This window comes from Amborella trichopoda, chromosome 13, assembly GCF_054954075.1.
Source record: "Amborella trichopoda isolate Santa Cruz 75 chromosome 13, AtrichopodaSantaCruz75HAP2 v2.0, whole genome shotgun sequence".
Classification (NCBI taxonomy): Eukaryota; Viridiplantae; Streptophyta; class Magnoliopsida; order Amborellales; family Amborellaceae; genus Amborella; species Amborella trichopoda.
Genome location: NC_142348.1, coordinates 45,820,890 through 45,965,068, shown reverse-complemented (window position 1 = coordinate 45,965,068; position 144,179 = coordinate 45,820,890). Strand labels below are relative to the sequence as shown.

Sequence of the window (144,179 nt, the reverse complement as noted above, 5' to 3'; positions counted from 1 at the left end):
TAACAGTCACTTTCAATAACATTTCAAAAATAACTAGTCAAATATTTTGGGCTCAAATTCAGAAAGGTAGCAGTTCGTAAAGACGTTCTAGCATAATTGCCAATCTAGTATGTATAGAAAAACTCTTATAGAAATCCAAGAATACGGAATTATCACAATTTATAGGATGCCAATTCGTAAATAAACATTTCACAGACAATGCTATAATCAAATGCAAAAATATCAGTTTTCCAATAATAAGGCAGTTGCACATAAAACTTATAAAATAAATATCCTGAACGGAAATATTACTATTTATTAAAACAGACTATTTTTCAGGAAGATGATGTCACTTACAGTTGCTCATCATATTTGATTCATCGAAACTATATATAGGTCTGGACCCTCAAAATGGACTAAGAGATTCAAGGTTTAGATTCCCTAAGCTTTACTTTGTACGGTTACTGCTCTCCCCTTTTTATTTTCTTTGGAGGAACTAACCCTTGTCGGATGGTCAAGCCCCTTGAAATTGCCGACTACATGGCAGAAGTAAAAATTATATAAGCGAAAGAAGACCTCAATACTAGGCTGTTAAAAAGGGATAGTCGGAGAAGGACTACTCCAAGAGAAACATCAAAGCTTGCTTTCCTGTTATATACATAACTCATACGTATATAAAGGATATAAGGGAGAAACTTTTTTTTATTTTTTTATTTTTTTTTATAACACCTCATCAAAAGAGGTATCAATGGAGAATGGCATGTGGCACATATTAAGGCACGTAAAAGGTTAAACTTATCCTTTGGAAAAGTTAAGAAAGAAAAAGATGGTGGACCCAAGGTCCACTCAAATAAAAATGGTTTGTTCGCATATTTAATAATATTTTGGCTTTTGAAGTATTTTAAGAAAGGCTAAAAGAATAGTCTCTATAGTGTATTATTAGCACAAAGAACTTTCACTCAAATTTATTTATGGATATATATATTTAATATATTATTATTATTATTATTATTATTATTATTATTATTATTATTATTATTATTATTATTATTATTATTATTATTATTATTATTATTACTATTATTACTATTATTATTATTATTATTACTATTATTACTATTATTATTATTATTATTATTATTATTATTACTATTATTATTATTATTATTACTATTATTATTATTATTATTATTGATATTATTATTATTATTATTATTATTATTATTATTATTATTATTATTATTATTATTATTGATTGATATTATTTTTATTTTTATTTATTTATTTTTTAACAGATTATTACATTCTTCCTCCCTTAAAGAAATTTAGTCCTCTAAATTTATGTACTTGATAGCTGAAAAACATTGGGGTACTTTTCTCTGATTTCGTCTTCTCGTTCCCAAGTAGACTCCTCTCTTGAATGGTACTGCCATAATATACGAACCAAAGGAATCTCCTTGTTGCGCAATACTTGTACCGTCCTATCCAGTATAAAAATTGGTTGCTCAATGAAGGATAGGTCCTTCCTGATTGGTAAAGGTTCATATTTCAAGATATGAGATGGGTCGGACTGATATTTTCGTAGTGATGATACATAGAAGATATTATGGACGTTTGCCAATTCACGTGGTAAGGCAAGTCTATAAGCGACACCTCCAACTCTTTTTAGGATTTCAAATGGTCTGAGGTAGCATGGGCTCAGCTTTCCTTTCTTGCCGAATCTCATAATGCCTTTTATTGGTGAGATCTTTAGGAAAACTCGATCACCTTCCTCAAATTCAAGATCTTTCCGTCGGTTATCGGCATAACTCTTTTGCTGACTCTGAGCTGTTCTGAGCCTTTCTCGAAATAATGCCATATTATCTGTGGTTACCTGGATAATTTCTAGCCCCAAAAACTTTCTTTCACCAACCTCGTCCCAAAAGATGGGTGACCTGCATTTCCTTCCATACAAGGCTTCATATGGTGCCATCTGAATACTGGCTTTGAAGCTATTATTATAAGCAAACTCAATCAGGGGTAAATGGTCATCCCAGCTTCCTGTAAAGTCAATGACACAGGCCCACAACATATCTTCCAACGTTTGGATGGTCTTATTCGATTGTCCATCAGTTTGAGGGTGAAAGGCAGTGCTAAAGGTGAGTCTCGTCCTCATGGCTGACTGTAACCTAGCCCAAAATTTAGAAGTAAACCGAGTATCCTTGTCCGATACAATACTGACCGGAACTCCATGCAACCACACTATTTTTTTACTGTACAACTGAGCCAGTCGATCCAAAGTGTAAGTCGTGTGAATCGACAGAAAGTGGGCAACCGGTCCACAATGACCCAAATGCTATCATATCCTGGATTTGTTCTAGGCAAGCCAGAGACAAAATCCATAGAGATGTGCTCCCGCTTCCACCCTAGTACGGGTAAAGGCTGCAACAACCCAGCAAGCCTTTGATGCTCAGCTTTTACTTGCTGGTATGTTAGGCACTTAGACACAAATAGTGCTACCTCTTTTTTCATATTATTCCACTAAAAAGTTTTCTTCAGGTCCTGATACATTTTAACACTTCCAGGATGTATCGTATAACGAGAGTGATGTGATTCTTCCAAGATAGCTTTCTTCACACTCTTATCATTCGAGACACAAACCCGACCTTTGAATCTTAGCAAATCCTCACTACATATAGAGAATTTGTCTCTTTTTCCCAGCTTCACCTATTCTACAATTGTTATAAGCTGATGGTCTTTCTTTTGTACCGATCGAATCTGTTGAATTAATTGGGGTTCTGCCTTAATGTTAACAATCGTACTTACTACACCATTAATGGACGGAGTCGGATGCCAATCCACTATTTCCTCTAACAATCTCATTTCTTGGATCATTAGAAGAGCTAAGACTCCCGTGGATTTTCTACTTAGAGTGTTGGCCACAACTTTAGTTTTTTCTGAATGATAATGGATTGTACAATCATAATCTTTTAAGAAATCCATCCATCTTATCTACTGCATATTTGAATCCTTCTAAGAGAAGAGGTATTTCAATCTCTTATGATCTGTGTATATTTCGAATTGCTAACCATATAGATAATGCCTCCACATTTTCAAAGCGAAAACTATTGCAGCCAGCTCCAAGTCATGAATTGGATATTTTTTCTCATATTCTTTCAACTGTCTGGATGCATATGCCACTACCTTCCTATATTGCATTAATACACAGCCCAAGCCTTTATGTGAAGCATCACTATAAATCACAAATCCCCCACTCCCCTCAAGAATAGTTAAAATAGGTGCTGAAGTTAATCGAACTTTTAGTTCTTGAAAACTCCCCTCACATTCACTTGTCCACTCAAATTTGACATTTTTATGTGTCAATCGAGTCAATGAAGTTGCGATTCGAGAAAATCCTTCTACAATTTTTCTGTAATATCTTGTCAATCCCAAAAAGCTTCGAACTTCAGTCACATTACTTGGTTGTTTCCAATTAACAACGACTTCAACCTTTGAAGGATCAACTGATAGACCTTCCTTTGATATGACATGTCCTAAAAATGTCACTTGTTCAAGCTAAAATTCACATTTACTAAGTTTGACATACAATTTCTTTTCTCTTAATATTTGCAATACCATTCTTACATGCTGCTCATGTTCTTTCTGATTCTTGGAATAAATTAAAATATCATCGATGAATACCACAATAAATTTATCCAAAAAGGGCTTAAAGATTCGATTCATCAAATCCATAAATGCAGCCAGTGCATTGGTTAATCCAAAAGGCATGACTAAAAATTCATAATGGTCATACCTTGTTCTGAAAGCTGTCTTGGGAATATCTTCACTTTTAATCTTAAGCTGATGGTGTCCAAATCTAAGATCAATTTTTTAAAACATTTGTGATCCTTGTAATTGATCAAATAAATCGTCAATTCTAAGTAATTGACACTTATTTTTCATTGTCATTTGGTTCAACTGTTTATAATCGATACACAATCTCATGGTCCCATCTTTCTTTTAACAAACAATACCGGAGCACCCCAAGGTGACACACTGGGCCTGATAAAACCTTTATCTAATAATTCTTCCAATTGTTGTTTAAGTTCCTTAAGCTCTGCAGGTGCCATTCTGTAAGGTGTAGAGAATTCAATTTCCCTGTCAGGCGGTAATCCTGGCAATTCTTCAGGAAAAATGTCGGGAAATTCTCGGATAACCGGAATGGTATCCAAATTTATCTCTTCTTTCCTATCTTCTTTGATATAGGTAAGAAAGCCTTGACACCCTTTTCGAAGGAGGGGATTAGTTCGAATACATGAGATTAAATATCATGGGGAGTCTTCTTTGAAATCATTGAAGTAAAATATTAGTTGATTCGGAATACTAAAGGTAACCATTTTCTTGTAACAATCAATACTTGCATGGTATGCAAAAAGCCAATCCATGCCTAAGATTACATCAAAATCTTGAATTTCTAAGAGTCTTAAATCAACCAATAATTCTCTTTCTTCTATCTTTATTACACAGGATTTGTACATTATATTGGTGTCGATTGAATTTCCCATCGGTGTGGCTACTTCTAGAATGTATTTTAATTGTTTTGGTTCTACCTTTAAGTGACATGCAAAGTGTGGTGACACAAATGAATGAGTAGATCCAAGATTAATCAAAACATGAGCTACTTTTTGGAAGATAATAAGAGTACCTTGAATTACTGATTTTGAGGCCTGAGCGTCTTGCTGGGTGATCGCAAATACTCTTCCCTTCATCTGAGGCTTTTGAGCTTTCTCTCCCCGCTTTGGAAGTTGTTGCATCTGTAAGCTAGAACATTCTCTAATCTGGTGTCCCAATTTTCTACATTTAAAACAAGCTCCAGTATTCCAATAACAAGGGCTCGATCCATGTTTTTCCCCATATTTTTTACATGGTTCTATTGAGCTTTGAAGTGGCAAGGGCCTTGGCTTCTTGTTTGCCCTTTCAAACTGTTGTCGATTAGATGGTGTGGATCTAACCTTACTTTTCTGATTTTTCATCTTTTGGTAATCTTCGCAATCTTTTTCGACAATTTGGGCTCGATCCACTATTTCAGCATAAGTTCTCAATTTTAAGACTGGAATTCTGCTTCTAATAGCTGGTCTAAGATCCCTTTCAAAAAATTTCACCTTTCTTGCTTCATTGTTAATCATATATGGTGCAAACCTGGCCAATTCAGTAAACTTGGCCTCGTACTGTGCTACTGTGCAGTTTCCTTGGATGAATTCCAGAAATTCCATTTCTTTTTTGTCTTGAATAAAATCTGGAAAATACTTTTCATTAAATGCCTCTAGAATACATCACAAGTCAAGGGTTTATTTTCTTTGACCAATACTCCTTTTGCCATTCGCCACCAATGTTGTGCTTCACCTTTTAACATAAAAACTGCCAAGGCTACCTTCCTATCATCAGGACATTCCATTACCTCGAATATTTTCTCCAATTGCATAAACCATCCATCAGCTTCTAGTGGGTTTACAATACCCTTAAAAGAAGGTGGGTTCAACTTCTTAAATTGTTCGATATTGCTCCCACCATTTCCCGTAACTGACTGCCTGGGTGGATTGTTGTTTTCCATCTGATGTTATATTAGAATAACCATATTTTTCAAGGCTTTGTGAATTCCTTCCATATTAGCTTCAACTATTCTGAATGTTGACTTCGTCCCGGTCTGTACACACAATAAATGTGATTTTAAGTACATTCTTTTCAAATTTCCTAAGAATCTTAAACCTATTGCTCTGACACCATAATTGTCACACCCCAAGAATTTAAAATACTGATATTCCTGAGATGTGACAGTCAAGACAAAGCAATTTTAGATATCTACCATGCATTGAATCAAAATCAAAATTCCCTTTTTTTTTTCAAATCTATATAAACTCTGTCATAACTAATATTAACATGAAGGTCTAAACATATATACATCTCTTGACAGGACAAATTTACAATGGCTAATTCTTACAAAGTAACAAAAGAAAGTTTAAGCACAACAATAATATCTTCCAAAGTTGATCCTGGCGAGCACTCAATATGAAACTGTTGTTATCCTGAAAAAAATGTTTACCATAGTTTGAAGAGTTTGGCTACTCAGTAAGTGATCTTCATAATCCTAAAAATAATCATAGTTGAAAGATATCAATATTTTCAAAACGGAGATCTATTAACAGAAATGCATCAACAGTTTCATTGTAAAAAATGCATAATTAAGTATAATCCGAATAATTGAAATGCATATAACATTTTAACGACAATGCATAATTCAAAGGATTTCACAAAATACATCACTGGCGTCCCAAGTAGGTCACCTATATACCCCATCAGTGTCCTAATGGGTCCACTTAATCCCTATCGGCATCCCAAATAGGTCCACTTAATCCATGTAGGTCCACTTATACATCACCAGCGTACCGGATAAGTCCACTTAATCCCTACCGGCATACCGGATATGTCCACTTATACCTCACCGGCGAAACGGATGAGTCCACTTATATACTTAAAGTATTTATAAATCTCTTTAAACATTCGAAAGCAGCAATATCATGTACTTAACATATCACTGAAATTATTAATATGAATTTCACTGAAACCATTAATAACAGTCACTTTCAATAACATTTCAAAAATAACCAGTCAAATATTTTGAGTTCAAATTCAGAAAGGTAGCAGTTCGTAAAGACATTCTAGCATAATTGCCAATCTAGTATGTATAGAAAAACCCTTACAAAAATCAAAGAATACGGAATTATCACAATTTATGGGATGTCAATTCGCAAATAAACATTTCACAGACAATGCTATAATCAAATGCAAAATTATCAATTTTCAAATTATAAGGCAGTCATTTGCACATAAAACTTATAAAATAAAGATCCCAGAAGGAAATAACATCATTTATTAAAACAGACTATTTTTCAGGAAGATGATGTCACTTACAGTTGCTCATCATATTTGATTCATCGAAACCTTATATAGGTCTGGACCCTCAAAATGGACTAAGAGATTCAAGGTTTAGAGTCCCTATGCTTTACTTTGTACGGTTACTGTTTTCGCCTTTTTATTTTCTTTGGAGGAACTAACCCTTGTCGGATGGTCAAACCCCTTGAAATCGCTGACTACATGGCAGAAGTAAAAATTATATAAGTGAAAGAATACCTCATTACTAGGTTGTTAAAAAAAGATGGTCAAAGAAAGACTACTCCACAAGAAACATCAAAACGTGCTATCCTGTTATCCTCAGAACTCATACGTATATAAGGGATATAAGGGAGAAGTTTTTTTTTTTTTTTTTTTTATAACACCTCATCAAAAGAGGTGTCAATGGAGAATGGCATGGGGCACATATTAAGGCACGTAAAAGGTTAAACTTATCCTTTCGAAAAGTTAAGAAAGGAAAAGATGGTGGACCCAAGGTCCACCCAAATAGAAATGGTTTATTCGCATATTTAATAATATTTTGGCTTTTGAAGTATTTTAGGAAAGGTTAAAAGAATGGTCTCTATGGTATATTATTATCACAAAGAACTTTTACTCAAATTTATTTCTGGATATATATATTTAATATATTATTATTATTATTATTATTATTATTATTATTATTATTATTATTATTATTATTATTATTATTATTATTACTATTATTATTATTATTACTATTATTATTATTATTATTACTACTATTATTATTATTATTATTGATAATTTTATTATTATTATTGATTGATATTATTTTTATTTTTATTTATTTATTTATTTTATTTTATTTTTTTTATAGATTATTACATAAAATAAGTAAAGCTTCACCTCATAACTCATCGAAAATTATAATTCAAGTGTTGGAAAACCTTTACATCGATCATCTCGGCTAGAACATTACGGTTGTGAAGAAAAATTTGGATTTTAAGCTCTAAAAATAATGTATTTTGTTGCAGATTATCTAGATCGTCCATTTCGCCCTAAAAATAAGTGTTCATAGATCCACAAGATCTATACATTTTTTGAGTTTTGAATTTTATCGTCGATGTTGGAAATTGATTTTACAGCCACCATAGAATTTCCATTATTGAAAGTGCTTTCCATACGAGGATTTGAGATGAGGATTTATGTTGTTTTCATAAACCCTAGGCTTTATAGAAACTTTATCCTATATATACACAAATACATACATTTAGATACACACTCCAAGATCCGAGTTTACCAAGTCTTTGTTGTATCTAGTTAATAAGGGTGGCAACGGGCCGGGCTAGCCTTGGCCCTGAACATGTTGGGGCCACGCCGGGCCGGCATTGGTCCTAGCCCAGCCCTCATGCCACAATTTGTGGCCCAGACCCTTGATTGGGGTAGGCTAGGCCTATCCGCTTGCCAATTGCCAACCCTACTAGTTAAGTGAACCCACACCCTAGCCACCATGATCGCATGCGATGAGCAGCCAAAGTATAAAGTTGGGCGCCTTAGATGGTGACCTTCTTACCTTAAAAAAATGAAAAGAAAAGATGGTGGTGACATTTGCAAGTCGTTTCAATTGTAGCATTACCCCTTTGGTTGAAAGATAGGAATATGGAAACTATAGTGCAAGGTAGAAATAAAGCAAGATAAACACGTGAGAGCAATGTTGGAAAAATGGGGCAATCTAACCGTTAGTCGTTTGGTTAGAGTGGTCGGTTTTTGTTTTGTTTTTGGACGGTTTTGGTGATCGATCGGTATTTAAAAAAAAAATTCAAAAAATTTATATAAATTATCAAAAATAAGAAATTTGGTTTGTAATGTAATTTTTAATATTTTTTACATTATGGTAAAGATTAAAAATTATTTTGATCATTAATACTTATTTTAATTCCAAAATCGATTCGTTAATTTTGAACTTCATTTGAATATGTTTTGTTTTAATTATTTTTTATGTAAACTTCAGAGGAGAATGGAAAGCTGATGACCCAGCCCATGATGCCCTACCTTCAAGAAGAGATCTCTCGTCAATTCAAGTTCTTCGAGCTATGAGAATATCCAGAGCAGGCAAAATTCCTCTCAATACACTTGGTGAAACTTACCCAAAAAAAAAGATGTTGGGTGAAGGAGAGAGAGAGTAAAAAAACCATTCTTACCATGTAATATGGAGAGATAATTGGTAGAGGACCCACACGAAAGAAAGAAAATTTCGGTTTTTTAAGAATCGAAAATTTAAAATTTTTGATTATTTAAAGACAAAAATTAGCTTCATTTCGGTTTTTGAAAAATCGAAAATAGATAGTTTATATTTTTTTAAAAAAAATTATTATGAAGTAAAAAAAACATATAAGTAATAACAGAAAGTATTCGCTATTTTGATAATAATGGAAACTAAAACGGATATTTACATAATTTTTTCTTTATTTTAAGAATAATCATCATATGAGACCCTCTTACACCTATATGTGTAGAACTTCAAAAGATCACTATTAAATTTGGTATATATCTCTAGAAAAATTAAGTCCTACACTCATGTGATAACTTTTCTAAAGATCTATGTCAAATTTAATAGTGACCTTTTTGAGGTCCTACACAAATAGATGTGAACGGGTCTCGTACTATTATTACTCTTATTTTAAAGTTTATAATCATTAATGACCATCCGGATGGAGGCGGCTAACCCGGCACGACCTCCAAAATAAAAATTTTAAAGCTTTATGGCACACCCATGTTATTGAATTATACATCCGATGGCCAAATTTGACTGTGACGCAATGGTGAAAGGTCCTCTAACATACCATCACTAATAATTTTGAAAGATAAGTTGCATATATTAATTTCGCAATAAAAAAAATCTCTTTTTAAGTTCAAGTGTAGAGGTGAACGAGGAAGCACCAATTATTCATTTTTGTAAAAATAATCCATGCTCCCGTGGGAGCATATTATCCATTTACTCCCTTAGCTAAAACTCAATGGAGAAATTTTATGATCCTAATTTGTGGAATGTAACATCGTCAACCCTTAAACTAACCTCATAAGAAGAAAATTTCTAAATTGTACTCTCTATGCACTAAAAAAAAACCTCAAAATTTAACTAAGATCGACTAGTTTTTTGAGGATGAAATCTAAGGGTTAGAAAACTCAAAATTCAAATTTTCTTTTTCAAAAATAAACATCTAGTTATTTTTAACTACTTCCCAAGATTTAGATCCAAAAATCTTTCCAAGTAGGTTTTCTTACTGAGGGAGTAAATGAACACTATGCTCCTGGGGGAGCACTGCATATGCGCTCTTCATTTTCACTTGGCTGCCATAATCAACTTGTCCAATTGAACCTGGTCTCATTTTCTTGGTAATCATTATGATGCGTAATGTTCTTTTTCTTTTCTAATGGGGTAGGTTGGATGCAATTGTCAACACCATGAAACACACCCCTCATGAAGTCATTGTCATTATAGCCAAATTAATTCATATTGTCTGTAGTTATTTTCACTTTTTCTTTTTCTCTTTTAAAGGAACTTGATCATGAGGTGTATATTCCCCCTTGCAAAATGATCTCCTCATGTGAGGTCCCATCCCTAGCCATGGAAAGATTGTGTGGTCAGGACTCTAGAGTACATTGTTGATACATAAGACATGCATCCTCTGTCCTTTTCCACAAAAGCTCTTATTTTTATGTGCTTTATTGCTATTTAATTACATATGAAAATTATTGGAGATAACCAAAATATCTAAACTTCCTAAAGGACCAAACTATCCAAATGTTTTATAAAAGACATCAAATACCTCATCATCATCAGAGTCTTTTTCTAAATAATTGTGGTCAGCTACATGAATCATGGTCATCCAAATCATAATTTATACGAAGTTTTGGCAAAGTTTTCTATCGACTGCATATCTAACACAACCCACATTCTTTACCAGGCTTAAGAAGGGTTAGGAGAAAGTATAAGATCCTCACCCTTCTTAGACCTAGACACCCAAATACCTCATTTCACCCTTCTTAGACCTAGACACCCAAATACCTCATTTCATGTCGTGGGAACTATGTTTTCTCAAAAAATAGTGGTTATTTAATGTTTTCTCCTATTTTCTCAGTTGTCAAATAGGGCCTTAGTGGCGTTTCATTGGTGGTGTAACACCCAACTCATCTTCAGCTATATATATGTCTATCAAGTGTAGTCTGTGCATCTATCTATCTATTTCTCCAGGGAAAAGTATGGGTTGGACTGACTCATGCATGTACCTTGGATTTCAAAGGATTTAGGACCTAAAACATGTCTCAAATCACTCTGAATCTATTTTTCTAAGATCCGTGAATGTAAAGCTCCAAAAATAACACAGATCAGATGATTTTTTAAGAGTTAAAATAAGCAGTCGGAAAGATCCCATAAAGAATATGAGTTTCTTCTCTTCAAAATCCAAGTTGTCTATGCATTTGCTTTAGGTTTAATGTTCATATATTCTTTTATTTTTAATGTGACTTACAAAGTTTTCTTGTTTTATTTTCTACTTTTTCCTTATTTGCTATATTATATTAAACATTTTCTTTTGACATGGGATAGTTATGAAGAATCATTGAATAAATATGTTTTTTAGTTTTGTTTTAAGTTATGCAATTGTTGATCAAAGTGGTTTGTCTTTGTGCTTTTTACATTTGTGATTTATCCAAATTCTTTTCCATGTTATTAGTGCGAATTATCTCAATTTTTTTTATTTCCACTTTCAAAAGTTTGTGAATATTATTATCTCTTTGATTTATGGATTTATTGGATAGTTTATGTTTTAAAAATATAGATTTATTTGATAGATGTTAGTGCTTTTGATACAGTATGCAGATCTCCATTCATTAAATTGAAAGAGGGATTTTTAAGTATTTCCATACATTTTTTTAATTAAATATTTTTTATTGTTTCTTCACTTTGATAATTGGTAAATATGCATATATGTTTTTCTCTCCCTTTTTTTTTCATTTTTTTATTTGATGATATAGCATAGTGTAGATCAATGACAACTAAGACATATGATCTAGAGAAGTGTTCGATTACTTAGGTGATTCCTTAGTTGGATGTCCAAATCGGGGATCCTAAAAATAATTAAAAAAACTATAAAAAACCGAAAAAAATAAAAAGTCTATTTGTAGCATTTTTTTTTTTTTTATGTTTCTATCACTTTGGCAAAGTTTGAAAAGTATTTTGGCCATAAATAGTAATTTTTACATTTTCCCTTCTTTTTAGGTTATTCTAAAAATAACCCTCGTCACAAATTGGTTTCTTCAAAATCTATCTTTGCATATTGTTTTAACTTCATTTAGATTTATTTCGTCTAGATTTACTTCAAACATATATTTCTTTTTCTTTTTTGAATTTTCTTAAATTTTTTCAATGTTTTTTTTGCTTGAACAGTACTCGGCTTGGGTCGAGTACTTAGCCTGAGTCGTTCAATCTTGATCTAGAGATCCAGTATATTGGACGATGGCATTAGTAAGGATTTATAAAGATTCTTTATCTAATATTCAAGGTAATTTTTTAAAATATTATTAATATCATTTATGTTATTTGTTTTTGAACTATATTTCATCCATGCACGGGATAAATATGTATTCCACTCTATAATAATAATGTCAAATGTGTACATCAAGTTGGTGGAAATGATGGGTATGGATGGGTATGAATTTTCCTTCCACAATGCGCACATGGTAATTAGAGAAGGATCCTCATTAATAATAGGATCTAAAGATGGCGTCTCCATTTGGATAACATTTGCTACTTAGGTAAAACGTGTTTGAACTGGTAGGTCGAATTGTTCACTCATACATCCCTATCGATTGCTGGATCGGCGATTTTGATTGAACTTGAATTGATTCGAATTAGTGATATTAAAAAATATTAAAGTAGATAAAATTAAAATTAAAATAGGGATTTGTGGAGGTGAGGTTTAAAAGGGACCTAAGAAAAAAGTCGATAAGTTTAAAAATAAAAAAAGAAAAATTATATAAGGGGTTTTCATCTTGAAACCAATTTGGTTATCACCGATTTTTATCCGAATCGACTATCCGAATCAAAAACCTTAAAGTTTAAAACACTTTATAAAACCATAAGTGAGAGCCCTAAGTGCCTATTTACAACACTTGTGCAATAAGTGAGCTCAACTACTCAAAGCCTTATAGCAAAGGGAAAGTATAGAATGAGAACATTTACCTTTGGTACAAGATAGTCACTTTAAACTTGACTATTGAATGTAAAATTGGGTAGCTGCAATTATTCCATTGACCAAGCTCAAACTTCAAAAGAATTTTTATCGACTTTTGTGGCACATCCAAACTATCAAATTTCACATCAGATGTTTGTAAATAATTGTGACCACCATATATCAAAGGTAAATGATCTCATTGTATACAATCATAATGAGAAACTGACTCAACAAGAAATTTATAAATAAGTAACGATAATTTGGAGGGTCTCTACCATAATCTAGTGACTTGACAAGAAAGGAATCGAGAGATGAAAAAGAACCACAATCATTCCATTCAAGCGGTTGCAAAAATGAAAATATTATCTAGAAAAGATAGGAGTAGTCTCTCACACATTAAGCTCTTTGACTGTAGGGTGTGGTTTGTGTAAAATTGAGTCCCTAAACAATCAAAATAACACATATGTTCAAATAGTGCTGAAATATATTGTTTGGGTATAAGAAATCTTTGTGATGATCTGAAAATTTATTTTCATCTCTAATTATAAAATTTAAAGATTAAAACATAGTTTAGATCGAGCATATTCATGAATACTAGAAAATCTTGAAATTTGACAATTTAGATAGTATGTTACAAGATGCATTATTTTTAAGACTTGAAATCTATAAATTTTTAATTTCAATATATCTTGAGGTCGAGATGATAAAATTTAATGGTTCTTCAGTATTGAAACAACCTCCTCTGCTGAATTTTTTAGAGTTATTGACATTATTCTTATTTGTCATTACGCTTTCTATATTCAATACAAGGAGCAGGAATATGGGTCTTTTAAATAATTTTCATATTTATTATTTATTATTTATTATTATTATTCTCTTATATATAATCTTCATTCAAAAAAAAAAAAACTTCTTAATATTGATATTTGTATTTTTTGTATAATTTAGTGTTTGATTAAATATGTCGTCGATCTTTTGTTTACAATGTTGATCAATGCGGGCTAAAAGTATGTTTTATCAAGCTAAAAGCTGGGATCAATGTTTCTGAACCGGCCTTCTAGAAGAAATTTAGTCCAAATCCTCGAGTTGATGATCCAAATTGGTGGAACAAACCGATTCTCTAGTTCCGGTGTGAGAAATCAAGGTTTAAAAAATCAGATCGTTGATTCAAATCGGCCTCACCCCTACCCATATTGGATCGAAGAATCAGTGGATCGGATCGAAGAATCAGCAATTTTGGTCTCAAAATTTTTCAAAAAATCACTATAAATAGTGTTCATTTAGTTTCTAAACGTAATTAGGAGTGATGCATTATGTACTTTCATTACTTTGTAAACAATAGGTGAATACTGAGATGTTGTTTTTCTATCTAGATGTCAGTATAATTATTAATTATAATATAGTATTACAATATTGCATCAAAATAATTTAAAAATATTTCCATATTATAATATTAAAAATAATAATTTTCCATATAAAGTGGAATTAGAATCACATCAAAGTATTAAATATTTATTAATTCACTTTATTCATCCAAAATTATGACAACCTAACTAACTATAACATTATATAATGAAATTGAAATTGTTGGTTTATATATTATAATTATTTTATTATACAAATAAAATCAAATCTAAAATGTCTTATTATATCATCTAATTTTAAAAAATATTATTTACAACTATAAAAATATAATACATTGCATATTTTATAATGTAAATAAATTAATAAATAAAATACAATATTTAGTTATCAATGTATAATTATTAATTATCATATTATAATAAATTTGATTAAAAAATTATTAGAAAATGCTTTCATTGCATATGATTAAAAATAAAAATAAAACCCCCAATAAAATTTAATGTTATGATATTAAAAAAATTCAAAAAAAAAACCCCAAAAAATGGAAAATAAAGATATCAAAATTCAAAAAAAAAAAAAAACCTATCGGCAACATGCACAATAGCTAAAAAAAAAAAAACAAAAGATAATAAAACCTACTAAAAAAACCATTTTATTAATAAATAACAAAAGCTTTTATATGACATTTTTTTAGTTTGGCATGCTAATTAATTCATTTAATTAAAAAATATATTGATGAGACTCATTTAATATGACACACTCGGGTTCATAAATTAAATGGCATGCTAAGGCTTCAATGTCACGTTAAGGTTTATCATATGACGCTCATTTAAGATGCACGCGCTAAGGTTTACCATATGACTGCATGCTCATTTAATAAGATGCACGCCAAGGTTTATCTCATTTAGAATGCATGCTAATTTAATACGGTTGACTGGCCCACTCAAATAAAGGGACAAAAAGTAGTCTCATATCAAAAATATTGGGTGTGTTATGCTGAAATAAAATGGAGGCTACCAGATTATTCAGTGTAAGCTTAACGAGTGGAGGAGCCGGCATTGATGGTACCGCACGCATGATTAAATGCATTTTCTTAGCAAGTACCGGTGATGTGTCCGAATCATGATGTCCTAAATCCAAGTCGTGATATCATTAAACCGATTCCTTATAGCAAATCAGTCGAATCCTGTTTTATTAACGGATCCAGAATGATATCACTGATACCTTAACCGGATCGGGTCGGCGATTTTTTAAACACTGGTGAGAAGCAATGATTGGGGTTAATTGCGATGAGGTAGTGGTGCAAGATTTAGCAGAGAGGTTTGGTTGCGGGGTGGAGGGTTTTCCTTTTAAATATTTAGGTCTTCCGATCTCAAACGGCAATCTACCGGTGGCTGTGTGGGACAGTGTTATTCAGAGAGTGCAATTAAGTTAGACCTTTGGAAACCCAAATATCTATCCTTAGGGCGTCGTGTAACTCTTTTATCGCCTTGTCTGCCTAATCTCCCTATCTGCCAAATGTCTCGATTACTTATGCCGAGAGCAGTGGCAAAGCGAATAGAACTTATGATGCACAATTTCTTATGGGGTTCTTTTGGAGAAGAGAGAAGGTATCATCTTATTAAATGGGACAAGGTGTGTACACCTAAGAAGGAAGGGGGTCTGGGTTTACGAATGTTACCTTTGATGAATGTTGCACTTTTGTACAAATAGTGGTGGCGAAGCATTCACTGCAAATACTAGTTGTGGTGTAATGTGCTTGTATCTAAATATGGGGTGGATAGATATTGCATGTGGATTAACAGGGTAAGTGGAAGGGATAACATCTCTTTTATTTGGAAAGATTTATGCCTTCAAACAAGTGGTTGATCGTAATGTTAGATGGTTACCTGGGTCGGGGGTTTCTATCTCCTTCTGGCACCATAAGTGGTTGGGAGATGTACCATTAAAATATGTTTATCCTCTTCTTTATGAGAACGTTAGCGCTTCCCAAGCGTCTGTTGCAGATCTAGTGGAAATACAAAATGATAAGGTTTGCTAGAATATCACATTCCCTTATGATAGAATTCACAGCTATTTATATCAGTTCATAGCTATTTATATCATCCTCTAATCAATCCGTACAAGGATCTTGAGCCGATGTATATCAAGTAGCATAATGAGGATGAGATTATTTGGAAAATTGAACATGATGGTCAGTTCATGGTTAAGTCGATTTACAGTCTTCTAATTCACGATAGACTTCGATGAAATCTCCCAAAGATTTCGAAGATTTGGAAGTGGCCTATTCCTCTTAAAGTGCAAGTTTTTATATGGTTAGCAGGTCAATTTGATAATCTCATTAAGCGTGGGAAAGAAAATTACAAATGTGTACCTTATGTGTAAGGCAGATGGGGAGACTGGGGCGTATTTATTTATTCATTGCCCTTTCATTTTCGTTTTCAGATGTTAGGGATAAATTTAACGTTGCCCCAACATGTAGTGGATTTGATTGTTCAAATGGATGTTCTCTCACCGAAAATTGATGGATATATTTAGAAGATTATGCGGGGGGGTGATACTTTGGGAGGGTGAGACTGAAGAGGAATCGAAAGACTTTTGAAAGGGTGGTTTGGAGCTTTGAAAGGGTTTTGAACAATATCAAGTTGTCTTTGTGGTCTTGGTTATCAGTCTCAAAGGTAGGCTGAGGAATCTCTAAGACCGATGTGATGATTAATCTGAATAATCTTTTTCAATTAGATGTGCCTAGAAGCAGACCAAGTGCACGGTGCCTGACCATTGGTTACTAAAGTTGAATTTTGATGGTAGTTCTTTGGGTAACCCATGCCCCGCAGGTTTTGGTAGAATGATACGTGATTGGCAAGGAAATGTGGTAGTGGCTTATGCTGGTCCATATGGTGTTACTACCGCAAGCCATGTTGAATTACTTGCTATCTTACATGGTTTGAAGATTTTGGTGGCTAGAAATTTTGATGGTGGCTATATCATTGAAGGGGATTCAATGAATGTGATTAAGTGGTGCCAAAAAGATCAACGGGTCCCGTGGCAACTAAAGTTAATAGGTTTGTAAATTTTTGATCTGTTGTCTGTTCTGACATGTTCCTTAGCATATGTGTATAGGAAGGCAAATGATTTGGCTGATTTATTGGCTAAGAGGGGAGTGGACATGGAGTCCGTAATGATCTCTGATAATGTAGAAGCTTTGATGTAATTTGATTTATCTTTAATAAAGGTTGAATTTTGCCAAAATATATATATATATTAAATAATAACTTGTAATTCAAAAATAAAAAAAAGTAATTCAAAAATAAAAAAAGTGGCAGAAAAATTAAATAATAAATTGTAATTCAAAAATAAAAAACTAAAAGAAAATTGAAGTGGCGGAACCGCGCAATTCAGGCTACCTGGATCACTTGGTTTCATGACAGACTCACTCATTTCTCTAGCAGGACTAGGCAAGTCTATGGGAATAAGAATGATTCCCTATTATGACTAGCAACCGTGTTTGTCCCTACCGATTCTCATTTTGGATCAGCGATTCCCTATCCAAATCGATGAGTTTTGAAACGTTGGTTTTGGAGTGTGACTTTCAGCTTATTTTTTGTACATTTTCTTTCAAGTTTATTATAAAATATTTGAAGTTTCTATTTTATGTATTTATTTTTGGGTGTACTTTGTATAAGGTTCAGGTCCTAAACAATCAAAGAAAGGCATACCTGTAAATAATATCATGATTGTTTGGTAGTAAAAATCTTTGTGATGACCTAAAAATTTATTTGCATTTCTACTTATAAAATTTAAGGCTTAAAATATAGGGTAGATTGAGCATATCTATAAACATTTGAAAATATTGAAAATTAATGGCCCAGATAATGCATTACAAGATGCACTATTTCCCATACTTGAAATCCCATTTTTTTACATCTATATGTCTCGAGGTCAAGCTGATCAATTTAAGGGTTTTTTTACATCAAAACAACCTCTTCTAATGAATTTATGAGGTGCGCCTTGTTTTTGTCATCTAAGGCCTCAAACTTATATAAACTTTTTCTTTGCTTTTCTATTGTTTTTTAATTTATTTCCTTCTTTGTCTTTCCGCTCTTTTTACATGGATTTCTCCCATATGTTAAAGGTACTAACATGTCAGGCCTGGCCCGGCCCCGGCCAGATGCTTGTCCCCATAAGGGTAGTTGAAGCCAAGCCCGACCCAGCAGCCTTATCAAGCCCGGCCAAAAACAAATAGAAAAAAAAAGCAATAAAAAAAAAAAAAGGTTGGGCTGGTACTGGCGCTCGGGCCACAAACTGTGACCCAGACCCTACTTTTTTAGGGCCAGGCCGGTCCGGGCCATCGGGACCATTGCCAAAACTATGCCTACCATCTTATAAAGTGCTTTATTCGCTAGGGTATTCTCATGTGAGTAGTCACCTTTTACGTCAAATATGAATCATAATTGGTGGGACGAAATGTTGTTTGTTGGGAAAAAGCTTAGAGAGAGAAAGAGAGATGTTGGAAAAACCTTAGAGAGAGAGAGAGATATAACTTTTGATGATATGAGTGAAGTCCCTTATCAGTTGTCATGCAAAGGAAATCCACAAGTCGTAAGTTTCTCATTCCGTCGTTTGTTTAAAGATAGAAGGGACGTGGGGCATCGACAAGGCTGCTAGTAAAGAAGCCTGGTGGGTATAAAGTTGGAAGCTTTAGATTAGGTCTTGGGGAATCATTTCACTTGTTGTAGACTTGCTCCCTCTTTTTTTTTTTTTTTTCTTTTTTTTTCTTTTATTATTATTATTATTATTTTTTTAGAAAATAGTTTGATAGGGCTGCAACACTGTCAAAATAAGTAAAGTTTCACTTCATAACTGATCAAAAATTGCAATCTAAGCGTTGAAAAACCTTTAAATAGATCATCTCAATTTGAATACCGAAAGTGCTTTCCAAATGAGGATTTGAGGTGAAGCTTTGTTTGTTTTCATAAAGCCTAAGCCCTATAAAAACTTCATCCTTTTTTTATTTGAAAAAGTTTACCGATATTTCATTGAGAGAATCAAAGAAGAATACAATCAGGCTAGAAACGCTTGGAAAAAAAAAAAAAGTAGAACTTTTAGCTAGCCAGAACCTACTGCTGGCTAGAGGAAAAGTTAGTCAGGATGAGAATGAAAAGATAATGTGATTGGAATAAGGTTAATAGTCTTTATCAAAGTGAATTTTAGGAGAGTTGGCCATTTCTCTTTTTATGAAGAAAAGGGCTAGTTGTGTGTGATCTTATATGCTTTCTTAAGCTCCTGTGTCATGTTCCCATCGGAGTACAGTGTGCACTTGCTGCTATTTTGGTGAATTTTTGTTTTAATATAAAATTTTAGGATTTTAATTTAGAATGTGCGATGGGAATTTTTAAATTATAAAAAATATTTTGAGTTCTTAAACATTTACATATGGTCGTCCAAAATGTGGACGGTCTCACAATGAGTGCGACCGATTCTTTTTCTTTTCTTCCTTTTTTTTTAGGTTAATGAGGAAGTTATGTCTTCAAATTTTGGGGCCTAAAATTACTTCTAAATAAGATTTGACCCGAGGGAGTAAATGGAATATATGCTCATGGGGAGGACATAACTTTTGACTTCTTTTCACCTTGCTCATCTTTAAGAGGAAATTATTATTAGAATCACTTTAACAACTTCACATAATCACATGTTTTTATAGAGCACTAAGTTTGGATCTGTCTCCATAATCACATGTTTTTATAGCACAATTATTTCTCTCTATAACAAATGATGCCAAAAGATTTCATGCACCAGGAGTATATTGTTCATTTACTCTTTTGGATACAACCCAATCTAGAAGTACTTTTAAGATCCCAAATTTATGAGATGTGAACCATTCAAACTATGACTAACCTCAAAATAAGAATTTCTTGAATTGCGTTCTCAATGCACTTGAAAAATAATGTCTCAAGATTAAACGTAAACAGTACAATTTTTTTTAGTGTGATATCTAAGTGTTAGAAAGCTCAAAATTCAAATGTCTTCGTTCGAAAAAAATCTTCCAGTGATTCTTAGGTAGTTCCCAGAATTTTAGATAGATAGGTCCTTTGTAACTATACACTATGCTCCTTATGGAGCACAATATAATTGTTCAAAAGTGATTATGGCTCTCTTGTAACTTTCATCATCATCCACTAATTGAATCAATATGTCTCCATCCGCCTTTGTGAAATGCTTCTCTTTCTTATGAGTTATCATTTTGTTAATGGTATTAGTTCTTGGCCAATCATAAGACTAATTATTTAAAGACAAAAGAATGTAGTATTTGTGTGGACAAGAATACCTCTCAATACGCGTCCCCTTCTCATTTTGTCATCAAGGCAACTAGTGGAAGTGACTCTTTTTTATCATAATTTCATAATTTAAAATGGGTGGATACCTCCTTTTCTTCTAAAAAAACAAATTATTTTATTTTTCAAATTTTTATTTTACTTTTTTGGTGATATGATCTGAGGTTTTGGGTTAACTAGATCTTGACAAAATGGAAAATATGACAAATTTTTTCCCTTGAAATGTTAGCGTTTACCAATATTATTAGGATCTGATTGGTCATCGAACATGTAAAAGGTCTAGTCTAGCTTTAACCAGTCCAACAGCCGATGGAATTGGTTCGATCAGATTTTAAACTATCAAGAAAATATAAATAATAGTATAAAATAGGTAACATATTAAAAGAAGTTGCTCACTTTGTTTGGGTGGTTGAAGCGGTCGAACTGGCATGTCAGACTAACTATACTCAAATAAATGTTTTTTTTACCGTTTTTGTATAAAATCCGATATTTACTTTAGATCAAATTGGCCATAATACTGATCGATGCCGCCAGTTCGGTATGATCTTGATATCTATAACTTCGACCTAATGAGAATACAACTCTAGCAATTAAGTTGTGCCACCCCTAGTGTTAGTACCTCTTCTCATCCTATTATCAGAAAACCACATTTACCACCCAATTTAGAAAATCTTGTCATATACCCCTGAACTTGGAACAAAAACATTGTCGTTAGGGTAATCATGACCTTCTATTCTCACGTGTGGCTGGGATTGGCATGCCCAAATCATGTAGGCCATCCCTTCCAAGAGGCCCCTTTCTTTTAGGCAAAATCATGTTGCTCATATTGTGCACAATAGACAAATGAGAATGCGTATGATAGGCGCATCGCCACCGTCAATTCCTATCGTTCAGATCACAGCCTGGCCTCCACTCACCAACGCTTGATGTGGACACGTCGTTGAAATGGATGGTCAAGATTGAAAGCGCATACGCAACCCACGTGCGGCATGCCACTAGTTGAGCAAAAAGACAAAGAAGGGCATTTTTGAAATTGGACACTCCTGGAAAACGGTGAAATTGTTTATTTGAGAAAAGTTTCGGAAATAATGACCCAATGGTGATTTGCCACGTATATATAGGAATGCTATATACCAGTGGGGGTGTAGGCGTGACTTTGGGGGCCACAGCTTCGGAATTTGTCTTGTTTTTCAAATTGGGTTAGTTCCTTGCTAGACAAGTCCGAAGGCCAGATATTGCAAAAAAAAAAAAAAAAAAAAAAAAAAAATTTAATGAAAAAAATTTATATAAGATTGCAACCTTAAAATGTAGAACTGGATGGATCGTCCCTCTACTGATCCAAATAGTCTACATCGATTCAGCTGAAATTAGTGTTTTAAAACTTGGATCCTTGAATCGATAATCTAAATTGGGTTTGGATCGATTCGAGTATCAGTTGAGATAGGTGTTTCAAAACTCGGATCGGTGGTGGGTATCGTTCATCGATATGTATTGGATTGCTGGATGGACGATCCAAATCTGGTCTAGATAGGTCCTAATCAATGATCTAGTAAAATGTGAAAAAATAAATCAAACAAAATAAAAAATAAAATAAGGTTTATGGGTTGCGAGTTTCTGTGGGGAACTGGGTCAAATCTTGGAACCGATTCGGTTTTGACCGATTTCCATCAAGATCGAAAATCACCACGTGTTTAAATACCGGTTGAAATTAAAGAACATGCAAAATAAAATTAAACCAAAATAATTATCCTTAGATTGATTTGTGTGATGATTTAGATCGTCGAAAAAGTGTATCATAGAAGAGGAATAATGCATGAGGAAGATTAGGGCAGTTTTCGATTCTGCGTCTAGATCGGCAATTTTTAAAACCTTCATTATAACTCAATTTTCCTTTTTCACTCCCTCAAAGAAAATATATCATGATAAATAAATACACCTCATCCTCCATTAGTTGTTGAGGATCAACTTTTCATTCATCTGTAAAAGTTCATCAAGTGTTTTATGGCTATATCGTAAATCAAATCTTGGAATGGATGTTGAGCGAATACATCCACAAATTCTAACTTTTATCCATATCTTTTTTACATTTGATAACTCATCAGATGTGAAGACAATAGGAAAAAAGCCCATGCTTAATTGGTCAGCTCCTGAAGATTTACAATGCTACCTAGGTTAACTCCAATCACGGATAGGGCCCTCCCCCCACTACCCAAAAAAAATAAAAAAAAATCAGATGTCATGATAATCAAAACAGAATTTCAATTGTTAATGAATGCAATTAATTTTATATAAATTTGAGTTGAGTTGAGTTCAATTGAGTTTGCCAACCTAATGAAATAAAGTTTTGGTTTTATATTGACTGATAGATAGAAATTTTTACATTTACATGGTTAAAATTCTTCCAAACGCGACAACAACGGGATTGTAATTGTACTTAATAAATTTTAGACATTTATATATCATTGCTTTGAAATGTACATGATGTGCGAAAATCACTAACATAGTGCATTAAATATCACTAACGTGTTGTATGTGGATAATGTTACATCTCATGTGGATGATGTCATGCACTTCCTAATGATTAAAAATACCCTTAATAGCATAATGGTCCAAAGGTATATAAGTGTAAAATACTCTCTTGTATGAGAACCCTAACCTAAGCCTTTCAAATGGGTAAATTTTCTATGTGCTATTTAAAATTAAATAAAAATTATAAGTAAAAAACTAGATAGTCCATCTTTTATGTGCACTTTAATATATTTCCCTTAATTTTGTTTCTATTTTCAAGGACCCAAACTCAATATTTTGTATCCTTAATTTTATTTTCTCTCCGTTTTCATGTAAACGAATTGTAAGCATTAAACTAAAAATTGCAAAGCTGAAAAACTTGCCAACTCTTCGAGTTATGATTGTACTTGTTATCAGCTTGTTCAAGGTCCTATACTGAGCTGGAGACTTCAATTTCTGGACATTGGACTAACTACTATTATGATTTTTAATTGAAGTATTTAAAAACAAAGCCCTAAAATTCTTGCGAATTCCTTGAATGAATTTTTTGAGAACTAATGTTGTCAATTTCACAGATTTTGGCTACATTTGGTTAGATCGAAAAGTTGGAATTGGATTTGAGCCTAGAATTGTTAGAGTTCGATCGAAATTCGCTCGGTCGGACCAACAAGATTTTTGAGTTTGATTAGTGCTACATGTAACAAGAAAAATTTAGAAAGAAAGAACCAAGCTAATATAGGGGTTCATGGGTTCATTGCATCTGGACACTGTGGGGGTTCATGGGTTCATTGAACCTAGACAATGTGGGGGTTCATGGGTTCATTGAACTTGAATCACTCACCTCCAGATCCAGATCCTGATCCTGTTCTTGTTCCGACTTCTTGATTATGTGTCAAATCAACTATTTTTAAATCGGGAAAGTATATAATGAGAGAAAAAGGTTATATAAGTGCAAGGCTCTAAACAATCAAATTAGGGCCCTCCTCAAAAATTCAACTAAAAGAGGTTTGGATGCTCAAATATCTTCAAATTGATCGTCTCGACTTCAAGATGGATGGATATAACAAAAAAAACGGATTTCAAGTTTTTGAAATAGTGCATCTTTTAACGCATTTTGGACTTTTAATTTTCTAAGATTTTCAAATTTCCATAGATCTACTAGATCTACTCTATTTTTTAAGCTTTAAATTTTATAATTACATATAAAAATATATTTTAAAGCTATCACAAAGATTTCCAGTATTGAACCCACATTTCTCTACAATAGTTGAAGTCGTGCTTTACTTTGATTGTTTAGAGCCATTGTTCTATATAAACCTCACTCATATAATGCCATCATTTACTTTTGGTAAAGGTGGTAACAATTAATCTTGACCACTAGATGTGCAATTGGGTGGCTGCATTCATTCCATTGACCAAGTTCAAAGTTGAAAAAAAAAACTTTTGATGCATGAAACACTCAAACTATCGAATTTTAAAATGGATGCTTGTAAGTAATTACAGTCTCATTGCATGCACTCCCTTTTTAAATAACTTCAAGTGCTGATGAGATCATTATTCATTAAGGCATGTGTTTGGGCTCAACTCGCATTACTTGAAAATTAGGGGTATGATTCACAATTCTAAGTTTAATAAAGAGTAAGTATAAAAGTTCTTGACGCTCTTTATTCACGGCTGCCAATAAATCCACGTGGCAATTGCTCATCCCATTGTTATGAGTAATGATTAACCCTCCTGTCATGATATGCCATGTCATCAATTTGCTGACGCAGCATCATAATATCTAACGTGGCATTATTTTTTAAAGTTAAACTTTTTTTCCTGTTAATAACAAAGATTCTCTCGAGGTCCAATCATTAATAGATCGAACGGCCAAAAATTGAAGACTGGGCCAAGCTACAACCAATATCAACCGTCCAATTAGTTTAAAGGAATCAAATATTCCGATGAGGAGTCCGCTATATATAGAGGAGGTCTCCTTTCTGAATTTGCGCCGAGAAACTTTGTTTGACTCGTTTTCGAAATTTTCCTCCAAATTTGGCCGCCCCTCTGCTATAAATTTTGCGCTGAAAATGGCCGATTTTCGCTGATATTCAACTCAAATTTGAGCAGATTTCTTATGCTTTTGGGTAAAGATCTTCTTCCTTTAATGGTAGTTCTGGCTTAAGAAAAAAGGTATACTGCCTATTTTTGGTAAATATCTGTGTACTTTCCATTGATTTTATTTTGTGGAGGTTTGTGAGAATTAGGGTTTTTTCTTACCGTGTTTGAAGGTTTGGATTGTAGAGTGTGGGATATATGTTGATTCATGGTGATAATTTGTACAGTTTTATTTGGATTTTTCTTGACGAGGATTTTGAGAAGATAAGGATTTATCGTGGTGTTAAATTTCTTTATGGATTGGGCCACGTTGGGGCGTGTGTGACCCATGTGATTTATGGGTGATTGCCGCCCTTGTGTTTGGGTTTTTGAACGGATTTTTGACGATTAGGGTTTTCTCTTTTGGTGTTGAAAGTCTTGTTTTGCTGGTTATGGTTTAGTGAAGAGCAGTTATTGTTCATGTCAATAATTGTTTGGTTGGAGTACAGGGTTTGGTTTGAGTACAATGATGCTTTCTATGCCTCTTTCATATTTTATAAAAATTTCGCTAGGTTTAGGTTTCTTTTTTCCTTTTCATAATCCATCCTGTATGTAGATGGTTTTGTTGGTACTTGGTAGTGATTGTTTTCAGTTTGAAGAGCCTTTAACTTCTGCAATTTTAATTGAAAATCTATTCTTTTGTTTGAAATTTTTGGGAACAAATTGGGTTTTCCTGTTTCGATATTTCGCTGATTTCTGTGATAATGCCAGCCTTGGTGGAGGAATAGCCAAATATGGTCATTTGCAATGAATTTTGTAATTTTGAGCTCAAACCTTTGAAGTGTTTGTGATGCGCAGGGCCTTTTCCTTTGATTTATCTATTCTATTGTTTGTGAAACTTGGAGTTTGGAGAGATTTTGTAGTTCTTGATGAAAATCATCAGGATCTATGGGGATTCATTTTTCTGAACCTGATTTGACTGTTTGTTTTTCTAAGAAGTTCCTGTGTGTGAAGCCATTTGCTCTATAGATAACACAAGATTTTCTTTGATTTTCATGCTAAAGTCTCAATTTTTGATTGATGCTTTGGTAATAGTGCTTATCATTTTACTAATGATCATGGGGAACTTGGAGGAGGTTTATGAGATTCATTTTTTTGAACGTGATTTTATTGTTCGTCTTTGAAGCATTTCCTATTTCTCTAGAACATATAAGATTTTCTTTGATTTTCAGTCAAAAGTATTTATTGCATTTTGATGTTCTGGTAATTTTGCTTATCATTTTAGGATTTAATGATTTTGGTAATATGGCTGAAGTTTCTTATCCTTGCCTGAACTTTACTTATTTTTTAAACTTTTGGAAGATTTGGTTGTTTTTAGTCTTACATGAAGATTTAGACGTTTAGGGGTTCTCCTCTTACTTGGGAATTTGAATAAAATGAATACTTTACCTTTCTCTTTCTGTGATATTATTCGAATTTCTCCATCGCTATATTTGTTATTTTATAGGAATATCTGCTTATTGTCCTTTCAGTTTTCATTTTGTCTTCTTCTTTTCTGAAATTCTGAATTAAATTATGCATCAAAATAAATATCTAAAGCAAAAATATTTTTGGTTGGAAATTAGATAAACACTTTTAAAATGATTCACATTGCATGGATATTAACTGAGTGCCTGCGGGTATGGAATAATAATTTTAGGATACTTATGTGATGTTTTTTGTTTTCGAGAATAAAAACTTATGTCATGTTTTGCTTTGAAGTTTCAATTAATGATATTCTTTTGATTATTATATGTATTTTTTTGTAGTTGACATTTCTTGAAAGGAGGTCTTGTAACACCTGATTAAACACAAAAGAAAAGAGAGGAGAATTTATTCATCTAAATTAAATTCAATGGTTTTCAGTTCACTTCTGTGAATTTCTATATATCTGTATATGTTCAATCTTGTGAAATAAGGGGTAGTTATAAGCTGCTGAAGAACGTTTACTCTTTTTAGGGTTTCCTTTTCCAATTCCTCTGAGGATTTTCATTGGGGACAATGGCTGTGGCTTTTACTCAAATTTCATGGTTGTGGGGCGGGAAAGAGCACGAAGCCACAGTCTCTACAAATTCAAACCCTTCAGCGCCATTGGATATCGGAACAAGAGAGCCTGATTCAGTGAAATTCCCATCTTTTAAAGGGACCAAGTTCCCTTCGAGAAAAATCAGAAGAAAATGGCAGAGCAGAGATGAAAGGAGGAGAATCGATCGAGAATACGATATTGTGTTGGTGCCATCAGATGGTGGGTGTATGTCAGGTTCAGATTCTGATGATTCTGATTGGTCGATTGGGTGGCTTGAGCCTCATGCGCCTGGTTTTCAAAGTGATGATGATTCTGATAGCAGCTTTGCAGTGTTGGTCCCTTGCTATGGCCGCCCTCGTAGTGAACCCGTGGAGAGTCCCCAGAATCAGATGTTGGGTGCCATTTTGTCCAATCTTTCGAGTGGGAATCCTACTGGTAAGCCACTACAGTTGTTATTTGTTCAATTTTTTTATATATGTTTAGGAATTGGATTTTTGGGAATGGACACATATTTATTTATATATTTTATTATTAATTAGGAAGCCTGAAGTACTGTAGTCTAGGAGGTATTATGATTACCAAAGGAAGGATGGAAGTAGAACATTAAGCTTACTAATTAGAGGGAATCAAATCTCAGATTTCTTGTCGGTTGTGTAGACAGCATATGTTATGTTTATTCATGGCAGGTATATAATTATCCGGCATACTATGGAAAACAATTCTCCATTGGGGTCTGTTTGGTCTGATGAAATGATGGACACTGCTGGAGATAGAGTGGGACCCATTAGTAAAACGACATGAATCGAAGTCCTCTCTCTCTCTCCCTCTCTCTCTCTCTCTCTCACCATCAATCACTGTCCATCGTTTCTTTGGAAGATGACGACCCCATTGTGCAATGGTTTTCTGTAGTCCATTGGATATATATACTTCTTCTCTCCATATGGGATATCCTATAGTTTATTATATGGTGGTTTATTTGGAGAGAATTCCAAGTTCCTTCCTATCAAGATTAGTCTTTATTATTGTAGATCTGGGAGTAGTTATATTGATTGCTATTTCTTATGTGCTTCTAATCGTTTTTTTTTGTATTGCTTTGACTAGAGAAATTGAGTGCTAAGCCTAGTGACACTGGACAAATAATTTCATTATTATCATCATTTGAGCATCATCTCAACTATTTAGGGTCAACCACACAATATTCTGCATTCCACACTATCGGGGCCATTCCGTCTCAATTCTATACCATCATCATCATCATCCGAGCCTTATCCCAACTATTTGGAGCTGGCTATGTAATTCTTGTTCTCCCATTCCGCTCTATCAAGGGCCATAGCTTTGGTCAAACTACAAGGCACCATATCTCTTCACACTACCATCCATGTCTTTTTGGGTCACCTTTTTGCCTTTTAGAGCCTTTCACTTGAACCACACTAACCCTCCTAACCGGTATTGTTCCAGGTCGTCGTTGCACATGGCCAAATAACCTAAGTCTACTTTTTCTCATCTTATTGTTTATTCGAGCTACCTCTAAGTTCTCTTAGATGTATTCATTATGAATTCTATCCTTGCTTGTTTTGCCCCTCATCCATCTGAATATCCTCATTTTAGTTACTCTCACTCTATGGATATGTTGTTTCGTGACCACCCAAAGATCTATCCTGTAAAGCATGGCTGGTTTTACAACCTTTCTATATAACTTGCCTTTAAGTTTCATTGGTACACAATGATCACATGAGAATCTAGAAGCACATCTCCACTTTGTCCATTGAGCTCTAATCTATACGCAACATCTTCCTCAGTCTCTCCATTCTTATGGATAATTGACCCTAGATATCGAACTCATTTGGGTACTTCTTGGTTATCAATATTAACTAATTCCAAGACTCCTAAGGCTTCTTATTTTTAAACTCAAATATGATTAAATCATTGAAAATTTGAAGTGCTAATGATAGTGGCACTACCTAGTAACTCAAATCTTTGGGTTAAGTTATCTGTGCCTCTTGATTGCTAGTTGTCATATGTTCTTAATAGCTTTATTGGTCTATTGAATCCTTTGATGCCATAAGAAAGTTTTAAATTTTAAATTTCTAAGCATGGTGATGGGGTAGGTGCTGTGAGGGTTTAGGGTGCAGGCACAGTTGCCCTTGTCGTGGAACCAATAATACAATGCAAACACCTTACAATTCCGTGTGGTTTGAAAACCGCCAAAGGTGGTATTACTTATTGGAATCTAATGAATTTGGGATCTCTTGTTTAGAAGTTATCTACAATTCTTAGCCAAAAATAAAATAAAAATAAAATAGGATTGATTTTATGAAAAAGGAATGTTGGAACTTCATCAAAAAAGTTATGGTGGATAGATAATCTAATTTTCTCAATTGCACATCAAATAGGGACTTGTAAGGTTGTTGAATTGTATTAATTCTTTATCGAGTATGTTCCTCATAGCAGAATGGATCCATTTTACTTTAGTGATCGAGTTTCTAATATCCTATGTGGCATAGACCTAGTAGCTTGGAGCTAGGGTTTAGCAAAGAAGAAGATAGAGGAGATCCAAAATTAGAGAAAGATGCAAAACCAGAGATAAAAGAAGGAACACTTGTTTCTCTACGGTTTTGAATAAAATTTCATAGCATGATCATTCATTATGTTTGAGTACATCTTTTATATAAAAAAACTCTAAACAAGACTTAATCCTGGTCTAGCCATCTAATCTAACTATGGCCATTTATTATAAAAAGACTTCAAGTGAATAAGAAGAAATAAAAGACTCTAAAAATTACCAAGAAATAAACAAAAGATATAAAGGGATAGATTCAATGACTAGTTTGCCCTTCTGTGGTTCCTCTTGTAAATTTTAAGCTTGTCTTTCTTTTCTAGATACTCGAATTCTGGGCTGCATCACTATGCTTATATGCTTTTTCGAAATGTCCTATGCTTATATGAAATATTGGATCATGCTTATTGTAGGTTTTATGTCATGGGATTTAATGGCCATATGTCATGTTGCCCTCCTATGTCTAGATGCAATTTATTTACTTTTATAAGTTTCTGGTATTTTCATTTTGCCTTTGAGCCTGTCATGATTAAGTTTCTAATGCTATTAAGATTGACCTGGTCATTGAATCAGAAAATTGACCAGTTCGGTCCATATCCAATACTAATTAGATAAAATAACTAATGTAATGTGAAAATTGAAAAGGAAAGTTATTCAAAGATTGGTAAATTCTAGGGAAAAATTATGAGCTAGTGTTCTTCTTTTTTCGGAAGAAATTAAGAGATGATTTCTTTTCCTGTGCCAGAATTTTTACAGGAAAGTTATTCAAAGATTGGTAAAATCTAGGAAAAAATTATGAGCTAGTGTTCTTCTTTTTTGGGAAGAAATTATGAGAAGATTTTCTTTTCCTGTGCCAGAATTGTTACACATCTTATTCAGTCCATTTGTTAACCATCACAATCTTAGCAACAAATGGCTGAATAATTATATACTAAATATAACAATCAAATTCTTTTAGAAGATCAAATAGTGAATGATGATACAGAGCTTTAAAGCAAATTATATAAGAAAAACTGAATGAAGTATTCCAACAAGGATCCTAAAACTTCTGAGTGTGGCCATTCATTATAAATGTGTACTGCTTGCTCATGCAGTCATGAAATTTGACACAATATGAGTATAAATATTTTAATACTCTTCATATTTGAATTATATGGTTCTGATTCCCAACATGTGGTTCCCATCTCTTAAACCATCAGCCATCGTACTCATGGCCACCTCCTCTTCATCTTGACTGTTGCTTACTCACTATTCCGCATTCTTCATTTCCTTCAATAGATTAGGTGTTTGCTGTGCTACTTTGTTTTGGGGTATGCTTTTACATTGTCCTACAAGAATGAAGAGTTTCATATTATTTTGTAATTACTAAAATATCAAAGAAAATGTAAAAAAAATATTAATATGATTAATAGTGTTTATTTCCTTTACATTATCGATAAGTTGTAGCACTCATTGCACGAGCAATACGGCGTTTTATGCCCAAAACTGTTCCACTTATTGTGTTGCATACTTTCAAATTGTGCAAACTAATTGCACTATGTGTTCTACTGAGGATATGCATTTTTTTTATTTTTTTTATTTTTTTTTTTGCAAATTTGGAACTTTTTCACAAAGTTAGTTCTTGTTAGCAACAAAAAAGAAAGAAGGTTGCCTCTGCTTTGAGTTGTTCATTATGCCTTTGCAAGGTGCGACCTTGGGTGTTCAAGGGTAACTAGACTTTTCCCAAAGTCACATTGTTGGATTCCTAGGTTGTAATAAATTAGACATCATTCTAAGCTCCATAAGCACCAAATGATATTTCTCTACTCTCAATGAATCTTCTGGGTTAGGAAAAAAGTTTTAGTCTGGAGTTCTGGACTGTGAACACTAATTGGCTTGGCACTCAAAATTCTCTATATTCCTCAACTAAACCACTGCTCTTCAACTTCTCAATATATAACAAATTGTCATGGATTGAGGGGCCTTCACACCTTGGACCAATCATCTCTCCCTAGATAAACAACATTGAATGGAATTGTGTGTCATACTGTTTGTATCTTGTGTTCATCAGCATTTTCTGTAGCCCCTACCAGCAATTATGCATGGAAAATAACTTTCCTGAGCATACCAGTTCTAAAATTTATTTAGGTGCTTCTTTTGCAGCTTGTTTTTTGCTTTGTCTTCAAAGAAGGTTGTTCTGCACCTTTATTCTTGGATAGACAATAATTTAGTCTACAGCGAGTTGAATGAAACCTATAGTCAAAGGGTTGTAACCCAAACATGGGTTAGGTGTACTTCAACACCTAATACATTGGATTCTTCTCTTAGAGGATTGGTTAGGGTTGCACATTTACTTTGTTTACCAAATTTGCTGCCCTTGTTTTCTCATGACTATATTGACCAATTCTTATTTCATTTGATGTCTTATATTTGAGTCTTTCTTGCACTTTTTCAATCATCTTATTTGGGGCCATTTCCTCACTGTATCCCACGGCCACCTAACATGTACAATGTTGACAACTCTTTTTGGTTTTACTGCCATCTTGACAGGCCATTTCTGTTAAGTGCCTGAAAATAGCCTTTTGAGGGGTTATGGCCTAGGTATTAGACTATTGTCCATTCTCGAGAAAAATAGCATTTCTTTTGCAATGAGGATTTTAACCAAATTTCAGCCTCACCACTAGAGTTCGAGGATTAAATTGTACAAAGTGCATTTGACTCAAAAAAGTGAAGGAATCATTAGGCCCCATTCAAATGGATAGGCCTAAATGAAAGCATAACAAAATGAGAAGTTATAGCTACAGGAACTAGGAATTGTTCCTGCGGTGGCGCTTTAATTGTAGTCGGACATTGAAAACGGATTGGTTTTTCCCAGCTTGTTCGAACTTGCAGTACCTTTGGGTGCACCATGAGGCATCACACGTACAGAGTTGCAACTCAGTTACCACTTTTAGGGATTGAGACCCCTACATATAGCTCATGTTTGGAAAGTTCCCTCTTGCAAGACAACTGGCTATCTCTCTGGCTTCATGGCACTGTTGCCTTGGGTTTTTCCAATCTTACTATATTCACTTTATTCCTTGAGAGTCTCCTTCAGTAATCAAAAGTTTAGATGCTTTGAAATGTTCATTAACGATTAAGCAGTGCTCTGGTTTTAGCCTTAGTGGTCATTTTCTGCCCTGAAGCAAGCTTTTTGGGGCGTGCATATTGTGCTCCTTTGAGACAATGGTGGAGATATAGCTAGTATTCACCAAGATTAATACATGTATCTGAAATGGAGGCCCTGCTCATGAGCTTTGTATATCTGCAATCCGTTTGTTGTTATTGTGACTTTCGCTGGTTTCTTCTTTTTCTTTTGAAAGAATATTATGAGATGCTACCTGTGGTAGTATTTCTAATTTTAGGTCTTCTTTGAAATGTGCTGAGTGTCATGGCAGTGATTGGCCTGATTTTTTATGCTCTCTCTCTCTCTCTCTCTCTACCCATGTTGACAAGCTGGAGGCATAGCGATGAACAATCGGTTTTGTTGCTTATTGACATTTTATTTCTGTTCCTCTTCTTTTCTGATGAGAAATAAATTCATTATGCAGAGAGCAAGAAATACATGGAAGAGTGGCTTTCATCTCTCCAGGAGGAGCATTGAGAAGTTAACTTCCTTAACTTTCTGCATGAAGTCTTGCATTATTCTGAGGAACCATCTGATCTCCATTGTACATAACCTTAGTACGACGTAGCCTGATGCATAAGAAAAAAAAAAAAGTAGGGCATGCAATTTCAAACCCTTAATTCTTTGATTGGGGAGGGAGGGGAGGGAGCCAATTAGGCCTAATTCTTTGTCTGAGAGTCCCCCCAGAATTAGGGGTGGTATATGCGTACTCTTTGGTAATGTGTGGTCCTGTTGATTTGCAGAATTCTTTATGTAAATATGTACAGTCGGCTTTTCTCGCGCTTTGGGTTGTACCATGAATGTGTTTATGGTTTGCTACTTTTTTTTGGGAAGCGTCATCTCATTCTTAGGTATCTGCCAAAGCTTTCTTGAAATTTGATAATGCAAGGAATTGCTTAAGGTTATGCATAATATGTAGCAAGCTGTTTCTTGAGGATCTGCCAAATATATTTGTTTTCTGATTTCATTTGTAAATATGATCAAGTCTAGAAATGTATTTGGAGGACTGAGGCTCTACAGTTGGACCCATGGAAAAATAGTTTTAAGAATTAAAAAAATTTGCAAATCAATCATTTATGCCTTGGCTCGAGGATATGAAATAAAGGACTTCAAGCCTTAGAAATGTTCTTTCTTGTAACAGATTTTTTGAATGGCATGTTTTAGATGGTCATGGATCGTGGCCAGATTTTCAAACGTTTTTGAAGTTTTAAATTCTAGAGGGTGGAAACAGGCATGTTGGACATTGAGAAGATTTCTGGCGTTGGAATTGCATATTCTAGCGAAGTTCGCTTTGCTAAATATCATAAAGCTGTAGCCCTGTGAAAACTGCATCCTTGTTACTTTCTTTAAGGCATTTGGACCAGTGACCTAGACCATTGTTCTTTTTGCGGGCAGAATCTCTTCTCAATGTACTAGGGAAGGAGGTTTTCCCATGCAAGCATATCCTATTCCTCTGTATTTCTTACTTTTATTTATTTCTTTCTTTACTTTTTCTTATTAAGAAAACATATAAAATAAGGCTATTTGCAATCAGTATAAAATGATCGCCTATCCTATTTGACCATTAGATGTGAAATTGGGTGATTGGTAGTATTGTCACTTAATAGGCACAATATCTTAAATAAAATTTCTTGAACTTTCTATTGCACCTTGAGCTGTAAAGTTTCACATCCAATGGGTAACAATAATTGTGTCCTAATTATACTAAAAGTAAATAGTCTTATAATATATAATCCCATAAAATAAAAATAAGTTTTTATGTAAGGTGTTGCAACTAATACAATCCCATAAAATAAAGGGAAAATTTTATATGAGGTGTTGAAGTTAGTTGTACTTTAAAACGCATCTAAAAAGGTAATTCCAATGTTGATAGAGATTGATCTTTTCAACCTCGAGATGTATGGATATGAGTATTAACATAATGTATTTTGCAATGTATTATGGAGACCGTTCATTTTCAATATTTTCAAGTGCTTATAAATCCACTCGATCTACACTAGGAGCCTTACATTTCATAGTACAGAAATAGGTTTTTAGGTCATCTTAAGAGTTTTTGATACCGTAACTCCATCTTTTGACGTAGTTTAGAGGTGTACCTCACTTTGATTGTTTAAGGTGGAAGCCTTCTATAAACCGCACTCTAAAATAAATATATTGTGAATCGTAACACTCCACTAGGCCATGGAATATTATCAACTCAACAACACAAATTGAATATGCGTCGACCTGACTTTAATGTATTGTTGCATTTGTTTTCACATCTACAAATAGATATTTTACTTATTTATTTTTAAAAAAACTTACCACGAATTTCTTTTTTAAGGCCATGTCTCTCTGGTAGTTCCTTCTAAATTGCTCTAATACCTAAATTCGTACTCTAAAAATCTCGAAGGTAAAACTGACATTAATACAATTTTTGTAATTACAAGTACTTTCTCCGGTTCAAATTTACTTCTATCACTTAAATTGAGCATGTATACTATGCTCCCTCGGGAGCGTAGTTTACTTCTACTCCTTCGGTAATTTTTTCAATCAGAAATTTTAGGAACAACTTGAGAATTATTAGATAATTATTCTAAAAAAAAAAAAAAAGAGTTTTCTAACACTTAGAGCTCACCATCTAAAACTTGGGTGGTCTCTATTTAATCTCGAGACATCATTTTTTTCTAGTGCATATAGGGTACAATTAGGGAACTTTTTTAATGAAAAAAGTTTATATAAAATTGAGGTCCTAAACAATCAAATTAATGTGCACCTAAAAAATTCAATAGAGGAGGTTGTTCCAATGTCAAAAAACACGTGAATCGATCATCTCGACCTTGAAATGTATAAACATGAAAAAAAATGGATTTCAAGTATGTGAAGTAGTATATTTTGTAATGCATTATTTGACAGTCAATTTTCAATATTTTTAAGTGTTTATAGATCTGCTCAATCTACACTTTTTTTAGAGCTTTAAATTTTATAATTAGAGATGAAAATAAATTTTCAGACCCTCACAAAGATTTTTATTACTGAAAAACCATCTTCTGACGCTGTTTGGAGGTAAGCTTTCCTTTGATTTTTTAGGGCTACCATATCTTTCTTTTTTTCTTTTCTTTTTTTCTTATTTATTTATTTATTTATTGAGGTTAATCTTTAGGTTGAAGATACGTTTATACCCAAAATTCGACATCCTATAATTAATTCTAAGATGGATTTTACCAAGGGGATAAAGGAAAACATTCTACCTCATGGGACTAGAATAACTTTTGGCTAAATTTAGTTATTTAGTACTTTTTTTTTAATCATTTGAATTATTATTTTTCTATTAGGCCGTAGACATGCAAGATTAGCTTATATAGATTAGGGAGGCCTCTCACTTTTAGTTTTTTATTTTTTTTCTCCTAGGCTGTACACATGCAAGATTAGCTTATATATACAAAAGTTGATTAGGGATGGCCTCTCACTACTTCTTTTTTTTATTTTTTCTTTTATTTTATTTTTTATTTTTTTCTCCTTATTTTCTGTAACATGTATGGCTTACCCAGATCTGAAGGTATATAATCACAGACATGAAATCTGGACTATCCACTTACATGTGCCCCCCCTGTCGTCCCTTTAAATCAATATAATAACAACGAAGGGAAAAACCCTGAACAAGGATGAGATTTATATAAGGCTTAGGCTTTTTGAGAACAAAATAAAGCCTCACCTCAAATTCTTGTTCGGAAAGTACTTTCGCTGACGGAAATCTCAATGATGGCTCTAAAATCAATTTCTAACATCGACAATAAAATTTTAAACTAACAAATTGATACAGATCTTGCAGATCTGTGAACACTTATTTTTAAGGCGTAATAAACACTCAAGATAATTTGTTATAATATACACTACTTTTAGATCTTGAAATCTCATTTTTTTCATAAGTGTAATGTTTAAGTCGAGATGATCGATGTAAAAGTTTTTCAATGTCCTTTTTTCCCTGAAGACACTGATGCTGAGGGTTGAAGTAATCTAGACACTTATGCTTTAAAAGGGACCTGGGAGCTAGTGGGTTAAAGAGAGTCTGGAGTTGTTTTCATGATGAAATTTTCTTTTCTTTTCTTGGTTCATTATCTCCCATCTTCACCCACATCCTTCTCTCTTCTTCAAACTAAAAGTCCAAGCTGAAGAGGACACAAGGACCTTCAAGGATGAGCTTTTAGGCAAACCAATATAAAATCTCTCTCTCCAAAATTTTCTCTTTTCCAGAGTCTCTCACTATCAATAACAAGATCTAAGGGAGAGCTTTAGGGTAATTTTCAGTTGCTATCTCTTCTTATGATATAATGATTTTTATGATAGAGAGATATCTAATCTTGTAATTCAAGATAGGGTTTAGACATAGAGAAGTAAGACTTTCTTCATTCGTGGTAGTAGCAACCCCATACCTTAGTCGCATATGTGCTTTTTAATCCCACTGATAGCTTGGAAGATATAGAGCCAATATAATAGATGCGGTTTGTATAGAGCCTAGGCTCTAAACAATCAAATTAGAACTTACCTTCAAATAGTATCAAGAAATGTAGTTTCAATACTGGAAATCTTTGTGATAGCTTTAAAATATATTTTCATCTTTATTTATAAGATTTAAATATAAAAAAATAGTGTAGATCTACATATCTATGAAAACATGAAAATCTTAAAAATTGACGGTCCAAAAATGCATTACAAAATACACTATTTTCCAAATTTAAAATCCATTTTTTTCTCATGCCTATGCATCTTGATGTCGAGATGATCAATTTGAGGATATTTAGACATCAAAACAACATCTTCTGATGAAAATTTTGAGGTAGGCTCAAATTTGATTGTTTAGAACCTCGCCTCTATATAAACTTTTCCCATATAATAAGTGTTAGAGAGGGGACTTTCATTATCTTCTAATTCCCACTAGGAGTTGGCCGCCCTCTTATCTCTATTGCTGCATAATGGAAAGCCTTTCACTTTGTATTTCAATCGTATTAGAGTTTTGTAGAGAACGTCCCCATTTCCCTGTTTTGAAGCCCTTTAGATCTCCCTTCTGGCCCCGCTTCTTCAATATCCGTAGGCAACCATGTCTATGTGTAATAGACTCTATAAGACATCTAATGTTTTGTGTATCTCTTTTTACTTATTTTATTGGGATTGTTTATAAAGAAACTATTCATCTTTAGTACATAGAAGTTATTATCATTATTATCCTCAAATTTTAAAATGGGTGGTTATAAGAGTGTTACTAAATAGAAACAAAATTCTAAAAAATATAATTCTCGGACTTCGTGACTCTCCCTAAATCATCTAATTTGACATCTAATGAATGGGATTGTGGGAACGATTGTGACATCCATATATAAATGATAAATTGTCGATTTGCATATTCTGAATTCTCAATGGAAGCTCCTTTAGGATAGAACAACTTCGGATTGGGAGATAGATTCATCTATGGAAAGAGATGGAGAGAAGTGCGAGTAAGAGAGAAAACTGTTGGAGAAAATAGATAGGAAGGACTGGCCTTTAGAGAAAGAAAAAGAGTGGGTAGAAACCACATAAAAGAAAAGAAAACCAAAAAAAAAAAACGCAAATATCGTCAAAGTGATATTTGTCAAATTGGATGATTTAGGGAATACACTTTTTTAAGGGAATTTATTGGTGAAATTTTTTGTGAAATTTTTTTGTTAAATCAAGATTCTTAATTTGTTCCCAATGATGATGTGATAATCTTTAGACAAGGGAAAAAATTATATAGGCCCTAATTAATCAAATTAGAGCCCACCTCAAAAATTTCATTAGGAGAGATTGTTTTGATGCCTAAATATCCTTATATTGATCATCTCGACATCAAGTAGCATAGACATGAGAAAGAAAATAGATTTCAAGTTTTGGAAATAGTACATCTTGTAATGCATTTTTGGACCGTCAGTTTTCAAGATTTTCATGTTTTCATAGATCTACTTGATCTACACTATTTTGAAGCTTTAAATTTTATAATTAGAGATGAAAATATATTTTTAAGCTTTCATAAAGATTTCCAGTATTTTTTTTAAACGAAATTATAAACTTTTATTAGAAAAACATCACGAAAAGGAAATTACATCAGAAGAAATAGAAATAGTCGATAGCGTGGAGCCTCCTTTAGCAAGATAATCTGCCAAAGAATTTGCTTCTCTATATATATGATGAAAGCAATAGATAACGGTTCCACAATATCCATAATCTGAAGCCAACAATACCTTAGCTCCTACGAAACCCGTTGCTCCTTATTACGCCACTAAATCACATTCATATAATCTCCTTCAATCACACAAGAACTACCAAAATTCTTCTAAATAAAGATCTTCAAACCTTGTAGCACAACAAAAAGTTATGCGTGGTTTGCCGTGGCTATAGCAACCAGACCTACAAATGTAAACTTAACATCTCTAAAAGAATTTCGCAACACCTCTCCTATACCTGCTACGTCAGGATTGCCCAGGGAACTTCCATCAAAGTTCCGCTTGAATCCCCCTAAGGATAGTACTACCCAAATGCATCTTGGTCTAGATTTAAAGCAAGTCATCATGAACAACTTCTACAAGCTCAAGAGAACATCAGGTTGCGAAATACCCCAACCTTCTTTGGTAATGGAAACTTTAACTTTAGAAAGTACTCTCTCAAGGGGTAAACAATTTCCTTCACGTTCTCATATTCCTCTCTTTCTATAACTCCCACGTCACTGTCCCTTTTGTTTTTTTCCAAATTACACTGCCTAGGGAAGGTAAATGGTGAAAGGTTAACTATGATATAACCCCCAACACAAGTTGGGGTAGCAAAGTTTTCACCCCAAGTAACTCAAATAGCCAATACCAAATTGACGATGCAAAAAAGCATTGAATAAAAAGTTGTGTACCAGATTCACCATCCTGCTTGCACATCACACAAATATTAGATAGAATTTTATCTCTTATGATCAAGTTATCAACAGTCAAAACCTTATCTTGGGCTGCCAGTCAAATGAAAATATGGAGCTATGAGGAACAAGCCACATCCAAATTTGGGCCACTCTCAGTAACGACCATCTCCATCTATCCTTAAAAAGAAGCCGTTGACATGATTTAATTGTAAAAATACCGTACCAAACCAATTCATCCACACCCCGATTTGACAAGTAAACATCATCCAACTTGCCCATCAATTCAGTCCATTGGGAGAAAAGGCTTCATTAATCCTACCGTAAGGAAAAATGATATTCCAGGAGATCATATTTCCTCTACAATCTGCAACCTCAGGCAATTTGGCATTTGGGTGACTCACCTTTGATAATAGATCTAGAAACAAAGATTTAAGGAGCCAACCGTTTGTGATGTCAGAATAATATACTCCCACCACCCATTGAAAATATCCCGAAATCATAGGTTTACATTTATAAATCGACTTCTTTAATGCCGACATATCTTTACCTCTACCTACACCTAACCATAAGCCCTGTCTATCAAGACCATACTTCGAAGATAGGACTAAAAACAAAGATGATCCCTTAAATTGAAACTCTGCCACCACCACTTACACAGAAGAGCCTCGTTCACATTTTAAATTTTCCTAATACCAAGACCACCTTTCCTTTTAGGAGTGCAAACACGATCCCACTTCATCATATGTTATTTCCTCTCTTCCCCATAAGAACCCTACAAAAAATTATGCATCATTCTTTTAATTTTTTTACTTATAGAAATCGGCATCTGCAAAATAAACATTTGATAAATGGGTAAGTTAGCTAAGTAAGACCTGAGCAAAGTAACCCTTCCACCTTTAGAGAGATATTTTGTTTTCCATAGGTCTAATTTAATTTGGATTCTTTCCAAAACCTTATCCCACACCAAAATAGATGGCCTCAAATCAGAAATAGGTAGACCTAAATAGGTAAACTTTACAACGCCAAAGAAGAAGCCAAATTATCGATATGAGAGGATGATCAATTAATTCCAATGATAAGATGTCTTATGAAATTAACTTTTAGGCCCAATATAACTTCACAACATTCCAAAAATCTCATGATATTACTGACTTATCTTTCTTTTGCCTTACATAAGATGAGAGTATCATCGACATATTGCAAATGAGAAACACTAGGGGCCAACTCAAAAACTTTGAACCCTGCAAAACTTTTCACCCTCTTGAACATCAGACTAAAACATTATGCATAATAGTGAATAAAAAATGAGACAGAGGATCTCCTTGCCTGAGACCGGTAAATGCATTAAAAAAACCAATCGGACTACCTTTAAATAGTACAGAAAAATATGTTGAAGAAAGGGAATCAAACATTCAACTCCTACACCTATCCCCAAAAACCATATTCTTCATTATTTTTAATAACACCCTATCATAGGCCTTTTCTATATCTAATTTGATAATAACTCCAGGGATTTGGCCTCTCAATCTAGAATGAATGCATTCTTGAGCCACGAAAACATTGTCCATTATTTGATGATCTTGAATGAAAACCAATTGGGTGTTGGAAATTAGAAAGGGTAAGACCACTTTTAACCGTTCTACCAAAACCTTTGACAATATTTTATAAAGACAGGTAAGCAAACTAATCGGTCTAATGTCAGACAACTCCGAAATTGCCGATTTTTTTAGGAATAAGAGAAATAAAGGTCGAACTAACCCCTTTAAAAATTTCCCCCCTATTCATAGAACCCCTAACCATCTCCAATAATTAAAACTTAACCAAGACCTAAAATTTAGGAAAAAAGAACAGAGGAAAACCATCGGGACCTAGAGCTTTATTAGCAGGCAATAAGAAAACTGATGTTTTTAACTCCTCTAAAGAAATGTCCCCTTCCAACTTCAATCTCAGGTCTTCAGATAAAATTTTGAACGGCACACAATCCAACTTTGGTGTAGAGGGCACCTCAGTTGTAAATGCCCTTTTAAAGTTACTGACAATTCCTCTTTCCATAGCATCGTTATCCTCTGAATCAATCTCAGGTATTGATAAGCCAAAGATATCATTTTGCCTCCTTCTAGTACTAGCAATAGAATGAAAAAAATTTGTGTTTAGATCGCCCTCCTTTAGCCACTTAGTTCTTGATCTCTACTTTCAGTAGATTTAGACTTTTCCCAAATCATAGAAGGATTTCAGCTTAGCACTTCTCCCCACTAATAACTCTTCAGTCAACTCCCATAAACTTTGGATATTGCAATCCAAGGGTTCAATCTCACTTAAAGCTTCTTCAATTTGGGCATTGACATTATATCTATTCTCTTTTTTCCACAAAAGTAATTTGTGCTTATGTTAATCAACTTTTTATGAAACTGAAAATCCGAAGAGCCAATTGAAATAGTATTCTCCCAAGTAGACTTTATAATATCCACCATTGATTTCTCCTCCAGCCAACTGGTATCCGTTTTAAAGGGTTTTAGTCCTCCTCAATCCGAACTAGTACCCAATACAATTGGATTATGGTCAGAAGATAAACGTGGTAGGGCCCTCACATATGACAAAGGGAAAGCATCCGCCCAACTCCCAGATATCAAAAATATATCTAATTTTTACATAGATAAATTAGTGATACTGTGATTCGAAGTATATTTTGTACCCACAATCAGTAAATCCAAAAAAGATTTTCTTTCTATAAGACTATTAAACAGTTTCATAGCTGAATTAATCAGAGCACCAGCCAAACATTCATCAAGCCATGTGATAAAGTTGAAATCCCTCTAATCCAAACGGAAAGATTGAAATTATGAATCAAAGAGTTCATATCATTCACGAACCCCTCTTTTAAGGATGGCAAATTTTGACTATAAACCTTCATTAAACCCCATGAAAAACCTTGCATTGGTCCATTTAAACCAAGAAGTAAACATCTATCTCCAACACAAGTCTCAAAGGTGTGCTTTACTTTGATTGTTTAGAGCCTCGGGCTCTATACAAACCGCAAGTGGCCAAGGTAGCCTTTTATAGCATAGCGATCTTTAGATCTATAGTTGTGTTGTAACCCAAACCAAAGTAGTTCGTCGAAAGATCTTTAGATCGATGCTAGGAACCTTTATAGCCTTCCTGATATGACAATACAAGGTAGCTTAGCTGACATGTTCGCCTCTCGTTGTAGTAGACGTGGGGGTCATGGCTTTTGAGAGTGTAGAGAAAGATGGAAAATGGAGAGAGAGAGATGGCAGGTGAACAGAGAGTGAGAGAGTTGTGAAACTGGAAGATTAAAAGGTTTCCTTTGGGAGAATAGTTAGAAAGTCTCTTTCTAAAACACATTTTTTAAAAAAAATGTTTGATTTTTTGAAATTTGTTAAGAATTATGAGTTTTTCAAAAGATCATCAAAAAACTATACTTTTTTTAGTAGAACCGATATAAATTTTTATTTTATCTTTTTTCGAAAACCTTTTCAATAAAAGTATTCCCTATAACTTGATTTTTTTGTTAACTTAATATTATTGAATTTTGGTGTAAAGATAAGTACATCATCATTAACTTCATTAACTTAATATTATTGAATTTTGGTGAAAAGATAAGCACATCATCATTAGGAACAAATTAAGAATATTGATTTAACAAAAAATTCTATAAAAAATTTCATGGATAAATTCCCTTAGAAAAATGTATGAAAAAATACAAGCAAATTCTCCAAAAATAATTGCATATATCAAAATCATAGATAGAGTTAGAAGAAGAGTAACCCAATGAATTTTTTATTTATTATTTTCCCTTTAAACCCTATAATGTGATATTCAAATTTGATTAAGCATTTTGTTGTTTCCTTTGTGCCTAGAGGAGTTTGATTAATTTCATTTTTTTATATTTTATTTCATTGGTGTATACAACATATCATTTTGGATGGACTACTATTATATATATTTGCGTCTTTGTATTTTGTTCTAGTTAATTGCGATCTTAAACTAAGGATCATTTTTGTTTTTTTTTCTTTGAACAATAAACCTATACCTTTGTTTACAATTCTTGTTATTTACTAATGTACTTCTTGTGTTTAGTATTGTTGTTGTTGTTTCATTTTATGCTCCTAAAAAATTTATAATATGTTTTATATTGTGACAATAGAGTAAGCATTTTTTATTGAATTTATTGAAAGTTTAGACAAAAAATTGATAAGTATTTCTCTAATGACATTAAAGCCATTAAATTATTGTTCAATGGCTTTAACGTAGCTATACAATAACTGTAAATTATAATCCGATTTTGTGTGATCTTTACATATCCTATTTTTTCACTTTATTTTTTGTAGCCAAATTCAAAATATTCACCAGCCTTTAGTTGGCCTTATTTTTTGGAGATCCATATTTTTTATTTCAATTTTTTCTCTAATTTTATCAAAACCAATGGTTTAAAAAACGGATCGGTGACCCGGATCGGGCTTCCAAAAAACCGATCCGGATCGGCGAATCGACGATCTGGATCGAGAATCGAGTGAATCGGTCAGAATAAAGCTTAAAAAAAATTCGAAAAAATTATTAAAATTCATTATAAATAATTTTTTTTAGGAATTCAATAAAAAATGAGGGTACTCCATTAAGAATTTTCATGTTTTTGAATGAATATGCGAATATTGATATGTTCTTTCCCTGCATGAACCGCCATTCAGCATTTAATTTACAGTATTTCATGCTCATCCCTACATTGTTGCTGTTGGGACTCGATATGTGAATAATATGGCTTGGATAGGGTGGCCTCAGAATCATCATCTCTCTCATTTTCTCTTTGAATAATATGGATTAAAAAAAAAAATAACAAATTTTCAAAAAAATTGATCATGGATTAAAAAAAAAATCACAAATTTTCAAAAAATTCTATCATGGATTACAAAAAAAAATTCGATCATGGATTAAAAAAAAAAAATCACAAATTTTCAAAAAATTCAATCATGGATTACATAAAATTCGATCATGGATTATATAAAATTCTAACATGGATTACATAAAATTCGATCATGGATTACATAAATTCGATCATGGATTACAAAAAAAAACAAACAAAAAAAAACAAAAAATTCAATGGATTACAAAAAAAGAAAAAAACAGTTCGATCATGGATTACAAAAAATTCAATCATGGATTACAAAAAACTCTATCTTGGGTTACAAAAAAAGCAAAAAACAAAAAATTCAATCATGGATTACAAAAAAAAAAACAAACATTTCGATCATGGATTACAAAAAAAAAACAAACATTTCGATCATGTATTACAAAACATTCGATCATGGATTACAAAAAACTCTATCATGGGTTACAAAAAAAAAAAAAAAAACAAAAAAATCGATCATGGATTACAAGAAAAGAAAACAAACTTTTCGATCATGGATTACAAAAAATTCTATTATGGGTTACAAAAAACCAAAAAATTCGATCATGGATTACAAAAAAACAAAAACAATTCGATCATGGATTACAAAAAAATCGATCTAAGTATTACAAAAAAATCTATCATGGATTACAAAAAATAAAAAAATAAAAAAATAAAAAATAAAATAAAAATAAAAATAAAAATAAAAAAAAAAATTCCGTACCGGACTCGCCGATTCACTATTCGAACTCGACGATTCCGTACAGTGAATCGGCGATTCACTGTACAGAATCGTCCAATTCTCTCTAGAATCGAACGATTTCCGATTTTTTAGGCGATCCGGTCCCCTTTTCACGATTTTCGAGTCAAACCGGGCGAGTCCGGTTCGACTCGGCGTTTTTTAAAACACTGGGTGAAACAATGAGTGGAAAACAAAAAAAGAAAATCATTCTCAAGTTAAAATAACTCATTTCAAATCTAGATCTCTTCGAATGATGGTTTGGATCTAATAAATCATGATATATGGATTTATTTTTTAGGATTCACATAATCAGCTAAAATTTCAAAACCTTTGGTGGTGACTGTTTTGATGGAGGAGAAATTCATAGGAATTATTTTGAAACAAATTTTAAAAAGGGAAAAGTGCGGGTACCCCCTAGTTTGAGCTTAACCTAACCCTAACAAAACTTTTCTTTGGGGTGAACTTTGTGAAAATAAAAGTGGTGGGGTGAGCTTGTGTAGAAAGTCCAGGTTGGAGGTATAGGTTGGGGGTATATGTTCAGGAACTTTTTGTGGAGATGACCAATGGATTGAAACTCCCTTTGAACTTGAATCATTTTGAAACAAATTTTTCGAAAAACGGTGAGATTTGAAACAAATTAAAAAAAAAAAGTGAGAAGAAAGAGAATTGATAAAATTTTTGGTGGAGAGATGGAGCAATGAATAGAAATGCCCAATGTGGGTTTGAACTTAAATTCCTGGAAATCATTCTGAAACAAATTTTAAAAAAACTTCAATGGTGAGAAGAGTGGAGAATTGATAGAAATACGGAATAAGGATTTGAATTTCAAATTGAGCTTTTATAAAAGAAAAAACTTTATATATAAGGATGAGGCTCTAAACAAGCAAATTAGGAGGCATCAAAAAAAAAATTCATTAAAAAAGGTTGTTTTGAAGCAAAAAAACCTTCAAATTGATCATTTCGATCTCAAGTTTTTATGGACATGATAAAAAATGAATTTCAAATTTTAAAAATAGTTTTAAATTATATAATTAATGAATTTTACAAAGATCTCCAGTTTTGGAACATCTCGCAACACTATATAACAGTGCGCCTTAGGCCCTGTACAAACCACACCTTTTATAAAAAAATCCTTGCCTTAAAATAGATTGAGTCCTGGATCTTTATTTATCAATGTCAACAAGGGTAAGAGACGTTTAGTGAAAAAATTAGATAAAATGAGAGCTGAGGGATCTAGTTTAATGTCGAGTGATTCGGAGTAGAAGGGCCAATTTTTAAACCCCCCTAAGGGTTTATTGAGAGGTTTTTACCTTGTAGTGATGATAATGGGTTTTTTATTATTTGGATAAATTGGAAGACGACCTCTATCCTTGATAAGCATTGAGTCTAGGTTGAAGCGTTAAAATTCGTTACGTGTTAATAAATTAATTTTGGACTTTTTTTCTAATAATAATAAAAAAAAAATCACATATTTGCCTATTCAAATGTGTATATTTCTCAATGATGGCTCTAAAATCAATTTCTAACATCGACAATAAAATTTGAATAGACAAATATGTGGGTTTTTTTTATTATTATTAAAAAAAAAGCCCAAAATTAATTTATTAACACGTAACGAATTCTAACGCTTCAACCTAGACTCAATTCTTATCAAAGATAAAAGCCGTCTTCCAACTTACCCAAATAATAAAAAAACTCATTATCATCACTACAAGATAAAAACCACCCAATAAACCCTTAAGGGGGTTTAAAAATTGGCCCTTCTACTCCGAATCACTCGACATTAAACTAGATCCCTCGGCTCTCATTTTATCTAGTTTTTCCACTAATCGTCTCCTACCCCTGTTGACATTGATAAATAAAGATCCAGGACTAAATCTATTTTAAGGCAAGGATTTTTTATAAAAGGTGGTTTGTTTTAAGGCAAGGATTTTTTTATAAAAGGTGTGGTGTGTACAGGGCCTAAGGCGCACTGTCAAAATAGTGTTGCGAGATGTTCCAAAACTGGAGATCTTTGTAAAATTCATTTATTATATAATTTAAAACTATTTTTAAAACTTGAAATTCATTTTTTATCATATCCGTAAAAACTTGAGATCGGAATGATCAATTTGAAAGTTTTTTTGCTTCAAAACAACCTTTTCTAATGAATTTTTTTTTTTGATGCCTCCTAATTTGCTGGTTTAGAGCCTCATCCTTATATATAAAGTTTTTTCTTTTATAAAAGCTCAATTTGAAACTCAAATCCTTATTCCGTATTTCTATCAATTCTCCACTCTTCTCACCATTGAAGTTTTTTTAAAATTTGTTTCAGAATGATTTCCAAGAATTTAAGTTCAAACCCACATTGGGCATTTCTATTCATTGCTCCATCTCTCCACCAAAAATTTTATCAATTCTCTTTCTTCTCACTTTTTCTTTTTTAGTTTGTTTCAAATCTCACCGTTTTTCAAAAAATTTGTTTCATAATGATTCAAGTTCAAAGGGAGTTTCAATCCATTGGTCATCTCCACAAAATGTTTCTGAAAATTACATATACCCCCAACCTGGACTATCTACACAACCTCACCCCAACCACTTTTATTTTCACAAAGTTCACCCCAAAGAAAAGTTTTGTTAGGGTTAGGTTAAGCTCAAACTAGGGGGTACCTGCACTTTTCCCTTTTTTAAATTTGTTTCAAAATAATTCCTATGAATTTCTCCTCCATCAAAACAGTCACCACCAAAAGGTTTTGAAATTTTAGCTGATTCTGTGGATCCTCAAAAAAAAATCCATATATCATGATTTATTAGATCCAAACCATCATTCGAAGAGATCTAGATTTGAAATGAGTTATTTTAACCTGAGAATGATTTTCTTTTTTTATTTTCCACTCATTGTTTCACCCAATTAGTTCAAATTTGTCTCAAAACATTTGAACATTTTCTTTAATCAAAACAAATACACAACAAAAAAACTAAAATCAAAAAAAATATTTAAGATCCATTTGAACTTTTTTGGCATTTTTAAGCCATTTTCTTTCCAAAAATTTTTAATTTAAAATTTTGACTTTTTTTTGCACAAAATGAATTTTTTTGTTTTTAAAGCATCAAAATGAAAACTCTCAACATTTCTACAAGACCCCTAAAATACACACAACCCTGTAAAAAATTCAGAGCACCCCTAAAAAAAAAGAGCTTTAAAAATTTCGATGGACGCCTTGAAGAAGAACTCCCATAAATTTCAGCATGGTTTTTTTTGTACAAAAGAATTCAATAATCGAGTAGCCCCTACATTATCAAAAAAGAAACAAAAATTTATCACCCACAATAAATCAAAAAACCAAAATAAATCAGTGCTTAAAATGTTACTGGGAATATTTTTAAGAAAAAAATGAAAAAGAAAGAACAACTAATGTGGAATCAGAAAAACGGTATCAATTTCTGTCACGGATGGTTCAGAAACACGGACCAATTTTATTCATCAGATTCCACTAATCAAAAGGTTGCCATTAAATAAAACCATAACTTTGGAATTGAATCGTTAAAAACTAACAAAAAAAAAAAAAAAAAGGTTTAATGAGCGCTAAAACACGAGGGAGAATGAGGGATCAGTGATCATCAGAGACTTAAATACAAGAAATCACAAAATTGAATCGATCATTTTGTTGCAGTATTATCTCATCACATGACCAATGCATGAAGCAAAAAAAAAAAATACAGCAATTGTAAGAGCTCACAAAATTCTTTTTTTATTTTAATTCTCTATCAAAAGTGACTCGAATGTCTTGAGATAAAAAGAAAAATCCCTTTATCGAATAAGGTATTTTTACTTCTTTAACGATTTTATTGAAATTAAATTGCATTATCTGCAGGCAAGTTTCAATTTTTAAGTTACCAAGGCACATATGAAAAACAAAAAGATTTCATTAATATGAAATAGTGGAAATTAAATTAAATCTTTCAGTCAAGAGGAAAATAAATACTAGAATGAGAATTAAGGAATACCAGAGAGAAAAGGCCTCAGAGATCTTGGTGGAATGTAATCATCAAATGGGTGGAAACCCATCAAGAGTAGCAAATATTTACTCACATCACTGGCCCATGCTTTAGTTTTACACAAATTAAAGCATCTAAAACACACAAATATATCAAAACCCACAAAGAATGGCTTAATAGAAGTACCAGTTCGGAGAAAGGAAGGATACAAATATCAAAACTCAAAAAAATGAATTGAAATGAAAATACTGCTTTTGATAGAGACTAAGGCCTTATATGAAAGATAAAGCCGAATGCAAGAGAAAACATTATACAATAAACGAACAGCCCATTCTGAGAAGGATGGGTTGGCTTTCAGAGAGACAGAGAGAGAAAGGGGATTAGGGTTTATGAGGTGAAGGTTCAAGGTTTTGGTGATGAAAAAGATTAGGGTTTCGGTGGTGAGATGCGAGCATAATGGTACTTTTATAGAAGGAAATTTGTTTCATACGGGCGGGACCGTATTTCTACATGTGCGGTCCAGAAAAGTGTAAAGAATCCATCTTAAAGATGGATGTTGCATCTAAAAAACTATAGAAACTAACGGTCTAAATGTTTTTTTTATAATAATATTATTTTTGTTTACAAATTTTTTTTTAGTTTTTCATTTTTCATGATATCCATGTTAAATTACATGTTCGTAAATTTTAATTTCTCAAAATTCATCTCAGAAAGATATTTATAAAGAGGCCTACATTTTTACATATGCGACCTTGGCCGCATAGAAACCGGGTCAGACAGAGAGAGGGGCGAATATCCAGCATCTGCACCATAAGCTGGAGTGAGATCCAACGGTAGAGGATTGTCTAAAATAGGTCTTACCTAGCTACCCTCAAAGACGAAAACTACCCCTTACTTTCAATAATTTCCATGTTTTTAGGCCTCATATGGTTATGGAGTAGAATATAGAGGATTAGGGAAAAGTATATATAGAGCCGAGGTTTTAAACCATCAAATTTGAGCCTACTTAAAAAATTTCATTAGAAAAGGTTGTTTTGATGCTCAAATTGATCATCTTGACATCTGGATGCATGGACATCAGAAAAAAAATAGATTTCAAGTTTTATAAATTACGTATTTTGTAATGCATTTTTGGACCGTCAATTTTCAAGATTTTCAAGGTTTCATAGATCTGTCGATCTGCGTTATTTTTGAAGCTTTATACGTTATAAATAAAGATGAAAATATATTTTAAGGCTATCACAAACATTTGCCAATACTGAAACCACATTTCTCGACACTATTTAAAGGTAGGTTCTAATTTTATTGATTAGAGGCTAGGCTCTATACAAACCGCAGTGTATAGATTAAGGGCTACCTTATTTTGCAATGTTCTAGTCCTGCCATTTGGTTAAGGAAAATTGTTTCATGCGGGCTCGACCGCATTTCTACAATATGTGGTCCCAAAGTATAAAGCATCCATCTTAAATATGGATGTAAATAGGTGGTCCCATCTAAAAACCATTGAAACTAACGGTTCAAATGTATTCTTAATAGAATTATTATTTTTAATTTTTAAAATTCAATTAATTTTTTATATTCATGATCTCCATGTTAAGGATTATATGTCCTTAAAAATTAAGTCCAAAAATCCATCTCAAAAATAGATTTTTAAGATGTGACTCATTTCCACGTGGACTCATATGAACTATGTTCTTTAGTTAAACAGAGAAAATTTAATACGTGTTTTAAGACCAGTGATTAAAAAAATGTCGAATCGAACCGGACTCGCCCTGTTCGACTCGAGAATCGACAGGAAATGATTCGATTCGCTCAAAAAACTGGGAATCGCCCGATTCTAGAGAGAACAGGGCGATTCTGTACAGTGACTCGCCGATTCACTGTATGGACTCGGCGAGTCCCGTGAAGAACACGGGCTGCACAGTGTTCTTCACAAGATTCTTCAAAATTTATCATTTTTTTATCTTTTTTCTCTTTTTTTTGGCATGTGATCTAATATGCAGGCTTTAAACAGCTTTATTCAGTTTATTCACAGATTAAATGGTTGAGAATTTTAGTGTTTTTTTATCACGAAAGTTGCATTTTTAGGGTTTCCGCCTTTCCTTGTGTTTCATGCCAAATAGGGCATGAATCTATCAAAATTTGTAGGCATTTTGATAGTAAAGTTGTTCATCAAAACTTTATGTTACAAATTTGTGATAATCGTTGAGAAAAACAGAATTATTTGGATATTGAAGGTTTGGGTTCACAAAACCAAGTAAGAAGTTTGGGTTTTTTTTTTTTCCGCCATATGATTAATTTCATAGCATATTTTGAAGATAATGAGTTCAATTTGTAGGGTTTTTAATCTTTATTGTGTCTATTATGATTTAACATATTCAATTTTATTTAATTTGGTCAATTACGGCATGAATTTTTAGATGAACACAGTGATGTCTGTGGAAAAAAATTTCTACTGTTTTTTTTTTTTTCTTCCGCCTTTCGATTTATTGTTCATGATATATTACAAATAATGTGTTAGATTTCTAGCAATTTTAATCGTTATAGTGTTGTTTAGAATTAGATGTATTCAATTTGATCTGATTTATTCAATTTGAGCTCCATTTTTTAGATTCAACGACCGTTGTCTATGAATAAAAGAACTGCGTTTTTTTGCTCAATTTAATCGATTTGATTTGATTTATTGATGATAATGTGTTCAAAATTTAGGGTTTTGATTCCTTGTATTGTTGTTTATCAGAAAATGTACTCAATTGGATGTAATTTATTTGCTTAGAGGTGGATTTTTAAGTTAAAATGGCTTATGTAAGATGGCTCTGTGAAGAACCGACTTTTTTTTTTTTTTTTTTTGTAATCCATGATCGAATTTTTTGTAATACATAATAGAATTTTTTGTAATCCATGATCGAATTGTTTTTTTTTTTAATCCATGATCGATTTTTTTTTTTTTTTTTTTTTTATGGTAACCCATGAAAGAATTTTTTGTAATCCATGATCGAATTTTTCGTTTTTGTTTTTTTTTGTTTTTGTAATCCATGGTCGAATTTTATGTAATCCATGATCGAATTTTTTGTAATCCATGATCGAATTTTTTGTAATCCATGGTCGAATTTTTTTGTAATCCATGATTGAAATTTTTTGAAAAGTTGTGATTTTTTTTTTTAATCCATGATCGAATTTTTTTAAAATTTGTGATTTTTTTTTTTTAATCCATGATCGACTTTTTTTAAAATTTGTGATTTTTTTTTTTAATCCATGATCGAATTTTTTGAAAATTTGTGATTTTTTTTCGTAATCCATGATTGAAATTTTTTTTGTAATCAATGATCGAATTTTTTGAAAATTTGTTTTTTTTTTTTTTAATCCATGATCGAATTTTTTTTTGTAATCCATGATCGAAGTTTTTGAAATTTTGCTGTATTTTTATTTTTATTTTTTTATTTATCCATGATCAAATTTTTTGAAAAATGATGATTTTCCGAAAAGATGTGAAAATTGTGATAAGCTTTTGATTATCGTGATGTATTAAACCCAATTTTTAATTTTTATTGTTTGAGTTTGTTGTACTTTTTTTTTTTTTTTTTTTTTTTCAGTGATCGAATTTTTTGAAAAATGGTGATTTTCCTAAAATATGTGAAAATCGTGACAAGGTTTTAATTATCATGAGGTATTAAACCATATTTAAATTTATTGTTAAAGTTTTTGTTGAAAAATTTGTATGTTGATATATTATTTATGATACAAAATGCATGTTATTATATTTTAAATGCAAAACTGTATTTTTTTAATCTGTTGTTAATGCATTTTTTTAGTTGAAATGACTGATGTTAGGTGGCTCTGTGAAGAATTGTTTTTATTATTAAATTTTTAATGCAAAAAATGTATGTTCTTGATAATTGAGTTGTAGCCATGTTTGGAGCTTGCATTTTGTATTATATTTTCATGAATGTTTGTAATTGATATGTACGAAAATATTATTGTCAATAGAGGTATTTTGCAATAACAAATACGACTACATGAACTACCCCAACATATTATCATTACACATGGTGATTATTTTTCTTGTTGAACTGTCAGGTTAATTTTTAACTTTGTACATCTTAAAACAGTTGAATCATGTCAATATCTGCAAAAGACCCTGCATGGCAACATGGGGTCAGACTTGATCCCAACAAAAAAGACAAAATTATTTGTAATTACTGTCAAAGAGTGATAAGTAGTGCGGTACATAGGTTCAAGCAACACTTGACAGGGGTTAAGGGAGATGTTTCTGCATGCACTAGTGTCCCTAGTAATGTAAAAAAACAAATGGCGACAATTCTTAATGCGAAAAAAGGTAAAAAAATTGTCAAACATAGGATGAATGAGGAGATAGCTAGTTTAAACGCTATCAAGCAGGAATGATACAAAAGAGCAATATAATAATGACCTACAAGAGCAATATAATAATGACCTGGACATGGCCACAAGATTGAGTTTACATGAACAATATCAGAGGGAACGTGGGTTTAGAATACCCGATGGGTCTAGCTCAGACATGCATGGTGGGCCTAGCTCAGACATGCATGGTGGGCCTAGCTTAGACATGCATGGCGGGCCCAGCTCGAGCATATATGGCGGGCCGAGCTCAAATATGTATAGAGGAGTTAGTGGCAATATATATCAAGGAGAATCAGATGTTGAAGAAATTGTTTCTAGGTTACCTAAGAGTGTCAGTATTGCAAGTCATGGTCGTAAAGACCCATTTCTCTCAAAGCTTAAGTCACAACAAATGACCCTAAAAGGTATGGTTAAAGGTACAATAAACATGTTGGGGAGATATGTTGATAAATGGTTCTACGATAAAGGGATTCCCTTTGGTGCGGCCAATAGCCCATATTTTTCAACTATGGTCAGTGCAATTCAGAGAGTCGGGCCCGGGGTAAAACCCCGATGGCATATGAGCTCAGTGGGACAATATTAAATGAAGAGGTGGAAGAAGTTACAAAGTGGATTGAAGAATATAAACAGAGTTGGCCACGGACAGGCATTACTCTCATGAGTGATGATTGGTTGAATAAAGTTAGCAAAAAGGAGTTTTAAAACTTCTTGGCCTATTCCCCAAAAGGTACAGCTTTTTTGTCTAACAAAGACGTATCAGGGACGAAGAAGGATGCAAATACGACTATATGATCAGATAGTGGAGGAGGTGGGAGATAAGCATGTAGTCCAGTTTATTACGTACGTGTATGTGTTTCTCCGGGCAGCAAGTTGATGGATAAGAGGAAGCATCTAGTATGGACCCCGTGTGCTGCACACAGCATCGATCTTATGTTAGAGGAGATCGGTGAGATCAAAATTGTGAAGGAGACTCTAGAGGAAGCAAGGTTGGTGTCGAGATTTTTATACAACCACTCTAAAATTTTATTTTTGTTTAGAGAACACTCTAAAAAAAAGAGATAGTCAGGCTTACCATAACCCGCTTTGCGACTGATTACTTAGCTGTGGACTCCATTCGAGAATCTGAAGGTGCATTAAAGAGATTATTTACCTGTGAAGAGTGGTTAAATGACCGCCTCTCGAAGTTCAGTGCCGGTATAAAAGTGGACAACATAGTCTCAAATAGGCGGTTCTGGTCTCGATGTTCCAGTGTTGTAGAGGCCACTGCCCCTTTGGTTACGGTGTTAAAAATGGTGGATGCTGACAAGAATGCTACCATGGGTATCCTTTATGAAGGTATTGAGAGGGCGAAATTAGCTATTAGGGAGAAGTGTAGTTTTGCTAGCAAAGTGATCGAGATTATAGAAAGGAGGTGGAACACCAAATTTGGACGTCTAATTCATTATGCTGGTAAATATATATTTATATCATTACAATGTTTCATTTTAAATCATTTTTTTTTAAACTGTAAATGACATTTTTCTATCTATATATTTTGTAGGTTACTACTTCAACCCAAAATTTTTCTATTTGACACCTGAACATCCCCACAAGATTATGGAAGGGGTCAGATACATTATTACAAGGTTGGAGAGAAGCCATCGAAACCAAGTAGCAGCAATACAAGATGTATTATTTAATGTTTGGGTAAGAACTTCATTGAGTTGTTATATTTGTGAGGAATAATGCCCTAAAATGTAATATATTTGTTTTAGTTTGCTATGTATAGGGATGCTATAGGATCCTTCGAAACTAGACTTGCCAAGAATTCTCGAACTATGATGGATCCACGTTATCCCCTCGCTAATATTTTGTTTATTCATGTATTTAATCTTATGAATTGTTCTTGCCCTTACAATGCTTTTTGCATTTTAATCCAGCTGAATGGTGGGAGATATATGGTATTGACGCACCTTACCTAACGATAATAGCAATCAAGGTGCTCTCCCAGATATGTTCTGTTACTGGCTGTGAGCGCAACTGGAGTACGTTTCAATGATTGCACACTACTAGGAGGAATCGACTTGATTCTGAGAAGCTTCATAAACTAGTGTACGTTCATTATAATTTAAACCTCAAAGGAAGCTTGAAGACTATGGGCCGATAGACTTAGACACAATATTTGTCACAGACACAGCAGACCAATGGGTAGTAGAAGAGGAGGAACCAGTGTTGCACAAGAGAGCGTTCCTTAAGGCTATCGGTGAGGAAGATCTTGAAAAAGGTGATGAGCAACATGAAAGAGGAAGCAGCCAACCAACGTATCCACAATTCGTCAGAGATGTCGGTGATATTGCACCTAATGAGGGAGAGTGGGAAGGGGGTCTAAGAGAAAATGAGAGAGACGATGATTCTGAGGCCACCATATCCCAGCCATATTATTCACATATCGAGTCCCAACAGCAACAGTGTAGGGATGAGCACGACAGTGTAGGTGAGCATGAAGGATGGACAAGCTTTGGGATTTTGGATTGGGAACACAACAAAACACTAACACTCAGGGATTTGGGTATAGTCAAACGCCTACTAAAATCGATGATTCATTTTTAGATCAAATCAATGAATTGTCAAACGAATTCAATCAATGGCACCAGCGTGACCAAGAAGAACAACAACGTCGTCTGTCATTTTATTTTTAGATTATATGTTACTAATTATATGCTTTATTGTAGTCCATGTATGTTGATTTACTTATTCCATGATAATTCTACGTTTATTCTTTTGTGTGATGTAAATTAAATGCTGAATAGTAGTTCATGCAGGGAAAGAACATATCAATATTCTCATATTCATGTAAAAACATAAAAATTCTTAATGGAGTACCCTCATTTCTTATTGAATTCCTAAAAAACAATATTTATAATGAATTTTAATAATTTTTTTGGATTTTTTTGAAGCTTTATTATGACCGATTCACCCGATTCCCGATCCGAATTACCGATTCGCCTATTTGGATCGGTTTTTGAGGTCACCGATCCGCTTTTTAAACCATTGTTTAAGACAACATAAAAAAGTAGTATGCCTTTTGAAAAATGTTAGTGTAAGGCGTTAGCTTAAAATGTAGAACTAAGTGCACCTTCTTCAAAAAAAGGTTTTTTTTATATTAGAAAAATATCCAATTGATCATCTCGGTATTGAGATAAATGTATATCGAGAAAAAATATTTTTCAAGCCCTAAATTTAGTACATCTTGCAACATATTATCTGGAACATTTATTTTCAATAATTTGAACCATTTTTTAAGTTTAAAATTTAATAGTTAGAAATAAAAATAGATTCCCGCACCATTTTAAATATTTTCGACACCAAAATTGCATCTCATGACAAAGTTTAGAGGTGAACATTACTTTAATTGTTTAAAGTTGCAACCTTATACAAACTACATTCTAATAAAAAAAACCTAACAAAAGATGTTACAAATTGATGCATCTTAGAATACTGCTATCAGGTATCTAAATCAGAGAGACAAGCAAAAAGTTTACAAAAACCGCAAAAGGGCAAATTAGTCATTGAGTCTATCATTTTATGTCTTTTATTTATAGCATAACTAGGCAATAATTTCTAGAGTATTTTATGTCTTTTTATTCACGTAAAATCTTTTATAATAAAATGTCATGATTAAATTAGATACATGGCCAAGATTAAGTCTTGTTTAGGGTTTTCTAATATAATAGATGTACTCAATCACAATGGATGATTATGTTATGGACTTTCATTCAAAATCCTAGAGCAACAAGTGTTGGGTTTATGTGGCCTTTAAAGGCCTTATGAGTGCTTATAAAATGCAAGGATAGAGTGGAACATGAACTCAGTAGGAGTATGGTCCCTCGCGGGCCATACTAAGCAATCGATGTTTGCAGATACCGGACTGTGCTTGATGATCTAGGGCAATCAGTTGGGAAAAACCCATCTTACCTCGGCATGAAGAACAAACCGATGAGGGTTTATGTGTTAGCCCTTGATGAGGTCAGAGAATTTGCCCAGATGAGTGAGCCGAGGGACTGTGTGACCCTTGTGTGTGATGGTGGCCTACTGAGACGGGGATCAAAACGTCATTTATATTCCATCACACGGCATGTATATTGATATATCGTTAGGGAAAGCCAAATATCCACCTTTTAGGGTAAAGCGTATGCATGTACGAGAGATACCCCTATGCATCATAGGAGCTATGATCGCATCAGGTCTAGGTAACATTAACTCGTCTCTAAGGAAGGACCTGAAATCCACAGACTGGGATTGTGATCCCTTGGCTCAACAGCCGGACTTTGGTGACCCGCTAATGAGCTGCTGCTTGGACTGTGGGTCATAGGAAGCACTGGGTCGGTCTGATAAAGCAAGTATAGTCTATAGTCTACAGTTGAAGGTGGAGTACCCCATGATTGTTGTTTCCTAAACCATATAGATCATTTTCCCATCATATTAATTTAATAGTGTTTATTTTATTATTGAAATGATTTTAGTTTTATTATTTAAATTTTTATGAATCTCTCAATATTTTATTTGTGATTTTTGGACTTATAAAAATAAAGTTATTATTCTTACAAAGTTATAAAAATTCAAATATATATTTTAAATTGTTTTATTCAATTTTAAAAACAATATTTTTTTTTATAATATTCCATGGAGGCCCATAGTGCACATGAGCCCACCATGTGGGATGTGGGTGGGGGCCCACATGTACCACAAAAGGGTAGCACGCCCCACCCTCTTTGGATTCTCTTGTTTGCTTTTAAGATAAGGTTAGTTTGATTTGTGGCATATGGTCAAATCTTGGAAGGGATATATTCACCATAGCTTTATCTCTTTTGTAGCAACTTTGTTTTAAAGAGATATGGTCAATTTGTATTGATATAGATCTTATCTTATTTATATTTGGTAATATTTATCTACTTGATATTATTTGACATGTCCTTATAGAATATGTGATATGGATCGTGCAATTTTATAGAATGCATGATATTTATTTTATTTAAATATATTGATGGGAAAATGGTTTAAGAAAGGGGGATAATGGTTCATGCACCTTTCATAACGTTGATGACCCATCTATGGAATGGATGGCTCAGATCTCTCACCCCACAAGTCACCCTTGATCGACGGTCTATGTTCAATCTCATAAGAAGAGACAAGTTAAAAAAAACCCTAAAAAACCTTAATCTTATTCAAAGCCTATAAAAAGGGATTGTCTCTACCCAAAAATCTCTATACCTTATCTCTTGTACCTAATTCCCGTCTTTCTCTCTCATATCTCACAAAGGGGGTACACACTACTATCTCATCTTTGATCTCTCTCTCACATTGTGAAAGAACCTAAAGGTTTAGGTTATGGAGTTCTTCTCTGAGATCTCTCAAATATGGATTTACGACTACGAGATTTAGAGTTTAGCAAAAAAAAGAGAATCCATCTCTCTCAAACTAGATTGCTAAGAGAATTCACCTAGGGTTTGAGCTTGTAATCAAAGGGGTTCATATTCCATTGGTGTGGCTTGGCCAAAATTTGCTTTCTCTGTTCGAGATTGAAGCTAGACCTTTGATCTTGTGTCATCAGATGGTGGTGACTCAGTGTGGGGTGTAATAAGCCCGGTTGAGATAATCTTCGGCACTCTTCTTTTTGTTTCTTGCAATCTTGTCTTTTATTCTCAAGCATAGTGCATAGTTGTTTTAATGACATCAAGTTGTTAAGATCTTGGTTTTATTGTTATGTTGATTTTATTTTTGAAATTTATCTTTTTATAATAAAGACCACCTGTAAGTGATATTTTGCTAAAAGAAAGGGGTGAAAAAAAAAAAATGTATTCCCCGATAAAAATCACATATGTATTTCTTTCATAAGTATCAGAACTATTGATACTTGATGCGATGCTATTAGTTATTTTTTCTCTTTATTGAGTTTAGATTAAGCTTGGGAATGAGATATAAGAAAGCTAATGACCTTTGTGGTCAAAAAACACACCCACAGTTAAGAATTATAGAAATATTTCAACACCGAAAAGACACTCTCTAGAATGAGTATTCTAGACTATTTTGGAGTAGAGATATGAAGAATATAATGAAGTATTTTTCTATTACATACTTCAGTGATATTTTGTGTATTTAAGAGTAGGATTTACTTGCAAAATTTCAGTGGGAGATCCTGTAGGAATTGAGAGTTATGGACTCAACAATGAAGGGTGTCAGTTCTGACCCTCCAAAATCCAGGAACTGTCTATTGAGTTCTGTAATTTTTCCTAATAATCATATGACTTTATTTCTTACTGAAATTTTATTGTAGCTTACAAAATTGAGTCTAATTTCAAGCAAAAAACGTTTCATCAAGAAATTCCTTGTGGTTTGAAAGATATGATCAATTTATTGAAGGGAGCGCAAGTGTTGTTTTCTGCAACGAAAACTATTTCCATAACTTGGAAGTCATGATTTTATTTCTACAATTAACAGAATGTTTTATGGTCCACACCAAATTTTTAAACTTCTATTATGAGTCTAATTTGTAATAAAATTTATTTGAGAGAGAAATATCTATGGGAAGAGATGAATAAAAATTTTGGATTGAATGGAGGTCATCCTGAATTTTCTGCAATTTGGCATGTTATTCATTGAAGACATGAATAACTATATTTATCAAGCCTACTTACCATAGTGATATAAGGCTTGTGACAATATATGTGTTACTATTATGTGTCTAATTTCAAACAAAATTGGTTTGAAAGAGAAACTCCATGATGGTAAAGAGAAAAAATAATTTTACTAGATAGTGTTCATCCTAGAATTCTGCAGTATGATTTAGTTTGTGACGTGAATGTCACTTATTTATTTCTCTGAAGAAAAGTATTATTTGGGATTCAAACTATGATGTTATGATTTAGTTTTGAGTCTAGTTTTCAACACAAAAAATTTCAAAAAGAAATTCTTTGAGAATTGAGAGAAACAATTTTTTATTGAGAGGTGCTCAATTTGATTTTCTGCTGAGAAAATTGCATTGTGACCTAAATGTCACTAAAACAAAGACTTAATATATGGTATGATTTAGGAATAGAACTGATCATTATTTTATATTTTTTAATCTATTTCAATACTCAAAAAGATTCGGAGATAAATTTTTTTTATGAGTTGACAGATATTATATTTTTATCATGAGATGCTCATGTTCTATGCTGCAGTAAATTAAAAAATGTGGTATGTTAAGGCACATCCTTGAATTCCCAATTATGAAGACCTTTAATACTCATTTTAAAAAAATTTATAGTGTGTCATGAGTATGGTTTATTATAATACAACTTCGAAGAGATATAATGCAGAGTTAGCAAGATAAGAGACTCTATGTAAAGAGTATTCGATTTGGGAATAGCAGAAAGAATAAGAAATACAATACCTATAAAAACATCTTGGTTTCTTCGAAATAAATGGATATAGAGAGAGACTTTGTGGTAGCAAACAAACACTAAAGATCAGTGGGATAATCAAAATTGTGATATTTGAAATAATGGGATGAAAAAGATATTTTCTTCACAGTGTAAGACAGGAGAATCTTTGTGCCGAAGAGATGGACACTTCGTGACATGTGAAACCAATGACCAATATATTCTCCATTAGTTGCGTGCACTTCCAATATCACAAAAGTTTATCGAACAAGTAAAAGCGATAAATCAAGAAAGCCCAGGTACCACACTACATGGTTTTGAGGATGAAATCTATCCCACATTATATGGTAAGGTCATATAGGGAAAGATGATTCAATAACTTTGTTTAATGTGCTTTGGTTATATTTTGGCTAATTATTTTATGAATATATATAGAGTGTATGGACATTAAGTGATAAGTGCTAACAAATTTTAAAGTGTCGATTTTGAATACCTTGTATTTTTGTGCCTCTTTGTGCTTGAGTATGAACTACTTAAAGTAGTAATACACATGGATATGTGATTTGATCAACAGCTTTGAGCTCTGAGGATAAAACACGAGAGATGGGTGTGGCTTATTGAAATATGTAAGCACGAAGGGAGTGTTCTAATGGAACTTGGTCTTGGTGACCATCCTCTCAATAATGTCTATAATATGATGTGTTGCATGTGATGATGATCTCTTGATAAATTCTCCATAATTGCCAAAAAAGAAGTATTTTGTCATGGCTTTAATAAGCATTATTTAGTCGTGCTTTATTTTGGATTAAATTATAAGATGGTATATATGATTTGTTTTTATGGCCATGAACTTGACTTGGTAGGAAATTAAAGGTGAATGCGGTAAAATGATGTATGAAAGCTAAGCATGTATTTTATAATTAAATTAAATGATTTGAGAAAAGCCTAAGTCTATGAATACAGTTTTGAGAAAACCACATAGTCTTGCAAAGTCCGTTAAGTTTTTATAAAAATCATTTTAAACTGTCATATTATAATATAACTATTGCTTGTGAATGCATATATATATACCAAGCCAATTTTTTTATTAAAAAGAAAAACATTCTGTTTTGAAGGTATTTATAAAAGTGGGAGAAAAACTATCATGTATTTTTTTTTAAATACCTATATGTTTTGACCTATGTTTCTAGTTATTTAGAATCCTCGATTACATAAGACTTTGAACCATAGGAAATGTTGTAGGAATGCCATCAGGTTAGGCTTCCCTGACACATATTGTATTTATTAAATAACTTTGTTTGTATGAATTTACTACCAAGATGTCTAGTGTGGTTGAACCTTTGTGGTTCATGAAATTTTTTACATATTATGAAACCAACGGGTATTAAATTATATATTGCATGAGACTTGATATGCTACCTCATGATATATGCACAAGAATATCGAGAATGTATATGTTGTATTTGCAATAATTGAATGGGAGCTGCTACAGTCCCACATTTTTTTGGTTGCTTGGATATTCAGATATATAGGTGCAAGCTATCTCACAGATCCAGATGATGCGAAGTCTACATCTGGATATGTGTTCATGCTTTGAGGGGATGCAGTTTCTTGGAAATCAAAGAAACAAAATGTGACGAAATTGTCCACCAAGAAGGCAAAGTACTTGACGTGCTGTTTGGTGATAGCAAAGGCTGTATGGATTAAGAAATTTCTTAATCGACTAGACTTTCACCTCGTGCGTTGTGAGGCAGTAAGAATTTTATGCGACAGCACGATGACGATATACATGTCAAAGGAGTCACGATTCCATAAGAACTCCAAACATATAAAACCATGTTTTTATCACCTGAGAAATGAGGTGAGATTGAGAAAGATCAAGATCCAGATAAACGAAATATTCCAGTGGGAGCACCTGTTAGTATTTGGCATGCCAAATGAAACAATAAACTATAATATTGTTAACCCATGGAACCCAAATGTTTGGTGCTGGTTGTATGGCTACAAAAGGGAGCAGCTTAATTGAAGAACTCTTTTGAGCCCATGAACATATGACCCCATGCGATGAGGGTACGTGATGGTCCTTTGTGACAACAGGTCCATGATTCGCGATGTGAAAGATGAGCTACGACCATTTTTTGGATGACATCCGAGCAGCAAAGAGAAAAATATGTTACCTCTATAAATCCTTTTTGTGAAAGGATTGAAGGCGAAAGCCATGATTAATGTATTGAGAGAATAACTAAAACTGCTTGAGAGAGATGAAAATGAGAGAAAGTGAGAAAGAGATAATGTAAGGCCCTCAAAGGCCAAGTGGGAGATGTTGGGTTCATGTGGCATTTAAAGGCGTTATGAGTGCTTGTAAAATGAAATGACAGAGTGGAACATGAACTCAGTGGGAGTGTGGTCCCTCGAGGGCCATACTAAGCAAATAATGTTTGCAGATACCGAACTGTGCTTGACGATTTAGGCCAGTCAGTTGGGAAAAACCCATGTTACCTGGGCATGAAGAACAAACCGATGAGGGTTTATGGGTTAGCCATTGATGAGGTCGGATAACGTGCCTTGATAAGTGAGCGGAGGGATTATGTGACCCTTGTGTATGATGGTGGCCTACTGAGACGAGGGCCAAAACCTCATCCACGTTCCATCACACGGCATGCATATTGATATATCGATCGGGAAAGCCATATATCCACCTTTTAGGGTGAAGCGTATGCATGTGCGAGAGATACCCCTATGTACCATAGGAGCTATGGTCGCATTAGGTCTAGGTGTCCTTGACTCGTCTCTATGGGAGGACCTGAAATCCATAGACTCGGATTGCGATCCCTTGGTTCATCGGCCGGACTTTGGTGACCCGCTAATGAGTTCCTGCTGGGACTGTGGGTCATGAAAAATACTGGGTCGGTCTGATAAAGCAAGTATGGTCTGTAGTCCACAGTTGAAGGTGGAGTGCCCCATGATTGTTGATTTCTAAACCTTTGGATCATTTTCCCATTATATTAATATAATTGTGTTCATTTTATTATTGAAATGATTTTAGTTTTATTATTTAATTTTTTATGAATCTCTCAATATTTTATTTGTGATTTTTGACTTATAAAAATACAGTTATTGTTCTTACAAAGTTATAAAAATTCAAATATATATTTTACATTATTTTATTTAATTTTTAAAATAATATTTTTTTTATAATATTCCATAGGGGCCAATAGTGCACATGGGCCCACCATGTGGGATGTGGGTGGGGGCCCACATGTGCCACAAAAGGGTGGCATGCCCCGACCCTATTTGGATTCTCTTGTTTGTTTTTAAGATAAGGTTAGTTTGATTTGTGTCATGTGGTCAAATCTTGGAAGGGATATATTGACCATAGCTTCATCTATTTTGTAGCAAGTTTGTTTTAAAGATATATGATCAATTTGTATTGATATGGATCTTATCTTATTTATATTTGGTAGTATTTATCTACTTGATATTATTTGACACATCCTTATGGAATATGTGATATAGATCGTGTAATTTAATATAATGCATGATATTTATTTTATTTAAATGTATTGATGGGAAAATGGTTTAGAAAAGGGGTATAATGGTTCATGCACCTTCCATAATGTTGATGGCCCATCTGTGGAATGGATGACTCAGATCTCTCATCCCACAAGCCACCCTTGATCGACGGTCTATGTTCAATCTCACAAGAAGAGACAGGCTTAGAAAAACCCTAATAAACCTTAATCGTGCTCAAAACCTATAAAAAGAGATTGCCTCTACCCAAAAATCTCTACATCTTATCTCTTGTACCTAATTCCCATTTTTCTCTCTCATATCCCACAAAGGGGGCACGCACCACTCTCTCATCTTTGATCTCTCTCTCTCATATTGTGAAAGAACCTAAGGGTTTAGGTTATGAAGTTCTTCTCTTTGATCTCTCAAATATGGATTTATGGCTAAGGGATTTAGGGTTTAGCAAAAAAAAGAAAATTTATCTCTCTCAAACTAGGTTGCTAAAAGAATTCACATAGGGTTTGAGTTTGTGATCACAGGGGTTCATTTTCCATTGATGTGGCTTAGCTGAAATTTGCTTTCCTGTTCGAGATTGAAGCTAGACCGCTGATCCCACGCCATCGGATAGTGGTGACTCGGTGTGGGGTGTAATAAGCCCGGTTGAGGTAATCTCCGGCACTCTTCCATTTGTTTCTTACAATCTTATTTTTTATTCTCAAGCATAGTGCATAGTTGTTTCAATGACATCACGTCGTTAAGATCTTGGTTTTATTGTTATGTTGATTTTATTTTTGAAATTTATCTTATTATAATAAAGACCACCTGTAAGTGATCTTTTGCTAATAGAAAAGGGTGATAAAAAAAAAATGTATTCCTTGGTAAATGATCACATAGGTCTTTCTTTCAACAAGTGCTCATTTTACCTCTTATTGTTTAATCTTTCTTTATTTATGGATCTTCCTTATCTTATCTTTGATAAAACCCTAGCTCACACTACTAGGGTTGCACCAGGTTGGTATCAACGCATGATGATCAGTAAGGATGGTACTGTAGTGTATTATTATAGCATGTTACCGTAGCACAGTGCTGTAGCATGTTACTATAGCGTCAATTTTTATGCCCTAAATCAACGACCATGCTTTTCACGTAGATGAAAAGGAGGAAAAACGACGACCATAGAAGGATGCTAGCTCGCGAGAAGGGATTGCAGATGTAAGGAGAGATTGCAGATTTAAGGAGATTGGTCGAAACCCTAACTCTGTGTTTGACGCAAATGGAAACCCCATCTCAGGAGTAAGAAATCGAGGCAAATGAAGAATCCATAAATCCCTTTCATGATCAAGTTCCAAAGAGAGACGTAATTGATCATATAGATAAGGATAGTAGGAGGTGGGAAAACGGTATCATAGTTGAGATTCCGGAGTTTTATGGAAGTCTATATGAGGAAAACCATGGAGAAACTCTGTCATCATCAAATGGTTTTCAAGATCAACATGTTATGAACTAGGACTCATCGTCAGTCTTTGACAAGTATCTGGATGAACATTTGGGTGTTAAGAAAGTAGTGGGTGATAATAGCTTTAGTAGTGATCCAATCCATACGAGGATCGAGAAGAAGATCCTACTATTGGAAAGGATTTTGTGGATGCATATGTTCTAAATGAAAAACGGGGTGGATGTTAAGGAGTCTTTACCAAAATATTAGAGGTAGCTGGTATCTTAGTCCTTAGAGAAAGTAGCAAAGAGAATGGCGTTAACGAATGTAACAATGATGTTCTTCATATAGTTTTACCTGAGTAAAGAGTGTCATGTGGGGTGCCCCCCTGGGTTTTGGTGATATTTTTCTTTAAGCTTTTTGCTAGTAAGTTAGATATAGAAGAGAGCCATCGAATGGTTCTTGATGCTAGAGCTCCGCTTCATCCATTGTTTCGTTTTGAGTGGAGAACCTCTATATCAAGTCACCATAAGAGAAAGAAATTATGAGGTAATCCATCATGAATCTTGAGCCACTTCAAATTCACAGTAGAGTATTCTCCAATGTGTTCAAAACCAAGTGTGTTGTGCCTATTTATTATAAGTATGACAATTCCCTATGGGCCTAAAACATGGTTAATCCAATCTCTATGGGGAAGGCAGTAAAATGGCAAGCCTTGAAGTCTTATCAAGATAGGACCAATCAAAATTCGAAGAAGATAAATGACAATGCCTATCAGTTAAAGCTATCAAGCTATATTTTCGCACTTTCGATGTTTTTAATATGAAGTATCTCAGTCCATATCATGGTAATACCTTCAATGACAAGCCGTTGAATTTGAGCTCAAATTCTTTTGAGGAAAGGGGGATTGATTCATTCATAATATTGCTCTTGAGTCTCTAGATCAAAGAGATAAACTTAAAGTTTACAACAAGAACCGCAGAAGGGTAAGTTCATTATTGAGTCTACACTTTTATATTTTTTATTTATTTCTTGTGTCTTTTTATTTACTTTAGGGGTCTAAGTAGTAATTTCTAGAGTGTTTTATATCTTTTTATTCACTTAGAGTCTTTGATAAGGCCAATATTTTTTGTATCGAGAAAATAATAAAAATAGATGAATATAAGGCTAAAATTTTTAAATTACTAAATAATCCACATTGTAGTTCACCTAAAAGTCTGTCATCTCAACCTTCTTATCTTGATTGGGTGTTGATAGTAGGGAAAATTACAAAATACACCTTAAAATGAACTATCTATGCAACTTACCCCCACCCTCATTTTTTCTCACACTTTTTTTCCCCAAACAACCTTTCTTCAAACCCCCCCCCCCCCCCCCCCCCCCCCCCCCCCAAGGTAAAAAATCTTAATTTTTTGACGGAAATGCCCTTCTCATACAAACTAAATCAATTCGCGATCCCAAATAGAGTAGTGCCGGAGCGCAGTATACTACTGTCGGAGCGTAGTTCTCAGTATGCCGGAGCGATGCGGGTCAGACAAAGCACTGCCGGAGTGCACATTGTGACTGTCGGAGCGTGCATTAGGACTACCGGAGTGCAATCCTCCATTGCCGAAGCCGAAGGCCGTGTGAAAAGAAACATGAGAGAGAAGGCCGTGTGAATAGAAACGAGGGTATTTTAGTCTTATTTTATGTTATTTTTGGGTTTGGGGGGTTTTTGCAAGGAAATGTTCTTTGGGGCAAAAAAGTGTGAAAAAATTGGGGTGATAGTCCACTTCAGGGTGTATTTTTGTAATTTTCCCTTGATAGTATGTCTAAGAAATTAATTTTATATTTTTCATGTACATGTAACAAGCCAAAATTGGCGCACCTCCAAAGAATATAAAGTAAATAATTTCAAAAAGGTATAATAAGCAAACTACCCTTGAAACTGTGAAGGTTGGTCGTACTTAATTTAATATTTTTCAAATATGGACCCAATGGGCGTACAAATTTTCCAAAATTCATTTATGTATAAGTTTTATAAAAAGATAAGAATAAGAAAAAGAAAATTGTTGCGTCAGTTAGTGGCCAGAAGAGCCCGCTAACTCACAAACGTCCATCATAAAGATGGACGTTGTATAAAGTGTATCCTCCAAAGATTTCATATAGACAGTGCAGCCAAAAATACCAAAAAATATATTTTTTAATTTTAAAATTTAATTTTTCTTTTCACATTCATAATCACCTTGGCTAGATGATGAATCCATAAAAAAAATTAGATAAAAAATCCATATCTAAAATAGATTTTAGAAGGGGCTGTATGTATACTCATAGAAGTCCACAAGAAAAATATATAAAAAAAACAAAGGGAAAATTATATACATATCCGTTATATTTTGTGTTATTACGGATGTAGCAAATAATTTTTATTATTATATGTATATTCTATTTTTTAAAAAAAGACAACTTTACCTTTTTTTGGATGTTGAACATCTAAAAATTACATACATACCCTTTTTTACTTTTTCAGATGTTGAACATCCGAAAATATACCAAAAGTTCATATGCCCATTTTCGAGTGTTGAACATCTGAAAATATGACATTTTTGGATGTTTAACATCCGAAAATATGAAATTTGCACATTTTTGGATGTTAGACATCCAAAAATATCAGCGAAATGTGAATAATGGGAATGTGAACGCTTAATTTTCGAGCTATTTTCGAATGTTGAACATCCGAAAAACCCTTCAATTCAAATGTTCAACACCCAAAAATGGGTATGTGAACGTTACCCTAAAACTACCCTGCACTATTTTGAGCCATGATCCCAAGGCTAGCTCCACGCAAGCTTTGGCTCAACCTGGCCAACCTTGGACCAGGGCAAGGCTTGTATGGACCAAGCCTGGGCTAGGGGCCTTAGCTAGGTGGCTTGCTAAACCGTGACTTCATTTGGGGTGGGGCGGGCCCAGTGGGAATTGATTAACAAAAAAAAGAAGGAAAAAGAGGAAGAGAAATAAAGCATAAACTTGAGGAAATAGGGCTATGCCAAGCTAGGCATGGCCAAGGCCTAGGCTTGGCCCAGATTAGCCCTCCCTTCTCGCCAAGGTGGTCTACACCGGCCCGCCTTCGGGCCAAAATTTGTGGCCCTCATTGTGGTTTTTAAGCTCTGGGCAGCCCGGGACAAGCCGAGCCATCCAATTCATTGCCAACAGAAATATGTAACGAAAAATATGTAAAGGGGCCAGTAGTATATAAAAAATAGGAAAAATTACATACATATCCGTTATAGTTTCCGTTATTACAACACTATCGAATAGTTTCGGTTGGTACCTCCATGTCTGTTTTTTTTCATGTCAAAACAGAAAAAAAAAAAAAAAGACGACTTTATCCTGTTTTCGGCAGTTGAACAATCGAATTCAAAGTGTTTTCAGTTATTCAACAACTAAAAATACACGAATTTATGTTCTTGGAGAACATAAAATTTAATTCGTCACGAACCCAAAAATGTTTTCTCTCTTGTGACGCATTTTCTCTACCTCTCTGAAGTCATAGTTATCTTATAAAATCAAAAGGGAACAAATAGTTTGAGCCTAGGGATTATGAGATTAGAAGAATAGGAAATTTTGTGGCATATTCTCTATCTACCTCTATAAAGTCACCCTTATCCAATAAAATAAAGGGGAACAGGTAATTTAAGCCCCTAAATTTAGGAGAATTCTAAGGGATTATAAACTTACTAGAAAAAGAGGCATACGCAGGAATTTAGGAAAAATCTAAGGGATTATGAACTTACCAAAGAAGACGCATACCTAGGAATTTAGGAGAAATCTAAGGGATTATGAACTTACCAAAAAAAGAAGCTGAGTGAAGGGAAGAAAGAGAGTTTAAAAAAAAGACTATTTTTACCCATGTAATGTAGAGAGTGAGGTAGAGAGAGGATACGTAGACGTAGACCCACAAGAGAGAAAAAAAAATTCGATTATTGAATAACCAAAAATTTTAAATTTTTGTCTATTCAAAAATTGAAATTGACCCATTTTCAATTGTTGAATAACTCAAAATACTTTGAATTCGGTTATTCAACAATAAAAAAAAAGGTAAAGTTGTCTTTCTTTTTTTAAAATTTCTGTTTTCACATAAAAACAAGGGACACATTGGTAATAACAAAAACTATTCGGTAGAGCCGTAATAACGAAAAATATAATAAATATGTATGTAATTTTTCCTAAAATATATGTAATAATATTTATTACTTATTGAAAATAGCATGGTGATACACATAAATATCGAATTGCCTATTGTGCAATAAACTTAAATTGACAAATAATTTTCCAATGAAGGGAAAATATATTACAGATAATAGACAAGATATGGTAAAGTGTTATCATTATCCAATCGATTGATGGATGGTGATTAGAAGATGGTGGCAATGAGGACAACATGACATGCTCGATTAATAGGTCCCACTCCCTCCCTATTATCGGCCAGCAATTGAAGGGAAGCTGACAAGGTTAATGATCATAGGATCATGGCACAGTTGCCTCTAATTAAGATTGTGCCTGTTAAAATCCAGTAAACTAACACAGAACCTGTTAGAAGTTAACTGGATTTTGGCTTGAATTATTTTGTAGAATCTTAAAAAAATAATCCTAACAGCCATTTGGCTCATTGGATGTCGTGTTTGGTACACTTAGAATTGAGATTTCCATTGGAATTGAGATTTCCGTGGGATCCCTCAATGCTCATTTTAAACCTAAATTTTAAAAATCTCAATTCTACCAAAATAGGTGGAATTGACATTTCATGGGAATTATCCACTTTACTGCTTAAGAAAAAAAAAAATTAAAATTTTAGAGCAAGAAACTATATTAAATTTTAAAGAGAAAAAACATATTAAAATTTTAGAAAATGAAACTATATCAAATTTTAGAGAGAAAAAGTATATGAATTTTTTTAGAGAAATAAAATAAACAAATTTTTTTAGTGAGAGCTATCTCAAATTTAAAGTTTTAGAGAGACCATATTAAAATTTTAGAGAGAAAAACTCATCTCAAATCTTAAATTTTAAAGAGAGTATTTTAAAATATTAGAAAGAGAAACTACATTAAATTTTAGCTAGAGGAACTACTTAAATTTTTTTAGAAAGAAATATCTCAAAATATTTAAAGAGATAAATTATCTCAAATTTTTTAAGTTTTAGAGAGAGAAAGAGAGAGAGAGAGAGAGAGAGAGAGCATATTAAATTTTCAAAGATTAGAAACTATATCAAATTTTAAATAGAGAAACTACAATAAAATTTTTAGAGACAGAAACTGTATCAAATTTTAGATAGAGAAAGTATTTGAAATATTTAGAGAGAGAAACTATTTAACAAAATTAGATAGAGAGAGAGAGAGAGAAATTATCTCAAATTTTAAGTTTTAGATAGAGAAAATATATTAAAACTTTAGAGAGAGAAACTATGTCAAATTCTAGATAGAGAAAGTACCTAAATTTTTTAGAGAGAAACTATTTGAAAATTTTTAGATAGAAAAACTATCTCAAATTTTAAGTTTTAGTGCGAGGAAGTATATTAAAATTTTAGAGAGAAAAACTATCTCAAAACTTAGGTTTTAGAGAGAGAATGCATCTTAAAGTTTTAGAGTAACTATATCAAATTTTAGAGTGAAAAAGTAATTAAAATTTTTTAGAAGGAGAAACTATCTTAAAAATTTTAGAAAAAAACTATCTCAAATTTTAAGTTTTAGAGAGAGAAAGTACTTTAAAATTTTAGAGAGAAAAATTATATCATATTTTAGAGAGAGAAACTACCTAAAATTGTTTAGAAAGAGTACCTATCTTAAATTATTTAAAGAGAGAAACTATTTCAAAATTTTCATAGAGAGAAACCATCTCAAATTTTAAGTTTTAGAGATAGAAAGTATCTCAAATTTTAGAGAGAGAAAGTAAATCAAATTTTAGAGAGAAAATATATAAAAATTTTAGAGAGAGAAACTATCTCAAAAATTTTAGCGAGAAACTATTTCAAATTTTAAATTTTTGAAAGAGAGTGTAATAAAATTTTGGAGAGAGAAACTATCTCAAAATTTTGAGAGAGAGAGAGAGAGAGAATTTGCATTTTCAAAAAAAAGATATTCCAGATAATCCAAACAGGGAATTTGCATTTTGTTGATTTCTACCAAACAGGGAATTGATATTTCCAGGGAATCTCAAATCCAGGATTCAACCAGGAATCCAAACAGGCCCTAATAGAACTTCACATTTCTATAAAAAAAGTTAATCATACCCAAAACTGCATCTTCCATTGCTTGAAAATACAGCTCCATTCACCCAACGAACATTGGAGCAAGCTTTAATCAGAAAGGTACATTAATCAATGGAAAATATTTGGATGGTCCATTTTCAAAGAACTTTATATACAATTGTAAGCTAGAAGAAGACTAATATGAAACATGTACCATTTTCTCATGAGCAAGTTAGAAACTTTTCTAGTTTACGTTGACCCTGTAACATCCGATCTTTCCGCTTCCTTTTCAGAACACAAAAATCTAATAAGGATACCATGATCAATTACTTAATGTAATTCTAGTTGATCTACACTGCAAATTAGATCACCATAAATTTACATTAGAAATGCAAGAAATGACAATTCTAAAAATGATGAAAAACCAAGTAATTTAGTTCACACGTCATGGTAGCAAAAAAACCATTCAGTTGGGTAAATTTATATAGCCGACCCCAAATCGTTGGGTTAAGGCTTGGATGATGATGATGAGTTGGGTAAATTATTTGTTTACAGTATCAGCAATCCAGATATTATATTGCCATTACACCTATTGCATATCTGTTACTTCAAGTGCACAATGACACTGAAAACATACCATTCAGTTTCCCTCCACACAATCACGAATTGTATTTTCTCTTTACATGAAAAGTATCCATATTTATCTCTATTGATCCAACTGTCTCTGTACATATAAAATAATACACAAGTGTGCCTCATGAAACAACGCTTTTACTAAACACATCGTAATATATGTAGACAAAACTATTAGTATGTAAATCAACTCAAAGGAAAAACTGACACTTCCTTCACAATCTTGGCTCCCCTCAACTTGGCGAAATAGAGACCCATATGATGCATCATCTCCTGCAAAATAATAATATATTCGTGGGCAAGTCTCCTCAGTTTATGTATCCTTTTAAGACCAATTGAAGCTAACCGATTTTCTGAGTATTTAAATAACTGATAAATAGATCTGACAAAGAAGTATTAAGTCAGGTGAATTCGTCTTTTTTAATATTCAGGTTCCCCATAGTAGCAACGTACACATAAATAAACTTAGTATATACAAAACTTTGTAAAGCCTGTTCATCCACATATACTATGATGTTTTAGCATACCCTCTACCCCTGTATACTGAAGAACCATGACGAGTGTTTGGGCAATGTTCTACATGAGATTGTGCACCAAGACAAAATCATACACAAATTTATGCCAATGAAAAGAAATCCAATTAGAGGTCACTTGTCTACCCCAGTATATAAAAGATCTAAAATCCAGAATAGCTCACAAGCCGGGGATGCTGAAGTGCTAGCGCACTTCAAGCTGAAGCATATTTATTGTGTTTCCCTGAGATAACATTGTCCCTGAGGAGTACCTATCAACCATCTAAAGGATTTGCTCATAATGATAGCATGATATATCAGTATGAGTATCTCAAACAAAAGAAAAATAAAAGTTGCTACATGAGTAGCATCGAACAAGAAATGAGATGATTACTGATACGAGGTTATGAATTACAATAACACAAGCGAAAGGCGTGAATATATGATCAATAAAAAGAACAGAGGAATTGAGACAAAAACATACTTAGGAGGATTATAATAGAAGCTTTGGGTGGAAAAAATGCAAAGAATCAACCACTAGTTTCAGGAGATAACTTAAGCTGAGAGCAGAAGGTAAACTTTAAAAATTGGATAACTAACAAAGTAGTTCAACCATTATAAATGGAGGAGGTTAACACTGATATAGGGCTGAAACTTAGCACAAACACAAGCATACCCTAAATATTTAGGGGGCAAGAAAAAAAACAAGACATAAGGCAAGACAAGCATGCTAGATATTCTAATGTTAGGTTCAAATATTCTCAATAAAGGCAGCAACCTCTTCAAAAAGGAGAAAACTAAGGCAAACAACAATGTAAAATACTTAGATTGCATTCTGGTGAAAAGTAAACTTTTAGAAAACACAAAATCCTTTTTATAATATCTTTAGAAAGAAATATCAAGGGTCATACTCCAACTACTATAACACCCAAATAATCTAAATTCCTTATGGGTCATTCCCCTAATGTCTGCCCAACCATATGACAACTAAACCAGCTCAAATGTCTATGTTTTGGTGGATAGAAGAAGATATAGTATTATTCTTGGATGTTCACCTTCTGCATATATAGGCTGCTTCTTCTCTAGTTTAGAGCATTGAGGTAGAATATAGGAAACCACTAGTTGATTTGGCCCGGGCCATATCAAACCCCATCAGTTATAATTTTGAGAGCTTGTATTGAGTAATCGAGGTGTCTTTGATCTTCAAGGTAAGCAGCAACAAAACCACCAATCCAATCACATACACCGTGCAATTCACAGTAGGAATAAACCCCAAAAAAGCGTTGAATTCCTGCATAGTAGAACTATTTGTTTTCGTTTGTTTTGGTTAAGCTGTGAGACTAAATTTTGAAGATGTATATTTACGATATCATGATCAATTTTGATATGTTGAAATGCAAATCAATCAGGACAATCACCAAATAAAATCAATATAGAGATTTCCTCCTCTTCTTCTTTTGATAGCACAAATGAAACACACGGAAGTCATTTTCTTTTAAAGAAAACAATATACTAATCTAGAACTTCATATTATAAGCCAAACTTTAAGTCTGGTGAAGCCCACTCTAGGCAAGGAAACTCCATGGAGTTTAGCCATTTACAGTTTTCTACTAACAATCACCAAAACTAGAGAAACAAACTTGATGTTTTCAAGATATCTCCTATTGTGCCCCTAAAGGGAATGCAAGAAACTAAGAAAGCTACCTGGGGATGGGGATTAGCCCCTTCAATACTTTGAGCTACATGTAATGGTAAATCAAAAGTAGCACTTCCTTGAGAATACACCAGAACATCTTCCAGAGGTGGCAGCAAACCACAATTCCTAGCAGATAGGGCAGTTGCCACAAAGTCGAAGACACATATGTCTGTACAAATCCCCAACACCAAAATCTACAAAAGAAAAACGAGCTGGAACAATTCAGTTAAAAAGACCAAAATAATCATCTCCTATGATTAATCTGCTGGTCATACAATTAGCTAATTAAGAGTGGAATAAGAAAACAGCTCAATGCACACAATAACTCATACTTATTCAACCAGTTGATTGCGCTGAAAACTAGAAACAAATATTGATCATAAAAAAGCAATGTGTAAGCTGAAGACACTATTAATAGTGATAGAAACAATAACATGACAAAGATAACGGGTCAAATACTAGAACTACCATAAAAAATGGGATAAATCTTAGGTGAGTTCAGGGTCATTCTGTCTAACATAACTGATAAGAAATAGTGAATGATTACATTCACTCAAAATTTCTAGAAAAGAAAGAGATTAGACAGCTGATTTCCATTAATAATTGAATTATGTGACAAACCTTAATGTGTAGGCCTGTAGGGGGGTATCTTTTCCTTTGCAACTTGTGGAACATAAAATTGACAAATTTTACTTTCCAGAAAAGAATTAAAGAACTTTGCTTAAATAAGAACAAGCTTACATGGAACTTATCGATATCTGATCATGCATATAGGAGGACAAGAGGCATGGGATGAAAGAAATTAGAAGAGATTTTAGAATGCATATAGAGTTGGGACAAACCACAAAAGGTGCACGTAAATAATAACTGATATAATAGACAGAGAGAAACTCACAACTTGGATCCCGTTATTCTTAACCCAATCGACAAAGCTATTCGACCCATCCTTTTCAATGCAACCGACAAACGCATTAATGCAATCCTTGCGTTTGATTGTTACATTTGGGTCCTTCTGCAACCATTCCAAGGCTGCCAAATAACAAAATAACATTAAAGAATACTTAAAACTATGCAGTTGAATTCTTTTTTGCCTTCATTTATCTTCAGATACAAATACTGGTCATGATTTCATCAATTGTTTCTCTAGTATCATCACTGGTTATCTCTCAAAAAATGAAATTACAGTACCAGGCATTATTTTCATATCGGTTCAAGCATTCATGCAAAATAAGTTGGTTAATTCATTTGATTGATCAACTGGGTATTTGCCAATACTACATCGTGCCATTTTATACAGAAAAAACCACTGGAATTGTGAATTATGAATTATAGACAATATATATTACCTGGTACCAGATTTTCTTCTCCTGATCCAACAATACAGTGAGGGGGATATGGAGGCTCGGGCTTGTTGGGTTGATGGGTATCTAGAAAAGCCAGTATTGGCCATTTCTTCTCACTGAAAATCCTTGCTAGCCCTACACTCTCATCTACCATATCAGAAATCTGTTTATCTGGCTGTGTTGGAGCCTGCAAATTCAAAAAGGAACAAAGGGAGAAGAACATCAAACTACCAACAAAAATTAATCAGAAGTATTCAAAAGATAGAAGACCCCACACCAAAACCCAGATAATTATTAGACCAAAAACCTTACCCATCAAAGATCAAAGCCTTCCCCATAGGAAACGAAAAAGAAAACCAGTAGATAAATTGAATGTTTATGACTTACCAGATTACCGGCACCTGGGGTGCAGAATCCATTGACAATGTCCACGAGGACAAGACCAGTCTTCTTACTCGCAGAGATCAACAGAGACTCTTCCTGCAATGGAAGCTCTGCTTTCAAGAGGCCAAGCATTGGGGCCGCCATCTCTCTCTCTCTTTCTCTCTCTCTCTCTCAACTGGAAAGATTTTTAGTTTTTTACTCTCCCTTGGATATCTGCAGATAAAAAAAAAATGGTACCCAACCAAATGACAGGGGAAGTAAGATATGTGGGTCAGGGACCATGTCTCCAGTCTCCACAAACTTCCAAAGTTGCCTCTTCTCATTTTCTTCACAATCCAAGTCGTTTTCTCTTATTTGGAATCTTTGGGATCATGGGTTGCGTAGGCCAATCCAAGCTTAGGCCCCATCCAATGAGTAGTGCCAGGCACTTGACTTTTAGCCTTACGTTTCAGGCCCATATTTGACTTTTACTGCCATGAATCTCAAAAGGATTTACTTTCAAAAAAACGCCTAGGTTTCATGAAAACAAATTAAAGCCCCACCTCGACTCCTAAAGCACTTTGTGCACGGGAAATCTTCATGATGGTTCTAAAATCGATTTCAAACACGTAATATGAAACTTGAAACTCAAAAAATAGTGCAGATATTGTAGACATGTAAATACTTATTTTTAGAATGAAATATATATGGTCAGATTATAATATATATTATTTTAGAATTTAAAATCTTAAATATTTTTTACAACTATAATAGTCAAGGCCGAAATGATCATTTTGTAAGTTTTTCTATACCATAACTATAATTTTATGCGAGTTTTGAAATGGGTTTACTTATTATGAGAGCCCTACAACCCTACCAAAACATTTTTCATTTCAAAATTGCTCTCCTTGTTTCGGTTTTACACAATTGTACCCATGTTTGTGATGTCCTCCTATTTCCTTTCAACTTCACCTGTTTCCTAAAATGTCATCTTGTTTATACTCGAAAATTTCTGCCAAAACTACGGCCTTCGCCTCATTTTTTAGCCTAAACATGTCGAAAGAAATACGGTAGAGAATGGGTCTCGTCAAATTGTGATTCGAGCAAGAGACCGGCGACAAGACCACCCTCACAAAAAACATTGGCAATGATAGCATTTAATGCGAATCCATTAATATTTGAAAATGGAGAGCCTAAATAATATGTTCCTTATACAATTATTTTTGGGGCTTGGAATCCTAATTTTTTCTCCACAATCGTAATGATCATTTTCTAGATGATTGATTTTAAGCTTTTCAGAGTTTTAAAGTGAGGCTTTACTTCTTTTTTTTTCCCTTGGCTTGATATTAACATTTTTCTCTCTTTTTCTTTTTCTTTTTTTTTTTTTTTTTTTTCTCTTTAAAATAAAGCAAAATATAGAGGAGATTCAAGGGTCGAAGTGTGATTCAGCTTGTCAAGTGTTCTCTCTTTCATCTCAACAAAAAATAGTCGACCTAAAATCTGATCGATTGTTTTGTCACAAAGTTGAAAGAATTCCCAAACGAACTTGTAATCATCAAAACTCAAAACTAAAATTGTATGGTTTGGTTCTAATATGGACTTGGTCGAGTTGCCTCCTGACAACCTTTTTATTTAACAATTTTTTGGATCAATAGTTAATTTTCATCTATTTTAACCCTCAATTAATCAATTTTAATACCAACTAATTTATGTTAGCCTTATTTCCATCCAAAATAAGTTTATTTGGATAAGTTTTTTAGTTTCGGCAAGGTCTTTCCGTCAAAATCTCATGACTTTTTCAATCCTAAAAACCAAATCTTCCATAGTTTGAATTTATCTTTCAATTACTAATAAAATAAGTTGGATTTGTTTCAATTTGTTGGTATTGGAGCCCTCTATTAGACCCCTACAACAATTTGCTGGACTGGAAAGTAAAATAGAAGAAAGTGAGAGTTTAAATTTCGAAAAGTTTTTTAACCCGAAATTATAAGTCTTCGATTTTTCTCTCTCGTTTTTCTTGAACTCTTTCAAATTCGCCGCAAAATGTTCCTACCGCATTGATCCACAAAAGTCCTAACAAACTTTTTTGGCATCAAAATTAAAAATGTCTAAAATCGAATTCTTATATTTTCTGCCATTTCTTCTTCAAGTATTTTTTTTTATTGTGATTATACCCTACTATATTAACTCAAATATTTGAATTTGAATATTTTATTTTTATATGTTTTTTTCTTCTTCTTTTGACATTTTTTCTCTGTTTTATCTTTTTTCCTTTTTTAAAATTGGCCTTGTGAGCCAAACTTACCCAGCAATTTGGCCATTTTGGCTCAGGGCGGTTATTGACTGGTGCCGAGTTTTAAATACTAATTGGATGAATAAAAAAGGGAAATTTGTCAAAATATACATAACATATCAACGATTTACATTTTATCCATATATTTTAATTTAATTTTAAAATGCCTACATATGATTTTGACTTGGAAGATCAGTAGGAGAAGGGTAAAATGATAAATAATTGAAAAGTAAAGTATGTATTGCTAAATTTACCAAAAAAAAATAACGACCTCATATTCATAGGAATGAAATTTCTCGATCCCGAATTTGTCAAAACATTGAGCGAAGGAAAGCTTTCAGACCCTAAACCCCTTGCATCTCCCTATTACACTTAGGGCTACCACCGGGCCAATAAAATCTATAAATTACCTTGGCCTGGCCCAAAATTCCTGATAAAACGTTGGGTCCCTGCCCGAATATATGGTATTAAAGCCTAGGCCTGTCTAAAAGAAGCTATTGGAATGGGCCAGGCACATTAGGAAGCCTTTTTTTTTGTCTTTTTTTTTTTTTTTAATGTCACTCTTCAAACTTTTTATTACTTGCAGTAAGCCTATAAAACAAAAAATATATGCTAAAATATTTTCTAAAAAATTCAATATATGTGTGGTATCTAAATGAAAAAAATGTGGTATTCTCGGCTCGGCCCAAACACTTAGCAACCCTACTTGCCCCCTCTCTCCCCCGAGACACTCTCTCTATTTCATATGCCATCTCTCTTCCATCCGCCATCTCTCTCTCCCCCTTTACCTTATGCCATCTCTCTCCTTCTCTCTCTTCCATCCACCATCTCTTTTTATTTTGGAGCTGATTTCTAGAGAGATAAATGAGTTTTAAGAGAGAGATTGGGTTTCTAGAAAAAGAATAGGCTTTTAGAGAGAGTGGTTAGATTTTTAGAGAGAGATTCGACGTTTAGAGAGACTTAGTTTTTAGAGAGAGATAGAAAGATTAGATTTCTAGAGAGAAAGAGATAGATGAGATTTTTAGATAAAGAATGAATTTTTAGAGAGAAAGAGATATTGGGTTTCTAGAGAGAGATAATAAAGTTTAGAGAGAAAAGAGAGAATGGATTTCTACGAGAGAAAGAGAGATTGAGTCTTTAGAGAGAGCAAGAGATATTGGGTTTTTAGATAGAGAATGTAGGTTTTTAAAGAGAGATATTGGATTTCAAAAGAAAAAAAATGAGTTTTTAAAGAGAGAAAAAGAGATTGAGTTTCTAGAGAGAGAGATGGTGAGTTTTTAGAGATAAAAAGAGAGATTAGGTTTCTAAAGAGATAATAGGTTTGAGATAATGAGTTTTTAAAGAGAGAAAGCGCTAGTTAGATAATGGGTTTTTAGTGCGAGAAAGAGAGATGGATTTTTAGAGAGAATAGATTTTTAGAGATAGAAAGATATTGGGTTTTTAGAGATAAAAAGAGGTATTGGGTTTATAGAGAGAATAGATTTTTAGAGAGAAAAAAAGAGATTGGCTTTCTAGAGAGATAATAGATTTTAAAGAGAGAGTTTGTATTCCGAAGGAAAAAATGGATTTTAAAGAGATAAAGAGAGATTAGGTTTTTAGAGAGAGAAATGTATGTTGGGTTTTTAGAGAGATAATGAGTTTTTAGAGTGATAAAGATATATTGGGTTTCTAAAGCGAGAGATAATAAGTTTGTATATGGGTGAAAGAGAGAGATCGGGTTTCTAGTGGGGAGAGACCCATTACTTTTTAACAGGTTTTAATTTCCTTAAAAAAATATTTTAGCATATATGTATTTTAATTTTATTTGACTTACTCCAAACAAGAAAAGTTTAAAGAGTGATTTTTATTTATTTATTTATTTATTTCTAAGGTCTTTCTAAACAGGCTGGGCCTTATCAGGCAGGGCCAAACAATTTTTTGACTTATTAAAGTTTGTTTTTCCAGGCCGATTTGTATCAATGTAATTCCCCCCGGGTAAATTTAATTATTTATTTATATAAATCATTTCAATGTATTCCTATTTTCTTCTTTTGATATCTATTTAATTTTATTTTTCTTCTGTTTTAATATATTTGAATCACTTAAAAGATACATGATTATGGCAATTAAAAATAAATGGATTTGTCTATAAAGAGATCATTTATCTTTTGTACATGGAAGTCGCAATCGTTTTTGTCCATTTATTTTCAAAATGAGTGGTTGCAATGGTGTAATTGAATACACACAAAGTTCAAAAAAAAAAATCTCAGATTTCGTGACTCACTCAAAGCCATCCAATTTGACATCTAATGAGTGGGAAAGATTGTAACCTCTGTGTACAAAAGATAAATGATATTTTTGTAGACAATCCCAAAAAATAAACCCTCTAAACATTTCAAAGCGTGGACTCTTATCTTGATTGGGCTCGGATATTCCTCATTTTTATTTATCATGATGCCACGTTTTACCCACTATAGCTACTTCCATTTGTTTTTTGGGTATTTCTGCTCCATTAAGGTCATACCCTCAATGATACTATAAGTTTTCATATTTTTTCTCACTACTTTAAATCCATGTCATTTTGGGCCTACCACTTGCCCTTTTTGAGTCTTCTACTTGAACTAACTCGCACATCCTAACAGATGCTATATTGGGTTTGTGTTGCACATGGTCAGTCACCTAAGTCTACTTTATTTTATCTTATCACCTATTAAAGCCAATAGCCTCAATTGTTTATCTTCTTGGCATAAAACTGAATTGGTTATTTGAGACACTCGTTTCGTGCCTTAGTTATTGCTCAATCACTATTTTCTATAGTTTTATAGGTAACTCATAAATTTGATCCCTCAATAGCTCACACAATTTTATGTGTCATTTGTTATTGTAAACATGTACTACAATATTTTTCCTTCATTTATATGGCATTTTCTTTGTTCCCGATGCTTTGTTGAACAACTTGGTCAGTTAGTCAATGTTGAGCTCCCCTATACACTTCGGAGCCTCTATCGCGATATGATGCAATCGCAAAGCCTTTTCTATCTTCATTCTCTTCAAGGCCTTTCACTTTTGATGTCATAATCTTACGAACGTATCTATGACCTCCCTCATTTACGCTAACTAATTTGATACTATTTTGAAGAAGGGAACTATGGATTTTTTTTTAAAAGAGACTTGCGTACGATATAAAATAAAAAGAAAACATTATCTTTCCTTAAAAATATGAAAATATATACAATGAGACCATTTACGTTTAGTACATGGTGGTCATAATTAATCTTGAACATTGGATATGAAATTGGGTTGCAATATTTATTCCATTGACGAAGCTCCAAGTTCAAAAGGAATTTTCTTAAACTTTGTGATACATCCAAGCTATCAAATTTCACATCGGATGGTTATAAGTATTTGTGACTTCTTTGTGCCAAAGGTAAATGGTCTCACTATATGCAATTCCTAAAAAAATTTTACAATAAAACAACAGTTTCTTGTGTGTTTTAGAGGAGTTGCAGTGTTACGATGGTTTTGGGGAATGAATGAGTTCATACAAGGTTGACACATTAAATTGTAGAATTAAGGTGTACCTTAAAAATCCATCTAAAATGGTTGTTTTGACGTTGGAAAACTATCTAATCGATCTTTTTGACATCAATATGTATGGATATTAAAAAAAAAGAAGAAAAAAGAAAAGAAAAACTATTTATGTCCCAAAAATAATACATATTGCAACGCATTATTTTGACAGTCTATTTTCAAGATATTCATATATTATAGGTTTGCTTGATTTAAACCATTTTTGGAGTTCAAAATTTTAAATATAGAGATGAAAATAGATTTTAGGGCCATCCTAAGAATTTTCGACACCAAAGTTGTATCTTATGGCAAAGTTTGGAGGTGTACCTTATCTTGATTGTTTAAGGATGGAATTTATGGAAACCACACCCTTAAGGATGGAATTTATGGAAACCACCACCCTTTATCAAAAGGAAAAATTTACAAAAAGACCAATATTTTTCGTATAAGGATATCACAATCACTCTCCTCCATTAGATTTTAAATCGGATGAGTATAAGTGTGTCATTGGCTAGACTCAAAGTTCTCTTAAAAAAGTATTGAACTTCGATATATTCTAAGGGATTAATTTAACATTTAATAGCCATGAGTGATTATGACCTCTTTTTAATAATAATTAATAAAAAACACATGCAATGCATGTGATTAAAATTATTGACCATCAAATAAAAAATCATAAAATTTTCTAGGTACACAAATATATTTCAATTCGAACGGAGTCTTTAAACCAAACCGCAGTTAGAGAAAAGCCGAAGATCAATTTGAATAAAGTCTTTAAACAGAGAGAGCTTGAGAAGGCTCAAAGTTTTAATAGTGAGAGAGGCTGGAAATTAGGGACAGGAAGAAAGATTACTTATATTTATAGGCTTGGGAAGGTTTCAAAACTCCTTCTGTTTTTTAATTATTGGTGATTAAATTCTTTTTTAATGTATAATATTTTACAAATAAATGTTTAAGGGTGTTAAAATACATCCAAAATATAAAATAATTTAAATAAGGGAAATTATCACAAATATACTTTAATTTCTACTATGAAAGTTATTTTGATAAAAAAATCAAAAAATAAAAATGTGGACGAGGTTTATGAAAGTTAAAGGTTTTTTTTCTAAATAAAAAAAAAAAGGTTTTTTTCTAAAGGGATTCTCGTTGCCCTTTTTGGGGAAAAGTAAGCATAGTATTTGTGAGTGTATAAGATTTCATTGTAAGAAAGTTGAGAGTTGATCGTAATTTTTTTAAAGCATTAAAATTTTGTGGAAGCAAAAAAATTTACAATACAAGGTAACAATTTATCAACGACACAAAAACAATAAAAATTCTAAAACTAAATGAAAGGCTTTAAAACCAATTTTCCATTTCAAAAATTATTACAAAAAAAAAAATTAAAATATTTAGAAGGAAAACAAAATGTACACAATTGTTGAAAATATTAAGGAATTTATAATAAATAAATTAGGCATAGGCTACTTTTTTTAGCATAAAGTCCTACACTTGGTATTATAAATTATTGAAAAACTCAACAAAAGAAATAAATCTAGTTTCCTTCTTCTTCTTTTTTACTAAAAACAACACCAAATTTTCAAATATTTAAAAATTCAAATAAAATTTTAATTAGTCGAAAGCAAGCAATCCATAAATTAATACTGAAAAGTTTTGTAACTGGTTAACTATTTTGAAGCAATTGTGTATTTAAGAAAAATAAAAAAATAGTAACACAAATTCAAGAAGCATGAATGCAATTTACAAATTTGGAAAATTAAAATTTGTAATGAAATAAATTGGTGGGGCCTTGCATAAATCCCCCAACAGAGGGACTTAAGACATGGGAAGTATATTTTGATAACTTACAAAGAGCTATTGATATTCGATGAGATTCTATAACAAATAATTCAGAAAAAGCTCTCAAAATTGTTGCAAAGCAAAGATGGGGATTATATGGAGCCATTGAAGGAATCAATTAGCCCAAATTGATGCCCTGTCCTTAATTGAACTCTGAGAAATCCCATTATTTTCTCCATCGTCGATCAATACCAAGCACCTTAAAATTCTTCATATGATCTTAAAAAAATAATAATAATCCTTTTTAGGAAACAAAATATGCCATTATGCAGCTATACTATTATCTCAACAATTATCACATTTCTCAAAACCACGATTAAACAAATAAAATAACTTATGGGAAAAGTTTATATAGAGCCGAGACTCTAAACAATCAAATTTGAGCCTACATCAAAAAAGAGGTTGTTTTGATACCTAAATATCCTCCAATTGATCATCTCGACATCAAGATGCATGGACATGAGAAAAAAATAGATTTAAAGTATTGGAAATAGTGTATTTTGTAACGTATTTTTGGATCATCAATTTTCAAGATTTTCAAGTTTTCATGGATCTATCAATCTAGATTGTTTTTGAAGCTTTAAACTTTATAAATAAAGATGAAAATAAATTTTAAGGCTATTACAAATATTTTCAGTGTTGAAACGACATTTCTCGATACTATTTGAAGGTAGGCTCTAATTTGATTGTTTAGAGCCTAGGCTCTATACAAACCGTATTGTTTCATTTAATTAATTAAATCAAAACCAAAGGCAAATTACGAGAGAATAAGAAAGCAAGGATAAAACTAGAGGCAAATTACAAAAGAAAAAGAAAGAGAACCTCGCCGACGGGTAAAAGCAGTGCTTGAAAACTCGTCGAGTCACCCGGTTCGACTCGGGAATCGTAGCCGGTTCCACGAAAAATCGGGAATCGCCCATGTCTAGAGAGAACCGGAAGATTCCCAATAGTGAATCGCGAGTCTCACCAAAAAAATTTATTTTTTGGGTTTACACGTGGCCATAAATTTGTAATTTTTGGGCTTACACGTGGCCGTCTCAAAGGAGTGACACGTGGCACATGTAGCCGCTTCACGGGAAATTTGTATTTTTTGGGCTTACACATGGCCGTCTCAAAGGAGTGACACGTGGCACACGTAGCCGCTTCACGGGAGCAACACGTGGCAACTCACCTCACGTCTACCCCCTCACTTTCCTACACACGCAATGCGCAATGGAGTGTCTATTACACTTTAAAGAAAACGATAGTACAACATTTTTTTATTTTTCTTGTAAAAAAAATACAATTTGTTGTCAAAAAAATAAACAAAGGCAGAAAATACTGTTGTAAAAAAATAAAAATAAAAAAATAAAATAAAAAGCTTTTCAAGATAAAGATAACAAAGATAATACAATTTTTTTTTTTTTATTGTAAAAAAAATACAAGGTAAGATAACAAGTATTTCTTGAAAAAAAATAAAACAAAAGGCATAAAAAAATAAAATGTACTTTGGCAACATCATTTTTTTATTTTTCTTGTAAAAAAAAAAAAAAAAGTAATACAACAAGCAAAAAAAAATGTAGTACAACATCTTCTTCTTTTGTCAAAAAAAAGAAAAACAGATAATCAACAAGTATCATATTTTTCATTTAAAAAAAAAAAAAAGATAACATGGTCTTTAACATAAATTTAGTAATATTAATTTAAAGATAGGATTCATACAATTAGGCCATTTGAAATCTCTCTATTTCTACTAACAATCTCTTCCACTAATTTATTCTAGAAACCTAAAAAATTAAAGAAAATTGGTACGAATTATAATAATTTATACATTGATAACCAAATCTTTTATTTTATTTATTAATTTTTGTATTATAAATCGTGTAGTATACTATTTTTCTTACAATTGTCAATAATACATTTTAAATTAGATGATATTATAAAATATTTTGGATTTGTTATTATTTATATCATAAAATAATTATAAAATATTGTTGGTATATAATATTATAGTTAGTTATGTTGTAATAATTTGGATTTTTTTAGCGGACTAGGGTTTTCCACCAATTCGATATTTTAGTGGCCAATTTTTCATCGATTTAGTCAACTCTTTATTGTAGTTCATATATGATTATATACTTAATCCACGATAATTCTATGATTTTTTTGTGCAAATTTAATGGTCAGCAGAAGTTCATACAGGGAAAGAACATATCAATATTCATAAATTGATGAAAACAATGAAAGTTAATAATGTAGTACCCTCGTTTCTTATTGGATTCCTAAAAAACAACATTTATAATGAATTTTCATATTTTTTTTGAATTTTTTTAAGGCTTAATCCGAGCAATTATGCCCGATTCCCAATCGGGATCGTCGATTCACCGATCAGGATCGATTTTTGGGATGCCCGATCCGGGTCATCGATCCGTTTTTTAAACTACTGGGTAAAAGTAAGTTACCTGCCCCGGACTGCCCTCGCGAAGAAGAGCCCTTGACTGCCCTAACCACAGAGCAGAGACATCTCTTTGCTCCTGTGAGTCTCCTTACAAAGGTTTTTCTCTCTCTCTCCTGATTTGTTATTTCCCTATCCCATGGTTTTTTCTCTTCGAACATGGTAAAAATGGATATACGCTTTTCTCTGAATACTGTTTTGTGGTAAATTGTTGTCTGTAGGAAAAAATAATTTGACAGTTTTTTTTTTTATAACCAATTCTCTGTAGAAACCTTGCCCCTCATCACTCCCTTCAATCCTTCCTCTATCCACTCCAGTTAAATTTCACGGTTCTCTAATTTTCTAATTCTTCTTTTCATCTGGTTTCTTCTACTATACAGGTGACAATTATAACCATTGGGTGTCCCATTTTTCTTTTTCTTATTCTTTTTTTGTTATTGCTATCATCTGAAAATGAGATAATCAATGAGATTTGATTCATGGTTAGCTTATTTTTTTTTTCATTGATAGTTCTTTTGTTGGTCGTGAAGAAAAGAAAAAAAAAAAATTCAGTATTGCTTTCTTTTTTGCCATAGGTTTAGATTAAGCTTAATTTTATTTTTCAATATCAAGCATAGGGTTTTATCTGACAATTTAACATGTAGTTATCGAACTAGCGAACAAAAATAAAAACAACTTGTTATAGATTGACTGGAATTTTTTGCAAATAACAACATTTCTAAAGGAAATCAGCAGGAAATTTATTGAGTTTGTTGTGGAATTTTTGTTCAATAAATGGTTGAATAATCCAATATTCAATTTAATTAATCATGACTATTGGATGTGAATAGTTTTTCTAGGCAAAACAGAACAAATCATTGGCATGAAGTTTGAATGATAGAAAATTGATTATCTTTGATGATTGAGGTGAATTTTGGTTTTGATTGTGATTGGGGTAATTGCGAAATATTTAAAGATCTATTGTTTCTAAAGTTTGTATAACTCTTTTATATGAATGAACTCTTTTATATGACTGACCGATAACTTCTTTAACGTTCCAGCAGGTTATCAAACACAGAAACCCATGACTTTTTTAACATTCCAGTAGGTTATCAAACACAAAAACCAAAAACTTCTTACAGTAATTTCGTTCTTCTCATCAAAGAAGAACTTCCAATTTCCAGAGAACATTTACCTTCCAGTTATCAAACACACCCTTAAAGATAGGGTTAGCCACCCTAGACTTGTTTTATTGAGAAGTTATGTGTCCTACATACATTCTAGAGATCTGGTCCCTCTTTATTTTTGTGACACATGTCCACCCCTTAACTCCAGCTTAATAATGTAGTATAGATAGATAAAGTTCTTACAAAACAAAATCCTTCATTTAAATACTCCAAAAGAGTTGAAAATCTAACGCATAGCCATCGTTTTTATAAAGTCTTAAAAGTAAAATGGAAAAACACGATATCAAGTCATCGTCACATGTAATAAACCGTGGGAGAGTTGCCTTTGACTTCTTTCCCTACTTCAAAACAATCCAAAATATCCACATGGTGCTCTCTGTTTTATTCCATCTCTGCTATTTCTCTATCTGGTAGCTACATATTATTTTTTCCTGGCCTACCCTTGCACTCTCTCTCTCCAATGGGGTAGTTTTGTTCTCCATCAAACTATGTTCCTTGAGAATTGGGCGGGCTTGAGTGATTAGCAGCTGACGTTTAACAATGTTATATCTCAAGTTTGATTTCAACTGTTGAACTACCCAAAAAAAAAAAAATGCTCCTTAAAGAGTATATATCATAGTTACTTCCTCAGGGCTATATGGTTACGTGTGAATATTTTTAAATCTACAATTTTTTAGATCCTCCTACATGTCTTGGATGTCCATTTTTATTGAAAAAGATGGATGCTGAATTTTGTAACACTTAAAATTTTACCATAAAAAACTTGGTCAGTATCAGCTCAATCATATGATGTTATTTTTTTTAGCTACATACTGAAAAACTTATGTGATTTAATGAAGCGATCTAAATCCAAAGTACGAAGTTATTTTTTCCAGCTACATACTGAAAAACTTATATGATTTAATGAAGCTATCTAAATCCAAAGTACTAAAAAACTCTATCAGGTGCCCCCCTTAGAAAGATGGTATAAGCATAATTTTGATGGAAGTGTGAGGGGTGAAGACAGTAAGCCGCGACTTGCCGAATGCTTTTGTGATTCCTTAGTTATCTCTTCACCTTTTTCTCTTCTTTCTTCCTCCCCTTTCCCCTCTCTTTGTTGTAGCCTTCTTTTCTTGATATTTTCTTTTTTGCTCTTTGCCTTTCTTTTCATTTACACTGTACTCATTTTGTATTTCTTTTCATGTTCTCAATAAAAGGTTAACTTAACATTAAAATAAAATAAAAATATGACGTTATTTTCTTGAGCTACTACAATGTCCATTTCAAAAAGAAAAAGGAGCAAAAATCCAAAAATGCTCCTCTTAGAAGTTCTAACCTACGATTAAATGTCCTTGGATGGAAGCTTCGAAATTAAATATGAGTTTTTTAAATAAAAAAAATTAATGAGATGAAATAGTGAGAAAAGATATGGTGACTTATAGTTTGAGACTGATGACATGACCATTAATAGAGTCGAATGAAGAAATAAGATTCATGCAGCCAATCCCAAATAGTTGGGATAAGACTCCATGGTGAAAATAAAATTTATCTTATTACCATTAGGGATAAACTATTTAATATTCCATCTACATCTTTTGATTTAATTATGAAATGCCCAACAAAAGTCATGTGAACTACCTATATCTTTTGATTTAATTACAAAAAGGCTATCAAAAGTCTATGTAATATGGAATAGTTGCAAATGGGTAAAACGTTAAAAGGATTGTATACTTTGAGATCATTTTTTTTGTTACAAGGAAGTCACAATTGCTACTAATCATAAGACGTTAAATTGGATGGCTTAGAGTGAATCACAAATTTTTTTATTTTTTTTTAACTTTAAATTTAGTTAATGACACACTCACAACCACCCAATTGAAATTTGATGAACAAGAGTGATCGTGACTTACTTGTTTTAAAAAGTAAACAATCTCTTCAAAAAAAGTAAATAGTTCATCTCCTATCAGCATTTCAAAAAATTTCTAAAAATTAAATTTAGAGGAAAAAAGATTATCAAAATACATATTAAATGTTTAATATCTTTACCATATCTTATTCTCAAAAACAGAAAAAAAACTTAACCATATCCTTTACTTTAAATCAAAATTTTATGAAAATACATGTGACCATAACATTGAATAGTCGAATAAATAAATTGTGAGAAGTTAAATTATAAAAAATTTACATTTTGATAAGGTTGCAACATTATATAAACTTTTTCCTTTTGATAATTCTTGATAAAAAATAACCCAGTGAACTCCTAATAATGGGCATCTCTTGGGTGAATCTCGAAAAATGTCAGCGTTTTTCTTCAGAGTGTCTGTGCCGTACATTAATGGCACAGCCTGGAGATTCAAAATATCGAATGCATACTCCTAAGCCCTGATTTATTATTCTTATAGATGGACAGGACGTGCAGCACACTCACCTTTCTCGCTCTTGTCGCATCGGTGAAGGAGTCTCAGACTCTGAGGTTTTCTCCATTGCACAGAGCACCTCTTCCTCTTCTCTCTGTCCGCATTGCCTTAGGCCCTTATACAACCAAAAGAGGTAACTTTTCTTCTTCATGTCGTCTCTCTATTGGAAACGCCTTTTTAGAGCAATTGCTATGCATTAAGCTCTTCAACTTTCTAGGGCCTAAACCTTCTTACAATCGCTGTTATATAATACCCGCATGTGTTTGTGTGTGTGTGAGTGTCTGCATTTTTTCTTTCTTTTTTCTTTTATTTTTATTTTTTTGTTTTAATGGTAAAACTGCACAAATCCAACCAAGTTTCAAGAGATTTCAATGAAAAGTGAAGTATAAATCAATACGATGGCGGATTGGGTGGCGTATGGAGAAAAAAATCTGTTTTTTCTCATAGAAACCGCCAACTTTTGGGCAAAAAATCTGAATTTTCAGCCACTTATGAAACATATTAGTATGGGGCATTGCAGAGGGTTGAATAACAATCAAACAAAACTATTCAATAGATTTGGGCCAAAAATGAGAGAGGAACCATTAAACCAATATGAAGGGGGATTGGTTAGGGTTTGAAAAATAAAAGCTGATTTTAAGAGAACCAGGGATTTCAGGCCAGTTTTATCTCTCAATTTCTAGCATTTTGATTCAACAAATGAGTATGGGGATCTTGTAGAGGGATGAATGAAGATCAAATAGAACTTAGTTTCCATGATTTTAAAGAAAAAGTGAGAGAAATCAATGTTGAGGCGGATTGGGTATTAAAAAAAAAAGGTTTCTTTCCACCAAAAAAATGAAAAAAAAGGTTAAATATCTGAACTTTGATGCAAATCGATAAATATTTGTTTTATTCCTAGCCTAGAATATTTGTTTTGAGGAATTTTCGATCAAAACATCCAAATTTGGATTAGTGACACACCTGCTGAGTGTGTACATTCTCCTTAGCTACTGGCTGAGACTGAGCAACTCGGCCGAGTCCATGTGGAATCGGCCACATCTTTGAACACTTCTTTTGACAAAATCCTTCATCTATGTGAATTTTGAGTACTCGTGGTGGCCTAGAGGTCTTCATGCAAGTTTCAAGGGAGAATTTGGGTTTAGAGTGCCATGGTTATTTGTCTTTTATTGGGAATCTTCATCAAAAGTGATGCCTTTTTTGCTAGAGAATTCCTTTTTGACATGGGGTTAACATCTTCAAACCTGATGATAATTCTTATTTGTCACTTGTTTGGCATTTCTGTACAGTGGCTCATGTATATGAAACTGATAAAAGTAAGATTATGACAATTGATACATGTGTATATGGGAGCTTCATTCATGGTCATGCAAATCAGGCAAGCTTAGAAGCCTCTAAACTGTTCAAAAAGCTGAAAATAATGATAAAACTCTGAGAATTAAAGTCTTGATAGATGTGTAAATTGGAGCTTCATTCATGGGTCGTGCAAATCAGGCAAGCTTAGAAGCCTATAAACTGTTCGAAAAGCTGGAAGCAATGATAAGATTTTGAGAATTCCTAGTATAAGGTCTTGTAGGCCAGTTTCTAATTGGAGATTGATCTTTCTCTTAGATTGTGGGAAGTGGGGCCAAATTGCATGTCCCTTTGCAATGTGTGCAAATTAGTAGATGCTGGTGTAGTACTCAAAACCCTGATAAGTAAGAAAAATGTGTCTGCTTATGCCTTTATATGACTCCTTCCTTTGAGTGCTTTGTGGTGCTAGTAGGATTTCTGAGGCCACGAAATTCTTTCAACCATGAGGAATAGGTGGTGGTTTTCAAATTTAGAAATCACACTTTTTTTTTTGATAATGTTAACATTACTGAACAAGAAGGAATACAATAGATTGAGCCGAGATTACCCTCGAGACGGGTATCTTAGTCCAAAAATTAAGCCAACACCACTATACAAACTATATACTTCTGTAGGGACTGTATACAAAAGATTGAGAAATCCAAAAAATAGGGCTTATAGGCACGCCCTTTTACAAGAAGATTAGGGTCCTAGAGAGCCTCGATGGTCCAGTGCAAAAAAGGAGGTTGACCATTTATTGTCTTCCATATGTGATCGTCACCGAGCACCATCTTTAGCTAGGAGGTCGGCGAACTCGTTCGACGTCCGCCATTTATGCCTCCATTAGACGTTGGTATCCTTGCATAGGTGGTAAATCTCATAAAAAATCGTAGAGAGGTACCAAGGAGGATTAGGTATACTTGCTGACCAAAATAGAGTGTTTTTTGCGTCTCCTTCCACCACTAAGGATTGACCCCGAGCCGGGTCAAAAAATTTTAGGCCCGGGAGAAGAGCCAATGCTTCAGCGAGTTGTGAATCTCCAAAGCCGACATATTCAAAATATGTCAAGAGAACATTGTAGTTGTGATCTCTGAAGACCCCCTCTACTCCTGAATGGCTCGGATTCCCCAATGAACAGCCATCAAAATTTAACTTTATGGCACTTTCTGGAGGGGGCAACCAGTTGTGGGGTCTCTGTCACTTGAAAGGCTGGAGTCGAATAATATTGTCCCATTGCCTGAGGAAAGAACTCGTAGGGATCCCAGGAAAGGTACTATGAGTGGAGGCTGAAAAGGGTATAGAAGATGTAACTTTGTGAAACATCCCTGAAACTTCATTTTTATGTCCTTGAACGATCCTCTCATTTCTTTCAATCCATAAAACCCAAACCGTAGCAGCAATAGCTGCCCTCCACTAGGTTAGTCCAGCCTTGGGCCAAGGACCAACTGAGTACTAAAGAACTAGAGCTTTGACCGAAGGTGGGAGAACCCAATTAAAGTTGAAAACTTTAGGATCAGAATCCAAAGCTCAAAAGCCATGCTGAAATGAAGAAAGAGGTGGGGATTAGACTCCTTCTCTTGTAAGCAAATCACACATCTGTTTGGGAGTGGCAACCCTCTTTTTTGAAGCTGATCGAGTGTGAGAGCCTGTTGACAGCCAGCTATCCAGTTAAAGGACTGAACTTTTGGAGGAGCTATCGTGTTCCAAACTTTGTGAAGAGGGGAGGTGGGGTTAAGAGGGAAGGTAGGTGGCTGATAAGTTTCCTATAGAAAGAAGCTACCAAAAACTTACCCGATGGGGCTGGAGTCCAAACCAAATAATCATTCCCTGATGAAGGTAAGAAAACATGGTGGAGAGTAGCCGAAAGAGTGGTGAAGGCTAAAGTTTCCTTATCAGAGAGATTTCTACGAAAGTTGGGGCTCCAAGTTCTTCGCCCCCCTTGCGCAGACCATTTCATCCTCAATTGTGGACTCTTTGTTGGAGGCAATTTGATAAAGGTTAGGAAACAGGTCCCTAAGGGGAGCATGTCCTATCCACGAATCCAACTAGAAGCGAACTCTGTTGCCTTGTTTTGGATGGAATCGAAACACTTTCAAACTGAGCGAAGGAGGATGCTAAGGATCTCCATGCTCCAGAATCCCCGCTTTGTGCAATCCTTTCGGGCACCCACATGTGATCCGGAATGTTACATTTATTCCGAATGACCTGTGCCCAGAAAGAGTTGGTTGAGTGGCCAATCTCCACCACCACTTCCCCAACAAGGCCAAGTTATGCTTTCTTAGGTCTTTGATACCTAAACCACCTTGGAGTTTGGGTAGACGGACCCTATCCCAAGATATTAGGTGATGTCGCTTTTTTTCCGCTTGGCCAGACCATAGAAAGTTCCTCATGATCCAACCTTTTAGCCATCGAAGCTGGCATATGGAAAATGGACATTAGGTAAATGGGGGAGTTAGCCAAAGTAGCCTTAACCAAAGTAGACTGACTTGCCAGGGATAGGAACCTTCCTTTCCAACCAGCAAGACTCCTGTCAACTCGATCAATAACTTGGGTCCAATGTCTCTTTTTTGGTTTCCCCAGGCCTAGAGGTATACCCAAATAGGTGGTGGGGAGATCCTCAACTATACAATCTCAAGATGGGATCAGGGGTCTGATTTCTTGGAGTGTAATACCCACCCCCATCATCTTAGATTTTTCCAAATTTACTTTGAAGTCAGTGGCATTTTCAAAGCATTGAGGAAAAGTCTAAGGTTCTCAATTTGCAGATGATCCACATCCAGGAAGACTAAGGTATCATCTACATATTGCAGATGTGATACCATAGGTCCTTGAGAGTTACAATGGAACGCCGAGTGCAGTCCTTCCTGGTAGAGACGAGAGATAGACCTGCTGAAGATTTCAGCTACTATTGTAAACAGAAAGGGAGATAACGGGTCCCCTTGATGGAGCCCTCTCGAAGCAGCAAAAAAAGTCCTTTAGGACTTCCATTAATAAGGACCGAAAAATGGGGAGTGGAGATACAACCTTTAATCCATTTCCTCCATCGATGTCCAAAATTCATTCTAGCCATCGTCTCATCCAATAATGACCAGTTGACATGATCATATGTTTTCTCCCAGTCTATCTTGAAAATCAATCCTGGTTTCTTGGAGAGGTGCCTAGAGTGAATGCACTCATGGGCAACCAGCACACCGTCTAGGATCGGCCTTTCTTTGATGAAGGCTGATTGAGAGTGTGAGATGGTAAGTTGAGTTAAGCAAACTAATTGGCCAGAAATCCTTAAGCTCTTCTGCACCTTCTTTCTTGAGGTAGCATTGATAGCTTTGTTTGAGATCCCCCCTTTGGTAGAAATCCTCAAAAAAACACTTAAATCAGGCAGGAATGTATCCAGTAAAGATTTAAAGGGGGCCATAGGAAAACCATCCGGCCTCATAGCTTTGTCATAGGCTAATTGATCAATGGCCTTAGAGATTTCCTCAATTGTAAAAGGTCATTCCAACTCTTTGGACCAATGATCAGACAGTAAGGAAGTCCAAGGTGGTCATTCTGGGCCTAAGGGCCACAGGGGCAGTATAGAGCAACCTGAAGTAGTTTATAATGGCAACTTGGATATCAAGAGGCTGAGTTAGAAAACTGTTATACAGTGAAAGAATGTTGTGTTTTGGTCCCCTGCTTTTAACCACTGGACCTGGGATCTTTGGTACCAAAAAAGCTCTTCTTTCTTGAGTGTGGAGAGGTAATCTAGCTTTGCTTGGGTTCTAAACTGAGCTTCAGAATCTAACAGGGGTCTTGCTTCTTCAAGATTATCAAAATCTTGGATAGAGTTAAGCAAGGAGCTTTTTATCTGAGTGTAATTTCCTGGCCGAGATTGACTCTAGCTTTTCAATGACTTCTTAAGCAGATGGAGCTTGGGCTGTAACTTGAAACCCTCTGTACCCGAGACTTGGGAGGAGAAAGAATTCCACCAACTAGGGATGAGGGTCAGAAGGGACTGCTCTTCCAACCAAGCCAATTCAAACCTAAATGGTTTTGGCCCCCTACAGATCGTCTGTGTATCAAGGAGAATGGGGCAGTGATCCGAGGTAGGTTTCGGCAAGGTAAGAGCGTGTGAGCCAGGAAACAAATCTTCCCAACCTAGGGACAGAAGGAATCTATCCAGTTTAGCCAGGGAGGGTTGAGCAGAGTGATTGGACCAGGTAAAGGCATTCCCTTGGATTGGAATGTCTACTAGTTCTTGTCGGGATATGAAGTCGGAGAAGTCCAACATACCTTGAGAAATATTGGTATTGTGGTTTCTCTCATGGGACCATCTAGTGATATTGAAATCACAACCCAGGCCAAGCAGAATGTGGTAAGGCTGCTACACAGTCCAATTCTGACCAAAGACGTGGGCAAAGGGAGACCGAGTTTGGACCATAAATGGCGGAGAACTTAAACAGTGCACCATCAGTAGTCCCGGAGAGAAGGATGGTGACTGAGAAGTTACCTAAGTGGGACGAGAGGAGGTTAAACTCAATTGGGTTCCAAAGAACCCAAATGCCACCAGAGGCCCCTGTCGTTGGTATTGATTCCCATTGACACGGCCTTCTGCCCCACACACGGCGAATGGATTGCAAGGTAGGGTCCGGCAGTTTTGTCTCTGTCAAGGCCAGGATGGATGAGGAAAATCTATTAGAAAGGTCTCTCATCGAGTTCGTTTTGGACTTTTGTTCCAGCCCTCTAATATTCCACGAAAGAATCTTCATAAGGAATGGGAGGAAGCTGGGGAGGGGGCAATCCTTGTCGACCGCCTAAAAGTAGGGGAGGATGGGATAGTGGTGAGGAGAGACTTGGTTACATTAGCAGGTTTGTCGTAATTAATGGAAGGGAAGAGGTTAAGTAATTCACGTTGTCCTTTGAGGTTCATCTTAAACCTGCTTTGAGCGTCCTCCTGCAAGAGCCGATGTGTCGAGCCTCCGGGTCCAAGATGTTCGTAACCCATTACCCTATAGATCTCTTGCATCCTGTCTTATTCTCGAGATCTATCTATCCCACCTGTTCTATCTGTGTCACCTACAATCGATTGGGAGGAAGAGGCTGCATGGGGTAGAGACTGAGGAGGTACCACTGAGAGTCCAGTGGAGTAGGATGATAGACCAGGGTAAACAAGGGGATAAAGGTCCGATGGCAAGGAACTTGGTCTACCTGGGCTAGAATCAGACAACGGTACCTCAGGAGACCCAGAGACTGGGATGTCCAGAGAAGAACCAACAGAAGAAAGGGTCTCAGGGAAGGCTACAGGCTGATTAGGGGTCCAAAAAGTGGCGGGCGGAGGAGCCCAGCATAGGACGAAAAGGGGGGATGGGTTAATAGGCAAAGCAGGAGGAGGGGTGTAGAAAGATAAGTAGTGAAAAAGGTAAGGTTGGGGACCACTGAAGACAGGTGGGGTAGGATGGTACTCATAGGGGAAGAGTACTGTAGTAATCCTGCCTAGAGGAATAAGAAGGGAAGGCTGAGGAAGGAAAGGGCCAGAAGCAAAGAGAGTTGAGACGAGTCAAGGGGGGATAGATGGAGGGAATGTACCGTGATAATGCCGAAGGGGAGAAGGGATGTGTCCACTTCCATAGACAAAAGAGAAGCAAACAGAGGAGAGTCACTCAGAGAAAGGAAGGGGAGGGGTAGGACAGTCAGGGATAGGATAGACGAGGATTCAAGGTGAGGTCTGGCTTCTTCGTCTATGGTGTTGACCCCCTTGAATCTTTATTAAAGCTCTTTTCAAGCAGCATGTCCTGATGAGCTCTCTAAAGGTGGTTATGTTTTATCAGCTAACTTGGTTGGCGTTGTGCTCACTAGTTATTGGAAAGAAGGCTAATTCATGGACCCAATGAGTTTGTTTGAGAGGACAGTGAATGCAAATTGTGGGAAACCTGATCTCTCATCTCTCAACCTGTGGCGGTGTGATCAATGGCTCTATGACAATGGCCATTCGTCAAAATCACTTTATATTTTCTTTGAGATGGTTTATTGATAGCAAAGTGCTTGTGAAGGGCACAATGTAGAGTGTCATCATTCGAGAAGGCACATATGCTTTTGAATGATTTAATTAAAAATGGGTATTTGGTTCATATTTTAGTTGATAATCAGTTTTGCTGATTTCGTGCTTGAGTTGAATGGTAAGGATCTCACAGAAAATCGAGCACAGCGGCATCGAGTAAGAAAGGCATCATAAATGCTCATAAATGTGGATAAGGACTTTCCATCTTATCCGGTGCATTCACTGTTATTGCCGCTGTGAACATAGGAGCTAAATAATCCCATCGTGTTGCATAAGGAATATATTGTATGAAGGAAGATATTGTATGACTGTTCGATTTTCTGCAATTTTTTCCATCCCTTTGTGTAAATAACCTAATATGGGTTCACGGTCATTAAAGTCTTCACCGTCTAGAGTAACTACGAGTTTAAGAACACCATGCGCCAGATCCTATCGACTACGACCTTCCTGCTCACATAGATACTTTTCACCCTATAAGTTCGTAAAGGTATCTAGGCAAATTATGTCCCTAATAATCAAACCTGATCCCATTGAATGGAAATAAAAGTTCCGATAGAAATCAAGTTTAATCTCTATCACAACTATGGAAGTTTTGCGAAAGAGAGAGGAGACTATGAAGTTCCAACCATGGCTAAAAGAATACAGCAAGAGAGTGCATAAAAAAAAGAAGGGTCTACTTTCGGTTTTGAAATTTTCAGCACCATGACAGACGTACCAACTAGATATAACTGCATTATAATTGATATAACTAGGTTATTTTCAGAAAGTTACAAACATAAAGACTCATCCTTCGAATCTTTGGAACATGTAACAACAGTTGTTATGATGTTATTAGCATGCTTTATATTTTTAAAACACCTGTTATTACTTGTCAGATTACATGACGTAACATGCAAGGGGCATTACTCTTACAGCAACTGTCCTAACCATTGTTTTGACTGTTCCTTGAACAATGTTGAATGCCATTCTGATGAGAGGAAAATGTTTCAGTAACCCCTTTTTGTTATATGTCCATGAGAATTGAGAACTTATTATATTTGGCCCTGTTTCACCTTTGGTCTCGAACCATGCTGAACACCTTTCTAATAAGCATAAAATGTTTCCCATTTTTGCAATATTGCCCTTGAGAATTAAGAATTTACTATATTTAACCCTGTTGCATCTCGATCACTATGTTTTTTTCCTCACGTAGCCCTTTTAATTTGCAAGGTCACATCTTGCTTGAACAATCAGTTAAATTTGAATGCATTATCTGTCATGTTTTCATGTTACATACTTGTTACTGTGTAGTATTTGTGCATGCCACACTTGGCTTTTAGAAATTTTAAGATGTTTGGAGTTCGTAATGTGATGGTACTCCTCTTTTTTGCATATGATCTTTTTGCTTGTCTTCATCCTATTTTATGTTTATTTATCTGTTGATTTACCTGTCATGCGCTTTCAAATGGAGTACATGCTCCATGTGATACTAATCATTATTTGTGATTATAATTTCATCTATAATTTTTTAGGCAAGTAAGGGCGGTAAAAGGAATGGGAAAGTATATCATACATGCCATACACAAGCAGTGAACTGCATGTTGTCTCAAACATTCATTCTTAATAACACTGGTTTGGAACGTCACCACACCCTACTCTACCGTTACCTGCTGAAAAAAAGGCATGGTTCCTCTCAATGATCACTTAATGAGAGTGGATGGTTGAGCCAGCAGGCAAAACTGTACTCACGTGGTGTAAAGCTATACACTCCCACAAGAAGTATATACATAGGCCAAAAAATTCAAAAAGGAAGAATTCAAGTAATGTTATACACTCCCAAAAGAAGTATATACATAGGCCAAAAAATTCAAAAGGAAGAATTCAAGTTATGTTTTGCTCACGAAGTTCTGCTTCCATTATAAATGCTGGCATGGAGATATTAACTTTATCGTTAGTAAGCTTGTATGTGACATGGCTGCCCTCCTCATGGGGTGGCTAATGATCAATTTTCAAGATAGTTTTGGTTTTAGCATGGGGGAATGGCTTATAGAACTTCATTTGTAATTTAGTTCTGATTCTAGCATGGGGAAGTGGCTTTGTACAAACCTGGTAGTACTATCAAGGTTTTCGCAAAAAGCATCTTGAAGGTCCTTCCATACACTAATTTCCGAACATCTAAGATGTGTTAGGATCAAAGTCAGCTGAGCTATTAATTGACCTTCACTAACCTAGAGTTTAGTAGCTTCCTTTCAAGTTCCAAGGTTTGCCTTTCATGCTCTAAGTTCCTCATATCTTAGATGTGTTTTGGCCATAGTTAGCTGACCTATTAATTGAGATTTAGTCACCTGGACTTGGGTTGATCTCCAGGGCTTGTTCTCTATATATTTTCCAGTAGTTTCCATTTGGAACTAGGAAAGTTGTGGCTTGTGAAAGGCTCTGGCTAGAATCAGCATAATGACAGTAATAAAAATGCATCCCCGTAAATTGTTCAAATCTTGGACACTTATTCCTCCTAAGAGAACTCATGAGGTACATGCCTAGAGTTTGTTTATTTCTGATTGGGTTTGCAGATGGTACAAAGAAGTATAGTGTAACCCTATTATATTTGTTCAACGATTCCAAGAATCATACATATTACCCATGTCCTTGATTCGATCCCCAAAATGTTGTTTAGTCTACTTAACTGAGGAAATGTCACTGACGGACAATACTTATCATGACCAAGTTATTAAAGTCAGAAATGCAAAAAAGAAATTTAAGAACAGCAGGTCAGAGTACACTAGCAAATAAATGGTAAAGATAGAAACGCAAAAACGAACTTTGAAGAACATTAGGTTGGAGTACAATAGAAAATAAGTGGTAAATATAGAAATGCAAGAAAGAAATTTGAAGAACAATAGGTTAGAGTAAAATAGCAGCTCTCTCTCCAAAAACACACCCACTATCGCTCTCTCTAGAGAAATATCAGTCTCAGATGCATTTTTTTTAATTTCTTGAAGCTAACAATCTTCCGCTTTACAAGGGAAGGATGAAAATTAGCAAGACTTCAAAGATATCCTTTGTGCATTTTCTGCTTCACCATAGTTTATTGATTTGGGAAGATTTCTTGAGATTCAAATAAAATATCTAATTTTGTTTATTAATCTTGGTGTATTTCATACGTACTAGAGGAGATTGTGAAGACTGCCAACTAAATTGTCGGTTGAAAATCAAATTGTTCCTTTGAAAATAGAGGAGCTGAATATATTTCTTTTTATAGATAAACAAAACTATCTCCAACAATGGTACCTATTGTATGGGAATCTCCAAAAACACACCCACTATTGCTCTCTTTCTAAAAACACCGCTGTTAACTCGTACTCACAACCCAGCTCTCTCCCTTTCTCTCACCAAAAAAGCACCCGTTATCGCTTTGTCTCTAAAAAAACAACTTTTAATCTGTACCCACAACCCAACTCTCTCGCTCTCTCTCACCAAAAACACACTCGCTATCGCTCTTTCTCTAAAACACAACTATTAACCATACCAACAACCTATCTCTCTCACTTTCTCTCACCAAAAACACACCAGCTAGCTATCGCTCTTTCTCAAAAAACACAACTGTTAACCTATACTAACAACCTAACTCACTCGCTCTCTCTCTCACAAAAACCACACCCGTTATCGCTCTCTCTCTAAAAAACAACTATTAACCCATATCAACAGTGATAGACGTACCTTGTTACTGTGTGGCTTCTACATGCGACTCCTTTGAAAGTGAATCACCATGAAAAGTGTAGAACCAGGGATCTTTTTAGAAGGTGTGAGAGAGGGAAGGAGAGGGTGGGTGATGGGAAAAGGGTAAATGGAGGGAATGAGATTTCACGCAGAGAGATAAGGAAGGAGAGAGATGGTCAGAGATGTAAAAGAAGAAATGGGAGAAAAGAGGTGGACGTGAGAGATAAGGAAGAAGGGGAGAGCTGGTAGGTGATGGGATAAAGGCTTTGGGAAGGAAAACAATGATTTGATAGAGGAAAATTATGACGATGATAGGATTAAAGCATGGGTTTTTTATTAAGAGGTTGTGGGAGAATGTGATGCGAGGGGATTTTTTGAATCCAAATGACAACATGCATTGAATGCTTATAATGTTGTATGTCGTGATCTTTACAACTCGTTTGCAACAATATACACTAGATCATAGTGGTGTATGTTAAAAGTTAGACCAGACCCTGACAAGAAAATATTCTTTGGGGCCAGACCTGACCGGGTCTTGCGTCCCCAAACATAGACTCGGAACCAACCCAGCCCAAAAATATACTGCAAGGCTAGGCCAGGACTGATGTAGGGAAATTTGAAGGAAGAGTAAAATCAGCAAGGAGTAAAGCCAAACACAAGCATAATTCAAAGAAACCTAGGGTTTCAAAATCCTAAGCTTTTCTCTCTTTCAATTTTTAAAAATCATGTGTAATTGATCCCCCTCTCAAGGCCCTATATATTACAATTCAATGTTCTAAGACATTACATGTCCATACAATGATTAAAATGACCTATATATATATATATCTTAATTTAAACTTAAAATTAAATTTTGTATTGACCGTTTTATCTTTGTGAACAATATTTGCAAATAGTATTTGTGATTAGTATTTTTATGAAATAAATAAAAAATATAAAAACCCTCGAAGTCCTAAAATCTAAAAAACCCTAGAAATAAATCTTAAAACTAAAACTATAATATATATCTTTTCAAGTTGAGTATAAATAAATACTAAGGATAATTTTGTCCTCCATCATTTTCCAGTGGTTGGAGAAAACTTGTTCTCGAGTTTTGAAGTGTGCTAAGATGAAATCAGTGTCAAAGCCACCTTCTTCAACCATCTTCTTATTTGTTGGCTCAAAGATTATACATGGTAAAAATAATTCCCCAAAAAATGGATCCCGATATGTATATTGAGGAATTATGGGTACAATTTGTACATTCTGATTCAACCGTGCTTCCACTACACTAATTTGATTTCAATACCTGGATATCTTGAATGCACCACCTCTTCGATATTAATGAGATCTTCAAAGGCCAAGATTTGATCAGTCGTCCTGCTGCCTTCTCTTCATATTCCCTCTTCCAAAATTTCTTCATCACCATCTTGATCCTTTTCATAGATCGAATATCTGAAGAAATCTTGTTGTTCATCTGAGTATATATTGAAGATTGGTGGTGAATCCCAATCTACAATTTGCTGGCTTTCCATGCAATCGTGTCAAAATAAAAAATCTCATTTTTCAAATCAAAAACCCGAGAGTGATGTTCCCCTCATCTAGATCTTTTGTCACTATCTTCATCACTCGACTCCCCATGCGGAGTGCAAAAGTGAAAAGGCTTGTATTCGAGAACCTCGTAGGCTGAAAGATGATCGTCTTGCCAATTATTGAGGTTCGTGAACTGCTGTACCAGCTGCTGTATTTGTCTTTCAAGTTCTTCAATTCTGTCATCTATTGGATCATAGAAAGGATCTATGAAAGTCCCCCTACTACAGCCCCTTCTCGCTGCCATGGGTTCTCCAAAATTACAACCCTAGGTAATAATCAACAAAAAACTGCTGAAATCAGTAAGATCTAGGCTGTTTGGCAAAACCTTTGCCAAAATGAGCAAACCCTAGACCCCCGACTGTAACTTGCTCTCTTTGTTGTTGACCTAGGGCACCAAAAAAATGGTGCTACAATAACTTCCTACACTGTTACTGTAACTCCATACAGTGCTACAATGACATCGTACACTACTACAGTGGTTCCGTGCAGATCGCATGCTCTGATACCAATTTGATGTAGGGAAATTTGAGGGAACAGTAAAATCAGCAAGGAGTAAAGCCAAACACTAGCATAATTCAAAGAAACCTAGGGTTTCTTCTTTATACCCCATACTAGCGTTTCAAAAGCCTAAGCTTTTCTCTCTTTGAATTCTAAGAATTAGAAAACTCAACTATCAATTTTTTTTTTAAGAGAATATCACTAAATAAATACATGTTCGTTATGCATTTTAAAAACAATTTACTCGAAATTGTCATTTTCCCAAATATTTAGTTCTTATATATATTTTATTGGAATCTTTCATCTAACATAAGTACAACAAATGTTTAATTCTCGTCTCTTTGATATTTATTTCTCATCTTTCAATTAATTATTAGTTCTCTTCTCTTTTTAATTGTTTTTATGATATGAGAACATGGGAAATATAGGAAGCTTTCCCTTATAAGACTATGACATTGTATAGAGTGTAGACTCTTTCGATCTTCAAAGTTCTAGGAAGCCCCAAGAGAGCCCTAGGATGCAGTGCTTAACTGTTCTATATAAAAAATGAAATAAAAATAAATAAAAGACTCTGATGATGTGGGCTTGAGATTTGGTGACACATGGAGCCGTGTGGGGAGGACGCTAAACTCCAAGTTGAGCATGCGTCATCCCCGACAACTTCCAAGTACAATATTATCTTAAATACAATATTGATGGCATTAAATCAATACCATCTCTCAATGTCGCCATGTCATTCCAGCAATTAATGCTCCACGTTTTGCAAACTTATGGAATGTGTATTTTACTTTTCTGGTTGTTTATGTAAAACACAAGCTCATGAGTTGCTGGTTGTCTACTATTATCAATGGCTCGATCACTCAACCATATGGATGGTGATGCAGAAAAATAATAATAAACCATAAAATAAAAATAAAATTAAAAGTTTGAGAGAATATACCCTCTTTAGGTCTGCAAAGGAGTTCATCCCCAAAAGATTATTTCACAAGACCGAAATTCTTAACTAAAATCCAATTCTCTGTTACAATGAGGGACTTCTTCCGTTTAAATACACTTTGAAGAAAATAAATAAATAAATAAAACCCCACAAAAAATAAACTTTCTCTAACTTCCATGTACCACTTTTCTCAGCCCTTCCTTCTCTCTTTCTTTCTTTTTCTTTTCATGATGCTTATCAACCTATTAAGAGATGATAACCTCAACCCCCACAAAATCGAAACTATATCCTCATAAAAATCTATCCTAACCTACATAGAGAATTTACTATTCTACCCTTTAAATTTCCTATAAAAAATTCTTAGGGGGTAGTGCAAGAATCTATTATTTTCTCTAATTATAAATTTTAGACTCTAATAGTTCGAATCAAGCAGATGTGCAGCGCATGAATATCTTGTAAATGGACGATCCACATAATGTATTGCAAGATGTACTATTTGTAGGACTTGAAAATCTCTTTTAATAGAACCAAAATGTTTAATAGATCACGGAATTCTGACTTACAAATAGTCAACATTCCCTCATCTTATCTCCTATTTGAATTTTGAGCCAACCCTAAGTTCACATTCCCTAATCTTATCTCCTGTTCGAACTAGGTCACTAACCCTAAGTGCCCTCGAAGCATTAATTCCAAGATTTTTCCACATTTGTCTGGCCACTCATCTATCTTAAATCTTATCATCCTCACCAAGATTGTAATCATCCTATCAATATGTTTTGAGTCCGTGGACTACCTTTACGTTCCATGGTCCCTTCCTATGCTATAGAGCATATAGATTGCCTACCCTTATGAGAAGTATTTATTATTGCTTTTTAACATAAAGAAGTGGTTCCCATGGCCTCTAAGGTCTGGAGTCTCCTCTTAGGTCTGGAGTCTGAACCTCCACTCTATCCTAGGGTGTCTAAGGCACATGACCTAGACGTGGTTTAGAAAGGCATCGTACTGTATAGTCCACCCCATACTCCACATTAGCTTCTCTTTGATGCGCTGCCAACCCTCATGTATGGGACAGGAAACTAGTAAACTGTAATTAGTGTGACGTATTTCCCATCATCTAGTGTATCGTGGCCCCAAGTCTGTGACCCCATGTGGGATTTGTATCTAATAATTTCAGATAGTCAATGCAAGATAGACTTTTATGTCTTATATATGAGTTATATATACAACAGATTGTCTATAATTAGACAATCTATCTTTTGTATATGTTGGTCACATTCATTCGTCCCTTAAATATCAAAATGAGTGGTTGTAAGTGTGTTATTGAATAGACACAAAGATCTAAAAAAGAAATTCATGGACTTTGTGACTCACCCCAAGCCATCCAATTTGACATTTAATGAGTGAGAATAATTGTGACCTCCATGTATAAAAGAGAAAAGGCGTGGTTTGTATAAGGTTTCAACCTTAAACAATCCAATTAAGGTGCACCTCCAAAATTTATCATAACATGTAATTTTGGTGAAAAAATTTATTAGGATTATCTGAAAATATATTTTTATCTCTAATTATAAAATTTTAAACTCCAAAATGGTTAAAATCAAGTAGATTTATAAACATATGAAAATCTTGAAAATGGATGGTCTAGATAATGTGTTGCAAGATGCACTATTTCTGGGACTCGAAATCTTTTTTTTTTTTTTCATATTTACACGTCTCAATGTTAAGATGATCAATTAGAAGGTTTTTCAACATTAAAACAGCTTTTTTTCGATATATTTTTGAGGTGCATCTTTAGTTCTACATTTTAAAGTTGCAACCTTGTATAAACTTTTTCCAAAGATAAATAGTCTCTTTCTAGACAATCTCTATGAATAAACAGGCTCTCTTTATCCTGGAATACCAATTCTTAAAGGGAGAGGTTTGTGTAAGCGCCCACTATTAGTCATACACGTCGCATATCAAGATATAGTTAGATATTAGATAATTTACAGTGCTATGAAAGTTTTTCTTTCATATTGAACAATTTTTATTCAATGATATTTATCAAATTCAAAATTTCAAAAGAATTTCTGAATGGGTTTTAGGGACCAAACACGGTGAACGTTAATTCTCAATTTTTTAAAAAACCTAGTGTCGGATAGAGACAGTTGGAATTCCGTCTGACAAGGGAAGCCAAAGTGCTAGAGCAATCAAACTCTAGATTGAGCATGTGAAGTGCATCGCTTGGTTCCAAAGCGCCACGTCACCATGAGCATTTAATGCGCTCATCATTTTCACAACTCTCAAAAGTGTGAATTAGCTTATTGGGTTGAAGCATATAAAACCCAAGCTTGAGTTTGTTTGTTATAAATTATTATCAATGGTTCACTACTCACCATAGGGACTACTATTTTGGGTGGACCCGGTGGCCATCAATAAACTCGGTGGTACAACAACACGTCACCATGAGCATTTAATGCTATAAATGCTCATCATATTAACAACTTTTCAAATTAGCTTATTGGGTTGAAGCATATAAAATTATAAACCGAAGCTTGAGTTTGGTTGTTATGGATTATTATCAATGGTTCATCACTCGCCGTAGGGACTATTATGTTGGGTCGACCAGGTGGCCATCAATAAACCTGATGGTATGGCAACACGTCACCATGAGCATTTAATGCATTAAATGCTCAACATTTTCATAACTTTACTAGCTTATGGGGTTGAGGCCTATAAAACCCAAGCTCGTGTTTGGTTGTTATGGATCATTACAATGGTTCACCACTCACCGAAGGGACTACTATATTAGGTGGACCTGGTAGCCATCAGTAAACCCGGTGGTACAACAACACGTCACCATGAATGATAACTTACTGCCTTAAATGCTCAGCATTTTCATAACTTCTCAAAAGTTTGAATTAGCTTATTGGGTTGAAGCATTATAAACTGAAGCTAGAGTTTGGTTGTTATGGGTTATAATCAATGGTTCATCACTCACCGTAGGGACTACTATTTTGGGTGGACAATTAATTGGGTTCCGAACCCCATTAAGTTTGGGTTCATGAGTCCATCAATAGCAATTCCATAGATGCTTGCAAATGATTGAGTTTTAAGGTGTAGGTTTAGAGAGAATGGGTTATTCAGTTTAAAGTCTTTTGACTTTAGAGAGGGGAGGAATGGGAACGAAATTGTTGCAGCAAGCCTAAAGTTTTGCATTAAATCAATAATTTCTTTCTCTTTTTGATACTTTGATACTTTGACAGTTTGACTTGATGATGAAATATTTTCAAACCTTTAGTAGCTTATTACCAAACCAGTAACTCATTACCAAACTCGATTATGCCATACATAATTAACTTTCTTAACAATCCAAACTCAAGCCATACATAATCAACTTCCTTAACACGGTTTCAGGGCCATTCTCTGACTCCCGTGTCACACATTATGATGACATTCTTTTTAAAATTCTTGACTTACAATCTCACAGTGGATTACATTATTTTAAAGTTTTGACTTACAATCTGTTAGTGGAATACATTCCACACTTACTGAATATAGTCGACTTGATTTTTTATTGGTCTATAGTTGTGAAAAAAATGAGGAAAAGATAATTGCATATGGTAACTTGTGAATAGGTGTCCAGCTCAAGAAATTTGATGCTTTGGAGTTGTAGGGATTGCTTCTCCTAAACAAAAAAAAGGGTTTCATAGAGAAAAGATGTTCTCCAAAATAAAAAATATTATTAAAAAATCTTAGTGCAAGACAAACATACAGAGCTATGTGCCCTGTCATAATGGGGGTGAAGATGTGGAATACTTAAGTTTTAATTATTTTAAAATTCTGAGTTACAATCTCTTAGTGGAATACATTCCACACTTAATGAGCATAGTTTTCTTGATTTTTTATTGGTCAATAGTTGTGAAAAAGATGAGTAAAGGATAATTGAATCTTGTAACTTGTGATTAGGTGAAAAAGATGAATAAAATATAATTGCATCATGTAACTTGTGATTAGGTGTCCACCTCGAGAAATTTGATGCTTTGGTGTCATAGGGATTACTCCTCCTAAACAAAAAAAAAGGGTATCACATAGGAAAGATGTTCTCCAAAATAAAAAATATTATTGAAAAATCTTAGTGCAAAACAAACATACAGTGCTATTTGCCCTTTTATAATGAGGGTAAAGATGTGGAATACTTAGACTTAATTATCAAATGGCCACGTCCTCTTGGTTTTAAAGAATCTAAACTTCAAATGGTCTGATAGTTATAAGTTATAACTGCCTTTGTTTAGTACCTGCAAAAGATATTAGAGATGCAAAATACATTACAGTCATACATGTTTAGTACTTCAAAACTCTAAATATTTGAATTGGAAAGTTCATTTGAGTTGCAAGTACTAATTGAGGACAAAAATTAACTAAAAAAATAAGATATAATAGATGTCCAATGTCTATGATGGTAGCATGGTTTCATATTTTTACTTGTGTTAGCTTGGACGGACATTACTTTTAAGTTTAATTTATAACCGATAAATTCATTAAAACCATGGTGTAGACATAATCCTATTTTGTCTTCATAATTATAAAGTCAAAATCACAATTAAGAAATACTTGTGTGGTATATAATTTTCCTAGTAGATTGTATGATCCTATTTTCAATAGTCAACATTCACAATCACTTTAAAATTTGGGAAGCCTTCCTATAAGAGGCATCTGATATAGGTTCTAAAGATGATAAGGCTCAATCTATGTATGGGGCTTCCTACTCCATAAAAATGAAATCTCTGCTCCTGGTAGATACGTCAGAAACTTGATCCCATATATGTTGGAATCACGATTCTAAACTGCTAGATATCTCTGTTCCACATAAGTTAGATACTCGATTCCACATATCAATGAATCTTGACTCCTCGAGTATCGATTCTAGTGCGATGGGAATCTTGATTCCAAGGAGGCGGGAATTTCGATTCCAGTTGTGGATGAATCTTGGATCTATTTCAGTTGATACACGATTCCAAGAAATTAGGAATCTCGTTCCCAACGATTCCCATTGTGTGGACTTCGATTCCTAAAACATAATCTTCGAAGCGGTCGCGGTTTCGCGATTCCGGTTCCTGAAACGATTCGGGTTCCCAGGTGTTGCCAACAACTATGGCCCATACTATATTGATACTAACATCATGTTTCTCCCATGTATTACCATGATCAAATATCTTATAACTATTTTCCATGTAAAATAGCTTTTTTTCATGGTTTTGATATCTCTCATATAAAATAAGTTCGTGTACCATAGCCATTGTCATGTTTAAGAGTTACATGATATTCATTCAAACTAGTGTTTAAAAAATCGTCGTTCTGACTTGGAAGGGGGAGTTCCAGTTTCTTTATGGAAACAAGAATCACTTCTGTTTATCATGAAGTGCTTGGTTCATTGTACAAAACCAACTATTTTGCTTGAAAACCAAGAATCACCCGATACTTGAAGAATTAGGTGATTTCCCATATGAATTTGAAAACCCCCAATTTCACCTGTTCTTCTTTTCAAAAAACATATTCCAGTTCATTATCATCCTCATCAAACTTTATCCTCACTATTTGGGGTTGGCTATATGAATCCTATGCCGCCATTGCTCTCCATCAAGGTTGTTCTCAGTTAGACCATAAGCCACCATACCTCTTATCGCTACTTCCATCTATGTCCTTTGGGGCCTTCCTTTTTCCCTTTTAGAGCTTTCCACTTGGACAAAATCATCCTTCCTAATCGATGCTATCCTAGGTTGAAGCTGCACATGGGCAACCTACCTAAGTCTAGTTTCCCTCATCTTATTGCATATTGGAGCTTCCCTTAAGTTCTCTCAGTTGAAATTAAAGTAAAGAAAAAAACAATTTGGTAGGATCTAGAGAGAGAGTCAGAAAAGAAAATAGAGATGAGAAGAAGATGAAGGGAGAGATAGAGATAGATGTGAGAGATAGAGAGAAAGTGAGTGGCCCTCTTATAACATTAAGTAATAACCCTAATTACAACTTAGAGACAATATGGCCCTTATTTAGATAAATGACAGTTCTGTCCATCAAATACAGTACAACTTATTCTTTTTATTTCCAACACTTCACCTCACGCTGGGGCATAGATATCAATCATGCCCAGCTTGCTTGTGATATCATGTAATCTGTCCTATCCATTGGCTTTGGTGAAAATATCTACAAGTTGATCTATATTCACATGAGTAGTTTGAATGATCTTGGCATCACTTCAATATGTTTAGTCCCTTCATGAAAAACATGATTTTTTGCAATATGAAACACTGCTTCATTGTCACAATATAGAGTTATGGGAAGCTTAACTCTAACATTCAAATAAAAAAGAACACTTTTGATCCACATTACTTCTTTCTCTTGCTTGAGATAGATTCTGAATCTAGAATCTTTTATTTTGTTACATTACAGTGAAAAAAGTTGGGAAGAAGTTGTCAGTAATAGATTACCAGCTTGGTTGTTAAGGACATCTTGTTGATGATTGGTTCTTCTTGCTGCACCCGCCATTGTTATACAAAATCTTTCTCAAATATGTACTACATGGTTGTTGGATTTGATCTTCATTTTTCATCTTTAGCTGCCTCTTCCTCATGTTAGGATTGTAGTGTATGTAGACTGGCTTGTGCAACATTGAATTCCGACTTGTTCCTCCTTGATGTATGGATCCTTTGGAATGTATTCCATTTTCTCTCACAAGCCATGGTGGCTCAAGTTTGGCTGAGGATCATGATTGGTGATACGCTATAAGCTGGAGTTTCTATCTCTCACCATCTCACTGAGAGTACAGTCACAGTCACATAGAATAGTCGCACTACAATACTCTATGATTTAGGAGTTACGACTGAGGAATTTTGGATCTGGGTGTGTGCTACTTCTTGTCACGTATTGTACCCAAATTCGCCTTTTGCATCTATATAGAAAGCAAGATAAAAGAGCTAAGCATGCATTTCAATGCACAAACTATTACAAGCTTAATTTGGCCTTTAATTTAGGCAACCTTATCTTGATTTATTCTTCTAATTCAGTACTTCAACATCTCATGCTGTGCTTACTGTGGCTCCACTGATAATGATATGCTAGGAGAAAGAAAAAACTTGAATGCATTCATATGAATGGCTAGGGTCAAATATGCCAAAACCCCAAGGAACATAAATCACAAACTAATATATAAATATAAATTGGAACTTGAAATTGAAAGCTATTTGTTGCATGGGCAATAGTGTAATGTGTAAGCCAACGTCTCATCAATGATCTTCCTTATTTTGTTGTGAAATTGCAATTAGCTTGTTTTGCATGGTGTAATTCTTCATACAAAAATCGTGCTTCATGTTTGAATGAACCAACTTCGGCACTACTACAGGTGGTGCTGTGTTGGCCACAATATGCTTACACTTATCCAAAACTTAGGCTCTTTAGTGAGTCCTTTTAACTTCTCTTGCAAGTTGACTCCTTGAGATGCGCAAAAGCTTATTCCTAGATTTAATCATTTTCTTCAATCTCAATTGCAACTTCAGGTGTGATCCTATAGCCAAGTGCGAGTCGCAAATCTTAGTTGTTTTGGGGGTATTTTTGCATCAGAGCACCTAACACCAGTTCCGTCAGCTACGGAACACAGAACTAGATCATATATATTACAGCCTGTACTGGAAAACAGGTCTAAATCCTAGGGGAGGGCGTTTTGGCCTCGTCCTATCCAGCAAACCCTTAAAAGTTTAGATAGATGATGGTTCTCAACTCAAGACGGGCCATTGATTGCAAAGATGCACGGTTGTCCTCTTCTATAGGAATCTAGTACCATTTACACCATAATACTACCAGAAAATACATAAGACGGTGGAAAGGTCCCTAAGTCAGACACATATCAGGACCAAACTTGGGGGATCTTGATTGTTAGAAGACCTTCCCCAATTTGTAATTTTTTTGTTTTCTCGAAATTGATATGTTCAATGTATAGATCAGTCAAAGATGACTGTTCAAATAAACTTTGGGCCCTATATGATGAGAGGAATGTTTCTATGTGACCCCAACAACATATAAGTTATATGGGACCCTACTTCTCAGCCGTTCGATCTGAATCGAATGGGTATGATTGTTCATACTCCAATGTCATACAAAGCACTGTTTTTATTTTTCATTTTTTTCTACAAAATATTTTTGGATGAAAGTTTGGGCGTCCCATCATAAAATTAGGGTGAATCTGGGAAAATAAAAAATAAATATTTTCTATAAAAATAAATGGCCAAAATGCCCCTGAAATTTTCAGGGGTATTTTGGCGATTGTTAATCACCGAAAATATTTTATGATTATTTTTATGATGTGTGCCCCTATCAGATCTATGCATGCCCCAAATTTTGCTTTAAAATTATTTATATAATAAAAATTAAAAATAAAAACTCCGAGCAATCCGATCAAGATCTGACGGTTAAAAGTCAATTTTTGACATTGTGACTCAAGCCATCTTAGCCATCTACTTAGATTTGATGGCTGAGAATAGGGTTCACATATATTATATATGTGGGTGGGGTCTCATAGAAAGCCTTCCCATATGATGAAGGGTTGAGGAGAAATGAGGAAGAATGTGCTTTGGGCATCTTACCCCCTTATATTTTTGGAAAACAATGGCAATATGTCTGAAGCTCATAGAGTCACAGCTCATTCGAGTTACTATATGCTGAGTAGGCATGTAATGCCCCCTTCCTGGCTGGGTGCAGGTGTCTCGGCTGAGTTCCAAGTGGTCTTGCCAGGTTTGCTAACACTGGACTCTGTTGTCCATAACCACCATGAACTAGAAATGGATTCAGTCTGATTGTGCATTGATTTTGCTATGCAAGCCATGAACACTGGCCTCATGGTGAAGTAATGGAATAAGTATTGAATAACTATGGACTCATTCTATCACAAACTTTTTTCCCATGAAAAGCTATATAGAAATGATTTGAAAGATTCATGCTCTAAATTTCTGCTTTCTGCTATCACAGTACTCAGCTCGTTATCCTTAAATAGAATGTGATAGTGTCCCTCCATAACTAATTAAGTGAGACTATAATTTTGTCAAGATATTTCATATAAACTAAAATGATATTCATTTTCTCTAAATGCTATATTTTTCAACCCATTTTTTTTTGAGATAAATCAAATTATTTCGTTTTGTTTGGGTAGGTTAATATTGGAATTCGGCCGGTGGCAGTTGTGCTGTGGTCTCCAAATACCCTGGTGACTGAGCCCAGGTCTTGAATCACAAATTACTGGTACAGTAAGCCACTCTTTCCTCTATGATGCTTATGTCTATGCATATCCATATCGATTCTTATGCATTTATTCATGTCATGCTTGTGTATGCAAATCACTATTATTATATCTCGATGTTAATATACATTTGATCTCGAAGCACACAATTTAAGCTTGCATGTATATTATAATACCATATTCAGTGGTGTCCCTTCAATAGAAGAGAAGCATGTATTTTATGACATGTAAATTCATTATTTTACACCTAGAAAAGGCAAAGTATTATGCAAGTGGAGAAGTCAAGGTCAGGACTATATGCATCCCTATTTTGGTTATATGACAAAAATTATTGTACCTGTCAAGTTCTTAAAAGCTATAACTTGGTGGCTGACTTTGTCCTTGTCAAAACTGAGTTGACAAGCTGAGCGAAACAGTTGACTGAGTAATACTCCAATGAGTTTTTCAAAATTTTTAAATAGTTAATAAGAAACATAGTGTGTCCATAGTAGGATTTAAACTTTACTTGTTCCCAACTCAAACCACATTCCTACCACTCTGGAGATGAGCATTATGTCTCAAACTGATACCAGATTATATATGACCCAGAATTCAGGCACATCCCAAGTTTTTAAATTTAGTAAAACTTGGCCATTGGATGTGGGGAGTTGACCCAGCTACTTGGATAGTATATTTGATTCATTGATTCTTGTAAAAAGATTAGTGTTGACTTCCAGTTACTTTTGTTGATAGTGGTCCCCAGCCACACTAGTATAGCTATAGATTTTCTCTCTTTTTTTTCTTAATAATTTTTTTAGCATTATTATGGCTATAAGTTGGAATATAAGTATTTTTAGTTATAAAAAAGAGGGTCATAGTGTTCTCCAAATTTGGGGGGTAGTTTTTTCAAACATGGATTATAATAGACTTCAGAAAATTTTGGACAATTTTTTTTTTTTTGTAATAATAGGATTTACATACTTTTTGTGGTCTTGACTCTTGACCAGCTTTAGTTATACATACACAGACGGCATACAATGCTCGAAGATGCTATTTGTATACCATTTGTTGTATCTACCATCCATGGCAAGGCTGTGGACAAAATATCTCCTTGTCTTAAGTGGACAGCGATGGAAGAACATAACTCCACCAAAGTGGTGGAGATGTAAATGCAATATACAATCGAATATGTTTGTGCAAACCCTAAATTGTACTTCCTGGGTATTGCCCCCCACCCACCACCAAAAAAAACTTTTGATTCTACATTATTCACCCCATCGCTATTTACTTTTGCACCCAACCATCCCAAAATAAAAAAGTTGATTTTTTTTTTTATCAAAATACCCTCAATTTTAACACATGTTTCACGTCCAACATGTGCCGGTCCCACATAAAAATGTGTCAGACTGGCTTCTTATCTTCAAAATGTGCCTGTTTGATATAAAATGTGCCGAAAGTAAAATGTTTTTTGGGGGGTTGGTATTTATAATTTTTCATTTATTTAAAGTAGTATTCCTGGACTAAATTGATCCTAGACCATTATTGCACAATATCCATTAAAGATTCTTTGATCTAGCCTCCAAAAAAATATATTAAATAAGAGACTTTGAGCATCGTTGATGAAAGTTTCGATGGTTGATCTCTTCAAAAGCTTGATACGTTCCAACAAATGTACAAGCCTGAATTTGATTTCGAATGAATCGCATATCAAGTAATTTGCTAGCAGTTTGAGGGAGAAATCAATTGTTTGGTTGATGGGTTATCTGCGGATCAAGAAACAAGTGTTTTTTCTCCTAGCTTTTGCAGTTTAGAGATTGTCTTATGCGAGCATGCATAACTCCATGGAGATATTCCTAAATTTTTGGAGAAAATTTTTAAATCATCGTTCTTGTCTCAAGGGAGTACCTGTTTTTCACGTCCATCCTTAGGATCGATGCATTAGGGAACATCAATGTAATAATTTAGAACTATGTCCCTTGAAGCACATATCACTTTTCCTTTATCAATGCCGTTAATTATCTTTCTTAAGTTATGCAAATAAAGAATAATTTTTTAATTTATTTTATTTATATTTTCTAGGACTTAGAAAATATTTTTATTTAGAGTTTTATTTTTTTTGAGGTTATTCTTGTAGTTTATTAGTTGTAGAGATTTAAAAGGTAGATGGATATGGATATGAATTAGTATGATTGGGTTGGTTAGGATATATTAGACTTTTTTTTTAAGAGATAAGGGAGAGATTGAGTTAGTTTTCTATTTTTATTTGTTATTTATTTATAATTTTTTAATTTGTATTTAAATGAAAGAGGTCCTTTCTTTGTAGAGTAGTGATTGGAGAATAAAGAAAGAGTTGATTTTGTGAAAAGATCGTGGAATGGACTTCTTTTCAAGACTAGAGAGGGTATAATCTGTCAAATTTTATTTTATTTTATTTTTATATTTCTGATTTATTATTTTTTCTTGCATCACTACAAAACAATAAATAGCCCGACGCTTGAGTTTCCTAATATCATTTTATGTAGAAATTTTATTTTTTTAAAATAAAAATGATTCATGTCAGTGTTGAGTAACGGACTAGAAAAATGAATTCCCTATTCCAGGTAAAAATAAAAACTCCTCTATTTTTTCTGGAAATTTAGGCAACTTGTTTTTGTTAAGAAAAATAGATGCCCATGTTAATGAGATTGGGTAACAATGGCTAGGAAAGGAAAGAAGATTTGGATATGGGATTGGTACATGTATTTAGGACATCCCAATAACTTCTCTAAACTTTTAGAATGGATAACTCCCCTCCCACTGAGATGGCCGGGCCGTCCTTCTCTTTAAGTTAGTTTTGAGGAAGGGTTATGTCTTAAAAACAACTCATGTAGGTTTTTGATTATAACTTATTGTCTTTTCAAATAAATGAATGAATTCGATGCTCTTTAAATTTGTAATAGACTAGACCAAACTGATTTTAGGAAGGTATTGGTCATGACCCGATTGCCCCTCTAAAACCACCCTCTTCTATTTCATTTCCCTTTTTCTTTTCTTTTTTATTTAAGCTTGTCTTGTATTTTCTTAAATCCCTGTAATCCCCACCCCATGAACCCCTATTTTGACTTTTACTTTATTTTCTTTCTTTTCTATTGGCCCGATCCAATTGAGATCCGACATGGATATATAGGGTGGACAATCCAGTTTTCAAACGCTGGATTTGGATGTTATTAGCAAAGCTTGGTAAGTTTTTTTTTTTTTTTCTTTTCCATATGCCCTATTTTGATTTTTGATTTTTTGTTTCCTTTAAAGTTTCCCTAACTTTAAATTAGTGTTATGTACTTATTTTAAATTTATTTTGATTTTTTGGCAATTTTTTATTTATTTGACTTTTTGTTTTTATATTTTTATTTAAAAAATTTCTAGGATTTTTTGGCCCTATACAATTTTCTATACAGTAGTTGGGCGAATCTAGTTGGACTTGCCTGAGTAATTCACCTTGGGCCCATTGGGCCAGGCCAAGTACTTGGCCTAAGGCTGGTTTTAAAACATTGGTATAAATTATAATTTATGCAAATATGGAGTTAAGGAGATGAAAAATGAATTTATTTGATTTAATAAGGGCCTTATATTCCGGAATCAATTCAGGACTTCTACGATGATGTAGGGTTCTTGTGTAGGTGATGTGGGTTCCAGAACCAATTGGTTGGTGGGATAATGACATTCAAAATAATAATTGTTCCCGATTTGTGAGGATTTTCAATTTTAATTTTTACGCAATGTAAAATAAATCTAATCCCTTATACCCAAATTTCTCATGGGTTCTTTAGGATATTAAAGATGTATTGAAATACTCTCTCCTAGAGTCCATAGGATTGTAAAGTCTATAATAAGGGGGGTTTGGCGTCAAAATTTTTCCCATCTTTTGTGAAAGATTTGGCTGTCATATGAAGTTCTAGAATTGCTAAGCTTGGCTCTGGCATGATCTTATTTATTTATTTTTTCTAGCACTAGTTCGTTGTTGAATTGTGCGAGACAAAGTAAAATTTTTCCAATTCTTTTATTTTCAGATATAATTTTTTGACTCAGTGTAAAATAGTTCTTATATTTTTAAATAATTTTTTGACTTATTTGAAATTTGAAATAATAAAGTAGAATAGGAATATAAGAATCTCCTATATGTATTATTTTTTTCCCTATATTTTCCGTTCTCTGTAAAAAGGAGCATTTAACAAAATTAAAGAGTTTAAACAATGAATAATATTGTTGCTGTACAAAATTTCATGGGCAGTGACTGTTGGGGATTAAGTTTGGGTCGTTGCGTCCACATGCTGCTGTGGACAGCCAAAAGGTGCACAAGCACCTTTAAATGGTTTGTACATTAATTTAATTTTTTATTTTTACTTTTAATTTAAAAATTACGTTTATTTGAAGTTTGGATTTTACCTTCATTTTTATAAGGAGAATAAACTAAAAATAATTAAAGATATTTTAAAAAATATCGATCAAAATAGATATTTATATTTGAATTATTTTTATTAAGTTATCTTTATATTGAACTTACATTAAAATAAGCAACAAAAATACAATATGAAATTAATTTTCGTCTATTCAATATGGCCTTGTGAAATCTCATACTTTTCCTTTAGGTTTCTTGAATTATGTTTAAAAAGATATGATAATTTAAATATTGCTTTAGTTTTTCCTATAGGGTAAATTTTAGGGTTTTGCTGATCTTTCCCTTTGTTTATTACTTTTGAAAACTGAAGTTTCTTAATTGATAAGCATTCTATTGATCTCCATGGTTTTGAAGAGTAATAATAGTAAGTTTGCTTGCTTTTTTATTGCAATTGATTTTAGCGGAGGATGGGATAAGTTTAGGCTTAAGTTGCTCCCAACTCGCATGAGTATATTATTCGCAAATGGTCAAAGAGGTAGGTTCATTGGAATTTGAATTGAACCTTTTGTAAATTGAATGGGGACATGGGCTTTTGAGTTCTGTATCCTTTAGATGCTGAAACATAGGCCTTATTATCAGGATCTACCAAGAATTTCTTTCCTAACTAATTGATGCTGAAACATAGGCCTTATTATCAGGATCTACCAAGAATTTCTTTCCTAACTAATTATAGAAATGTTATTATTAGTATCAGAATCAATTACATATCTTTATCTCTCATTTATCAGGGAAACACTAGTTGAACGCTACACCCTCTTATCATTCAATCATGGTCAATCATGTGCTGCTGAAGTTGTTACCTGAAAATTCAAAGAGAGTAGCCATGGCCAAAAGAGTAGAGGAGACATTAGATGAAAATGCAAAGAGCGTAATGGCAGAGAGGAAGAGATTGGCTGAGGTTCCTTCCCTTGAAATCCCTATTCTTGAAGAACTGTCGTGGCACAAAAAGAAGAGGTCAGTATTGAAAGGAGCAAATAAGATGTTGGATGAGGTTCCTACCCCCGAATTTCTCATTCATGAAGGTCTTTCATACCCAAAAAGGAAGAAATCGGTATCCAAAGGTGGAAGGAAGAGAGAGTTTCTTATTTGTGAACAGGAGATCACATGAAGTTTCAGGGACCGAGCAAGACCTTCATATATGTGATGATATTATGGAACGAATTTTATTGGGACTCCCTGTAAAAGCCCTTGGCAGGTTCAGATGTGTTTCTAAGCGACGGAATGAAGTCCTCTCCTCTCTCTCTCCTTTGCATGAACCCATTATCTCGCACCTCCCTCAGCATCCACTCCCTTTGCTCTTGTTGTTGCCAAACCAAATTCTACACCCTGTCTATGCTATACCCTCTCTCTCTCTCTTACCTTCTAAACTCAACCGAAACCCTCCCATCATTTGAGTTCCAGTCGTCCAGTCTGGCGTGCAGCAATGGTATGCTATGTGATTACAAGTTCCCCTTTGGCTTTGACATTTTTAACCCTATCACCCTTGATTCTATGGGCATGGAGAAGACTTTCGAGTTCAAGAGCAATTTCATCTTTGGATTCTATTACAACCCTGTGAGCACCGCTTTTTATATATTGAAATACACTCTTTTGGTCCCTATACTTATCAAACATTGGAATGTGGACCCTATACACATCAAACACTGGAAAGTTCCTGGCCGCCCTCAACACCCTCTCACTCCCTTCTACAGCATTCTCACGTGCGTGCTCGGAAAATTCTACAATGTGTTCTGTGCGGAAGAATATGGAGGGTAGAGCATCGAGGTTTTCGACACAGCAAGAGAGGAGTGGGAGGAAAGCCTTCCATTGCCCACAGGAATCCCACGCCCGGATAACTCCGATTTTGGGTTTAGATTCCTTGAATGGGAGGGGCAGATATGTTTTGTTCATGGCTGGTTTCATGAGGGAGATAGAAAAGAATGCGGAATGGGAATATGGGCTTTGACGTGAAAGGAGAAAAGATGGGAGAACGTGAGAGAAATGGGCCTTGGGAAAAAGTTGAAAAGTTTTTACAAGGTTTTGTGGATCTCAAAACGCCGATGATAATTCACGGCGAGTTTCTCTTTATTTGCCAGCAAGGGACCATCTTTTCATTCGAATTGCAGAGCGGACAGAAAAGTGAATTGACGTTGAACACCAAAAAGTATGGGTATTCACACAGGCTGCTTCTTTACAAACCCTCACTCCTTAACGTCAACACACCGCCTCTAATGTGCTAGCAACATTTCTTCTCCCTTCCCTCCGAGGGATCCATCTCTAATTGACAAATTTATTGTTAGCCGTCTGTGCTTTGTTTCTTCTAATTTTATATTTATTCTAGAGGGATCCATATAAAGTTATTGGTATGGGTTTTGCTTTCTGTTTTCTCATTTTCTTTTATTTGTTTGTCCTTTAGAGGGGTCTGATTCCAGTTGATTTTTTGATGAAGCTGTTTGTATGGTTATGTATTTCCTTATTATTTTCTTTCATTTAAGAGAGAGAGAGAGAGAGAGAGAGAGAGAGAGAGAGAGAGCTCCAAGGAAGTGATGTCTCCTTTTAATGGGTCCATTCCCCAGTTTTTGATAAATCATAATGTTAATTCATGTATCCGTTATCTCTAGTACTAATATGGTAGTATTTGGGCCCTGTCCTTTATATTCACTTTGTTTCCTTAAAGCTCTAGTACAAAAATTTGAGTTCAACCTGGTCTGGTCGGCTACTAAATTTTTAACGAGTTTAAAAATTAAAACTATAAATGATTTCAATGCCTAGATCCAGACTCTCTCAAATAACGAGGCATACTCATTTTGGATGATCTTTTGTGCTCAACAGTTTCTTTTTCTCCCTCTTCACATGAGCATGCGTTGGAATATTTCTTTTGTCTAATTATTAATGTTAGCGTTATTATTATTACCCATTTTCAACTTTCATTTCTCCATTGATTGATTCAAGGTTGCAAAACCTTTCTTACTATATAAAATTTCACTTTGTTATATCTTTTAACATATTTTATTTATTTTTTACTAATTTTTTTGATCCAAACAAATTTAAAAAAAACATTGTTTTTTTAAACTTCTCTCTTGACCTGATTCCCTTTCTCTCTCTCCCGATTACTTTCCATTTTATTACCAAAAAGTTGTATACAGCCATTAAAACACAACGAAAGACACCTCACCTAACCAGAAAATATACACAAATCAACACCCTCCTCACTTTCTCTCTCTCTCTCTAACGTCTCTCTACTCAACCCCATATTTTTTCTTGAGAACCCCCACAAACTCGAGGACCTTCTCAGGGTCCTGCAAAGCCTTTGAAACGCCCTCTTTCTCCATGCAACACTTGGCCCAAGCATCAACTTTGGGGCGGTCAGCTACAGCACTGAACCCACCATGGACCTCATAGGCATGGAACCAACAAACAAAAGGCACCACGGCAACGCCCACGAACCCTAATTTTTCCCCTCCAAAAAAGGGCTTGTCACCCAAGGCGCCCTCCAAGATCTTGAGGTTTCAATGAATTCTTCTCTCTATCTACCACTACCTCCAAAACGTCCTCCAGCGCCACTGCCAGCCCTCCGCCACCACCAGTGCCCTCGCTGAGAGAATGTGGGGTTTTGAGTGTGATGAGTCTAGAGCGAGAAAATGTGAGGAGAGAGATTGAAAACATGAGGAGAGAGAGAAAAAAAGGTGTTTTTTTTAATTTGTTTGGATTAAAATTTGGAATAAAAAAAGATCTAAGTTGTTTGGGGGTTAGAAGTTAGGTTTTGAAATTTCGAGTTTAGGAAGAAATGAAAGTTGAAATTAGAGTCTATAGAGATATTTTCTCTTAATGTTAAAATAAGTATTAATGGTCAAACAATTTCCAATTGCGCTCTTATATTAGAAATTGTGGGAGGGTCTCATAGGATCATTACTCTAATGAAAAATATTAAAAAAATACATTACAAACACAATCCCTTATTTTTTGGGATTTTATATAATTTTTTTTTATTTTTTTAATACCTGGCCAGTCACACCGGAACCGACCATTAGCCAATTCTGAGCAAACCAGGTGGTTACGGATTAGACCACCTGATTTTACCTTCAATGAACCCAGGGGGAAGGGGCAATATTGGTATTCTGATGAACTAGTTATTTTTTTGGGGAAGTTATTATTCTAATAAACTAGCTGCAGAGGTACTTAACTGAAATGCTATGTAGAACATAACACTTCATTGGAAAATTAGTTGATTGAAACACCTCATTGGATTTTTGAAGTAGATTGTCTATTTTATTGATATTGTCAATTCAATAATTTGTCAAATGGCCTCTCAAGACCGAATTCTTCGTCACATGGTTAATTTAGCTACGTTGTCATTTGTAGATGCGATATTTTATGAAATGCAATCATTATCAAAGGGTGAGGTTTGGGTTAGCCGTCCTACAGTAGAAATTTCTAAATTTTACTTGGAGATGTAGTTCAGGTATCAAAAACGTCATGAACTCGAAAATTTCAAAAACTATAGATTGAATAAATCTATTAACACTTTAAAATCTTTGAGATAATCAATCTAAATTAGTGTTTGAAAAATAGAACTGCCTTGGAAAGAGCGGGTTCCAAGTAGTGAAGAAAAATTCGAATTGGAATACTTAATTGGACATGGGGCTGGAAGCGGTTCAACCGACCTAATCGGTACACCGACTAGTTCAACAGGCCTAACGAGGCATGTTTGGGGCGATAACAAAAGTGTTAAAAAAAAGAAGAAAAAAAACAAAAAAATGTAATAAAATATGAAAAATATTTTAAAGCATGATTAAACAAAACACATCTAAATGAAGTTGAAAATTAATAGAAAAAATAGATTTTAAAGAATCGATTTATGCTTAGGGGTATTTTTAATTTTTTAAAAGATGAAAAAATATAAAAATAAGTATTAATGGCCAAAACAATTTTCAATCATTGCCAAAACGATAAAAAATATTAAAAAATACATTATAAATAAAATCCCTTAATTTTTTGAAATTTTATATAATTTTTATTTATTTATATTTAGTATACCCGACTGGTTCACCAAAACCGGCCGAAACTGAACCGGCCACTAGTCAATTCTAATCTGATCGAGCGATTAGAATTTGAACCATCCGATTTTTCCTATGCTATTTATGAGTAGCTAGTAAACTGGCCGATTCAACTAGCCTAACTGAGAAAGTATCAAGTGGTAAAAAAAAATGTCAAAAAATAAAACCAACTACAAAAAATTCTAAAAAAAAGATATGAAAAGCATATTTAAACAAAGAACATCCAAATGAAGTTAAAAATTAGTGAAAAAAATAGATTTTATAGTAGCGATTTGTACCTAGTTGTATTTTTGAATTTTTTTTAAAAAAATGGAAAAATGTAAAAATAAGTATTCATGTCTAAAACACTTCCCAATTTTTGCTAAAATGATAAAAATATTAAAAAAATATTCAAAAATACATTATAAATAAATCTCTTATTTTATGGGATTATATATATTTTATTATTTTTTTAAAAATACCCAGTCGGATCACCAAAATTAGTCAAAACCGAATTGACCAATGCCTGTTCTAATCTAACCTGTTGATATTGCAAACATTGGTCGAATTAACTTGTTAGCAGATACATTTTTAAGATTTGAAAAAAATAAAATAAAAATTTCTTTCATATCCCCACATCTTGATATTGAGATGATGGATTAGAGGATACTCCAACATGCTAACCTTATTTTCTACCTTGCTTCAGCTTGGGTGTGTGACAAAGTTCGAAAAAAATTATTTTATACTTGAGCTAGGTTAATGAAATAAATGACCAATCTTGTAACAAAAGTATATGATCTCATTATATACTTTCCGTATACTAATTTCTCTCTATAAATGGTGTCATTATAAGCTTTCTCTATACGAATTTGTCTCTTTAAATGGCTAATTTAGTCACTAGGTCACTAAGATTGGATTCCTCTGTCTTTCCATCCAAAATGAAGGGTAGTTTTGTCATAGGAGTTTAAACGACAGCATCTTCATCATTCGGTTGTTGTTGTTTTTCGTTTTTTTATTTTTTTTCGTTAAATTCATCTTCATGGGCCAAACCTCCCAGAACTTCAGCTTTTGCCGCAGGGCGTAAAAGTCACAGAGAGCTCAGAAATCACGCCAAAAGAAATCGATCTTCGTAAACTGCTGCAGTTACCTACCTCATACGCAAGTAGATGAGTTGTTTGTGTAAATTTGTTGTTTCAGATAGTCTCTTGTGCTTGATTTCACAGTAAAGACTTATTCTTGGAGCTAACTGTTTTGACGATTTTCTTTATTGTGTTTCCTCACTTATCTGCTTTAATGGAGGATCAGAAAATCAGAGTGATTGTTTCTGTTTCTTTTTGGGGATGGCTTCTTTCCTGATTTCAATTCTTTTTTTTTTCAGTTTCTTTTTGTAAAATGAACCGCTTTTTCATTCGATTGATTTTTTTTTACTCTCTTTCTCTTTCTCTCTCCCTCAAACAAACTGATCTTTGCAGATTTCTTCAATGTTAAAGAAAGCGATAAAAATTCAAGCTTCTTTTTGGACGTGATTTTGTCTCCGATTGTTCTTTTCCCCTGACGCTTGAGCTTCTTTTATGAGGTGATGCCTTCCGATCAGTTCTCCAAGTTCTGATTTTCCCTTTCTATGTTTTCCTAGGGTAATAGAGGAACCAGTGGCCATTTTCTCTCTCTAGCACCACTTCCCTTTTCATCCAGTACTGGTTCTTCGTCTTCTTGTAGCTGTCGACTCCAAAAAACCAGAATCTCTCTCTCTCTCTCTCTCTGAAACTGACCTTTGCAGGCTTCTTCAAAGTTAACTGTAACAGAAAGAGATGAAAATTCGAGCTTCTTTTTGGATGTGATTTGGTCTCCGATCGTTCTTTTTCCCTGACACTAGAGCTTCTTTTACGAGGTAATGGCTTCCGATTACTTCTACAGGTTCTGATTTTCTCGTTCCTTAGGTAATAGAAGAACCAGTGGCCATTTTCTCTCTCTAGCACCACTTCCCTTTTCATCAACATCATCTTCATCGTCCTATTGCTGTCGGCTCCAAAAAACCAGAACCTCTCTCTATCAATGTTCCCTTTCTCTTTCTTTGTAAGATTTAACAGGATCATTACCAATTTCTCAATGTTCAATTTATCTTTCTTTGCGGTATTAACCGGATCATTACAAATTTCGGGCCTTCCTGGTTTCTTTTACCAGATTTCAAAAGCAAAAAAAATGGAGGCTTTTCAACGTTCTTTGTTTCTGTAATTTTGCCCCATTGTGTGTACGGAACCTATTTTCGCCATTTTTATCGTCTTCTTTCTGGAATCACTTCATCCTTAATCCTTTAATCGATGCCTTTCTTCAATGAAAATTCTCGATCAGTTAAATTCTCGTCTTTTTTTAATTCTTTCTTTGTGAAGGAATGATGAATTTCAGTCTATAATTGAAGGTAGGTTTTGTTCTTATTTTCCAACACACAGTCAGTAATTCTTCCATTAACATTATTTTCTGCTCCTTTGTTTAACTGAACGGATTTCTCTTTGTGTTTCCTTCTCAAGTATTGGATTCTGATTTTTTTACACTCTCTCTCTCCCTCTCTCTCTCTATGTTTGCCCGTGCCGTTTTTCAGCCGTTGATACAAGAGATGGTGGAATACTGTTACTCGGACAAGCAGGAGCTGCTTCCGGCCTCCTCTCTTGATCGCCGTTGCCTCCCACCCAGAAATCTTAGAAGCTTCAACTTCGGTATTTTAATTTAATCTCAACGCTAACCTCCTTCTCCTATCTAATTTCACAGCTTCATTAATGACCAAACCTACTTAATGCTTATTAATTTCTACATTAAATAAAAGCACCAATTAATTTCTTCTTATTCTGACTTCTCTCTTACTTTCTAATTTTAATTAACAGAACTAATGATCTGTTCATCTGGTATTAGGGAATCAAAAAGCAAAACTAATTGTTCTTAGTTTTGCCCACAATTAGATAAGACTATAGGAGCACTTTGGTGTTTGATTATGCTAGACGGAATTTTGATGGACCGGATTCCCTGAAAACCTAGACATCCACATCTGGCCATTCATTTAAACTTCCCGCCCAACCTAAAATAAGAAAAAAGGACTGAAAACTTCCAATATTTTCCCCCCAGTAACCCTTCACTTAGAAAAACTCATTTATGTTTGGAGGTTCTTCGTTCATTTCACTAAATAATCTGGGGGCATTTCTGTAAAATTGATTGGATGAGGGATGGCGGTTTAGTCAATTACTTCGAGCGTCTTTCTGCCTAATCCACTTCACCAACGAGGGAGGGGTATTTTAGCGAAGTATAGAACTAACGGAAGGCCATTTTTGTCACGTATCTTAGAGCATTAAATGCTGAGCCATGCCTGTGCAGGAGGAAATCCTAGCCGATCGCCGGCAACAGAGAATCCGGTCGCCATCGAGCCATCTCCGGCAAAAGCCGGTTTATATCAGAGATCGGCGGATGAAAAGCCGGTAAGAATGTCGGCCTCAACCCCTCCTATCCTATTTTCGGAGATGCACTTTCTCAAATATTATTACCAGTCGTTTTCCATGGGCAAATATCCGACGTTTACCCTGTGATTTTGAGGTATTTTTATTGAGTTGTGGCATGAGGGAAGTTAATGGGTAATCATTATCCCTCAGATTTGCCGAAAAGTAACCGTGAAAGCACAAAGAGAGAGAGAAGATTTTGAGGAATTTTTTTTGGTTAAACATGGATTGCAGGAGGGGAGAGAGAGAGGAGAGATAAGATTTTGAGGAATTTTTTTTTCGTTAAAAATGGATTGCAGGAGGGATGTAATCGTGAACTAGTGGAGGGAGAGAAGCCTGGTCCGATGACTCATCTGTCAACTGAATATTCCAACTGTGAGTGCAGTACGTAATTTTTTATTTCTGTTTTATTATATTTGTCGTGGGAGAAAGTTTATTATTATTATTATTATTTTTTTTTTGTTCTGGAGTATGGAGTGTAAAGTGTGAGGTATGCACAGGGAAGATAACGCTGAATTGCTTCTACGAGATCGACCACATGAGACTGCCCCTTAAATCCCCCATTCACCTCAAGATCATTCGTGTTGTGCGGGTATGGAGACAAACAAACCCTATTACCGAATATTTTTATTCTTCATTTTTTAATTACTGTTACAAATCATATTGATGTTTATCAGATAATCCAAATTCGGTGTACCCCACCTAAACAATCTAGTTAATCATTCTAAAATATTCGGTTTACAAAGCTTTTTAATCCAAACCAATATTGTGCATCTCTCTCTCTCTCCAGACTGAAATCCATACATCCTTCTTCCTCCCCACACCCCTCTCTCTCTCTATTCAAAGTTTCAAACAGTATTCACATCGTCTCTCTCCAAAATCCTTACTTCCGTTGTCTCTCCCCCATGCGTCTGAAACCTTGAATATCAAAGAGCCAGAAACCGGCGATAATGAATCTGCGTGGACAGCCCAGACATTTCCATTTTGTAAGTCCCCTCTTAGGCTCAATCTTGACCGTTCATCGTCCCGACAAAAAAAAAAAAAAAAGTCACATGATATCTCGCAATGCAGCTTAAACAATTAGTCATTTTGAGAGGTAATTAAAACCCAAATCTAACTGTTTAATTACACAAATAATCCGAATGAAAAGAAATAATTATGGTTAAACAGGTCCAATAATTATTTCTCGTGCAGGTAACCGAGAAGACCGCACACAACGTGGCCGTGAAGTTTCCGAGCGCTCTCTCCCTCCGAAAACACTTCTCGGACCAAAATGTCCTGCGCGCTAAAAGACTTAAACACCCAGACCTCGACGAGCAGTTCGTCATGGGCATCACATACGCCGGAAGAGTTCTCCGGCGACCCGTTCCTGATGTTGAACTTTCCAACTCCGGTCACTTCCGCAGCTTCTGGGTCCTCCAAAAACCGCCAGAAAATCCCTTTCAGAGCTCTCTGAATGCAGATAAACCTGATCTCTGGTCACCTGAACAAGTTCGAGGCCGCGGAAAACCCCATTACAAGTCAAACATTCAAAATGCTGGAAAACTCAATAACCAGACATCGGAGAAAAGTCAGGTCGCCGGAATCTGGCCACCAGGAAATGCGCAAGTCTCTGAAAATCCCCAATCCCTGTCCCCCAATGACTGTCAATTTGCAGGAAAACCCATTTCCCCTATGTTGGAAACATGTCAAGTTACTGGAAAAGCTAACTCCGAAGCGCCAGAAAACTTCGAAATTGCAGGAAATCCCAATTCTCATTCGCCGGAAAAATGTCATGTTGCTGGGAAATCAGACTCCAAATTGCTTGAAGGAAGCCAAGTCACTGGAAAAGCTGATTCGCAAATGCCAGAAAAAGACCAGGACTTGAGAAAACCCGATACAGAATCCCTGGAGAAATGTTTAGAAACTCCAAAAGAAAATTTGCAGCAGCCTGAAAATTTATTTTCCGGCAGGTTAATTGTGTGGGGGACCCGTAAGAAGGCAAGGTTTTTGGGTAAACATAGAGAGAAGCTTCCAGCCTTGATATCGTTGGAGAGGGAGAGGAGGGGAAGCAAGAGGATTTACAAGGACTCCACAGAGGAATCGAGTAGAGTGATAAAAGCGGCGAGGAGAGAGAAAGGAGGCCGCAGGATGGTGAAGGAGATGCAAGGTCGATGGTCTTCGGAAAGGTAAGTGTTGAATGAAATTTCATAGAAACTTAGGACTCTCTCTCTCTCTCTCATATAAACTTGAGCTCGAAGTCTCGAACTCGAAAAACGCAGATACCGAGTTGCGCAGCAGAAGCTGATAGACATAATGAGGGCCAAAGGAGCGGTGCTAGGCAAGCCCATCCTCAGGCCGGTGCTCCGAGAGGAGGCGAGAAAGCACATAGGAGACACGGGCCTCCTGGACCACCTCCTCAAGCACATGACCGACGTCGAGGTCCCGGGGGGAGAGCGGTTCAGGCGCAGGCACAACGCGGAGGGCGCCATGGAGTACTGGCTGGAGGGGGCTTCGCTGATGCAACTCAGGAGAGAAGCGGGGGTGCCGGACCTCTACTGGGAGCCGCCGCTCGGATGGAAGCCCGCCGAGGAAGGCGGGAGACGGTGCGAGCATTGCAGGGGTGGTTGTGGTAAGGAGAGGGATGATGAGGTGGTACAGCGGCTCGTGGAAGACGTGGCTCGAGTCAAGGGGTAAGAGCCTTCTCAATCTTATTCCCTCAAGCATGCATGCACGGATGAAGCTGACCAGGACGACCTTGCGTCCCAATCAAAATGCCCCACGAAATGATTGAAATAACAGGAACGATCCCGGAGCATTTTACACCATGGCGGGAAAAGTGACATGGCTGGCAATTAAAACGGAATATTCTTGTAACGGTTTATGGGTCCCACTTGTTTTCCTTTCCCTCCACTTTTGAAGTGACGAAACAACCCCTCGTGTTTTCTAAAATCACTATCATGCCCTTTTTCTTCGTTCATCTTAACGGACCGCCTGTATGAGCGTTTAAAGACTTAAACTCTCGGTCAATCTGGACCGTTCTTACGGGTTGTGACTTATATGCAGGGTTTTTGAAGCTTTGGTTCCTCCGGCTACGGCCTCCGTCGATATCAAAGAGGAGGGCAGGAAAGCCGCCACGTGTCCTCCCTATGATTCTCATCTTGCAAAATACATTCAGGTATATAATATACATTCCGTTTTTCATTTTATTTATTTTTGAACTCTTCAATTGTGCCCACACTTGGGGCTTACACGAAAAAGTGTTTCCAAAATTTCTCCAGAATTTTTGTTTAAGCGCTCGTTTCTCACCAATCGAACGAAATCCCAAGAATTTTAGACTCGAATCTTTCGCTAATTTTTTACGAAAATTTTGGAACTGTCAAATTTCTATATTTTTTATCCTTTTTTTGTAACTGACAATTTGTAGGGCTTTTCATTTTCTATATTTTTATTATTTATATTAATTATGTTAATGTGAATAGTTTCAGGAGGGCTTCAATGGGCTCATGATAAAAAAGAGTCATCTAGAGGCACAGGTCGACCAAATCTCCAACTCATTGGAGAAATTTAAGGTAATTACCTAACCTGCCCTCCTCAAAAAGCGCTACATTCCTCTACTAAACGGCTTACGCTTACAGAAAGAGGTAGAGTCCCACTACGAGAGTATCGGTGTGGCAAAGTCGACTCAGAGGCCAAGCCAAGAGGGTGCTGGCTCAGAGATGTCTAGTGTGGCTCAAGATGCCGAAATTGTCGTCAAGTCGCCGAAGCCGATGAAGCTGCAAAGTGGATTCAGAGTGTGTAGGCCTCTTGGGACGTTTCTGTGGCCCGGCATGGGCGCCAGGGTTGCGATGCAGGAGCCGGAGGCAATGCCAGAGACGAGCCCCCCAATGGAGCAAGACAGCCACCCTTCTCTGCCCATAAAGCCCGTTGTTAGGAACCCTCGGCTATCTGAATCGGGCTCAACTCTGTTCACTGATCAACCCGCACAGGTGGTTGGTTCACTACTCAATCTCTTTTCACATATGTCCCAAGTTTCTCTCTCTACAGGTGAATATTGGAAATAATTTCTTTTCACGCCTGTGTTGACAGATTGCAGAGTGCAGCACGCATGGAGAAACAGGGGAGAGCAGCAGCTTTCCAACTGAGGGAACCTCCCAGCAGTGGCTCGCCCTGGCCACCCCCTCCCCCTCCCCTCTCGTTGTCTGACCCCCCTCTCTCTCTCTAGGAAATCTCTTCCTCGCATCATTATTCTTATCAAGGAGTTCCCCTCTCTCTCTCTCTAGATCTCCATTCTCTTTCTCTCTCTTACACACACGAATGGCAACTTGCATGAACTCTTGAACGGCCTGGATTGCATCATGCATTTGTCAAGCCTCAACACCACTCTGAAAAGTTTTTCCCTTTCTAACCTCAGCGATTGGATTTTGAGATTTTTCAATGGCTGTGGATTACGAACAAACATGGCAAGTATTAACTTGTAAACCTTCATTTTCGCTTTGGTGAGGTGGATTCCAATGTGAAGGGATCCATCCACAAGAGGTAGAGAGAGAGAGACTTGTATTGGTTTAGCACCATGTATAGCCAAAATATTATATGCAACGTACTCGACCTTATCCAACGAATAAATAAATAAATGGACATCAAAAATTACGGAGACTTTACATGTCCTTAGATTAACATCTTCTGATTGCATTGAAACCATTCAATTCTTGAACCGTTCGAAATATTTTAAAATTAGAAGTTGAGATATATTTTTTCCCTAAATGCTCATTGGTGGTCTAAAGTGCCATGTAGGGGTGGCAAGAGATCGAGACCCGACCTGAGACCCATCGAGTATACTTGACACGGGTCCATATATGGGCTCGACGGGTGGGGTCTGGGTCCAAACCAGGACCCGAATATTATTTGGCTCTGGGTCTAGGTCAGATTGGACTCGACCCATACCCATAAACTGTTGCAGATAAAATACTTCAAGTCTTATTCGTTTCGGTGTATTAAGGATCGTATACAATAAGAACTCGTAGTCATCTTTAGTTATTAAACGACAAATCAGACGACTTGAAAGCTAATGATTGGTGATTGTGATCTTGTTGCCAATAATATGGGTATATGATAGTAAAAAATATATAAAATAAAAGAGAAAAATGGATCCAACCAGTCCCAAGACCTGACTGATTGGGTTCGGGTCCAAAACCTGGACCCAAATACTATTCAGGTTTGGGTCCAGCCGGACCCGACCCGTATCCAACCTGTTGCCACCCTTAGAGCCATGGGTCAGTGGGTTGATATCCCAACCACTGATCCTGATCAGGATTGGCTGAATAGGTGATTTAGATCATCTATATTGGCAAACTGAAATAAAATAAAATAACCCAAAAATAGAGGCTATAGGTAAAGGGTCTGGTTTATATAAGGCTGAGGCCCTAAAGATTCAAAATAAGGCACACCTTCAAATAGTATAAAAAAGATGTTATTTGACTACCAAAAATCTTTATGATGACTTGAAAATTTATTTTTATCTCTAATTATAAAATTTAGAAGCTTACAAAATAGTGTAGATCAAACATATCTATAAATACTTGAAAAGTTTACAAATTAATGGCCTAGATAATGCATTACAAGATGTACTATTTTCAAGGCTTTACGTCCATATATCTCAATATCGAGATGATTGGATTTAAGGGTTTTCAACATCAAAATAACTTCTTCTATTAAATTTTTGAGGTGCATTTAGAACCTCAACCTTATATAAATTTTTTCTTAGATTTAATGCTGAAGTTATTATAAAAAAGGCTCAACGGATGGCCGTCCTCGTAAGAACCACGATGAGTGGCTGTTCGGAGGGATCTTTTGGTATGGGACCTTACGATAACCATGTTTTAGAACTCGGTTTTTTTCACATAATATGTATTATGTTTTGGTGGGGGAATGCATGACACCAACACCCATCCCCACCCCCAACCTCAACAAAATTGTCATATTCCTAAGTAAACCCTTGGTCCATCCCTTCAAATTAAAAGAAAAGGCTATTTGTAACATTTATTTATTTTTAGTAATCCATCGATAAATGAAATTTAGGAGGTCTCTTTTAATTTTCTTATGAGTTTCCTAATAGGGTCATTATAAAATAAAAAGATACTTATTGTAATTTAAACAGTGAAAAAGGTGTGAATGGGGTTTAACTCCCTTTTCTTTTAATCGGAAGTGGTCGGCTTTTTGTAAACCATAAAGCTTATTTAGGATTATAATTCTAGAAGGGGTATTTCAATAGAATCACTTATAACTTTTTTCCTCTAAAGCGGTTTTCCATTTTGATCGATATATTTCAAGGGGCTGTCTACAAAGAGACTATTTATCTTTTGCACGTGGATGTCACAATCATTTTGGTCCTTTAAATTTCAAAATGGGTGGTTGTAAGAGTGTCATTGAATTGACACAAAACTTCAAAAAAAAAAAAAAAAATATCGGACTTCACTACTCATCCCAAACTATCCAATTTGACATCTAACGAGTGAAAATAATTATGACTTTCATGTACAAAAGATAAATGGTCTCTTTATAAACAAATCCACATTTTGAACCGGTCAAATGTGCATCCCCAAAATTTCAAATGGCAAAAATCTTTTTATGGAGGTCTTACATGATCCTAAGTTCGATAATTTGTCAAAGCCGGTTAGGGATCATTGTGCGAATAACATGCGCACTTCATCAGTAACCACTACCTCCATGGCTCCTGGCTCTTTTAAAGCAGGTGTCACTCAAGGAAACTTCGCCCCCCTCCCTGCTTGTGCAACAAAAGTAACGAGCACACCATCAAAAAGAGTTATTCAGACTCGGTGGTATGACCGGTTGAACTACAGATTGGCCCCTTTAGTTCAAAGTTAAAACTATATTTTGCCAAAAATCAGTTAAAATAAATGTTTGAGCAATTTTAGCTCGGTTCTAGCTGGTTCAACCAACATGATAAAAATATATCATGTTTTTAATATTTTTGTTTTTATTTTTATCTCTATTTTTTTAATTTTTTAAATTTGATCCAATTAGTTTGACAAATAAGTGGACCTGTTTTGACTTGACGAAATCCCTCACTGATTTGGTGGCTGGTCTGATCTTGATAACACCTCTCTCTCTCTCTCTCTCTCCGATATAGTACGCATGATAAAATGAGTATTTTCTTCGTGTAAAGAGTGGAGAAATATAACGGTTTTTTGGACACATGCTACTAATCATGGGCACGTATACCATACTCCCAATGGAGCATAGTTTACATTGCTCCCTTAGTCAAAGACATACTTCAAAGGATTATCTTTTAATTAGAAGTTTTGGGAAATACCTAAAAATCACCAGATGATTAGTTTTAAAAGAAAAGAAAATGAAATTTGAGTTCTCGAACACGATAATTAGTTTTAAAAGAAAAGAAAATGAAATTTGAGTTCTCGAACACGTAGATCTCACCATCTAAAAATTGGATGGTCTCTATTCAAACTTGAAACATTATTTTTTTTCCAATGCAGATGAAATTAGGAAAATTTTTTTTATTTGAAGTTCTAAAATTAATCCTAGATGGTGTTTTACCCAAGGGATTAAATGGACAGTATACTTTTGAGGGAGTATAATATCTATCGGCAATATTCTTTCCAAATAAATAGCATTGCTTACCTTCAATTTTGAATAGCATTGGTTACCTTCAATTTTGAAGAATTTATTTTTGTTTTTTTATAAACAAAGATAAAACCCTATTTCCGACATTGTTTATGTCTTTTAGGAATAAAGAGGCCCTTTTTGTTGTAGTCTTGGGGCGTTTTGGCAGCATTTTTTATGTAAGCAAGAATGCAAAACAATAGGGTCCTTAGGTTTGAATAGCAACAATGAGACCTTTATCTTTTCGAAACTTTTAGGGGCTTTTGGCGACTAGAAATCTAAGTTCTAAAAGTCAAAATTTCATGGGCACTGTACAAGCGCTAAGTTTGGCAATAGGGATAATTTAGAAGTTTGGACTTCCCCCACCCCCCAAAAGTGGAAGTGGAAACTTTTCATTTTTTAGTAAGTTCGCGCGCTTGAATAGTGACCAAATTCCCCAAACTCCAATAACTAATAATGTTAATTTTCTTCATCAAAATCAAATTGAGAGGAAAATTTGAAGGTGTGTACGCCTTCTTCAGGCACATACACACCCAAAAGTTTCAGGATTATTTAGGTTATTTCATTTTAAAATTTTTTAGTAGTGCATGAGGGTAAAAAGTATAGATGACCAATATTTTATTTTAATTTGATGCATAAAAAATCAAAATATTTAGATATGCTCTCAACCATCCGAACATGATCAAACAAATGAGATCAATAGCATTTACTTTTGTAATAATCCTAAAATTTCAAAAAAGAAAAGAAAAGAAACTTTTAATAAGTGATGGTCCATATGACCGTGATGGTCCATATGAGCGTGATGGTCTTTAAGGACCATCACTACTTTCAAAAGCTTTTACCTTCAATTGGTTTAAGCTTTGTTGCATTGCCACGTCCTTTAATGGACGTAGTTTTCATGTGTTAAAGGCGGACGTTTACGCTACACCTCATACATGAGGTGGAGGCGTTTTAAAAGATTTAAATAGGGTGAAGGGTAAGGCGTCGTCTTACAGAACTCCACTCTCGCTCTCCCTCTTATAAACACAGTGAGCTCATCTCTTTAACCGAATTTTTATCGGACGCTCCCTCTCAAATATTTTAGGTAAGTGACTTCATTATCTTGAAAAATAATCTATTCTTTTTAAAAATGAAATGAAATAATTACTTCCGCTTATTATCATGAATTTTAGGTGCGATAAATTTTATGCGCAAGCGACCTCATTATTTTGAAAAAATAAACTTTTAGTAAAATTGTGAAATTTATTTACTGTTAGGAATTTTAGATATTGTAAATCATTAGAAAAAAGAAGGAGAAAGAAAGTGTTCTCCCTTCTATCCCTTATATACGTACGAGTTTGGAGGACAATAGGAAAGCACGCTTCGATGTTTCTCTTGAAGTAGTCCTTCTCCAACCATCCATTTTTAGCAGCCTAGTAATGAGGTCTTCCTTCGCTTATATAATTTTTACTTCTGCCATGTAATAGGCAATTTCAAGGGGCTTGACCATCCGACAAGGGTTAGTTCCTCCAAAGAAAATAAAAAGGCGAGAGTAGTAACCGTACAAAGTAAAGCTTAGGGAGTCTAAACCTTGAATCTCTTCGACCATTTTGAAGGTCCAGACCTATATATATAGTTCCGATGAATCAAATCTGATGAGCAACTGTAAGTGACCTCGTTGTCTCAAAAAATAATCCTTTTAATAAAATTGTGATATTTTATCTATGTTAGAATTTTAAATGCTGTAAATTCTTAGAAATAAATTTATTTTTCTTGTATATTGTTAGAGAATTTTAGATACTGTAAATTCTTAGAAATAAATTTATTGTGGTATTCATCGATGATATTTTAATTTATTCCAAGAATCAGAAGGAACATGAACAACATGTAAGAATGGTATTGTAAATATTAAAAGAAAAGAAATTGTATGCCAAATTCCACTACGTTGCCCGCCTGGGTGCATCACCACAGGCACGGTTGGAGGCAGGGGACCTCGACGGCCGGTGGGATGCCCGAGCGTGGCTCACCTATGCAGCATGGTCGGTGGGCATCGGGTTGGGCGTCAAGTCGCACGGTGCCGCGAGGGCCTCCGGCTCACCCGAGCGTGGCGACCATAGGGACGAGACTCACCTTTAGCATTGCCTTTCACCCCCAAACTGATGAACAATCGGAGAGGACCATCTAAACCTTAGAAGATATGCTGAGGGCCTGTGTCATTGACTTTACAGGGAGCTAGGATGACCATTTACCCCTGATTGAGTTTGCTTATAATAATAGCTTCCAAGCCAGTATTCAGATGGCACCATATGAAGCCCTGTATGAAAGGAAATGCAGGTCACTTATCTGTTAGGACAAGGTTGGTGAAAGAAAGCTTTTGGGGCCAGAAATTGTCCAGGTAACCACAGATAAGATAGCATTAATTCGAGAAAGGCTCAGGACAGCTCAGAGTCGGCAAAAGAGTTATGCTAATAACCGACGGAGAGATCTTGAATTTGAGAAAGGTGATCGAGTTTTCCTAAAGATTTCACTAATAAAAGGCATTATGAGATTCGGCAAGAAAAGAAAGTTGAGCCCACGTTACATCGGACCATTTGAAATCCTGAAAAGAATCGGAGGTGTCGCTTATAGACTTGCCTTTCATGTATCATCACTACGAAAATATCAGCCCGACCCATCCCATATCTTCAAATATGAACCTTTACCGATCAGGAAGGACCTATAATTCATTGAGCAACCAATTTTGATATTGGATAGGAGAGTACAAGTGTTGTGCAACATTCTTTTGGTCTGTATATTATGGCAGTACCATTCAAAAGAAAAGTCGACTTGGGAACGAGAAGATAAAATCAGAGAAAAATATTCTATCTTTTTCAGTAATCAGGTACACAAATTTAGAGGACTAAATTTTTTTAAAGGGGGAAGAATGTAATAATCCTAAAATTTCAAAAAAAAAAAAAAAAAAAAAAAAAAGAAAAGAAAAGAAACTTTTAATAAGTGATGATCCATATGAGCATGATGGTCCTTAAGGACCATCACTACTTTCAAAAGCTTTTACCTTCATTTGGTTTAAGCTTTGTTGCATTGCCACGTCCTTTAGTGGACGTGGTTTTCATGTGTTAAAGGCGGACATTTACGCTACACCTCATACATAAGCTGGAGGCGTTTTAAAAGATTTAAATAGGGTGGGTGAAGGGTAAGGCGTCGCCTTACAGAACTCCACTCTCGCTCTCCCTCTTATAAACACAGTGAGCTCCTCTCTCTAGCCGAATTTTTATCGGAAGCTCCCTCTTAAATATTTTAGGTAAGTGACTTCATTATCTTGAAAAATAATCCGTTCTTTTTAAAAATGAAATGAAATAATTACTTCTGTTTATTATCATGAATTTTAGGCGCGTAAATTTTATGCGCAAGCGACCTCATTATTTTGAAAAAAAATAAACTTTTAGTAAAATTGTGAAATTTTATTTACTATTATAAATTTTAAATATTGTAAATCATTAGAAAAAAAGAAGAAAGAAGTGTCCTCCCTTATATCCCTTATATACGTATGAGTTCTGAAGATAACAGGAAAGCACGCTTTGATGTTTCTCTTGGGGTAGTTCTTCTCCGACCATCCCTTTTTAACAGCCTAGTAATGAGGTCTTCCTTCACTTGTCTAATTTTCACTTCTGCCATGTAGTCTACAATTTCAAGGGCCTTGACCATCCGACAAGGGTTAGTTCCTCTAAAGAAAATAAAAAGGCGAGACCAGTAACCGTACAAAGTAAAGCTTCGGGACTCTAAAATTTGAATCTCTTAGACCATTTTGAAGGTCCAGACCTATATATGGTTCCGATGAATCAAATATGATGAGCAACTGTAAGTGACGTCATTGTCTCGAAAAATAATATTTTTAATAAAATTGTGATATTTTATCTATGTTAGAAATTTTAAATGCTGTAAATTCTTAGAAATAAATTTATTTTTCTTGTCTATTGTTAGAGAATTTTAGATATTGTGAAATTATTAAAAATAAATGTGATATTTCTGCTTTTAGTAAAATTGTGATATTTCTTTCTACTATATTTGAATATTTAGACATTGCAAAATTCATGTGCAAATGACTCCCTTATTATTTGAAAACTGATATTTTTGTATTTGATTCTAGCATTGTCTGTGAAATGTTTATTTGCGAATTGACATCCTATAAATTGTGATAATTCCATATTCTTGGATTTCTATAAGATTTTTCCTATACATACTAGATTGGCAATTATGCTAGAATGTCTGTACGAACTGCTACCTTTTTTAATTTGAGCCCAAAATATTGACTGGGTATTTTTGAAATGTTATTGACAGTGACTGTTATTAATGGTTTCAGTAAAATTCATATTAATAATTACAGTGATATGTTGAGTACATGATATTGCTGCTTTCGAATGTTTAAAGACATTTTAAAATACTTTAAGTATGCAAGTTGACTCATTCGGTTCGCCGGTGAAGTATAAGTGGACCTATCCAGTACGTCGGTAGGGATTAAGTAGACTCATCCGGTTCACCGGTGAGGTATAAGTGGACCTATCGGGATTAAGTGGACCTATCTGAGACGCCGATAGGGATTAAATGGACCCATCAGGACGCTGATAGGATATATAGGTGACCTACTTGGGATGCTAGTAGGGTATTTTGTGAAATCTTTTGAATTACACATTGCAGTTAAAATGTTATACGCATTTCAATTATTCAAATTATACTTAATTATGCATTTTTTAAAGTGAAACTGTTGATGCATTTCTGTTAATAGATCTCCTTTTTGAAAATATTGATATCTTTCAACCATGGTTATTTCTAGGATTATGATGATCACTTACTGAGTAGCCAAGCTCATCAAACTATGGTAAACATTTTTTCAGGATAACTGCGTTTCATTTTGACTGCTTGTCAGGATCAACTTTGGAAGATTTTATAGTTGTGCTTAAACTTTCTTTTGTTACTTTGTAAGAATTCGCCATTGTAAATTGTCCTGTATATATGTTTAGACCTTTATGTTAATATTAGTTATGAACAGAGTTTAATGTAATAATCCTAAAATTTAAAAAAATAAAAAAAAAAAATAAAAAAAATAAAAGGGGGTTTTGATTTTGATTCAATGCAGGGCAGATATCTAAAATTGATTTGTTTTGACTGTCACATCTCAGGAATATCAGTATTGTAAATTCTTGGGGTGTGACAACTTTACTTGTGAACAATAACTATATTATGTATTTTATAATATCCAATTTGTTGAACTTACCGTGAGTGACTTAGGGTCGTGGTGGTAATACACCATACCTTAGTCACCATATTGTGATTTCCATTCTCACTAATATCTTCAATATACTTACTGAGTAGGGGCCTGTCTTTTCCATTGAAAAGAAAAAAAAAAAGCAAGAAAAAACAGAAAGAAAGAAAGAAGAAGAAGAAAAAGACCAGTGACATAAGGAAAAGGATAGAAAAAAGGGGATAAAGGAAGAAAGAAAGCCTTGATAAAAAAAAACTGAGGGTGGATGTGCACAAATTAAGTTTCTCTCCCTACTAGCATCAGACTAATCTCATCTAATAGTGTTCTCATATAGTGTTCTCATGTTCCATGGGGATCTAGTATTTAGAGAAAACCATGTAATGACATTTGCAGAGTAACTGTCGAAAATGATTTGGCACTGATGAGAAAACCAACATGAAAGTGGAGGAGAAAATATGAAAATGAGACTAAATATGAGAAGAACTTATCCCCATGGATGCTCCTACTTTCCACTCTTTCCCATTTTAATCCTTTAAGGCGTGTTTGATAAGTGGAAGTTAAATGGCCTACTTCCATGTTTGATATTACTGTGTGAAAGCTGTAAAGTGGAAGGGCGACCTTCCATACAGCTTTTTTTTTGTGTTAAAATGGGTTCAGTTTTGGAAAACATTTCTTCCATAAAATATGATGGAGAAGCAGTTTTTCATAATTTGTGGGAGTGTCCCTTCCACTCCCAAAACCTCAATGTGTCAAACACACCCTTAGACTCGATTAGGCGCATTGTGTGATGGATCAATAATGGTTCAAAATGTTTTTGTATTGGTCATTATTGGCAAATTGTGAACCAATGAAAACCCAAGTTTTTATTTGGACATGAAATCGTCTGGGACCGAATCAATTCCAAATGGAATAGGTACCTCCCGGGCCATGGAAAAAAGAAATAGTTTTGTTTTTTTCTTTTAGCTTACTTACCCAAAAAATAATAAAAATAAATAAATAAATCCTACTCTCTTTTTTTTCAATATCTTTTGGAAACAATTGCAGAGACATTCACTAGCTCATGTGGCTATTTTGGTCCTACGCACATGTTTGAAAACACTAATAGGTGTGGAGGTTCAACCACCCCACAAATCTAGATCATTTCGAATTGGAGATCTAATCCAAAATAATATTAAAAAAATAAAAGAGGTTTTTTTTTTGGTAGAATGAGATGGAGCGGGTGAGGGTTTAAGTGGGGACCTAAAAAAATATTAGATAAACTAAAAGAAAAAGAGAAAAAATATAAGAGATAGAGGCATTTGGTTGAGATCAAACTGGTTGATTCAACTTATGCTAGCGATTCGTTTGAATGAATGATCATATATGAGCATGTGAATAACACCATCCTTTTTTTCTTTTTTTTGTTAAGTAGCAAAAACAGTCATAGGGCAGATTGAATGGTCGATAGTATTGCTCGGGATCATGAAATCTATGCATGTGGATGGACGGTGGAAATTGGGTGGAGGAGGGTAGCACAATATATATACCGTCATCCATGTCTTGTTTTGTTTGTACACTCTTGTTTCATGTCTCCTACACTGGTATGGATGAGTTAATCTCTGTACAAATACTATATCAGATGGGATTGCATATAAGGAGACCAAGTACTTTTCAAAAAAGAGATGTCACTATTATTTATAATCATCCGATGTGAAATTTGATAATTTAGGTGTGTCATGAAATTCAAAAAATTTCTTTTGAAGTTTGAGTTTGGTTAATAGGATAAATGCAACCATCTAATTTCACATCTAATAGTCAATATCAATTGTGATCACCTTGTACGAAATATAAATAGTCTCATTGTATACTTTTCATATCGAAAAGAGACAATAGATTATGACCATCACCTAAATACATGCTTTGTGGGGGAGGATAGTAACTTCATAGAATCCCCTACGAATTTATGGCGTGAATTTATGCAATTGTATTTGGGGGAATTTGATATTTTCTAAGCCATCCCATTCCAAAAATTTTAGTGGTCGTAAACAAGGTCTAAAAAAAACGGATGACCAGTATTGGCCACTGCAAAAATCATGTCGGATTGACGATTCGGATTGGAGAATCGGTTGAATCGGTCAGTTTTAGCTTAAAAATATTTCACAAAATCATTATACTTTCTTTAAAATCTAATTTTTTAGGTTTCTAAAATAAGTAGTGATAGTTGCATTATGGTTTTTCATTATTTTATCAAAAATATATAAACACTGAGAACTTGTTTTATATTTGAGTGTTTGTTGTCTATTAAATTTATTTTATAGTCAAAATGAAGTTTAAAATACGTAGGATAATAAAATAAATCTCTCTAACTCAATTTATTTTTTATTTTTTAATTAATTTAGGAGTTTTTATTTTTGAAACAAGCTATATGAAACAATATTTGTGCTATGGGTTGTTAGGAGAGAGAGAGAGATTTAATATAATAGGTTGTTAAAAGAGAGAAATACAGAGAGATCAAGAGATAGATGCCAAAGGGGAGAGAGTGAGAGATAGAGAGAGAGAAAAAGAGAGATTTAGTGACATAGATTGTTAGAAGAGAGAGATGCCAAGGATTTATTTTTAAGAGTTTCTTGTAATTAGGACGTTATTTTTTTAGACATTATTTTTGTGTACTTTTGCTTCTTTTTTCAGATCTTATATATATAGATTATTTTTGTATATTTCTTCTTCTTTTTGGATCTAATACTATATTTCCACGATAATAGCTATCTTGATTAAATTTCCATTGTCAATTTATTTGTACCCTAATGTCATCATGTTCTTCTCTTTTTTTTCCAATTTTTTTATTCAACTTCATGGGATTTTTTTTGTGGTCAAATTTGATGGGAGATGAGGGCTTTGGCTGAGTCACTTCCCACGCAAACATGGAGAAAAACTTGGCCTCTCCCCTTTGTCCAACATTGGGCAAGTTAGAAGTGTTACATGGGGTAGGACCTATAAAATGAGTGATGGGGGTGAAAGCATGATAGGCTACAATTGGGGCCACTCAAAACATGTGTGCCCTTGTGGGAGGGGTGGGCCAGTTCAATGACAAAACCAGCGTGGTCGTAAAAGGAAATGGCCAACTCCTAATATTTAATGGGAATTAGCTATTTTTTGATAATTTTCGATCTGGCAATTTTGATTCAGAGTAACTTTTTTTTTTCAAATATCGGTCGTAAATGTTAACTTGGATAAACTTTCTCGAATGTAGAATTTTTTTTGAAAACCAAACCATTAGGCCCCCCATGAAACTCTGACCAAAATTTGAGAAGGTTGATCATATTTCTCTAGAGAAATTGAAAAATTGTGCGAAATTGTGTGAATAGGATAGAATAAGCCATGGATAATCTTTTGCTCTGATATCATGTTAAGAAACTGCATTTTTGTATATTTGAGCATTAAGCCCCCATGAAACTCTCTTTATTGATTGATTTCAGAAAGAATATACAAGACCCATATAATCTTCTGCTCTGATATCATGTTAAGAAACTGTATTTCTGTATATTTGAGCATTAGGCCCTCATGAAACTCTCTTTATTGATTGATTTCAGAAAGAATATACAAGACCCATATAAATATATACGACCAGTAACAATTAAAGATAAACACCAACGGTTATGGATAACTACGCCAGTAACAATTAAAGATAAATAATAATTGTTATGGATAACTACCAACAAATCTTATCATAATAAAAAAACACCTGAGAGATATATATCTATACATATACATATTTCATTATGTATTCATAATGATGAATATCAATAGAGATAAACATAATTAGAGATAGAAATAGATTTACAAGACAACAAATGGTGTTTCAGCCATAACTCTGCATTGTCCTACAAGATTTTGAAGTAGGGCTTTACCTTGAACTCTACAGTTTTAAAAGTATATATGATTCTTTTTTTCTTTTCTCTTTGAGACGAATATTGGATTCTTCCATCAATTGAATGGATCAATTCTCCTTGCAAGCACCCCTAGTCTCAAATTTGGTCAAAGTTTTCTCAATAAATTGTTTTCCTTGCAAGTACCCCTACGTCTTTGTATACTTGCAAAGCAAAAGCTTTAGCAAATCTCCGTTTGCATATATCAGTCAGGGGCAGATGATATGGTCTTTCTAATTCGCAGCTGCAAGTCTGGTACGCTTTTGAATTCTCTGGTTGTATCAATCCTAAAGTTCAAAAAAAAAAAAAAAAA

The 144,179-nt window shown here is 34.4% G+C and overlaps 3 protein-coding genes, 1 long non-coding RNA gene and 3 other non-coding genes across 25 annotated transcripts; 3 read left to right on the top strand and 4 right to left on the bottom strand.

Annotated features, from left to right (window-relative positions):
• The first annotated feature begins 25,418 nt into the window (after positions 1 to 25,418).
• LOC18442651 (uncharacterized) lies at positions 25,419 to 33,958 on the top strand. 4 transcript variants are annotated; one of them, XM_011628126.3, is made up of 3 exons: positions 25,419 to 25,458; positions 27,407 to 27,908; positions 33,600 to 33,958. In XM_011628126.3, exons 2-3 carry the CDS (start codon positions 27,449 to 27,451, stop codon positions 33,650 to 33,652), a joined length of 513 nt encoding a protein of 170 aa, XP_011626428.1. In that variant the 5' UTR covers positions 25,419 to 25,458; positions 27,407 to 27,448; the 3' UTR covers positions 33,653 to 33,958. The 4 variants fall into 4 exon arrangements, with proteins under 4 accessions (XP_011626428.1, XP_088710929.1, XP_011626427.1 ...); XM_088854803.1 differs by having other exon boundaries at positions 32,560 to 33,958; XM_011628125.3 differs by having other exon boundaries at positions 25,419 to 25,504.
• A 15,152-nt stretch (positions 33,959 to 49,110) lies between these two features.
• LOC148779264 (small nucleolar RNA SNORD18) lies at positions 49,111 to 49,184 on the bottom strand. The gene has a single exon (XR_016048709.1). It is a non-coding gene; the product is annotated as a small nucleolar RNA SNORD18 (small nucleolar RNA).
• A 123-nt stretch (positions 49,185 to 49,307) lies between these two features.
• On the bottom strand, positions 49,308 to 49,385 carry LOC148779263 (small nucleolar RNA Z199). The gene has a single exon (XR_016048714.1). It is a non-coding gene; the product is annotated as a small nucleolar RNA Z199 (small nucleolar RNA).
• Positions 49,386 to 49,710: 325 nt separating this feature from the next.
• On the bottom strand, positions 49,711 to 49,794 carry LOC148779262 (small nucleolar RNA SNORD24). Its single transcript, XR_016048708.1, has one exon. It is a non-coding gene; the product is annotated as a small nucleolar RNA SNORD24 (small nucleolar RNA).
• Positions 49,795 to 73,310: 23,516 nt separating this feature from the next.
• Positions 73,311 to 77,450, bottom strand: LOC18442650 (nicotinamidase 1). 2 transcript variants are annotated; one of them, XM_006852865.4, is made up of 5 exons: positions 77,211 to 77,450; positions 76,827 to 77,010; positions 76,376 to 76,509; positions 75,489 to 75,674; positions 73,311 to 73,545 (listed from the first exon to the last, which is right to left on the bottom strand). In XM_006852865.4, exons 1-5 carry the CDS (start codon positions 77,349 to 77,351, stop codon positions 73,459 to 73,461), a joined length of 732 nt encoding a protein of 243 aa, XP_006852927.2. In that variant the 5' UTR covers positions 77,352 to 77,450; the 3' UTR covers positions 73,311 to 73,458. The 2 variants fall into 2 exon arrangements, 1 of the variants encoding a protein (XP_006852927.2); XR_016046783.1 differs by lacking the exon at positions 76,376 to 76,509.
• Positions 77,451 to 90,626: 13,176 nt separating this feature from the next.
• Positions 90,627 to 121,051, top strand: LOC110007943 (uncharacterized). Its single transcript, XR_002282293.2, has 3 exons — positions 90,627 to 90,993; positions 114,108 to 114,196; positions 119,337 to 121,051. It is a non-coding gene; the product is annotated as an uncharacterized LOC110007943 (long non-coding RNA).
• A 3,435-nt stretch (positions 121,052 to 124,486) lies between these two features.
• LOC18442647 (protein DYAD) lies at positions 124,487 to 131,735 on the top strand. Of its 15 annotated transcripts, none has more exons than XM_088854799.1 (11): positions 124,487 to 124,752; positions 126,220 to 126,334; positions 126,984 to 127,084; positions 127,402 to 127,477; positions 127,603 to 127,694; positions 128,297 to 129,270; positions 129,364 to 129,774; positions 130,148 to 130,259; positions 130,564 to 130,653; positions 130,720 to 131,070; positions 131,171 to 131,735. In XM_088854799.1, the coding sequence occupies exons 2-11, from the start codon at positions 126,235 to 126,237 to the stop codon at positions 131,285 to 131,287; spliced, it is 2,424 nt and encodes an 807-aa protein (XP_088710925.1). In that variant the 5' UTR covers positions 124,487 to 124,752; positions 126,220 to 126,234; the 3' UTR covers positions 131,288 to 131,735. The 15 variants fall into 15 exon arrangements, with proteins under 15 accessions (XP_088710925.1, XP_088710920.1, XP_088710924.1 ...); XM_088854794.1 differs by having other exon boundaries at positions 130,720 to 131,073; XM_088854798.1 differs by having other exon boundaries at positions 124,487 to 124,765.
• Positions 131,736 to 144,179: the final 12,444 nt, after the last annotated feature.

Bases quoted from the DNA above. Each gene is read 5' to 3' on its own strand.
- LOC18442650 (XM_006852865.4), bottom strand. From the start codon at position 77,351: ATGGCGGCCCCAATGCTTGGCCTCTTGAAAGCAGAGCTTCCATTGCAG. The intron at 76,510-76,826 runs GTAATATATATT...GTTATTTGGCAG, and splicing joins AGAAGAAAATCTGGTACCAG to CCTTGGAATGGTTGCAGAAG. The intron at 75,675-76,375 runs GTGAGTTTCTCT...TTTCTTTTGTAG, and splicing joins AGAATAACGGGATCCAAGTT to ATTTTGGTGTTGGGGATTTG.
- LOC18442647 (XM_088854794.1), top strand. From the start codon at position 126,235: ATGGTGGAATACTGTTACTCGGACAAGCAGGAGCTGCTTCCGGCCTCC. The intron at 129,775-130,147 runs GTAAGAGCCTTC...ACTTATATGCAG, and splicing joins GACGTGGCTCGAGTCAAGGG to GGTTTTTGAAGCTTTGGTTC. The intron at 130,654-130,719 runs GTAATTACCTAA...TTACGCTTACAG, and splicing joins ACTCATTGGAGAAATTTAAG to AAAGAGGTAGAGTCCCACTA.
- LOC18442651 (XM_011628126.3), top strand. From the start codon at position 27,449: ATGGCTGTGGCTTTTACTCAAATTTCATGGTTGTGGGGCGGGAAAGAG. The intron at 27,909-33,599 runs GTAAGCCACTAC...TTCATTATGCAG, and splicing joins TTCGAGTGGGAATCCTACTG to AGAGCAAGAAATACATGGAA.